The sequence below is a fragment of the Ziziphus jujuba genome, chromosome 12 (assembly GCF_031755915.1).
Source record: "Ziziphus jujuba cultivar Dongzao chromosome 12, ASM3175591v1".
Classification (NCBI taxonomy): Eukaryota; Viridiplantae; Streptophyta; class Magnoliopsida; order Rosales; family Rhamnaceae; genus Ziziphus; species Ziziphus jujuba.
Genome location: NC_083390.1, coordinates 3,129,468 through 3,273,646, shown reverse-complemented (window position 1 = coordinate 3,273,646; position 144,179 = coordinate 3,129,468). Strand labels below are relative to the sequence as shown.

General features: G+C 32.6%; 9 protein-coding genes, 1 long non-coding RNA gene and 3 pseudogenes across 15 annotated transcripts in view; 7 read left to right on the top strand and 6 right to left on the bottom strand.

Moving 5' to 3' along the window:
* LOC107428055 (probable potassium transporter 17) overlaps positions 1–841 on the bottom strand; it is a 5,995-nt gene extending 5,154 nt beyond the window's left edge. The window contains exon 1 of the mRNA XM_016038510.4: positions 406–841. Coding sequence (XP_015893996.3) covers positions 406–543 — 138 coding nt within the window. The 5' untranslated portion in view covers positions 544–841. The remainder of the gene's footprint in view (positions 1–405) is intronic.
* A 7,354-nt stretch (positions 842–8,195) lies between these two features.
* Positions 8,196–19,820, bottom strand: LOC107428047 (sodium/hydrogen exchanger 7). The gene is given in 23 exon segments (XM_048462749.2): positions 8,196–9,318; positions 9,758–10,022; positions 10,317–10,520; positions 10,601–10,819; positions 10,896–11,027; positions 11,122–11,135; positions 11,138–11,215; positions 11,568–11,870; positions 12,410–12,641; positions 13,051–13,158; positions 13,290–13,337; positions 13,677–13,861; positions 14,737–14,786; positions 15,093–15,137; positions 15,989–16,054; positions 16,140–16,192; positions 16,699–16,816; positions 16,889–16,990; positions 17,217–17,374; positions 17,443–17,520; positions 17,916–18,007; positions 18,570–18,620; positions 19,546–19,820. Coding segments are annotated over 22 exon segments (2,745 nt in total). The 5' UTR covers positions 19,748–19,820; the 3' UTR covers positions 8,196–9,318; positions 9,758–9,815.
* Positions 19,821–26,319: 6,499 nt separating this feature from the next.
* LOC107428062 (sodium/hydrogen exchanger 8) lies at positions 26,320–39,088 on the bottom strand. 2 transcript variants are annotated; one of them, XM_048462467.2, is made up of 23 exons: positions 38,491–39,088; positions 37,052–37,102; positions 36,346–36,437; positions 35,794–35,871; positions 35,568–35,725; positions 35,288–35,389; positions 35,098–35,215; positions 34,525–34,577; positions 34,376–34,441; positions 33,456–33,500; positions 33,077–33,126; positions 32,023–32,207; positions 31,615–31,662; positions 31,374–31,481; positions 30,659–30,890; positions 29,795–30,097; positions 29,356–29,453; positions 29,135–29,266; positions 28,826–29,044; positions 28,540–28,746; positions 27,957–28,221; positions 27,184–27,494; positions 26,320–26,832 (listed from the first exon to the last, which is right to left on the bottom strand). In XM_048462467.2, the coding sequence occupies exons 1-23, from the start codon at positions 38,693–38,695 to the stop codon at positions 26,518–26,520; spliced, it is 3,441 nt and encodes a 1,146-aa protein (XP_048318424.2). In that variant the 5' UTR covers positions 38,696–39,088; the 3' UTR covers positions 26,320–26,517. The 2 variants fall into 2 exon arrangements, with proteins under 2 accessions (XP_048318424.2, XP_048318425.2); XM_048462468.2 differs by having other exon boundaries at positions 27,184–27,491; positions 38,491–39,086.
* A 2,337-nt stretch (positions 39,089–41,425) lies between these two features.
* Positions 41,426–42,712, top strand: LOC107428056 (uncharacterized). The gene is made up of 2 exons (XM_016038511.4): positions 41,426–41,585; positions 41,725–42,712. Exon 2 carries the CDS (start codon positions 41,744–41,746, stop codon positions 42,542–42,544), a length of 801 nt encoding a protein of 266 aa, XP_015893997.2. The 5' UTR covers positions 41,426–41,585; positions 41,725–41,743; the 3' UTR covers positions 42,545–42,712.
* A 2,458-nt stretch (positions 42,713–45,170) lies between these two features.
* On the top strand, positions 45,171–47,348 carry LOC107428052 (peroxidase 11). The gene is made up of 4 exons (XM_048462960.2): positions 45,171–45,473; positions 45,593–45,784; positions 45,893–46,058; positions 46,674–47,348. Exons 1-4 carry the CDS (start codon positions 45,234–45,236, stop codon positions 47,093–47,095), a joined length of 1,020 nt encoding a protein of 339 aa, XP_048318917.1. The 5' UTR covers positions 45,171–45,233; the 3' UTR covers positions 47,096–47,348.
* Positions 47,349–65,966: 18,618 nt separating this feature from the next.
* Positions 65,967–68,994, bottom strand: LOC112491571 (disease resistance protein RPV1-like). Its single transcript, XM_048461945.2, has 5 exons — positions 68,970–68,994; positions 68,596–68,683; positions 68,293–68,501; positions 67,724–68,015; positions 65,967–67,509 (listed from the first exon to the last, which is right to left on the bottom strand). The coding sequence occupies exons 1-5, from the start codon at positions 68,992–68,994 to the stop codon at positions 67,116–67,118; spliced, it is 1,008 nt and encodes a 335-aa protein (XP_048317902.1). The 3' UTR covers positions 65,967–67,115.
* Positions 68,995–69,078: 84 nt separating this feature from the next.
* On the bottom strand, positions 69,079–71,685 carry LOC107417858 (homeobox-leucine zipper protein HDG5-like). The gene is made up of 4 exons (XM_048462201.2): positions 71,513–71,685; positions 71,351–71,414; positions 70,859–70,983; positions 69,079–69,389 (listed from the first exon to the last, which is right to left on the bottom strand). The coding sequence occupies exons 1-4, from the start codon at positions 71,594–71,596 to the stop codon at positions 69,357–69,359; spliced, it is 306 nt and encodes a 101-aa protein (XP_048318158.2). The 5' UTR covers positions 71,597–71,685; the 3' UTR covers positions 69,079–69,356.
* Positions 71,686–80,153: 8,468 nt separating this feature from the next.
* Positions 80,154–84,033, top strand: LOC107404907 (G-type lectin S-receptor-like serine/threonine-protein kinase At1g11410). Its single transcript, XM_048461944.2, has 7 exons — positions 80,154–81,524; positions 81,615–81,746; positions 82,150–82,292; positions 82,415–82,625; positions 82,756–82,993; positions 83,085–83,235; positions 83,559–84,033. Exons 1-7 carry the CDS (start codon positions 80,207–80,209, stop codon positions 83,871–83,873), a joined length of 2,508 nt encoding a protein of 835 aa, XP_048317901.2. The 5' UTR covers positions 80,154–80,206; the 3' UTR covers positions 83,874–84,033.
* Positions 84,034–98,650: 14,617 nt separating this feature from the next.
* LOC112489826 (uncharacterized) lies at positions 98,651–101,092 on the top strand (annotated as a pseudogene).
* A 590-nt stretch (positions 101,093–101,682) lies between these two features.
* LOC107427683 (uncharacterized) lies at positions 101,683–107,778 on the bottom strand. 4 transcript variants are annotated; one of them, XR_009635106.1, is made up of 6 exons: positions 106,710–107,776; positions 106,055–106,185; positions 105,433–105,512; positions 103,770–105,035; positions 103,323–103,414; positions 101,683–102,073 (listed from the first exon to the last, which is right to left on the bottom strand). It is a non-coding gene; the product is annotated as an uncharacterized LOC107427683 (long non-coding RNA). The 4 variants fall into 4 exon arrangements; XR_009635103.1 differs by having other exon boundaries at positions 103,770–105,512; positions 106,710–107,778; XR_009635104.1 differs by lacking the exon at positions 105,433–105,512 and having other exon boundaries at positions 106,710–107,772.
* A 318-nt stretch (positions 107,779–108,096) lies between these two features.
* On the top strand, positions 108,097–109,622 carry LOC132800220 (G-type lectin S-receptor-like serine/threonine-protein kinase RKS1; annotated as a pseudogene).
* Positions 109,623–109,811: 189 nt separating this feature from the next.
* LOC107427679 (G-type lectin S-receptor-like serine/threonine-protein kinase RKS1) lies at positions 109,812–116,593 on the top strand (annotated as a pseudogene).
* A 22,067-nt stretch (positions 116,594–138,660) lies between these two features.
* Positions 138,661–142,816, top strand: LOC107428204 (G-type lectin S-receptor-like serine/threonine-protein kinase RKS1). 2 transcript variants are annotated; one of them, XM_048463131.2, is made up of 7 exons: positions 138,661–140,040; positions 140,167–140,283; positions 140,673–140,857; positions 141,078–141,288; positions 141,421–141,658; positions 141,786–141,936; positions 142,200–142,816. In XM_048463131.2, the coding sequence occupies exons 1-7, from the start codon at positions 138,702–138,704 to the stop codon at positions 142,512–142,514; spliced, it is 2,556 nt and encodes an 851-aa protein (XP_048319088.2). In that variant the 5' UTR covers positions 138,661–138,701; the 3' UTR covers positions 142,515–142,816. The 2 variants fall into 2 exon arrangements, with proteins under 2 accessions (XP_048319088.2, XP_048319087.2); XM_048463130.2 differs by having other exon boundaries at positions 138,662–140,085.
* The last annotated feature ends 1,363 nt before the right edge of the window (positions 142,817–144,179 follow it).

Below are 144,179 nucleotides of genomic sequence, written 5' to 3'. Positions count from 1 at the left end.
TTCACAGGAATTCTGAGTAAAAGTAGGGCATTTGACTATGACACTACTGGAATCTGTAGGGGAACATTTCAAAAGCCACCAAACCCAATTCCCTCAAAACCAACATATTTTATGTAAATAAAAAAACAGGGGAAATCTAGCAGCCACAAAGCTTATTAAAGCTGCAAAATCCAAATCCAACAAGTCAAACCATTATGAAAGCCCAACAACCATTATGCATTTATTTAATTATTTTATTGGAAATCAAAATCCAACAAGTCAAACCAATTAGAAAGTACAATCACGTAAATGAAGTAGAAAACCCAAAAAAGATTATTTCTATGCAGACACACGTATAAAATTGAATATGAAAGAGATATGAGAAAGACAATGAGAACGATATTTAGATAAAGCAATGAAACGGACCTCGTTGTTTTCTGAATAGGAAGTAGACTCGTAAGCAGCATAACGGTGTTGAAGACGACCATAAGGCTGATAATTATCAACAACAACCACCTCCGACAAAGCCACCGCCGAGTCTGACGAGTCTACTTGGCGATTCATTGTCACCAACACAACCCACTCAGTTTTGGTTTAAGTCTCTGACTCTCTAGAGACAGAAAGAAACAGAGAAAAACAGAGGAAGAAGAAGAATTGGTGTAACTGCTATGAGTAGTTTGGCTTGGTTTTGCCTTTCCGGTTGAAATTGGTGATTTATAAAAACAGAACGTAGACAGCTTACTTATTCGCCAAAAAACGAAGAGAAAATTTCACTCTTAACTCTCAATTTTGAGCCGTCCCTTCGTGCCATGTTTACATAACATTCAAAATTACTTAATATATATATTTTATGGTGAATTATATAACATTTATACATGTTTATATTTATACATTATACAACACATTATAACATAGCTGCTCTCTTCACCCATTAATACTTTACACCAATCTAACTAGAATTAGGTTCATGATGTACGGCAAACCCATTGTCATAATCATAATTCTTGTGCATTTTAGATTCAATTTTGCATGGCTTCTATAAAGTTAAAGTAGCTTTAAAGTATAAAAGTTGTTTCGAAAATATTTGATATTTTTTAAAAAGTGCTTCAAACATAAATACTTTTAATTGAAACTAATGAAAAATGACTTCAATAGAAGTACTTTTGAAAAAGTAAAAATAAAAGTAAAATAATAATAATAATAATAATTAGTTAAATGTTTTATAAATTATTATTTTTTAATTATTGTATGATTCAAAATCAACTTTTAAATATTTGTTAAATAATAGTATTTAATTAATATTACAGTACATAATGATGTAAAAAATATATTATTTATTAGGATATCTTTACTTGTAGTTTTGTATTTTTATTATTATATGTAACACACATTACTAAATATTATACAATTTTTTTCTTTATCACAACTAATGTAAATGTTGATAAAAAAAAAAAATCGCAAATGAAAGAAAAATAAATAATAAAAAATGTGGATCATAACATTGTTCAACAAATAACAATAGATCTAGCACAAAGATGTTAGTAGCGAATAAAATTGGTATTTTAATTGGATAAAATTGAAATTTAAGGCAAAATCTTTTTATTTTATTTTATTTTTTTCCAATCTTAATTTAAGACAACTTTTAAACTGTTAACAGTTTTAATCCTTGAATTATTTAAATATATATACTATTTTAAGTGAAACAAGTATACAATTTTATTTATTTTTAAATTAAAAAAAAAACTCAGTTTCAACACATAAATTAAATCCATGACACCAAGGTTCTAAAAAATATTTGTGAAAATGGGTTATACTATCTACCTCCTTTTCCTGTTTGTAGTTCAAATTACTAACCTTCTTTAGATTCAAATACCTACTCTTCATTCATTTGAGGTTTGATTCTTTTATTCATTAAGTACCAAATCTCAATCTCATCTGTAAATTTTTTCAATTAATTTTTAGGTTTAAAAATCATAAATATAATTATAATAAAACTGAAGAAATGTAAATTATTTTCCTTAATGATATAGTCCATAAAGTGGAAGTAGGTTTATTTTATAGAGAATTATTCTTCTAAAATTGTACCGCAATTTTATGATGAATACAAGTTGTATAAATGACAATTCAGCTCTTTATTTAAAATTAGAAACCTATTTGGTATGTAATTATTATATTATTATTTTTCCATTATAAATTTGGGAGAAAGTTTATCCTAAATAAAATCTACTATCGTATAAGTTATCATGTGAGTAATAAGTTTTCAATACCAATTGATTGAAAATCCTCTTTCCATGTATTTATATTTAAAAAGTAACTAAAAACTAATTAATGAGCAGACCATGCATTGCTATTTGTTTGTTTGCTTGATTGTTTTAGGTGAACACAGACAGTGCATTGCTAAATCACCTGTACGCATCACTATTATCCACAAATGGTGGAACACGACGATGAAGGCACTCAATTTTCGTACTCAAAGTTGTCTTTATTTTAAAAAGGAAGAGACGTGTAGGGTTCAACTTGGAGAGTCCCTTGGACATTTCCCTACTTGGAATACTATTTAATGACTCACTGTATATGCATTATTTATTTATTTATTTTTTTGGTGTAAATATAAATATTTCACCTCTAATTTATGCTACATTTTTATTTTAAAAAAAATATCATTATAATTTTTGTATATTTTATTTTCGTTTTAATATAATATAATTTTTGAAAAGTCTTATAAAGTTAGATGTTGATCCATTTGCTCTTTATTTAACTTTTTTCTTTCTTTTTCACTTCTATGATTTTTTTTTAATTTATAAAAACTTAAAAAAAAAAAAAAACACACACACACACACATACAAATACATATGCATCTTCTAAAATAGTTGAATCTTTACAATATTGGTGTTAAAATTCCCTCTTTCTCAATTTATCAAAAAATTTAAAAAATTTTTTTATAATAAATATGATTGTTTCTAACACAAATTCAAAAATTAAATTTAATACATTTGAAACTGCTTCTTCTTTTTTTTAAAAGTTAATTATGAGTTTGATTTTATTATTTTTATATATTAATTTTCATTTTTTACTTTAAAAATGGATAAATAATTTTATTAAACAAAAAGTAAATTTATAGAACTTTAACTTAATTATTAAAAATTTTTCAAAAATAACGTTATATTATAAGAAAATAAAATATGAAAAGGGATATAATGATATACACCCATTTCTTTTTCTTTTGATAAGTTGCTGTATATGGCAATTTTTTTATAATTACTGTATATGCCATTTGGCAACAAGACTTTGAATATATATATATATATATATATGAATTGCATGCCAGCGACATTATAAGAGTACTTTTTAGAGTAGGAGACTCTTTGGAGCTCGAGATCGCATAAAAATGTTAAAAAAATTTTGCCACTCTTTTTTATTGTCTTTTGGGATCAAGATGTGGATGGTGGACCCTTTAAGAATTAAAAAATGAAAACACTATTATAAGCAAAAAACGAGGGAAAAAAAAAAAAAAGGATATAATATTACATACGTGTAATCACTAATGTCACATTGATTAGTACTAGAATCCGTATTTAAGCAAAAAAAAATAATAATAATAATAATAATACTAGAATCCGTATGTGTGTGTACGTGATTCAAAGACAATAGGATATGGTGTTTTATAAAATTAGATAAATTAAGTAAACTTTTCTTGTACACTCAAATTTTTTCAAATATACCTTTTATTTTATTTTTTAAAAATTGCACATATTTTCCTTTATAGTTTTATCAACGACAACAACCTCCGACAAAGACACCGCTGAGTCTGACTGGTCTAGTTATCACCAACACAACCCATTCAGTTTACTTCCGAGTCTCTGACTCTCTCAGAAACAGAGAGAACAGAGAAAAACAGAGGAACATAGGAAGAAGAAGTGGCGTACCTGTTAGGAGTAGTTTGGCCTGGTTGTCTTTTTGGTTGAAATTGATGATTTATAAAGACAGAAAGAAGAGGGTGTTTCCAAATTCCAATAGCTTACTTACCAAAAGAAAATTCAAATAGGAGCAAAAATTGTGGTTCCTAGACAATATATATATATATATATACATATATTTTGAGAAAACTTGTAGCCATCGCATTAACTAAGAAACACAGTTACATATATATCAGCTTCAAGGACATGGTTTAGCCACGTAGGCCCATCCTCAATCCAAGTTTCATACACTGATAAATTAGTTGCATAACTAGCAAGACAATGTGCTGCACTATTCGTTTCTCTAACATTGAAGAAACACTCCAGATCTATATGAGTCGATAGCAAGGCTTTAATTTCTTCAACCAGAAAGCATGAAGGATCTAAATGATCACCACCATTATCAGAAGTCGCCAGATTAACTGCAGAAAGACAGTCACTGACAATATCACCACAAGTGAAACCTGGCGCGTACAAAAGTTGATAGCCTCCCGAATTGCAGTAAGCTCTGCATGAAAAACTGAACAATATGCTTCAAAGGTTTTGCAAGAGCCCCCATAAGCTCTCCAGATGCATTTCTTACAACAACTCCCACTCCAATCTTTAGGTTACCTGATTTGACTGAGGCATCAACATTTATTTTAAACCGTTCTCCTTGAGGTGGAGACCAGCATTGTTTGGTACTTGGTTCACTTCTCTGAGTCGAGACCCTCATTGCATCTTTTTATTCACTAGGCATGCAAGTGATATTGCCCAACAGAATAGCATCAGTTTTGACAAAATTGCCATGCAGAGAAGCATTCCTTCTATTCCACAAACTCCAACACGTCCACGCAAAGCTCTCACACTGGAAATCTTTCAGATCAAGGCTACATAACACGAAAGTACCAAACGAATCATACATACCTCCCTTTAGTTTGTGATAGAATATATATATATATATAGATGGATAGATATGGTCTTGTATATGAATCCCATATAGTTTTGTATTTAGGGATCATAATAAAGTCTGGATGCGATTCTTTGCTTTCCAATAACTACTTAACTCTCTCTACTTCCAGCTGTCTCTTCGTGCCATGTATATATATGTGTATACATGATTTTTTTTTACTGTGTGTTTTTTTAATGAATTATCTAACATTTATACATATGTATATATAACACATTATAATCTAGCTACTCTCTTAAGCTATTAATACCATATACAAATCTAACTAGAATTAGGTACATGATGTATGGCAAACCCATATCATAATCATGATTCTCATGCAATTTAATCACCTAATTTCATTTATGATGAATTCCATTAATAGAGTCTGCGTGTCAAATTTTTATATTAATTGATTTTTCAGCAAAATATAATAAACTATATTATCTTGCAAATTTTCTTTGAAAATTCAAAAGCAATTTAATAAAACAAAACAAAAAAAAATCAAAGATTCTTAATGGTTGTATTATTGTTATATTTTGATAGTGTGGGGGCCGAAGGCAATCATCCTACACACATCATCTATCCAAGTATAGCCTTTATAGGTCTTCCGTTAACTATGAAGGAAGACCTATAAGGAAGACTCAGGTGAGTCCACATGTTGACCTGTTGAAGGTTCTTTCCCATTTTTCTCAGTCAAAAAAAAAAAAAAGAAAAAAAAAAAGAAGTAAATAAATTGAAATTTAAGGCAAAATCCATTAAACCAAGGTTTAAAAAATTATTGGTGGAAATAGGTTATTCTATCTACCTCTTCTTCCTATTTGCAGTTTAATTACTAACCTAGCTTCTTTAAATTCAAATACCTACTCTATATTCATTTTAGGTTTGATTCCTTTATTCATTAAGAACCCAATCTCAACCAACCTTCCGCGTCAATAGGGGCTAAAAATTATAAATTAATCACAGTCATTTATTGGTCCAATTTTCCAACTCAACTATGATTAATAGAGGACGTCCACATTGTCATCATTTAATGCATATATTGCAATTAATGATAATTTATCATACTCAAATCGTGCATTAGAGAAACGAAAAAATATTTTAGTCACCACTTATAATAAATGTTGGTAATATAGTCGATGAAGCGGGGGTAGGTTTATAATGATGCTTAGCACTTCCCGTGAGTAATAAGTTTAAAATCCTCTTTCAATGTATATGTATTTAAAAACTAATTAATGAGCAGAACGTACTTTTTTATTTTTTTTAATGTGGGGTGGGGTGTCAATACAGAACGTGCATTGCCACATCAACGTTATGTATCACTAATAATGTCCACCAATGATGGAATGATAAGAGACAAAAGTTTTCAAACCACAATGAATAGAATAATCAAAGTTGTCTTTATTTGAAAGAGGGAGAGACGTGATAGGGTTCCACTCGGAATACAATTCAATGACTACTGTATATGGCATTATCGTTTTTGGTAAATTACTGTATATGGCATTTACCAAACAAAACTTTGAAAAAAAAAAAAAAAAAGGGAAAAGAAAAGTGTGAATTGCATGCCAGCAACTTTATAAGACCACCATTCACATAAAGAAAAAGAAAAAAATAATAATAATAAAACAATAAAAAGACCTCCATAAGACTACTTTTGGAGTTGGAGACCTTTTTGGAGCTCGACATTCCATGAAAATGTTTTTTATTTTAGTAATAGTGTTTTTTTTATGGGCAATGAAAGAGACAGCATGAAGATTCCACATCAGGGCTTTCTCCTTCACAAATTGGCCACTCTTTTTTAGTGTTTTTTTTGGGATCAGGATGTAGGTGGTGGACCCTTTAGAAATTAAAAAATGAGTCATACATTATTATTAGCAAAAACTGGAAAAAGAAATGCATATAATTTACATGTAATCATTAATGTCACATTAATTAGTACTAAAATCAGTGTGAGTTTATTCATAAAAAAAAATAAAATTTAGAAGAGTATGAGTTTTACATATGATTTAAAAAGAATGGGAAGTGGTGATTTACAAAAATTAGGTAAATTACAAAACTCCCTTTCAAATTTTTTGAAATACACAATTTATTTATTTATTTTTTATAGTTTAATTTTCTTTCACATACTCTTATTTTTTTTTTAGTTAAACTAAAAAATATGGTGGTTAACATGATTTAATTTTTTTATAGTAAGAAAATTACTCTCAATGTAATATATAAAAAGTAAAAAAAATAATTATGTATTTTAAAAGTTATTTCATAAATAAGTTTATTTTTCAAATATCAAAATAAACTAAAAAATGCCAACTTTTGACCCAAAAAAATAAATAATACTTAAATTTGTTTATTCATAAATGTTAATAGGAGGGAATTTCTTACTTTAATATTTTATATTGAAGGTATTATTGTTAATTACCAAAACTAAAACCTTGTTAAACATTAAAATTTTAAAATTTCACCAAGAAAATAGGAATATATGAAAGAAAATTGAAATTACAAAGATGACATGGTGCAAATTTTAAAAAAACAAAGAGTGAATATATATAAAAAACGAAAAAAAGCAAAAAAGAAACTTGAAACTAAGGGGGGAATTTGTGTAATTTACCCTATAAAATTTAAAATATGTGTTTGTCATAGGATTTCAAAATTAAATAGTTATTTTAAGCTTCAAGAATATATTTAAAAATATTATTAATTTGAGAAGAGTGAAAAGAAATATGAAATTGAGAAATGATTAGTAGTTTTGAAAACTATGGTTTTTACGACGAAAATTTATACACAAGGTGATTATGTAGGGGTAACATCAATCCATCATGCTTAACCCATTGAAAGGTCATGAAAACTGAAAAGCCTCCCCATTTCGACCAAATTAATTGTTTGTTCGAAGCTTTCCCCAAATCATGTGATTCACATTTAAAACTTTTCCTGATTAATCTGCTGCTAGATCTGATAATTTCTATTTTTTGGCTAAGAATTTTTAATTTTGTTTTTTGTTTATTGTTTTACTTTTATAAACATTATTAAAATTCGTGATTCATTTGTGCAGTAAACTTTTTATTTATTTATTTATTGGTAAGACTTGCAAACATACTTTTTTTTTACCATTAAAGCTATTATTATTATTATTATTATTATTAATACTATTTTGTAATAAACCTTAAAGTTAAATTGGTTGCTTCCGTTGTTTATCCCTATAATAAATAAAGGTAATTAATAAGTTCCAAATTCGTATATCTTATTATTTAAAGGAAAATGTTCCCTCCAAAAATCTTAATTACCTGCTTAAAAAGATGTTCATATTGCCAAACACATTAGTCAGTAGTTTTCTATAATTTAAGTTATGAAGGAGGCGGACTAGAAAACTTTTATTAAGCAATCATATTGCACATTACTTAATTTAATCAAACCAAGCAGGTATTTTTTCCCTGCTTTTGCCGACGTTTTACAAACACTAGATAATACAAACAACATATGTCACAAAAATGTAAATCACAATTTTGGTTTTCATGGATTGACAGACTAAAAGAAACTTATACTTCCAAGAAGCCTGACGAAAAGAAAACCTCTTTGGTGAATTAATTCTCACTATGAGTTTGTCCTCAACACCAGATTCATCACTGGAAGCATCAACTGCTTCACTCTCTTTCAGCTTTGTGTCTTGCAGTGGTGCCGAAGTATTTGTTGCTGAGAATTTTCTTGCTGCTGCGTTTTTTCTCACAGAAGCAGACCCTTACGATAAAACAGAACAACCGGTCAGCAACATTCACTGTGAGATGGCTGAATGGAGCTACGACGTGGAAATCTTCAAGCACATCTACGAATTTCCACCTTGTATAATGAAATAACAAAGGGAGTATGTTCCCCAAAAAGGAGCTAAGAGAATCGAAGCTACAATTGAAACTAAAGAACGAATCCCACTGAAAAAATGGGGATGCAAGAAGAAACTGAACCAAAAAAATAGAAGTGCAATGGAAAATGAGGTGCCAAGGACATAGGCTGCTTGAAATCAATAATGACTAACAAAAACAAAACTCTAAAGGGCTATTGAGTATTGATGTAAAGCTGCTATAAAAATTAAATTGTATGATCACATGATTATTCCATTCCGTCTAGTTATATAGTGGCACAATTAAGATAGATAAACTGAAAACACCATGCTGCCGCAAATGCTCAATTGAATTTCCCTAGCAGACAAGCTGTTAGCTTGTTGGTGGTCAACTGCTTCTGAGTTCTCATTTTGTTGCCTGGCCTCGTTAAATTTTTCAGACCAACTCATAAGACCACCATGTTCTTTGTTAAAAGGTCTATGCAGGTCTGCCGAATGCGGTAACAATGAAGATTACCATTGGAGTTTTCTATCAGATTAAAATGCTGCAATGTCAAAAATGATCACTCTTGCTCTTGCTTCAACTAGATAAAATGAATTTTGGTGCGAAAAACTGGCTCCTCTAGAAACTGCTGTTACAAAAGCAGAAAACACAACCAATTACTCTGAAGCACAAAGAAGACAATAAAAAGAATTTGAGTTCCCCGTTACTTTTAATTTTTTTTTTTTTTTTCAAAATTATATATCTCCATTTAGCTAACTTCATTTAATTCTTTACTTGTATGCCTCAAGACGATAAATGCTTACAGGAAATTAGTTGAGGAAAATCATAATTGTCACAGTAGATAGTAGTTTTTAACACCTCAAATATACATGTAAAATCACCATACAATTATAATCAATCAAAACTTTTATTTAGAATCATCAGCAAGGTACAGCTTAGAGAACTGCATAGTAAGTAGGAGTATCACTAAAGGCATACTGTACTGAAAAAGCTACTTAAATGCTAGATTCATTATCATGAATAAATTATATGGCCAGAAGAAAATAGATGTAAGCTTCAATTACCTATTGTTTCCAGATTTTGAGAGCTTTGATGCATGTGTGGTGGCAAGAGAGCTGCAGGTCATGTAATTAGTTCTTCTTGGAGACCTCGGGTTTTGATGAATCCTTCTAATAAAATGCCAATGGAATGGTAAGGAACTTCTATGGATTCTCCCCTTATGTATAAGGTCATGATTGACCTTTCCACAACAAGAGCTCTTAAATCTTGCATTCCCATTTTCTCAAATACTTGAGGAAGCAACAGTTTGGCAAGAATAATAGCACTTTCCTGTATGTAATCAAGATACATTGAACTGAATCAAGAACAATCAAGTCAAGATAATCCATCATAGTAATTTAGTCATTAGCACTGCATCATTTCATGCATTATGCACATTTCAAATTTAGTCAATATTTTCAGAAATCATCGTTTTCTCAATGAGCAGCATATCAACAAATGGTTATATGCTAAACATGCACAAGAAATCTTCAGCTTCCATTACTCTCATAATTCCAAAGTTTCAGAAATTGATAGCAGTGCCTGGAGCAGTGACAAGTTTAGGACTTTTTAGTAAGATTATACCTGCCACAAGAAGTTTTCTACTGAAGGATCAGATCTTAGCGCTGGAAGTATCTTGTTTTCAATATAGAAACAGAGAACGACAGAATCTGTTATCATGTCACAGAGATATGGCTTTCCAGTTAGCACTTCATATAGGCCCAAAGTACTCCCATGAGTAAAAGTTGGATGCAATGAATGCTTGCTTTTTAAGCTCTTACTCATCCACTACCAAAAAAATCTCTGTTGTTAGTGACATTGTCCGTAAGCAAAATCAGATAGTCATGGCCAAAGGTATCTCTAATTACCTTTACTACCCCATTGGAAATAAGCCAAATACCATTAGGCTTGGATCCCTCCCTATAAAGTGTCATGCCACGGAATTTCATTACTTCTTTGGTAGAACCTTCTAGTGGTTCATGAACAGAAGAAGGAAGTGCTCCCATCAAAGGATGGACACCATACATATCACTGAATTTTGGAATCTTTACAGAAGGAGGATTTCTTAGAAGCTTTTTCAAGTCAGTCTGCACACAAATTAAAATATGAAAGAAATAATTGAAGATTTAAGAAAAAAAAAAGTGAAAATGTTACTGATATTACCTGAACAGCATCATGAAGATGAAGCATCTCTTTTTTTTCCAATAGGCCAACCTTCTCAAGGTTTTGAAGATAATCAATTAAATGATTCAGCAGTGAGTATGCTACTTGTCTTGTTTTAACAATATGCAAAACCTGAAAACATTACAAAGCTTACTAAAAAAAAAAGGGGGGGAAAAAAACAAATCCTGATCAACAAAAGCCATATATTGGTATTTAACTTACAAACCTGAGGAAATGACATGCATCATCCAAAAATGTTCTTGCTTCTTCTCCTTCAGCCTCACTTTCATCGATGACGATAGAAGCAACATCACTCTCACCTAAATGAAAAAGTGGATTGATATGAAATAACAAAAATGATCACATGTAACCCTCCCCAACATTTGGCTACTATAGTTTTAAGACCTAACAACAAAAGTCTTGCATCTTCTAATTCAATGCTAGAAAATATACCAAACCTATACAGATGTCTTAATGGGTAAAATTTAAGGAACAAGACTAACAGATTCAAAAAATAAAAAATAAATAAAAAAGAAAGAAAAAAAAATAAAAAATAAAAAAGAAGAAGAAAGAAAGAGAAGATTTGAAAAGAAAGAAAAAATGATACAGAAGATGAAATAAATATGGTTGTTTAAAAATGAAATTAATAGCAAAATTCTTAAATTTAGCTACCTATAAAGTCATGAAGTTGCTGTCTTGCAATTCTATGGGCATGAAGAAAGGCAGCACATATATAACATGCAGATTCCAACCTTGTCACTGTGAAATATGTGACAAACTTTTGAGGGCAGATACTTGTTTGAAGAAACCTGTAATAATTTGGGAAATGGACATGATCTCTTAAGCCTTTCCAGTCACATAAAGGCTTATCCGAAGCCAAGTCAAGTGCTTCATCCACTGATTGCATTAAAAGATTCACAGTAGACCGTGTAATCCTCCCCTCATCAATCATCCTCCAGTAAGCAGCTTGGACACCTGATCAGAAATGAGTTCTTAAATTAGCAGATGATCTCACAATCACACAGATATTGTTGATTTCCAAAAGCAGAGGCCAGATCCATGGAGGTTTTGAGCATCAAAACTGGAGTATATGAATTTCTGCCTTGGCAATCAAAAATCTATTAGCTGATTGATTCTGTTTGGAAAATATATAACAAAATAAATGCATAAAGTCTGGAACCTTAACAATTATGAATGATTGAAATGTTTATTTAGCAAAAGAATCACAACCAAATTTCCAAATAAAACACTTAATATTAACCTGGTAGTCTTTAGATATGCAAAAATATATTCTTTAAGAAAAGCAAAGAGATTAACATGTAAACCAGAGCCTCAATTAACTATGATATATGGAATCAGAAAATCATCATAAAATTTATATTAAGTTAATATAGCAATATAAGTGAATGGCATATACTCAACTAATCTTGCTGAAGAAAAGGAAAAGGAGGATCCATGCACTGCTAAAAATCAATGAGTACGACTTGAACCAAAAATAGATAATACATAATCACCATTCAGAAGGCGTATGCGTATATCCTTCAGATTCATATGGTCCAGATTATTATCACCATTAGGTGCATTATGAGGGTGTTCGCATTCCCCTTCCACATTATTTAAGCTTGCAATATATCTTTTAACAGTGGACCAGTCAGCTGGACCCAGTTCCTCATCATCTCCAAGATTACCAAAAGCCTCCAATGCTTTGTTCAACATTTCATGCTTTGTGTAGTCCACTATGCGCCTCTGTCATCCAAAAGAGATACATAAAAACCATATATATATATATATATATTACAAAAATAAAATGTCTCTATCCAATAACAACGGTGCCTTTTATGGAAGACCAACATGCAAAATATTGGTCAACGAGAAATAATTTATTATAAATATTTTTTTACTCAACTGTTAAAGAAGCTTAAAAATATAATTTCACTCGCTTTTGAAAATCTTCCAAAATCCCCTATAATAGCGATATACTATTAAAATTTTTACCTATTTATCTAGATGACATCCGGAATATTAATTAGCTGAGCTTAAATGGAGCATTTCTGTTTCACTATTATTATTATTATTATTTTTATTATCATCATCATCATCATTATTATTATCATTTTTGTGATACTGGCAGAAATGTACTTGAAGAGCAAATCACCTTTGCTGCTGATAGCTTATCCATATCTAGAAGCTGTAAAATGAATTGTGCAGTTGAGCCGTTCAAAAGAAGCGTCAAGAAGACAATTCCACCAGTGAAGAAAACGAACTGCACAGGTGATATATTTATGTCAATGATATCAATAAATCATATTATCAAGCCCCATTCGGATGCCAAATCTTAATGAACTTGTTAAATGTCCAACCTATAGCTCAAAACGCATACGTGCATATACTTACAAGAGTTCCGGTTTCAGAACCTAGAAGTGATGGTCCACCACTTGAACGCTGAAAACCAATACAGTAATTCAATTTAAGAAACTTGTGCCACAATTGAGTCTCAAAACAATGCATGAATAGGATTGACAATAAAGCCACTCTTTCGAAATCCTAAATATATGGGCAGGTTCTCTAATATGCCTGTCTCAATATTTCTATCAAATAAACAACAGTAATGCCATTGTCATTTTTCTTTTTTTCTTTTTTGCGAAAAAAAAAAAAAAGTAGAGTAAAATTGATGTCTAGACAAGTGACACAGCTCCAAAAGAAAACAAGACTGCCTATAAACGTAACATGAACTGGAAATTAAAGTCTGAAAACAGAAATTCTCAATTCATTGAAGCTTGCCTTGACTGATAGTGAAAGAGACAATGAAACGGCCCCTCGCAAACCAGACCATGTGAGTATTGTAGCCTCTTTCCAATCCAAGCCATAGCCAAAATACCGAAGCAAGGGGAATAATACTCCAATAACAACTAGCCGGCAAACTTGTACATAAACATACAGAAGAACGACATATGCCCATGAATTCCCTGAAACAAAATCAACGGGTGTTATTTAAATTCTTAACTCTTGATATAATATAGAAACTACTAAATTGTCTGTTCACCAAAGATCAAGGAAGCATTAGTATTAGAAAAGGTTCACAATCTTAGTAGCAAACGAAAAAAGAAGTTTTATCAGGATAAACAGATGGTCAACTGAAAAACTAGCCTGGTAGATAACATCTGTTGAAGATTTACATTAAGAATTTCATAATTCAAGGGTCAAAACATTCGATACAAAATTTTTATTAACTAACTCTGATTTTCTCAATCAATCGTATTAAAAACAGGAAGTAAGTCAAACATCACACAAGGTGCCTAATTATAAAACTCATTTTCTTAAAGAAACAATCATTCATCAGTATGCTATAGCTGATTTAAATAAATTAACCATATTATCTTTTCATAGAATTTTTCTCTGGCAGTATCAAAATTATGTTTCCCTTTCCTATATCACTCTCAACCCATCCTCAATCCCCTCTCTATAATTTCGAATACATTGATATCAACTGTGATACAGCGGGAAAAAGTCTCCCACAATTAAATGCATGTGGCTTATATTCTTTAGAGTTCCTAGAAAATGTCCAAAAAATCCAGCTATGCAGAAACCTTGAATAGAAGCTTAAAAAAATCCAAATTTCCCTTTACAGGCCTCTATTAACAATCAGCAAGCCCTTTCTATGTCACTAGTTCTTAGCATACCTTAAATTTGATGGCATTTTCAGCCCTAACAGATTGACTATCATATTTAGAATTCCCAGATCGATCTCATTGGGTGATATTGACCATAACGAAAGTAACTTTATTAAAAGAAAACCTTAAAATCTATAAAAAAGCAACAAAATATAATAAGTGAGGACTACCATTTTGGAGGATGACATGGACAAGAGCACCTTCAGCTATAACAACTCCACTGCAAAAGAAATGAGAGAAAATATTAGCAGGTTAATGCATGTAAGTTTTAATAAAGCATGATGTTCCTACCTTCTCATGTAAATACTAGGTTTTCTATTGTGTGGTTTAGAACAATTTAACTAGTCCTAACGTGAAATTAAGCATAAAGGAGCTTGGATGCAATCAAGCAACCAGGTTACCATACCTACAGACAATGCATGCGCATGAACAGAAATTTAGGTAACCACATACACAGATGAGTAATTCATTTCTGACATCACCATTTAGCATAACAGAACTTATGCATTCTCAAAAATGTTCTAACCTTAAGATGAAAATCACTGTATTAGCAATATAAGCAACCATTTCCCTGTAAAAAGATACATAATTGGTGAGAAAGTGATCAAACTGCATTCAAGATATTAAAGTCTAGAAGACATTACCATGTTCAATATAGTTACAAATTGCTTATTTATGAAGAAACCAAGGAGCAGGGAGAAGGGGGAAGGAAACAAGATAAATAAAAAAATAGAACAAAATCATGACTTTCCATCCAAATAAACAATAGAACCAGTCAAATAAACAACTTAAGTTGCACCGACCAAAAAGGCCAGAAGAAAGCAAAGAATAATTCAACTAGAGTTCTTGGTGAAAGACGAGCTAAATTCCAAAGAGGATTAATATAGCCTAGTTATTTGAGACATGTCATGTTGGTCTATATGAGATATGTCAAATTCATCCATACCAGGGGAATTAAAGACAATGGCTTTTATGTCCATCAAGTCATAATATTGTCTAAGGCTTGAGAAAATAAGCCAACCAAGTGGTTCAACTTCATAAGACATGTACCAACTTAGTTACTAGTGCACACGTGATTAATCAAAGAATATGAGAACAGGAAAATTCTTGAAGATATAAAGCAAGTTAACTACCAACCCAAACAAATTAGCAATGTTGAAGCACATGCAAAATTTAAAACTTTTAGCAAGACCAGACTATTGATTTTGGGTTTGAACCAAAAACTAACCAACTCAAAACTAATGAGAAAATATTAGTGGTAAGTATATTACAATATCCCACTTGATTGGACAAAAGAAAAAAGGGTAGGAAGAAAATGGTCGGTTATAAAGAGGTTGTATGAAATACTAATTTTTCTCCATTGCCATCAAAATAGAAAACAAAATTGCTAGTTCACTTCAAAAAGACGACCAGAAGGCATACCAAAAATGATGCAAGCTTTGAAGACCATCACCTTTAAAAGCTGTCCTAGCAACTGCAGCGTAGAACCTGTCCACATATTCTATGATTAAGAGATATCTATCCTTAAAGTGAAATGGGAACCTTTTAGGAGATTCTGACATTTTTAACTTACATCCCCAGCGTCATGACTGTCAAAATGCCAGATGCACCAGCCCATTCTTGTGCCTATCAGACAATAAAATTCCATAATTGGTCAGCTTCATATAAACTTGATCTTAAGTCTAACAATTTTGGACTTTAAGTTCAGCATCCCTTGCATTTTGAAGAATGATTTAGTGAAAGCATATGCATGACATATATATTCTCCCCAGGTCACAGTGACGGGATTGTTTGACAAACTTCATATATTTGACTATATGCACTTGATCAGTTGAAAATGACAATAACGGTACAAAATAATTGGTGAATTACCATGTCCCCCAAAAGCTTAGGCTGTTGGAAGATGGGGCCAATATGTTTGTATTATTATATTTTCTTAATAATAATCATCCTTGTTTGTCCTACAAAATTCTCATTAAGAAAGAAAACATCTGGAGCATTTAATTTTATTACAGGTCTCAGTAATATTGAATAAGGTAACAGACCAACCAGCTACAATAATCAGGCACAATCTATATAGGAAACTAAACAGTAACAGGTTTGAACTTTCTAAGTTTTAGAAAGGAACATACAGTGAAATAGGCAATGTAGCTCACAGCCAAAGTAAGAGTAATCTCTATCACAGTGTCATTGAAAACAAATCGAAGCCACAGAACAGACGCTATCCCAAATGCCAGACCAATGCCTACACTGAAAGAGTAAAATGCTCATAATCCAAGAACAGATCCGTCATCCTACATGGGAAGAATAGGCAACACATACGCTCCAAGAGAGGCTTGGATTAGAAACTTAATTATGGCACCCCAATCAAAGCTCTTTCCCAAGACCATCTGCAAGAGCAGCTGATAAATTACGATCGCTGCCCTGCAATGAGAATCAAAGATATTAAATGAAAAGGACATAGGAAAGGCATAATAAAAAAATATTCAATTTTAACAACAAGCAGCAGTGGTGGCAGCAGCAATGACAAAATCAGCAGATTGATCTAATAACCAATCCTCTGGGTTCACACACTCCAAATATCAAATGCTCAGCCAGTAAAGGACATTAGATACATGCAAGTTTACTAGATTACTTAAAATATGAATACCCGTCATTCATCAGGGATTCCCCATCAATTATAGTGGTCAGTTTTTTGCTTGCACCAAGCTCTTTTAATAGAGCAACAACAGCTACAGGATCAGTAGCACTTAGAAGACCTCCAAGCAACAATGACGTTTTCCAATTCCAGTCATAAGGGAAAGTGAACTGCAATATATTATCAGAACATAATTATAAGACAACCATTGTAGTCTAAATGTCAAGGTTTATGGTACCTTCAAAGCGGATCCAAGTAAGAAGGTCGACATAACTACACCCGGGCCAGCTAGCATAAACATTTGTACCATGCACCTCTGCACCAGACATGGAAAATGCTGTGAGTTTATCTCATGCATGAAAATTTCAAATCATTATCCAATGACATGATTCAAGCTACAAGCTACAACTGCAATAAAAGGGACAAATAGTCATATTATTTTGTTAATATCATCCTACTCATGGTTATGTCTGCTATCATCGTTGCTGTCATAAAAAATTAGTAGCATTAATAACAAATAAAAAACAATAACAACAAAACAACACTTATATATAACTCTAAGATATTTATGCTAATTCTGTTCTTAGGGTGTGGCCCTTGCAGCTCCCTAAGAAAATTTACTTCCATATCAACAAAGTCTAATCCCCAAACCCGAGCAATTAGTAGTACTTTTACAATGAAACAGTTGGGGTGGGAGAAGAGAGAAGAAACCTTTATTTGGTGCACTTCCAGTGAAAATGAACTTTCAAAAAGAAGGGCAGGAAGAAAAACAGCCAATAGAAGGTCAGGATCAATATTTGCCCCTGCACATTAACAAGATTAAACCCATTCGTATGCTGATACCTGAGCAGTTAGAGAAATTTCAATCATCAAATTTTTTTTTTTTTCCTTTTTTCTGGATGCCAGGAATTGTATTGTTTATAAAAACAAGAAAAAAGGAATAAGACCAAAAACTATGTCCATCAAACAACCAACAAGCTCAGTCTTTACAGAGAAAGCCTCAGGCCCATACAAAAAACTAAAAGCTTGTGCTATCCAACAAATTAGAAAAGAGGCTAAAGACAAAATGATTCCTTTTGCCTAAAAGACAGAGAACAAAGAATGCCAAATTCTGAATCTGTAACAAGCAGTTCAACAATCTCAAAAGTCCTATTTATATCCTTCCACAAAACCCACAAGATGCATGGTGGAGCAACTTGCCAAATATCTCTATTTCTCCTACAAACTCCATGCCTCTTCAGGGGCTAATATACTAAGCTTTACCGCTGAACCACACATTCAAAAAGTTTAACCACTTTACGAGACCAAGCTTATAATAGGTAATAAAAAATTGTTTCATCATGAAAAAACTTAGGCTCAACTTACAAAGACGTATGCCATCCCCAATCTTGCCCAATTTATGATGTGTACCATACTCTGCAAGTTAATACATAATTAATCAGCTTAAGTTATCATCAATTGCATACAAATAAGTTCAACCAAACCTGGCTAATCAATAAATGAAGCATGGTTTGCAGGATCAAGTCTTAAAAAACAAAAATTGGACAACATACAAACATAAGCTTAACAATCAGTAAATTGTAAGGAAAATGGAAACTGTATGCTGCCAAAGTTGCATGTAATGCCCAAGTTCTAACCTAGTTTCTTCAAATGGCATCATACGCTTTATTAATGATCATATATTGTTGGATGTAAAAGCAGAGAAGCACTGCATGAAAGGATTTCTTTTCTGACACGCGCATTGTACAACATTTTGCTTAATGTAAGACGAAAAGCTCAGAAGCCAGGTAAGGACACTAATGTCCCTACAAAGATTTTGGGTTCAGTGATTGATCAAAACTCATTCGAAAACAATCTGGACGTCGCTGGCTCTTATATTTGCCTTTACTTGGATCATAACTTATTATTTGATTCAGTCAATGAACAGTGTATAATATTCCGTGTCTTATCGAAAACATATTGATGTGTTCTAAATCACTCTCTAGTATGGGTTTAAGAATTTATGAATGGAACCTAATTCCTTGCATGCTTTTTAATGTCTTCAATCACTACGATGACCAAGAGTTTACGAATTCATAAATGGAATCTAATTCCTGGTTTAGTTTTTACTCTCTTAAATCGCTACCTGCAGGAGTTTAGAAATTCTGAAAAAAAATAATAATAATAACAAATAACTTATAAGATCAAGATACTTATATTTAATTTTATCACGGTTTTATCTAAGATAACAGTTCCATTTCAAAATACATGCCTATCCTTAAAAACATATACTTTAATTATATTTAAGAGAACAAATACAATAAAAAAAGAAGGGGCTAAAAATCAACTATGCGAGAGTTACCTAAGGATCCAAGAGCAATGCCGAATACGAGCAAAGCGACGGTGTAAGGAACTCTGGTTCCTTGAAAGACATGGCGGCAAGCGATTCCCGCAACCAAACACAGCCCTACGAATATCACCGCATCCGTTGGACTGGAAGAAGAAGATAAGCCTTCCTCCTCCAGAATTCTGCACGGAATCGTCGTCTCCGTCAACCCAGCCATGAAGTCTCTCGGTTACAGCTGAAGTGGAAGAGAGAGAGAGACAGAGAGAGTCTGTGCGAAAATCTATATCTATATAATATATAAAAGCAGAACATAGCTTCTTTCAAATTCCCTCCCAAATACATTTTTTATTTTTATTTTATTTATTTATTTATTTATTTATTTATTATATTATTTTCTATAAATATAATTAGGTATATATATATAATTAATTTTTAATATAACTATCAAAATATTGATAAAATTTTATAGAGTAATAATTTTAAAATAAATATTTAATTTTATTTTATTTATCAAATAAATTAAATACATAAAATGTATTTACATAGGTATAGTTTCTTTAATTAAATATATTTTAATCATTTTTACATATACAAATATTATTATAAAGAAATTAATAAAAATATTTTTTTATTTGGATATAAAAATATAATATTATAAAATATAATATTTTTATTATTATTATTATAATATTATATAATATAATATTACATATTACCATATATGTATATAATATATAAAAATTAAAGAATAAGTATAAAAAAATTGTCAAGTGTCATCACTGAATGTATTCGTTTAAATTTCCTCCGAAAGTGTTAAAAATATATATATATATTTCTTTTTTTTTATTATTTATAAACCTATTAAAATATCAATTAGTAATAAAAATAATCACTATTTAAAAGGATGAAATTTTTTGTTTTTAATTGGTTGTATTCAAAAATATATATTTTTATTATTATAAGATTATATATTATATAAGTGTATCTGCATATATCTAGTTTCAAATTAAGATAATTAATTGAAAAAGTATGGAATTTTCTACCTTTTATTGGTTATATCTAAAAATATATTTTATTATTGTTATAATATTTTATTAATTGGGACAAAAACATTAAAATGTATAATTATGACAAAAATATAATATTATATTTATAAAATAATAAATTAAAATGTATCTACATTTATAATATGTATTTTATATATATATATATATATATATATATAACTTGCATTAAAATTTCCATATTTCCATATATAATGTGCATTAAAGTTTCCATATAATATTAAAGTTTATTAAATATTTTTTAATATATAAATGTGATTATATGGAAAATAATAAAAATATTTTTTTTGGACATTAAAAAATTACATAAATAATAAATTTTATTTTATTAGTAGAAAAATTTGCGGTATCATTTTCAAAATATAATTGTTTAATATAGTAAAATAAGATTTACATTCAAAACAAATTTTTGATTTTATTTTATTTATCAAATAAGTCAAATATATTTGGTTATAAATTATTAGTAATTGAAAGTAGAAGAGTCAGTATAAAAAAAAATTGTCACGTGTCATTACATTATTCATTTAAATTCCCTCCAAAATTATTAAAAAATATATTTTTTTCTTTTTATTATTTATAACCTTATTAAAATATCAATAAGTATTAAATGTGACCATTATTTAAGAGTATAAGATTTTTTTGCTTTTAATTGGTTGTATTCAAAAATATATATATATATATATATATATAAATATATAGAGATATATATATATATATATATATATTTTTATTATTATAATATTATATACTATATAAGTAGATCTGGCAAAATCTCACACGATATGATAACACGATACGAATCTACACGATAATTTACGATATCGTATTGGATCCGTATTAATGTCATCTAAGAAAATCTACTAAATTAATGGGTTTTAATGGGTGAAACACGATAAACCCATTAAAGATGGGTATTTTAGTAATTACATAAGTTTTATAATATTAAAATTACTTAATTTTAGTTTAATTTTTTAAAAAATCTAAAGACAAACAAGAATTTGTTTTATTTTTTTAAAAATATTATTTTATTATTTTAAAGCTAAATAAAATTTAAATTTTCAAATTTGTATTTATGGTTAATGGGTTAACGGGTTTGGTAATTGATTACACGATAATTTATCAAATGAGTTTGAGTTTATCTATTTTCCCATAAAAGTTGAACAGGTCGTGTTTGGATTAATTTAATTCCACACGAACACGACACGAGCACGATTTAACACGATACATGTCAGGCCTTATGCATCTATATATATATGGTTTCGAATTGAAATAATTAATTGAAATTTTTTACCTTTTATTGGTTGTATCTAAAAATATATTTTATTATTGTTATAATATTATATATGACATTTGATTAAGAAAATCAATTAAAATATATCTATATATATATAACATGTATTAAATATATAATGTGTATTAAAGTCCCCATATAATATTAAAGTGTATTAAATATTTTTACATATACAAATCTGATTATATGGAAAATAATAAAAATATTTCCTTATTTAGACATTAAAAAATTAAGTAAATAATATAATTTTATTTTATTAGTGGAAAAAATTTGAGATATTATTTTCAAAATATAATTGTTAAACATGATAAAATAAAATTTATATTTAAAGTAAACTTTTTAATTTTATTTTATTTACCAAATATGGAAAATATATTTGGTTATAAATTAATAAATGAAAGTAAAAAAAATCAGTATAAAAAAATGCAATATAAAAAAATAGCCACATGTCATCACATTATTCATTTAAATTTTCTCCAAAATCATTAGAAGAAAAAAATCACTTTTCTTTTTTATTGTTTATAATCTTATCAAAATATCAATCAGTATTAAATGCAACCACTATTTAAGAGGATGAGATTTTTTGCTTTTAATTGGTTGTATCCAAAAATATATATTTTTATTATTATACTATTATATACTACATAAGTGCATCTATATATATATATATATATGATTCCGAATTGAAACAATTAATTGAAAGGGTATGAGATTTTTTATCTTTTATTGGTTATATCCAAAAAATATATATTTTTATTATTATAATATTATATGTGACATTTGACTAAGAAAGCTTTAATTGGGGCAAAAATGTTAAAATGTATAATTATGACAAAAATATAATATTATATTTATAAAATAATAAATTAAAATATATTTACATATATAACATGTATTAAAGTCTCCATATATAATGTGCATTAAATTTTTAACGACTCTATATATGTCGTGCATTAAAGTCTGCATATAATATTAAAGTATATTAAATATTTTTTAATATACAAATGTGATTATATAGAAAATAATAAAGATATTTTCTTATTTGGACATTAAAAATTACATAAATAATATACTTTTATTTTATTGAAAGGAACAAAAGGCTTTTGAGGAAGATTGTTTACTGGGTATTAATTCATCTTTAATAAGAATAAAATTTAATTGGCTTATTGCATTATCAGGTCCAATGATGAAAACATATGTGGTGCTTTATATAAGCTTTTTGCCTTAAAAGGTTTGTTTTTTTTTTTTTTTTTTTTTCCTCCCCACTATGGATTTAAAATTGGTCTGCCATGCATAACATCCATTTTTGCGGGAGGGCCTCGTGCAGAAGAAATTTATTATTTCTGCAATATATGATAAATAAGCCATGCATTACTTCCATTTTGTACGTACTAATCAATCAATCTCATAAACCTCTAAATATATACATATATATATATATATATATTGATATATATATATATATATTAGTATTGAAAACGAGAGATTTGAATTCAAATTCTCTATCTTAGAGACAATAAAAATTTTGTCATTTATGTCATTTATGTATGTATGTATGTATGTATGTATGTATGTATGTATGCATATAATGCAAGTAAATCTAGAAAATTAAATAGAAATATTGTCATTTATGTGTGTATATGTATGTATTTATGTATGTATGTATGCACATATGATCCAGGTGAATTTAGAAAATTAAATAGAAGTGAAGCTTTATTAGAGTTTATCAAGGGAGCGGAGTATATGATTACAACAAGAGTCCTATCTGTATAATTCACAATCAGCAGAAATGTAATTAGATAATGGTGATGATGATAATAATAATAATAAAAAGTAATTAGATTATATTATAAATATTTAATATAGAAAAATTAATTACTTATAAGGAATTTAAAAAAAAAAAAAAGATAGTAAGAATAAAAATATTGAAAAAAAATTATAATTTATATATTAATATCTTTGTTGGTTTGTTATCTTTATTTTATTGGAAAATAAAAAAATATTATATACGACGATTAATAATTAGATTTTATATATTCATATATATTTGGATATGTAATAAATAAAATTTTATAGTTATAATATATAGATTTTAATATAAAAAATTGATCTCCTTATTTTATATTTTAAAAATATTTTTAATCATAAATAAATTATCTTATAAGGTAAAAATATATTCATAGGGTAAATAATAATAATAATAATAACAATAATAAATATAATTAAATTATATTATGAGAATTTAATAGAGGAAAATTAATTATTATAAGGAATTAAAAAATAAAACACCTAAATTATGACTATTAAATAGTAATAATAAATTTAAAAATTAATTATGGAATTAAAAAAAGCCAAATTAAATCGTATTTTTATTTTTCAAAAGATAATAAATAAATCTGAATAAAGTAAATGATGTTTTTTTAAAGTAATAATTATTTTTTAAAGTAAATAAAGTTTGAATAAGATTAATTATTTATTTTAAAAATAAATAATTTTTTTCCTTGAATAGATGAGGATATAAATATTTTTTGGGTTAATTATACTGAGCACCTTTGAGATTTTTCTTAATTACAACCAGATACATTTCATGTTTCCATAATTACATTGCACACCTTAGAGGTTTTCCTTAATTACAATCGGATATCTTTATGTTTCCATAATTACATTGCACACTTTCGAGATTTTTTTCCTTAATTACAACCAAGTACCTTCATGTTTGCATAATTACATTTGCTTCATTTCTGACAAAGTTTCATCCATAAAAATGTACTCTCTTTCTTAGGCGGTAGTTAAAATTTTATTTATTGTCTCTTGTATATATTAATTAAACATGGATTTTGATTGATTTAAAAATATATATATATATTTTTTAATTTGAAAAGGTTGAAGCCCAACAGATAGTAACTTGTTTGACCACTTATTTTCAAAAATAAGTTTTGAAAACAAATTTAAAAAAATTTAGAAAACATAAAAGTTATGTTTTAAACATTCCAGAAGGTGCCATTAAAAATTGGTAGTTGTTCTTATATTTACTACCTGTTGGACTTCAACCTTTTCAAGTTAAAAAAAACTTTTTTTTTCAAATTAATCAAAATCCACATTTAATTAACATATATAAAGGACAATTAATAAAATTTCAACTACTATATAAGAAAGAAAGTATATTTTTATGGATAAAATTTTATCAGAAAGAAGACAGATGTAATTATAGAAACATAAAAGTATCCAATTGTAATCAAGAGAAAAATCTCAAAAATATATAATATAATTATAAAAATATAAAAATATTCTATTGTAATTAAAAAAAATTTAAAAAATATATAATATAATTATAAAAATATAAAAAATATCTTATTATAATTGAGGACCCTCGAAAGTACTCAGTAATTAACCCAATATATTTTTTTACGCATCTATGGCGCAAGTAGTGGCTTCTCGACCAACAGGCCAGGCCACTTCGAGTCTTTGATGTGGATTTGTATTATGTCAGTGCGTTTTCAGCATTTTATGACACATTCAGTCATGTGATAAAAATAAAAGATCATTTATATCAATTTGGGATACGGATGTGATGTTGTGACGTTCCACTTACGTTAGGATAGGATATTTTGCAGTTAGGAGAACTTGTTCTGGGAGCCCGAGCTCAAGATTTGCATAAAATGATTTTTTTTTTTTTTGGCAAGGAAAAAAAAAAAAAAAAACTAGTGGTATTTGAAAGAGGACAGCATTAGGTTATGATTTAGATTATGATGAACCTTTTAAAAATGAATCATATACGTTATTATTAGTTTAAATCACTAATAATAATTATATACATTATGATTTTTTGATCACAAATTAATTGGTTTAAATCACTAAATTGGAACGAAAATATGAGCAGTCTGATTTTTTTAAGACTATATTTAATGGACATCATTCTGTTTAGTTCAGTTTATTCCTCCATTTTTATAAAACACTGAAATGACTTTTCAGATCTTCCAACTCTGTATACCCTATTTTATTAAATTATGAATTTTTATGTATCAAATGTTAAAATTGCTATATCCCAGCAAAGTTTTATATTTAAAATCAAATATTAGTTTTTATTATATCCAATAATTAAACCATTAACACGTAAACATCTATAATTTAATTAGATCACGGATTTACTACTTCATATATATATATATATATATATATGTTTTGGTACCATCAAAGTGAAATTGGTATATATATATATATATATATTTTGTTACCATCAAAGTTAAATTGGTTGCTTCAGTTGTTTATCCCCGTTAATAAATAAAGATAATTAATAATTCCAAATTCGTCTATCATAATATTTCCAAGATTATCTTTCGCCCGAAAATCTTAATTATCTGCGGAAAAGATGTTCATATTGCCAAAAACACTAGTCAGTAGTTTTCTATTTTAGGAAGGAGTCGAACTATTAAATTCTTGATAACCAGTCATATATTACACACTAATATTTTCCTGCTCTTGCGAATGTTTTTACAAACACTAAATCATACAGACAATATATGTTACAGGAAAGTAAATCATACAAACAAAATATGCTACAAAGAAGTAAATTATCAATTTGGTTTTCATGGATTGACAGACTAAAAGAAGGGCTGGTGAACCCTCATACTTTCAAGAAGCCTGCTGAAAAGAAAGCTTACTTGGTGAATCAATTCTCACTATGAGTTCATCCTCAGCACCAGATTCATCACTGGAAGCATCAGCTGCATGACCCTCTTTCAGTTCTGTGTCTTGCAGTGGTGCCGAAGTATTTGTTGCTGAGAATTTTCTTGCCGCTAGGTTCTTTCTGAGAGTAGAAGATCCTTCTGATCTAACAGAGACAAGAGTTCGGCCAAGATTTGATGAAATGTTCGGATATGATAGACTGTGAGATGATTGAATGGAACTATGATTTGGAAAACTTCGAGTACGTCTCCGGATTTCCACCTTGTAAAATGAAATAACAAAGGAAGTAAGTTCCCCAAAAGAGCTAAAAACCCCCAAAAAAAAAAAAAAAAAAAAAAAAGAGGCAGACACGCAGACAATCCAAGCTACAATGGGAAGTAAAGAATGAATCCCACCGAAAAAAGTTAGGGATGAAAGAAAAAACTGAACCCAAAAATAGAAGGATATTGGAAATGAGGTGCCGAGTAGACAGGCGACTTGTAATCAATAATAACTAGCCAAAGAAAACAGTGAGGGGCTATAAGCTGCTAAAAAATTTAAATTGTATGATCGCATAATTATTTCATTCGAGTTACTTAGTAGCCAAAATTAACGTAGATAAACTGAACACACCATGCTGCCATAAATGCTCAACTGCATTGCCCTTGCGGACAAGCTGTTAGCTTTTTGCTGGTCAACTGTTTCAGACTTCTCCGTATGTTGCCTTGCTTTGTAAGAGTTCTCAGGCCAACTCATAAGACCGCCATGTTCTTTGTTAAAAGATCTATGTGGGAGATCTGCGGAATGGCGTAAAAATGAGGAAGACCTTCTTTGGAGTTTACTATCAGATTCTAATGCTGCAATGTCAAAAATGATGACTCTTGCTCTTGTTTCAACTAGATAATGTGAACTTTGGTGCGAAAAACTGGCTCCCCTGGAAGCTGCTATTACAAAAGCAGAAAACATAACCAATTACTCTGAAGCACAAAGAAAACAATAAGAAGAAATTGAGGTTGTCATTACTTCTAATTTTTCTAAGTTATATGCCTACATATATATATATATATATATACATGTATATATAACTTCGCTTAGCCAAGAAGATCAATGCTTACAGGAAATTGGTTGAGGAAAACTGTCACAGTAGATAATAGTTTTTTACACTTTGAATGTACATGTAAAATTATCAAACAACTGAAATCAATCCAAACTTTTACTTAGTATCATCAGCAAGATACAGCTTATAGAACTGCCTATAGCAGTCGCTAGTAGGAAAAACAGCAATGCCATATTGAACTGACAAAGCTATACAGATGCTAGAATCTTTGTCATGAATAAATTATGTGACCAGAAGAAAATATGATGGCTTTCTGGATAACATATCATGAGATATGAGCAGCAATTACCTGTTCTTTCCAGATTTTGAGAGCTTTGATTCTTGTGTGATGGCAGGAGAGGGGCAGGCGATGTAATTAGTTCTTCTAGGATACTTTGGGTTTTGATGAATCCTTCTAATAAAATGCCAATAGAATGGTAAGGAACTTCTATCGATTCTCCCCTTATGTATGTGGTCATGATCGACCTTTCAGCAACAAGAGCTCTTAAATCTTGCATTCCCATTTTCTCAAATACTTGAGGAAGCAACAGTTTGGCAAGAACAATAGCACTTTCCTGTGTAATCAAGATACGTTGAACTAAATCAAGAACAACAATCATGCCAAGATAATCCAGTACAGTTATGTCATTAGAACTGCATCACGACTTCATGTGTTCTGCATATTGCAAATTTAGTTAATATTTTGAGAAATCATCATTTCCTTGATAAGCCGCATATTAACAACAAAATAAACGGTTATATGTTCCACATTCTGCACCAGAAATCTTCACTTTCCATTAACCTCACACTTCCAAATTTTTAGAAATTGATAGAAATGCTTAGAGCTTTTTATGCAGCAATGACAAGTTTAGAAATTTTTAGTACCATCATACCTGCCACAAGAAGTCTTCCACTGAAGGGTCAGATCTCAGCGCTGAAATTATCTTGTCAGTTTCAATATAGAAACAGAGAACCACAGAATCTGTTATCATGTCACAGTGATATGGCTTTCCAGTTAGCACTTCATATAGGCCCAAAGTACTCCCATGAGTGAAAGTTGGATGCAACGAATGCTTGTTTTTTATGCTCTTACTCATCCACTGCCAAAAAATCTCTGGTGTTAGTAACATTGTCCATAATCAAAATCAGATAGTCATTGCCAAATATATCTCTAACTACCTTGACTGTCCCATTGGAAATAAGCCAAATACCACTAGGCTTGGATCCCTCCCTATAAAGTGTCACACCACGCAATTTCATTGTTTCTTTGATAGAACCTTCAAGTGGTTCACGAACAGAAGAAGGAAGTGCTCCCATCAAAGGATGGACATTAATCATATTACTGATTTTTGGAATCTTCACTGAAGGAGGATTTCTTAGAAGTTTTTTTAGGTCAGTCTGCAGAAAAAATTATAGATGTAATAAAATACATTACAAATGTCAATCATTGATGATTTATGAAAAAAATTACAAATGTTACTGACTTACCTGAACAGCATCGTGAAGATGAAGCATCTCTTTTTCTTCCAATAGGCCAACCTTCTCAAGGTTTTTGACATAATCAATTAAATGATTTAGTACGGAGTATGTTACTTGTCTTGTTTTCACAACACGCAAAACCTGAAAACATTCCAAAACTTACTTAAAAAGAAAAAGAAAACGAGTACAACTGATCAACAAATGACATACATTGGTATCCAATAACAAACCTGGGGAAATGACACGCGAACATCTTCCAAAAATGTTCTTGCTTCTTCTCCTTCAGCTTCACTTTCATTGATGACAATAGAAGCAACATCACTGTCACCTAAATGAAAAAAGTATGAAAAAACAAAAATGAACATATATAAACCCACCCAACATCCAGTTATGGTAGTCTATGATCCAACAAGAAAGGTCTAAGATCTTCTAATTCAAAACTAGAAAATATACCAAGCTCTAGAGATCTTTTAATGGATGAAATTTAAGGAACATATCAAGATTAACAGATTCATACTTCGCCCCCCCCCCCCAAAAAAAAAAAAAAAAAAAGAAGAAGAATAAGAAGAAGAGATATAGAAGATTTGGAAAGAAAGAAAAAATGGTTCAGCTGAAATAGATATAGTTACTTAAAAATGAAATTAATAAACAAATTACTAAGTTGGCTACCTATAAAGTCATGAAGCTGCTGTCTTGCAATTCTATGGGCACGGAGAAAGGCAGCACATATACAACATGCAGATTCCAACCTTTCCACTGTGAAATATGTAACCCACTTTTGAGGGCAGATGCTTGGTTGAAGAAACCTGTAATAATTTGGGAAATGAACATGATCTTTTAAGCCTTTCCAGTCACATAAAGGCTTATCCGAAACCAAGTCAAGTGCTTCATCCACTGATTGCATTACAAGATTCGCAGTAGATTGCGTAATCCTTCCCTCATCAAGCATCTCCCAGTAAGCTGCTTGGACACCTGACAAGAAATGATTTCATAAATTAGCAGATGATCTCACAATCGTGCAAATATTATTGATTTCCACAAGCAAGCAAAATTTGTGGACGTTTTGAGTATCAAAACTGGAGTAAATGAATGTCTGCCCTCGCAATCAAAAGTCTATAAACTGATCGTTTCCGTTTGGGAAGTATATGACATAATAAACTATAAAGTCACTAACCAGAAAACATAATTCTAGAGAACAAAAATAACATACTGGAACCTTAGAGATCATGAATGACTTAAGTGTTTATTTTTCAAAATAATCATAAATAAATTTCCAAGTAAAACACTAGTAGTCTTTAGGTATTCAAAATTAAAGTTCCTATTCAAGGAAAGGAAAGTGATTAACATATAAACCAGAGCCTCAATTAACTATGATATACAGCATCTGAAAATCGTCCAAATTTAATATAAATCTATCATATCAATATAAGTCAATAAAATACAGGCAACTAATTTTGCAGGAAAAAATGGATCCATGCATCCCTAAGATCCAGTGAGTAAGATTTGAACCAAATATGGACAAGAGATAATCACCATTCAAGAGGCGTATGCGTATATCCTTCAGATTCATATGGTCCAGACTATTATCACCATCAGTTGAATCATGAGGGTGTGCACGTTCCCCTTCCACATTTTTTAAGCTTGCAATATATCTTTTCACTGTGGCCCAGTCAGCAGGTCCCAGTTCTTCATCATCTCCAAGATCACCAAAAGCCTCTAATGCTTTGTTCAACATTTCATACTTTGTGTAGTCAAGTATGCGCCTCTGTCATCCAAAAGAGATACATGAAAAACCAATAGTCTTCTTTTTTTGAAAAATAAAATGTCTATATTCAATAACAAAAGTGATTTTTATGGAAGACCTATATGCATGTAATGATTCTTAAGGTAATCAAGTTAGTTTTAACAGTTTATCCTACCAAAAAAAGAAAATAGTGTAACCAAAGTTTAACTAAATTAGAGTGCAAACTATTGGTCATACAAGAGAGGATTTATTATTATTATTATTATTATTATTATTATTTTTTACTCAACCGTTAAAGAATCTTGAAATAATTTTTTCTCACTTTTGATCTCCCTGAAATCCACTAAACAATGATAATCCTATAATGACTTTTACCCACTTACTTTTCTATTACATGGCATCTAGAATATCACTCAGCTGAGTTTAACTAGAGCATTTCTGTTTTACTATTATTATTATTTTTGTGATGAAAGATAGCTGAAATGTCCTTGAAGAGCATATCACCTTTGCTGCTGATAGCTTATCCATATCTAGAAGATGTAAAACGAATTGTGTGGTTGAGCCATTCAAAATAAGTGTCAAGAAGACAATTCCACCGGTGAAGAAAACAAACTGCACATTTGATATATTTATGTCAACAATATCAATAAATCATACTACAAAATCCCATCCAGACGCCAAAACTTCATGACCTAACTTAAATACAAAAACCTCTAACTCAAAATGCATGTATCCAAAAACTTACAAGAGTTCCTGTTTCAGAACCAAGAAGTGACGATCCACCACTAGAACGCTGAAAACCAATAGAGCAATTCAGTTTAAGAAACTTGTGCTACTATTGAATCTTAAAAGAGAGGGAAAAAAAACAAAAAAAATATGCATGGATAGGATAACAATAAAGCCACTGTTTCCAAATCCTAAAGCCCACAATAACAGCATAAATGGGCAGGTTCCCTAATCTGTCCTGTATCAAAACTTCCACCAATCAAACAACATTTACTGCCATCCTCATCTTTTCTTTTTCCAAATAAAGGAGTAAAATTGATAGTAAAACAAGTGACAAAGCTGGAAAGAGAAACAAGATTGCCTATGCATGTAAAATGAACCAGAAATTAAAGTCAGAAAACATAATTCTAAATTCATGAAAGCTTGCCTTAACCGAGAGTGAAAGCGACAATGCAACGGCCCCTCGCAAACCTGACCATGTGAGAACTGTAGCCTCTTTCCAATCCAAGCCATAGCCAAAATACCGAAGCAAGGGGAATAATACTACAACAACAATTAGCCGGGAAACTTGTACATAAACATACAGAAGAATGAGGTATGCCCATGAATTCCCTGAAGAAAAATCAATAAGCGTTATTTAAATTCTTAAAAGTATTCATCAGATATAGAAACTACTGAATTGTCTGCTCAACAAAGATCAAGGAAGCACTAGCATTAAAAAGGTTCACATTCTTGGTAACAAACAGAAAAAGAATAAGTATTTAAGGATAAACAGATGGTCAACTGAAAATTAGACTAGCAGATAACATCTGTTGAAGATTTACATTAACTTCATGATACAAGGATCAAAACATTCAATCAAAATATTTTTATTAACTATATAATTTTCTTAATCAATGACATTAAATAAATGGATGTGGGTCAAACATCAAACAAGGTGCTGAATTATAAAACTCACTGCCTAAAGAAACAATCATTCACCCGTATGCTGTAGCTGACAAATAAATTAACCAAGTTATCTTTTGAATTTTTTTTTTTTTTTTTTTTTCCCAGTACTATCCAAATTATGTTTCCCTTTCCCCACACGAGTCATTGTATCACTCTCGACCCATCCTCAACCCCCTCTATATTATTTTTCCAGACGTTAACAACTGCCTGATACAGAGGTGGAAGTCTCTCACAGTCAAATGCATGTGGTTTATATTCTTGGCAGTTGAATCTCTATGCAGAAACCTTGGTTAGAAGTTTAAACAAAATCCAGATTGGCCTCTATTAACATTCAGCAAGCTTTTTCCATGTCATGAGCTCTTAGCATGCCTTAAATTTGATGCCCTTTTGAGACCTAATGAATCCGTCAGCATATTTAGCATGCTCGGACAGTTCTCATTGTGTGCGATATTTACCATACTGAAACTAAAGTTGTTAATAGAAAACTTCAAAATCTATAAACAAGTCAAGAAAATATAAGAATTGAGAACTACCATTTTCGAAGATGTCATGGACGAGAACACCTTCGGCTATAACAACTCCACTGCAAAAGAAATAAGAGAAAACATTAGCAGGTTAACTGCATGTTTTAATTAAGCATGACATTCGTACTTTCTCATGTCAATACAAGGTTTTCCATTGTATGGTTCAGAACAATTTAACTAGTCCTAATGTGAAATTAAGCATAGAGGAGCTTGAATGCAATCAAGACAACAACGTTACCATATCTACACACAACGTATGTGCATGAACAGATATATTAAGTAAACACATTCACAATCATGTTGGAACATACACAGAGAGATGAGTAATTCATGTCTGATATCACCATCAAGCATAAAAGAACTCAGGCATTCTCAACAATGTTCTCACCTCAAGATGAAAATCAGTGTGTTAGCGATATAAGCAACCATTTCCCTGTCAAAAGATCCAAAATTGGTGAGAAAGGGATTATATTGTATACAATATAATATAGTCAAGAAGACATTTATTATGCTCAATATGGTTACAAATTTCTACTCCATGAAAAAACCAAGGAGCAGGGAGAGGGGGGAGGTAAGAAGATTTATTTATTAAAAAACAGGAAAAAGAAAAATAAAAGACTTTCCATCCAAACATAACAAAGAATCAGTGTATGAAAAACTTAAGTTGTACCAACCAAAATGACTAGAGGAAAGCAACGAATGATTCGACTAGAGTTCTTGATAAAAGATGAGCTAAATTTCCAAAAGACAGTTAATGTAGCCTGATTGTTTGAGACATATCATATTGGTCTGATGAGACATGTCAAATTGGTCTGTTCCAGGGAAATTAAAGATAGTCGTTTTTATGTCCATGCAATCTCAACAATTTGTAAAGTCATAATATTTTATGAGGCTTGAGAAAATGAGCCAACTAGGTGGTTCAACTTCATAAGACATGTAACAAACCCAAATAAGAAAATTCTTTTAAAGATAGAAAGTAAATTAAGTACCAACCCTAACAAATTAGCATTTTTGAGACATGCAAAATTGCAGGCATTAGTACAGCCATACAAGTCAGTGCCAGATCAAAGTCCTACTCCTCCTACAAGCTGACAATAACAGACTATAAATATTCTAGCAAGACAAAACTACTGAATCTAGGTTCGAACCAAAGACTAGCCAGCTCAAAACTTATTGAAAAAAAATATTAGTGGCAAGTACAATACAATATCCCACACGATTGGACAAAAGTAAAAAGTGGAGGAAGAAAATGAAGAGGTGGGATAAAAGACTTATTCTTCACTTCAATAAGATAACAAGAAGGCATACCAAAAATGATGCAAACTTTGTTGACTGTCACCCTTAAAAGCTGTCCTGGCAACCGCAGCATAGAACCTGTCCACAATTCTATGATTAAGAGATATGTATCATTAAAGTGAAATTGGAACTTTTCAGGAAATTCGACATTGTCAACTTACATCCCTAGTGTCATGACTGTCAAAACGCCAGATACATCAGCAACTTCTTGTGCCTATCAGACAATAAATTTACATATTTAATTGATCAGTGTCATAAACTTGATCTTAAGTCCACAAGTTTGGACTCAAGTTCAACATCCCTTGCATTTTGAAGAATGATTTATTAAACACATATGCATGACATATATCTATACTTCCCAGGTTGCAGTGATATGATTGTATAACAAACTTAATATATTTGACCATATGCACTTGAACTGCAACAAAATAATAGGACATAATAATTGTTGAACTACCATTTCTCCCAAAAGCTTAAGCCGTTAGGAAAAGGGGCCAATTTGTCTGCATTATCGTATTATCGTAAAAATAATTGTCCTTCTTCGTCATCCAAAATTCTCATTAAAAAAGAAAACATCTGAAGCATTTAATTTTATTACAGCTCTCAGTAATGTTGAATAGGGTAATTGACAAACCAGCTACAATAATCAGGCACAATATATATATATATATATATATAGGAAACTAAAAAAACGAAGACGTGTTTGAACTTTCAAGTTTGAGAAAGGAACATACAGTGAAATAGGCGATGTAGCTCACAGCTAAAGTAAGTGTAATCTCTATCACAGTGTCATTAAAAATAAAACCAAGCCACAGAACAGATGCTATCCCATAAGCCAGACCAATGCCTACACTGAAAGAGTAAAAGACTCATCATTCAAGTCAGATCTGTCATCACTACACAGGAAGAATATGCAATACGTACGCTCCAAGAGAGACTTGGGTTAGAAACTTAATTATGGCACCCCAATCAAAGCTCTTTCCGGAGACCATCTGAAAGAACAGCTGAAAAACTACAATCGCCGTCCTGCAATGAGAATCATACACATAAAATGAGAAGAATATAGTAAAGGCACAATAACAACAAGGATAGATTGATCTAATAACCAACCCTCTTGTTTCACACACTCCAAATATCAAAATGTTTAGCCAGTAAAGGACATTTGATACATGTAAATTTACTAAATCAATTAAAATATGAATACCCATCATTCATCAAGGATTCCCCTTCAATTATAGTACTCAGTTTTTTGCTTGCACCAAGATCTTTTAATAGAGCAACAACAGCTACAGGATCAGTAGCACTTAGAAGACCTCCAAGCAACAATGACGTTTTCCAACTCCAGTCATAAGGGAAAGTGAACTGCAATATATTACCAGAACATAATTATAAGACGGCTACTATAGTGTAAACATCAAGGTTTGTGGTACCTTCAAAGCAGATCCGAGACAGAAGGTTGACAACACTACACCAGGACCAGCTAGCAGAAACATTTGTACTATGCACCTCTGCAGAAAAAATGGAAAATGCTTGGATTTCAACTCATGCCTGATAATTTCAAATTATTATCCAGTGACATGAATCAAGCTATAAGCTACAATCGCACCAACAGAGACAAATACTTAATTATTTTATTAATATCATCCTACTAATGTTTTATGTTTTTTATCATCCACTGTCATGAAAAATTAATTGTATTGATAACTAAGAAAAACAATAACATCAAAAACAACGCTTATATATAAACCTAAGATATTTGTTAAGTTCACCTTTTTGTGCCAAGTTTTTTAGACTTTTAAGCTTTATTATGTGAAATCCTTTTCCCGATTGTGCTAATTCTCTACTTAGTTGTACCCTTCTAGCTCCCTAAGAAAATTCACTTCCATGTCAACAAAGTCTAATCCTCAGACCTAAGCAATTATTAGTGTATTTATACATTGAGACGCTGGGGGTGGGGGAATAGAGAGAGTAACAAAATAAACCTTTATTTGGTGCACTTCCATCGAAAATGAACTTTCAAAAAGAAGGGCAGGAAGAAAAACAGCCAAGAGAAGATCAGGATCAATATTTGCCCCTGCACATTAACAAGAATAAGCCCATTTATATGCTGAAAACCGAGCAGTGAGAAAAATTTAAATTATCATTTCTTCATTTTTTTATTTTTTTTATTTTGTGGGAAAACAGGAATTGTATTTATAAACAGAACAATAAAAAAGAAGGAACAAGAACAGAACAATAAAAAAGAAGGAACAAGAACAGAACAATAAAAAAGAAGGAACAAGAACAAAAACATAGTCCTTCAAACAACCAACAAGCTCAGTCTTTACAGAGAAAGCCTCAGCCCATACAAACTAAAAACTCATGCTTTCCAACAAGTTGGCAAAAGAAGCTAAGGGCAAAATGACTCCTGTTGCCCAAAAGACAGAGAACAAAGAATGCAATGTTCTAAGGCTGTAATGGGCATTTCAACAATCTCATAAGTCCTATTTATCTCCTTCCACAATATCCAGAAGATGCATTATGGAGCAACTTGCCAAATCTCTCTATTTCTCCTACAAACTTCATGCCCTCTCTAGGGGCTAACATGGTGAGTTGTATCGTTGAACCAGGCATTCAACATGTTCAACCACTTAGACCAAGCTTATAATACGTAAAAAGATTTTAACAAAAAATTTAGGCTCAACTTACAAATACGTATGCCATCCCCAAGCTTGCCCAATTTATGATGTGTACCATACTCTGCAAGTAAATACATAATTAACCAACTTAAGTTATCTTCAGTTGCAGACAAATAAGTTCAACCACATCTAACTAATCAACAAATGAGTATAGATTGCAGGAACAAATCTTAAAAACAAAAATTGGGCGACATACAAATATGAACATAAGAATCAGTAAATAGGAAAATGGAAACTGTATGCTGCCAAAGATGCATGTCATACTCAAGTCCCAATAATTCCTTAAAGATGCATGATATGCTTTACTAATGATTATATATTGTTGGAATGTAAAAGCAGAGAAGCCCTCTATAAGAGGATATCATTTCTGACAAGAACATTGTATAACATTTTCTTATTGTCTAATGTCTTAATGTTAGATGAAAAGCTTAGAAGCCAGCTAAGGGAACAGTGTCCCTAGAAAGATTGTGGGGAGTGATTGATTCATCAAACTCGTTGAGAAACACTCTGGACGTGGCTGGTTCTTATGTTTGCCTTGGATCATATACTATTATTTGATTTAACGCCAATGAATCCTATCAAAAATGTATTGATGTGCCCTAAATCACCCTAAGCAGGAGTTTAAGATTTTTGTGTATGGAACCCAATTCCTTATATGCCCTTTTTTTTCCCCCCCTCCCGTCTTAAATCACTACGGCCGCCGAGAGTTTCACGAATCGAGAAATGGGATCTCATTCCCGATTTACTCTTTACTCGCTTAAATCACCACCAGCAGGAGTTTAAGAATTCTAGAAAGGAATCGAATTTCTACCGTACTTTTTTACTCTCTCATAGTAAGTTCTTTGACAGGAACAGATAACTTTTAAGAATTCAATTAATATCACCAAGATACTCATTTATTATTATTATTATTTCACGGTTCCAGGGACCCAAAACGAGGTTTTGGGCGTTGACCGTATTTTCTGTACTATTTCTCTTTTCTGGGGGATTTCATGCCGAAGAGGATCAAACCCCATACAAACTCCATGGAAGGAAGATGTAGCCACCCGGTTACCCAAATAAACGTTATCAACGAGCAGGACGAACATAAAAAATAAATAAATAAATAAATAATAGTAATAATAATAAACAAATAAATAGATACAGAGTACCAACCATTTAAGCTTGAATTATATCAGAAAAAAATAATAAATTAATAAAATAACAATAAAAAACAGAAAAATAATACCTTTTATACTCTATAAGCAAAAATAACATCTTCCGAGAAGAAAAAAGTTCTAATTTTAATTTAATCAACCTAGGCATAGATAAATCAAGGAAAAAAAAAAAAAAGCTTAGATCAATCAGAAAATCAAAAGCATTTCCATTTTTTGCAGCATATCTCAAGTAACAACAAAAGAACAAAAACAGTAGCTTAAAAAAAAAAAAAATGTAAGAGCGAGAAAGTACCTAATGATCCAAGAGCAATGCCGATCACAAGCAAAGCGACAGTATAAGGAACTCTGGTTCCTCGTAGGATATGGCGGCAAGCGATTCCGGCGACCAAGCACAGCCCTACGAATATCACCGCATCCGTTGGATTTGAAGAAGAAGAAGAAGAGCCTTCCTCCTCCAGTATTCTGTACGGAATCATCGTCTCCGTCACCCCAGCCATGGAGCTGAAGTGGAAGAGAGAGAGAGAGAGAGAGAGTTTTGGTGCGAAAATCAGAGACCAGCTTTGACTCGACGCTTGAAATAAATGGGCGTGGATTGTTTGTCAGTGGTTTTTTTCGCAATTTACATAACACTTAAGTCACACAACAAGCACCAAATAGAGACTGGAGAGAGAGAGAGAGAGAGAGAGAGAGAGAGAGAGAGCGAAAAGGATAGCTTTAGCGCTGACTATATGCGCCATTGAAGCCAAGTAGGAAGCGAAGCTATCGAAGTTGATTCAGTTGGATGATACCATTACCGTCTGTTATAATTTGCATTCCTCACAGCCCAATAAAAAATTAAAAAAAAAAAGGCTTTTTGTCGTGTCTCCGTAACTTGTTCAAAGTTGTTCCTGGCGAACTCAAACGTTTAGTGAAAAATTAATAAACGATTTAAAAGTGATTGGCAGCTTCTTCTATTTATGAAAAGTACAATTTTTATATCCCGTACGTCTTTAATTTTCAATCAACCAGACCTTTTAATGTGAGCCGTTGAATTTCATGAACGGTTCAGATCCATTTTCAATTTTCTTTTTTTAAAAAGCTGCAAATTATTTTAAAATAAACTTAGGAAAAAAAAATAAAAATAAAAAGGGTCACTATTCCAGGTTAGAAATATTCTTCTTTCTTAATTGAAAATCGTTTTCATTTGTATATAAAATACAAAAGTACGCGTCATGGATAATTTTTTTTTTTTCATGTCCACTTGTTTATATGATGGATTTATTGAAAATTATTTAATTTTGTTTAACGTTTTAAACAATCATATTATTAGAGACAGAAAAAAATAAAAATAATAATAATAAAAACAATGGAACAAAAGAATATCAAATCAAATTTAACGTGGTAGTACTAGGTAATCTTCAACAATCATATATTTTAAATTAACTGGAGTTTCATTCATAAGGTTAGGTCCAAATGCTGGCTTATGTCATGTGAACCATGACTACTTTACTTTTTATGAAGATTCCCCCCAAAAAAAAAAAAATGAAAAAGAAAAGAAAAATTAAGAAAATGCTAGATCACTAATTATATGCTATTCTTTTATGAAGGGACTTGTATTATAATTATATCTATTCACGTAGTAATAATAATAATAATAATAATAATAATAATAATCACTCTTATGGGGAAAAAAGCTAAAAAATTTTTTTGTAATATATTAAAGTCTCGACAAAAATAATGTTGCTATTAGTAAAAATGATATTTCCATAATATATAAATATAAATCAAGAATCAATATATATATTTGCAATACAAGAACCTTTTTTTTTTAGTTGAATGTGTGGTTTATGAAAAAAGTTAATAGAATAATAAAAAAAATTGTAATACTAATTATATTAATCAAAAGCCAATTGATGATTTCGATTTCTAACATGTACTTAGAAGATAGCAAAATTGCTAATTCTATTTTCTTTTTCTTTTCTTTTTTTCCTTCTTTTCTTCCCTTCTTTTTTTTTTTTTTTTTTTTTTCCTTATGTTTTGGAAAGAAAAATCACTAGTTATTCGATGATGTTTCTCTAAGTTACAATATTTGGTCCATTTTAGATCAAAATAATAAACAATCAATAAGATACCTCAAAGACCCACCAATGCTTATGATGCAATCTATGCCTTGTCATTTTGTACACCAGCTTTATCGCCTTCCTCAAAACAAGTAAATCTAACATTGAAGCAACAAACAAAATTGAACACTTAACCACAAATATTTTAAAAAATATCTATATAGATATAATTGTGACAGCATTTTGATCCAATTACGACTAAATTAAGTTATCTATGTTCATTTATTTATTGCGAATATACGTACCTTTGAAAAGCCACATCACTTGTCTTTCCCATTGTTTTTATTCTGATAAGAATAAAATAAAGAACAATGAGATTTTGACGAATAATAAGGCTTGAATTCAGATTGATGATCATGATTTGGACATGTTTGGATCATAAAGAAACATATGAAAAAATACACAAAGTCAGATTCGTCCGGCGAAGTCTGTTAATTAAATGAAGTCTGACTTCTTTTATTTAATATATATAATTTAATTTTGTTTGGACATATTGAATCGAATTTGAGCTTGTTCAAGAGTGACTGGTGGGGAAACCTTGAATATATATATATTTTTTTATTAGAAGTACAAATCTAACATAACTATCTTTAACGTAGAGTAGTTTTCCACTCCACCGTCTTATTTATTTTTAAAAAAATTTATTGCCATGTGAGTCTTCTTCACTCTCTCTCACCCACCTTCACTGTAATACTCCTGAGTTCCATTATTTAACTTTGACGTTATCATTTGAGAGATTATAATAACGTTTAAAACATTAGATTATTGTTGTTTATTTGTTCGTTTTTTATTTTAAAATATTATTTTTTGTTCATGAACGGCTTCTCGTTGAAGAATTTAACAATGACAGATTTTAATGTGCAAGTAGGGACATCTGTCTTCTACATTCTATTTTATTTAATTTATTATTTTATTCTTGATTATGTAATTTCATATATTAAATAATTTTTGGTAATAAGTACTCGATGTATTTGGGTTGGGTCATGATTGATGAACCAAAAAAAAAAAAAAAAAAAAAAAGAGTCCAATTTGAAAAAAATGTACAGACGAGTTTAAGAATATGGGCTGGGCCTAATTGGACTGCTCAGCCCATTTGAAACCCCGTTACGTTTCTCAATCTTCAAGCTTCGGCAAGTGAAGTGACACAGTAGCGGATCATTTTCTTTCTCGTCAAGCTTCGATCTTTTGACAGCCGGCGCCGAGCTTGAAGACGAAGACGAGAAGAGACGACGGTGTGCATTTTCGAAAGCTTGAAGCTTCTGCGGGTGGTTTTTTTTGTTCTATACAGGTTCGGCGTCTCGGCCAATTTTTTTGCTTTCTTTATCATGTATGAATTTTAAAATTTTGGATTTGATTCGAAGAAATCATTGGGGTTTGGTTCCAATTTTTGGGTCTGATAAATATATATATATAATTGATATAACCAGATTTTTAAGCTAAACAGCTATGGAAGACGTCCTTACAGAGATTCCACCACCTTCGAGATTTTACCAGGACGAACTCAACAACTTCGCTCCTCCTTCACCCCCAATTCCCTCTCCGTTCCTCTTGTTCTCTAACCCTAACCCTAATCGACCTCTCCGACCTTCTCTCCTCATTATTGCCTTATCTAACCCATCCCTCTATATCTTCCACAATTTATCATCCAAGAAACTCATCGGAACTCTTATCCTCCCGGAAACCCATTTCTCCGGCAACTCCATCGAACCCTCTCTTCGTGACAAGTCCTGTAACATATACTCCCTCAATGGAGACGACGACAACTCCGTTATCGTCGTTTCCGTACAGTGCCCGGTTTCCGCAGAGAGGTCTCACGTTGCTGCAAAATTGCTTATTGGGGGTGATATTATTCCCCAGAGGGTTGTGGTTTTCGATTCTGTTCAGAGCCGGAATTTCCGAGGGAAGCTCTCGCCGGACGAGACATTGGGGTTCAAGCTTGAGACATCGTCGGAAAGGAAAGGTGTTGGTGGTGGGTTGAAAGGGTTGGAGTATTTTCCATCGGGAAGTGTGGTGGATGGATTGGGTGCAGCTCTGTTAGGAAGGTGCCAGATGAAGAACATCAAGGGAAGTCTGTGTGTTACTTGGCCAGAGTTTGGTGTTGATGTGGTTTCTCTGGTTAAGTCTTTGCTGGTTGGCAATTTGTTGCCTGGTTTGGATTTGAGCATAGGTGGTTGTGATGGTGGGGATGAGTTTTTAGGGTCAGGACAAATTAAGGATCATTTTTATGATTCTGAATTGTATACCTGAACATAGGTATGGTTGTGTTTTGCTGTTTTCATGTACCCCAAAGGTGATTTTCCCTTTTTTTTTGGTGTTCTGTTGTTGAAGGATATGATGGTATTTGGGTAATGCTCTTTTCAGGCTTTGAATGCTAGATCATTTAATTTTTAATGAAGAAAGATTAAGTTTTGAGTATATCATTCAGATCAAAATCAAAGAATTGGGAATTGGAATTTTATTTTCATGGATATATATTTTTCTCTCATAATGATCCTTCACTCGGGATAAAGCTCCGTATGTAAGCATTATAGCAACAATCATTTGCAGCAACTTGTTTATTTCTCATGGGAATCCATTACCAGATTGGAATATGATAATTTTGGTAACCCTTTGCAAGTTATGGGACATTCTCGGGCTGCTTGCAAGTAGGGGTGGACAAAAATCGAATTGAACCGATCAAACTGATAAACCAATATATTTGGTTTGGTTTGGATTAGTTTTAATTTATTAATCAATTTGATTCGGTTAAATATATAAAAAAAAATCGAAACGGTCGGTTAGGGTTATGGGTTGTATGAATTTTATCCAACTTAACCGATCATCAATTAAATTAATATTTTATCTTATTTTAATATATAAATATACTATATAATTATAAAATAAAATTATTATTTTATTTATTATGAGAATGAGATTCAAATGTATGAAAGAAGATTTTTTAAAATAATTTTAATTTTTATGGATTGTTAGTTTATTTAATTATAAATTCATTTTGAAATTTAAGATTTTAAATATGGGTTGTATTCTATTTCATAATTAATAATAGTTGTAGATTTGTTATAGAATTTATTTATTGGTGTATGATGTATTTGTATAATAAGGTTATAGTTGTAGATTTATATTATACTTGTATGGTTTTATATTGTATTATTTCATTTGTATTGTAATCGTATGGTTTTATGTTGTATTATAGTTAATAGTTAATTTATTTGGTATTTTTGCTAGGTGAATGTATGTTAAAATTATTTAATTTAAATATTATTAAATTTAGATAATAGCTTGAAAAAGATACTTAATTCAAAATAAAATATATGAATATGATTGAAGATTGATAATTAAAAATGTCTAAAAATAATTTTTATACAATTTTGAGTCTAATATATACAATTTCTATCTCAAAATAGTATAAACAAAAAAAATTTGAGTTAAGGTCCAATATGAGGCCCAAACCGGTTCAAGTCGTTAACCCAATCCAAACCGACCAATGACCATCGGTTTGGTTCGATTTCGAATTTAATGTGATGGTCGGTTCTGTTCGGTTTCGTATCCAATTTAAATCAAATTGGTCGGTTTGATTTAAAAAAATCCATAAAATCAAACCGATCAGCACCGAGCCCACCCTACTTGCAAGTGTTCTATGATTTGGGGACTTCATTTTCCATAGTGACTCTTATGTAACTAGATGCAATGCAACTTTTGTTTCCCAAGTTAAAATTTTCTCTAGGCCAAAATAAGAAAAATTAGAGAAAAAAAAAAAAATCTCTTTATGATAATCCCTTCCACAAAACCAGCTGTTCTTGGAGAGAAATGAATAGATTTCTTATGAGTTGGGCTGAGATGGTGAAGAAATAAAACATGATCCGCAGCATGACTTTTGAGTCTCAAAAATTTTCCGCTTTATTCTGCCATAAGCATCCCAAGCTATGGTCCATGGGCCAAAGAGGTCTGAGGCTTTGACTTATTGAATTAGAACTTGAGGTCCGAATTTCATGTCCAAATGACAGGTTCAACTTAAATTTTTTAAAATAAAACTTAATTGAATTAGACGATTAATATATCTGATTGATTTTCGTCTTCCAAAACCTGATAACGTATCCTAGTTTTGCACTTCACTACCACGACTCAACATAATTTCATCTACTCTGAATTTTCCCCACAGAGAAGCAACCGGGCTGGCAATGACCTAGATATGCATTCTTGTTTGTAAGGTAAAAATTAAAAGTGTAGAGTCCAAACTTGACCCTGATGCTGTGGATTTAGTGCATGTCCGCCGGGCTAGTTCTTTTTTTTTTTTAAGACAATAAAAGCAACAGCAATATTCGTAAGATTGTATTTAAAATTATGGATTAAACTAATCTCTTCAAGTTAGACCATCAAACCTATGAAGTCCACGCCTAATAACAGTACAAAAAGCACAAGAAGACATATATCATATACTTTTGCCAATATTCAACCAAAAAAATAAAATGTACTTTTGCCAATTATTGAACTATTTCATGAATTTGATATTCTCAAGGGGAATCCTCAGCTTGGTCTAATTTACTTATAGTTTAAGACAGAAAGTTGAAAAGTGAACCGTTTAAAAGCGAATAGTGGTAAAGGGTAACTGTTATTGTTTTTAAGTTTGGTGACTTACCCAAATCTTATGAGCAATATTAAAATGAAAATCCATACGCCTATTTTAACTCTCCTTTTTCTTTATGAAAACTTTTAGTTTTGGAATACCCACCAACCAGGCCAAATATTAGTTGCATCCTCTCTTGACTTCAAACATCTTCATGCAAAACACTCAATATGGACCTGCCAGTACACAATCTTGTCAAGAATTTTTACATTCTATTCATTTGTATATATTCGTCATAATCCCAACCATGTCTCCCACTTTCTTTTCACTTTCAAGAAAACTGACAAAAAGCAAAAAAGCTAAAGAAGAAAAATGAGATCCTCCCTTTGCTCTGGACCCTTCATTCTGCAGTTCATTCTTTCTGCTTTGTTCATCTTAAAGACCAGTTTGCATGCAATTGCAAGTGACCCTCCGTTGACATTAGACTACTATGCTTCTACATGTCCCACTATTTTTGAGATTGTCAGGAAAGAAATTGAATGTGCAGTACTTTCTGATCCTCGTAATGCAGCCTTGATAGTTAGATTACATTTCCATGACTGTTTTGTCCAGGTCTAGAACTTAATTCTATTACCATTAAATTTCTTTTTTTTTTTTTTTTTTAATTGATTTGCTTTAGTAAATATGGTGTTGTTTGCATAATATTTATTTGTAATTTTTGTTGGTTTCAGGGATGTGATGGGTCAGTTTTGTTGGAGGACACAATAACCTTGCAAGGAGAGAAGAAAGCTTCAACCAACAGACACTCTTTGAAAGGTTTTCGCATTGTTGATAGAATCAAGAACCAGCTTGAATCAGAGTGCCCAGGAATTGTGTCATGTGCAGATATTCTCACCATTGCAGCAAGAGATGCTGTTATTTTGGTTGGAACATTGGATATATATATATATATATATATATTTTTAATTTGCGCATTAAATTGTTCAAATTTGTGTTCGTGGAAAATAGTGATTATAGCTTGTACTTTGCAGGTTGGTGGGCCATATTGGGATGTTCCACTAGGAAGGAAGGATTCTGTCACTGCTAGTTTACCACTAGCAGAGGCTAATCTTCCTAAACCAAATGAGGGCCTTATGTCTATCATTTCCAAGTTTCTATATCAGGGCCTTACAGTTACAGATGTGGTAGCTCTTTCTGGTAATTATTCAATTCAAGTTCTCTTCCTATGGCATAGATTAATTGCCTAAAATGTTTAAAATATAAGGAAACTCAGAAGTTTCTCACACAATAGTGGGCTTCAATATGCATGAAATCCAATTTGAACAGACCAAGTATTTTCTTAGTTGGTTTTGGTGCTCTGTCCAATTCAGTACCCTTGGTCTGCTTTAGCAGAGTTTTCCAACATAATCCACATTGTCTAAGATATCCTTGCCCAAGATTTTAAGTCTGTACATGTATATTTGAGGCAGGAATTTATATTTCAAATATGCAAGTTACCCACTTTTGTTACCGTCCAACTTTCAATTTCAAGTGGGTCGGCCAAAACTGGTCCTGCTTCATGAGTGTTCAAATTAAGCCTTACATGGATCGCTATAGACCCAATATTATATATCAATCAACTTTGTGACCAAATTTGTTGCAATTTGAAGAGAGGAATCTAAATCCACATAATATTGTTATAGTTCATGCATGAATCAAACATTACCCAAAACTTTTAAGGTCTTGAAAACCGTCCCAATATATTAATCTATTACTGTTTCTTTGACTCCTACGTGTGAAACATCTTTAACCCTCCATGTAATATTTCACCAGGAGCTCATACCATTGGCATGGCACGGTGCGAGAGCTTCAGAGAAAGGATTTATGGTGATTTTGAAGCAACTTCTGAGAAGAACATTTTCTCTGAGTCACATCTAAACAACCTGAAATCAATTTGCCCTCCTCTTGGTGGAGAAGATAACATATCAGCCATGGACTATGTTACTCCAAACCTTTTTGATAACTCCTACTACCATCTACTTTTGAAAGGTGAGGGACTTTTGAACTCAGACCAGGAATTGTATTCCAGTGTGCTTGGTGTCCAAACAAGTGAGCTTGTCATGAAGTATGCAGCAGACCCACTCGCTTTTTTTGAGCAGTTTTCAGATTCCATGGTGAAGATGGGAAATATTACCAATTCAGACAGTTTTGTCAACGGGGAAGTTAGGAAAAATTGCAGATACGTTAACACATGATGACCAGCTGCAACATATAAAAGATATATAATTACCAATATTATTTTAATAATTATTATATATATATATATTTATATATATTACCTTCCCCCCCCTCCTTGTTCACCTATATGTTCAGATATTGATTTAAAACGTAAATTAATACTTTAAGTTTGTCAATGTCAATGGAAATTACTGGAAGTAAAAGTGATGTGTACTTTCCAAAAACACTGAAAGTGAAATGGAAATCAATACGTAAATTTGTCTATGTCAATTTTATGTGTCCCACATATGATGTTGAAGTATTCTGTTTTTGGTTACCACTACTTCTTTCGCGAAAAGCTAGCTTCTAAATCTATTTGTCAAATTCTCTTTCCAAATTCCATTAGATTATGTTCTTTGTAAACGAATATGCATACGTAGTCCTGAAGCAAGCTATATCTGATGCGTATATAATAATGAAGTAGGTTTTTCTGTATTTAAAAATCAAAGAAAACAGAGCAAAACAAGAACAAAGTTTAAATGGAGAATGATGTTTGTTGAAAGTACTAAAAATTGGTAACGCTGGGTTCTAGTTGCTTTTATTAAATTAAAATCATGTTTTCATTCCATTCTCTATGTCTATAAAGCGGATTGAAGGAGAGGCAATGAAATCACATATTTAGAAATTAGAAACAGAGGAAAGGAGATATAATAATAATAATTATTATTATTACTAGTAATAGTAACGATCTATGTTATCTGCGTTGCCTCCACTGTGCACTAAGAAACCAAAATCTAATAATTAATTTAATGTAAAAAAAATCCTCACATGAGTTGCAATTAATTTGATATATGTATGTACCATATTATCCATATAGGGTAAGAGAACAAATGTCTATGACATTCATATTGGGGGAATCATGTCCAAAAATGGTTATTCTTTTTTTGTTTTTTTTTTTTAAACCAAAAAATTATTATTCAATAAAACCACGAGTGACACATATGCATAGTAATTAATTAAAGCGATAGAACAGTCTGAAACATAACATAAATTTCTCCCTTTCTATTTTTTGTTTTTGCATTCCTTATGTATATGTGTATAGTTATGAGCTTTGAGTTGTACATGATTAATTGACACCAAATCTTATCGTCTAGAGAATAAAAAATTAGTTATACTTCGTGCAACGTGGCCAAGAACATTACGTCCAAAGTGACTACATAATTAAATGGGCAATAAATTAAATTATGGTATCACTATCATCAAACGACTTCATCGATTTTTAAAAAATATGTACAATATATATGTCATGAACTAACATATCTTTCACAAACAGAAAAAAAAGGAGAAAGAAATAAATGAAACGTTGTTTTATAATTGTAGATTCTTACAAATTTCATCATAAGTAATATAAAAAAGGGTTTTTATCCAATAAATCTTTTCAATATTTGGTATGGTTGTCTGGAAACTCTGTATACCACTTTGATATTGATCTCTCCATATATATATATATATCCTGAGGTCCTAAACCAATTAATGTCTTTTTCCCCCCAGTTATTTGTTGGTAATAATGGTGGATACTATTATGCATCAAAATCTTGTAGCCAGCTAACGGCTTTCTGTGGCTATGAAAGGGATAGAAATTATTTATATTTTTGCATATTTCTCTTCATTTTCTTCAACTAGCTTTTTATTTTTTATTTTATTTTCCTATCTCTCATTCATCTAAAATTTTGTTATACTTACTTTTAGATATACTTGAAATACTAATTATCAATTTCTTTGTTACATTATATTTATTTAATTTCTAGTTAATAGCACAATAAATTTATAATTAAAATTAGAAATATTCTTTTTTGAAGAAAATATAACATCTATTTAATTGCTTTTTTGTTCTGCATATAAATTTATGTAAAGTTTTGGTTTTAATGAAAATTTTATTTAGTGTTTTTCATTTTTTGTAATTTATTTTTGCCATTGGTTTTATATATTTAAATATGTGTTAAATTTGGAATAGCTAAGAAAAAATACTTATAAATAAAACATTCATTTCATGATCATTAAAGGATCAATGATCCAACAAACATTTTTAGAAGAGATTTCTTAGCCTCTAAATCATATTTTCCTTTTTTTTAAAAAATACTTTTGGTGAATATTCTAATTAGTTGAACTTTCAGATAGCTAAATTTGTTACATTTTTTGTTTTTATGTTATTATTTCTTCAAACCACACATTAGAAAATAATCAATGCTTGACTCTGTAAGGATACCATCCGAAAAAAAACTTCTGGGTCTGCCACTAGGCAAAGGAAGGTAGGCTGCAGCTGATCTTTTTTGGGCTAATAGTTCATGGGTTTTGACATGTTTAATTTGATCCAATACCTTTTAAATATTGTACCTAAAAATATCTTTGAGACAACTCAAATGATAATAAATATTAGTGATCATTCCATATTTTTAAAGCTACAAGCTAAGATTTTCTCCTCCATTTATAAACATTATAAAAAATATTATTGTGCTGGAGAAAAAAAAAAAAAAAAACTTTTAAAGATGTTAATTAATGAATGAATGCCCAACTCTCTAGCCTGATAAAATGCTTATGAGTTTTGGAGGCTCGTGGGTATTGGAATTTTAGTACTTCATATGGGTTTTGGACTTGGGCTTGTAGGCGTTGGAATCGGAGCTTATAAATGGGCATGGGTTTCGGGTTTGGCTTGAATCTAAAGCTGAAATCTAGACGCGCCTCGGTGTGAAGAAATGTGCTTCTTTTTGCTTTGAAAGAGTCAAAGAGTGAAGGTGCGCTTCTATTTGTTGATTTTTTATTTTTATTTTTAGTTTTTTTTCTCCACCAAAATAAGATTGTTGATTTTTGTTTCATATACTAGCTGTTGAAGTACTCTCCATTCTATATGAAGACCAAGTATATATATTAGTATTAAGTGCATATGTGTGTGTGTGTGTGTGTGTGTGTGTGTGTGTGTGTGTATATATATATATATGTGTGTGTGTGTGTGTGTGTGTGTGTCGTGTGGGTACTCGCTAAAAAGTTGTATGTGGATAAATATCTTGTGTGTATATAGATATTGTGTTTCAATTATATTGTATAGCTGTGATAATCTATGTTTGTGAAACCCATATTAGTGGATTCTTTTTTTTGTAAGTTCTTCTTATATTGGTATATATAAAAAAATGTAACACTCAGGAGCGACACTATCAAAAGAGATCTTATTTATTTATTTATTTCCTTGTGGCAATAAGGAGTGATCTAATTTAAATTCATACCTAATGGGCTTAATATGTAATATAACACCCAACTTTTTATTTTTTCCTTAAAGCTTAACAACCAACTTGATGGAACCAAAAAAAAAAAAAAAAAAAAAAACTTAGTTATTAAATTGTGGTTTTGTCCTTTTCAGAAAAGAAAAAAAAATTGTGGGTTTATCAAAAATATTGTCACTTACAAACAAATATGTAGAGCTTTTTTTTTTTTTTGTATGTTTATTCTTATTCCACAAAAAATAAAAAATATTTATTTGAAATCAAGTCTTATCCTGTAGAATTCATTCATAAAAAAAAAAAAATAAATAAAAAAATAAAATAAAGAATTGTGCTCGTGTGCAATGTGGCAGAAAACAATTCATCCAAAATGGGCCACTAAGATTATGATAACATCAAATGACTTCATCGATCTTTCAAGATAGTACTAATATCCATCAACCAGTTTTGGTCCCTACAAGTGGAAATATTAAATCACATCTTAGATCTTTTAAGAAAGGGTTTAATTGAATATTTTCCATAATTAAAAGAATAAATCATATATATATATATATATATGTAATTAAGTATAATGATGGTTTTACGAAACACATGCATATATGTTGGTAAACTTCAAAGAAAATATAATGTTATTTCTGTGTGATTTATCCACCAAGTTGGGTAGCGAATGAATGGTATGCCTACCCTCAACATTGTTGTTTGTGTGGGATGCAATTAGGCGGCCATAGACCAAAGCAGCGATTAGGGCCCACCTACTATATATTGTCTTCAATATTATAAAATTTTATAATTTTGGTTCCATAGGTTAGTTTTTGATTAAAAAATAATTAAGAACGATGTTAAAGATATCAATTAAATATATTAAAATATATTAATATTTAATTGATTAATATATTATTATAATGTAATTATAAATAAATAAAATTTTAAAAAAATAAATGTAAAATCAATTACATATTGGTATGTAATTTTATACATTTTAATATATTTATTTAGTATCGAAAACCTAAACGTTAATTAAGAAATTCTAATCATTGAACTTTTCATCTCATCTCTTAACATGTATTCCTCTCTTCTGTTTGGACCATTTTGGTTTTTAACTTTATTATTATTGTTATTATTATTTTTTTATTTTTTATTTTCCTACCCTCTCACCTACCCATTATCTCCCTTATCCCATTTTCTCTCTAAAGTTTAAACAATCACCACTTTTCATCATCACTTTTCTTTTTTACATTCAAGCGCACCATTGAAAAAAAAAAAAATATATATTATTATTTCTTTACATTCTACGAACAGAAAGGCACTTAATTACTTAAAAAAAGAAAACAGAAAAAGAAGAAGATAATACTTCAAACAGGAAGGACAAAGAAAAGGATACTTCAGGTATTGTATATAAATATATTTACAAATTTATTTTGCTTTTTTTTTTTTTTTTTTTTTTTTGGGTGTCGCCTCTCATAGTTCATTATCAAAAAAAGGCCGAATTCATAGTTAAATTACGAATATATTATATATAGGACGCCGGCCATGATTTATTTAGTAATACGGTGTACGGTGTGCCTATAAAATTGAAAAAAAAAAAACTATATATATATATATATATACACAATTATATATGCAATTTTAGACTTATTTGTTTAATTTAGTCAGTGAAAATGAAAACCACCAACATAACTAAATGGGCAAACTAATTATAGTCCTCATGAATGTGTACCGGTTTAATTTACATTTCTAAAGTTTTTTTTTTTTTTTTTTTTTGGATGTCATTCAGTTTTTTACACTTTGATGTGTCTTCATTCAGACCTTTATTTATTTATTTATTTTTGTTGGGTAAAGATCGGTCTTCATTCAATTATTGCTAATAATAATAAACACTTGCCAAGCAGTAGTGGAGCCAGCATAAGGGCAGTGGAACCCACCCAATCGAGTGTATATATATATATATATTGTTCAAAATAATTAAAAAAATGTAATTTTGTCCCACCTCTAAAAGTTTTTGAATAAAGAAACCTATGGTTAATGAAATAATTTTCATAAAAAAGAACTTTTAAGATTCATTTTGTACAAAATTTCCTCACTTTTTCTCGCTCTCATCTCTCTCTAACACGTGGACTATTTTTGGTTTTTAACTTTTTATGGTACTATTTTAGTCTCATCTAGATTCCATATAAATAAACAAATAAATAAAAATAAAAAAAAGTCTCACTTTCTCTTACCCGATTCGCACTATTACTCGTCATCATCACTTTTCTTTTTCATATTCAAGAGCACCATTCAAGACCCCAAAAAGAACCAAAAAAAAAAAAAAAAAATTTATTTACAAAGGAAAAAACAGAAAGGACAAAGAAAAAAATATATCTCAAATATTGTATATGAATATATTTACAAATTTATTTTATATTTATTTTTCTTCATATATTTCATCCTTGAATCTTCTTATAAAATTCTCTTTTTTTTCTTTTTTTTTTCATGCCTAAGATGAGTTCATAGTTTTTTTCTTTTTTCTTTTTTTGTTGAATAGCTTTCAGATTTCATTACCAAAGAAAGGCTGAATTCATAGTTGAATTATGAATATATATATATATATATATATGACACCAGCCTTGATTTCTTTAGTGGGCAAACATGCTGTTACTTTACTTGATCCTTCTGTTTGGCTTGATGAAGAGGGCCTGATTGGCTCACTGAAGTATTAGATCTTGATGCATCTCTTAAAATCAATGAAATCTTTATATTTTATCAATAAATAAGAAAAAAAGAAGAAGAGAAACTTAATGGGCAATGGGCAAACTGATTATCATGTGAATTACGTGGCCCACTGAATTAGCTACCTCATCAAACATGTGTGTCATGGGAAAAAAAGAATGAAGTAACAAAATGAAATATTTTGTTTTATTATTTCCATTTCCAGATTAATTTTAAAAAGTTTCATCACATTTAATCCTAATTAACTCTTTTCTTACCAAAAAAATAAATAATAATAATAATAATATCTCGACAAATTCACAAAAAAAAAAAAAAAAAACCATGGATATTATTAACTTTTGCATAAAAATGCTGTGTGGTTGGTTTGGCTTTGTATAAAAAGGGGTAAGAAATTATATGAGAGGTACATGTACAACACACACTGAATTTATTCACTAAAAAAAAAAAAAAACACACACACACACTGAATTAAAAGAAACAGTAGTAATGGAGAGCAAGAAGGTTAGTTTGGTGATTTTGGTACTGGTTGCCATGGTTGTTATTAAGGGAGACATTGTTAGGTGTGGCGCTGAAAAGTTTCCCCTCTCAATCACTATGGTTCATGATGAAGCGGCAGCGCTGAAGAAAGGGTGTGCAGGTGCAGTGTGCAGCCCCATCGGCCAGACTTGCGACAAATCATGCGTCTGTATTCCAATCAACATTGCCATTGGGATTTGCGCTGGTTCTTGCTGCTAATTAAATTGTGGTAATGTATATAATATATATATATATATATAATATTTAAATAAGAATTTTCTAATATTAATATGTACGAGGATGAAATAATTAATGAGATTCGATCGAGAATGATATCTCAAAATATCTTTTCTATGTAAATTAAATTCATGTTTGTTTACCTTCTTTTACAAGGTGTATAAAAAAGCAGCATGCATATAAATAATTAATTTATCCTTATAATTAAATATGTATTAATACATCGATTTATCGTACGCCCATTGGCCGGCTTTGCAAACTTAATTCATAGTTAATTTAAAGGAATTGCGATGATGATAGATGGGAAAAATAAATATTAATAACACGTATTATATAATCAATATATTTTGGTTAATTACGATGATAGTATTCGGTAAATTTGTCCATTATCTCTAACTATACTTTGTGCTTTTGCTGATTACAAAGATATCTACACAGGTTTTTGACTGATTCAAACAATTGTAAATCAATTTTATATTACTAACAAGGTTGGCTATAAAAAGGGGTGTAAAAATAAAGGTTGTGCACACGTTTAATTAAAAGTGAGAAAAGACAGATTGAGATAGAAATAAAGCTCATTAAGTTGTAATTAAATGGAGAGTAGTAAGAATTTTGGTTTGGTGTTAATTGTCATGGCCATGGTTGTTATGGCTAACTTTGTTAGCTGCTATAAGATTGAATATGTTCGGCCTGGTATTGCAAATTGGAAGAGAAGTGGTAGTAAAAGTGGTCATCTTCATGAGCATGAAAATCCAATGTCAAAGATAAAGCTTAGTGGTGGTGTGCCTTTGCAGGACTCGTGTGACTTTCTTATTGGCTTTTGCACTGGCTCCTGTTGCACCTAGCTACCTATCTACCTACCTTTATAAAATTATTATTATGTCAATACATACACACACGCACACACATGTGTGTGTGTGTGTGTGTGTGTGTGTGTGTGTGTGTGTGTGTGTGTGTGTGTGTGTTGCTTTTTGCTAAGTTGTTATCTTAATGAATGGAAAATTAGATGAACCAATATATTATAAAATTATTATTATGTCAATACATACACACACGCACACACATGTGTGTGTGTGTGTGTGAGATTCTAATATTCTATTTTTCTTTTTTCTTTTATCTTCATTTCTGTCTACCATTTAATATGACGATATTTTATTTAAAAAATATTAATAAAAAAAATAAAATAACATAATTTGGCTCAACCCGTCTCCCAGATGTCTAACACCTAATGGGTCAAATATTCCAAATTGTTCTATCACTTTGATGCCCCCACTTGGGTACTATGCTAGAGTTACCAAGCACGGCAATTTGATCTCCCTTTTTATAAATTATAAAGAGTCGGCAGAAAATTTTATGTTAACACTGTGGGATATATTCCCCTAGCGCCCATTTGTAGATTTGAGCGAGTTTGATTATAGTGTTTAGAACAATAGAGATTTCTCAACTTTGGTATTGAAATTTTTTTTTTCTCCTTCAAATTGAATTTTAGACTAAGAATGTCGAGTTTTGTATATTTTTTTATCAAATTAAAATATTATTTAGCTTCTTTTATCCATACATTGTTCAACAATGATACTTAAAGTTTAAACGCACAAATTATCATATATTTTTGTGTTAGTGGTCTAATTTTTTTTAAATAGATAAATAATTGAAGCACCAGAAGTTTCACCAATTTGTTGGGAATTAGATTATTAGTAAAATAATTAGTAAGAATCTAACTTGTGCATGAACAAATTTGATAAATAATATGTATAAACTATATTTTAATGTTTTATGTTTTATTTATTTATTTATTTTTTATAATAAAAGCAATGAAAATGGGAATAATAAAGCATTTAATAACTTATTTGTTACTTGCATACGAAACTTCAAAGACAATTTTTTTTTTTTCATTATAAACATAAATCAACGACATATAGTAACAAACTAAAAAATTGTGATACTCAACCCGGTCCATGATCTGAAACGGCAAGATAATAATATATAAACAAGATATAATAATATATAAAATAAAAATATAATTATAAAAATGATAATTAAAATATATAATATAAAAAATACAAAAATACACCAATCCTAAGGAGGAGGTTCTACCTTGTGGAAACGCTCTTTAATGGGGCATAACCTTTCCGTCTTTTAAATCGGATTTCCCTGCTTAAAAACAAATATGCTTGTTATTAAAACAACAAAAGTCATAAATTGTTTTCAAATTAAATAAATCATTTTATCTTATTACGATTGAACAAAACAAAAGAGGTCCGGCCCAGCTAGATACTGACCAGACCAAGCCGTGGAAATAAAGGATCCTTTCGGATGAAATCAAAGAGATTTTTTTATTTATTATTAATAAAATTATTATTTTTTATTTTATTTTTCATTATATCTATTTTTTATTTTTTCTATTTATATATTATATAAAATACAGAATATATCTATTAAACATATATTAATTATATAAATCTATTCAAGAAAACAGAGAATTGTAAAAAACATTATAGATACGATCTTTTAGCATATAAATTTATATCATCTAAATCTATTAATTATGAAGATTAGAAGAACTTATATAATTATGGATTACTGTTACAAGTAAATAATAACCAAGAAATTTTAAACAAGTAAAGTTTTAATTTTATTAGACAAAAAAAAAAAAAAGAGTAAAGTTTTGATTATATTTTTTTTCTAAAATTTTGAGGTATTAGGATCTCTCTAAAATGCTATATGAAAACCTAAGAAAATAATGAAAAATGAGAGCCAAGAAGTATTATGCCAAGTAATGTTTTGATAATGGTTTTTTTCTAAAATATTAAAGTAATAGAATCTCTCTAGAATGCTATATTAAACACCAAGAAAATAATGAAAAATGAGAGTGAAGAAGTATTATGCCCATGATATTTATTCAAACTCTTGCTTTTACTTCCATTCCTACACAATTTTTATGCTACATACATGAATCAAGAACACATAAATAAGATGAGATAAAAACAAGGAGACCAAATTAAATGATTTTTTTTTTCTTTTTTTCCTACTCTTTGGTGAATACAAATTAAATTCAAGTTGGTAAGTATACGTTGGACCATATAGCATAATATAGAATATGCATCACAAAATACCAAAAAGATATAAATTAATTTGCAAAATCTAATTTCAAAAACCAAAGTAATATAACATCAAGAAACAAATTTACCGTTGGTATCCATGCAAAAGAAAGTGTTTTGATTGTAGTAGAAAATGAAATATTGCTGCCAGTTTCGTTCTCAAGAAAGTGAGCTAAACCTTTCAGTTGGAACTCAATTCCATTTTAAAAAATGGTGGTTTGGTAGTATCCAATACTTTGTTAATTGTTTTAATCTAGAATTTAATTTCCATTCACTATTATACGTACATGGTTAAGGTCAATTAGGAAAATCATCTTTACTTTTAGACCAAGATTTTTGGGGTCGGGTGCTGAAGTGAAGCTGGACACGCAGGTAATCATGACCATCCTTTTCTTTCTCAATCTTTCTTTTATTTTTTCTTTGAATACTTGAAGAAACTTATATCTTGTTACCCATAATACGCAGGTGTAGAAATATGGAGATTTCTCAACTTTGATATGAAGAATTTTTTTTTTTTTCCTTTCATAAATTAAATTCTAAAGAATGGACATTGAGTTTTTTCATATTTGAAGTTAAATTAGGATGTAGCTTCTTTTATCCATACCTTGTTGAGCAATAGTATCTAAAGTTTGAGCGGGCACACTACCATACATGTTTTGTTAACCGTCTAATTTTTTTTAATAGATAAATAGTTGAGGCATCAAAAACTTTACCAATTTGTCGGAAATTATATTATTAGAAGGATAATTAGTAAGAATATAACGATGAATATAGTTGTGCATAATCACTATTTGATAAAGGATATGTATAAACTATGTTTTAATGTTTGGCATTTTACTTTTTTTTTTTTCTAGTTATAAAAAATAATGAAAAATGAGAATAACAAAGCATTCACAAGTAAAGTATTCATTTGTTACTAGCATACAAAATTTCAAGGATGATTTTATTTTATTTTTTGTTATAAATATAAATCAACAACACAGTGTAACAAACAAGTAAAGTTTTGATAATTTCTTTTAAAATATTTATCTATTAAAGCCTCTCTGGGAGTGTTGTATTGAACACTCTAAGGAAATAATGAAAAATGAAAAAAAAAAAAAAGTATTTAGAGGTAGCCCATGACTTTTATTCAAACTCTTGCTTTTACTTCGATTCCAATACAATTTTTATACTACAATTACAAACATGAATCAAGAACACATAGTAACATAATGACACAAATATATAGATGATGAAATATAAACAAGAAGGAGACCAAATTAAATATTTTCAAAATGCCAAAAACAAATAAATTGATTTGCGCAAAATCTAATTTCAGAAACCAAAAAAGTAATATAGCATCAACAAACAAATTTACTGTTGGTTTTTAATGCACAAAAAAAAGTATTTTGATGTTGCTATCAGTTTCGTTATCAAGAAAGTGAGCTAAGCTTTTCAAGATTTTTAGGCAATTCAATATTATAATGTTCCAGCTGGCCAAAGTTTTTTACATTATTTAAAACTAAATAGTGTTTATTTATTTATTTTTTAAGCAAAACCAATTATTTTATATTATAACTGTTTCCCTAATAAAGTTTATAAATTCTTAAGATCTTTTTTGCCTTGGAATACAAGTTATATTAATCTAATCAACAATAGTTAGTTCCAAACCAAAAACGTTTACCTTTGAGATGGTGTTTGGTTGTGAGAATAGAAGTAGAATAGAATGGAAAGGAGAGTGGAATGGGATGAAGGATGGAATGAGATGGCGGATGGTGTTTGGTTGTCTATTATGCCTCAAGGTTCTTATAAATTTTTACTTCAGTTAAAATCTGTGTTGTGGAATTTAGAGAGGAAACAAGAATCAAAGAAAGAACACACACAATTTAACGAGGTTGTCAAACTCTCTATTACAAAACTCAAGTCCATTATCAGTACTTAAGGCCTTCACAGACCTATTAACCTGTTTTTCAACCAGTAACTTCCACTCCTGAAACTTGCTGAATGCCTCATCTTTAGATTTTAACAAAATTACCCAGACCTTCGTAGAACAATCATCAATTATGGACATAAAGTATCTGTTTCCACTTTGAGTAGGGCCCCACAGATCAGCATGTACATAATACAGTACAGACTTAGTTCTACTTGTACTTAAGTTGAAACTAAGTCTATGTTGCTTACCTAAAATACAATTTTCATAGAAGTCTAGTTTACTTATATGATCTTTACCAAACACATTTTGTTTATCCAAATAATACAAGCCCTTTTCACTAATATGTCCTAATCTATTATACCATAATACAGTATTATCAATAGGAGTATGAAGCATTGCAAGAATTAAAAACAGCTTCACCAAGCAAAATATATAGGCCATTTTTCTTACTACCTTTAAAAGCAGCAAATGAGCCTTTTGATATTCTCATTTTTTCCATTTTCAGTTTTAGAAATATAACCAGCATCATCAACCATACCAAGAGAGATTTAATTTCTCCTCAAACCAAGAATATATCTTATTGAATTAAGAGTTCTGGTGGTGCCATCATACAGTTTAAATTGTACATTACCAATTCCAACTACTTTACAAGAGTGGTCATCTCCTAAAAAAACCTGTCCTCCCTCATATTCTTTATAGGACTGAAAAACATCAAGGATTGGACACATATGGAATGAGCATCCTGAGTCTAGAACTCATTCAGACTTGTTTTGTTCAATGTCAGTAACAAGAACCTCACCATATTCTTCATTAGAAGAAACAACAGCAAGATCACCACTCTCATGGTTCTTGCTTTTATCATCTCTCTTTTTCTTATAACAAAACTTCATAATATGGCCTTCTTTATTACAGCAGTAGCATTTTCAACCCCTTGTTCTAGACTTAGATCTAGAATGGTCTTGACTTTTCCCCCTAAAGTCAATACTTCCAGAATTCCTAGTGACACTTCTACCCCAAGCACTAAGCCCTTCACTCTTTGATTCAGACTTTAATTCTTTCACTCTTTGATTCAGACTTTAATTCTATGTCCCTGGACTTTAAGGAACTGATCATTATATCCAAAGACAAAGAATCACGACCATACTTGATGGCGTTCTTGACATCTCTATATGGCTCAGGTAAAGAATTTAAGAAAATTACAGCATTATGTTCATCACTGAATGTAACTTTGCAAATAGCAAGATCCAAAATTATTCGAGTAAACATGTCAAGATTAGTGTCTAAGTCTTTTGAAGTATCCATTTTAAACCCAAAAAACTGTTGAAGTAATAAGATTCGATCTGGAAGAGACCTTACCAAATAGGGTTGCTCGAGTTTATTCCACATTTCAGAGGTGGTTGTTACCTCATCTACCTTCCTGAGAACACTATCGGAGAGATGTAGGATGATCATACTAAAAGCAATCTCGTCAATTTCTAGCCTTTTGTCCTCTGGAAGATCTGTTGGGAATGATCTGTCTATGGCTCTAGCAACCTTCATTTGCACAAGAACTACCTTCATCGTTTTTCTCCATAGCAAAAAATTTCCCTTGCCATTAAAGATCTCCACTTCAATTTTTGAAGCCATTGTTAAATCTTCAAGAAACCCAAAAATTCAAAGAGTAGAATCTTTCTAAACACACTTAGAAGATCCAAGAAAACCAGCTCTGATACCACTTGTTGTGGAATTCAGAGAGGAAAAAAGAATAAAAGAAAGAACACACACGATTTAATGAGGTTCGGCCAAAGATTGCCTATGTCCTCGTGCTCATGTTCTCTGAGCTTCTGCTTTTATTATCTGTTGAGGAAATTACAAGCTTGACAGGTTCTCCAATGGTGATTCACACAGAGAACACCCACAACCAACCCATAAGCTCCCTTTTCACCCTCACACAGCTCACTCACAAAGGTTTCACAAAGAAACACTAATTACTCTTACAGAACCCATTGAAGAATTGAAACAACAAAGAAAGATCAGAACTTTCTCTCACAAACCCAGAAAATCAACTAAAGAAAAATGTTCTTCAACTCTGTAATCTTTTGCTTACTTGAAAAAGAAGATGAAGATTAAAATCTGGTGTGGACTAAACAGCTTTTAACCCCCTGTCATAACCAACCTACCAACTGCACCTGTTTTGCACGTGTTTCAGTTAATTAAAAACAAACTCCTAAACGTCGTCATTCCTTTTGATATGCTTAAACTCATTAAAGAAACGCTATCGTTCCATCCATCCTCTTCTTTCTTTATCTGTGAGCACAGGTTTGAATACTTGAAGCATAGCTGAACTTTATTTCCTCGGTTCTTGACGATTAATTCCTCACAATCTGAATGTTTGATTTACACCCCAGCAATTGATTGAAAATACATGCAAGTATTTGTAGCAGGAAATTAAAGCTAATTGTTTCAATGGTATTCATGTAGATGAAAGAAGATACTGAACACCTTGACTACTTTGGTCTTTTTGAAAACTTTGGTCCTCTGGTGAAAAACAGACAATGTGAGAGTTGAACAATCAAAAGCAAGGGACACCAGGTTGTTGTTTCCCTTCGAGATGTTCCAAGTTTAGGAATTAGTTTCTCTTATGTGAATGAGATAGCCATTTTCCAGTATTATATATAGGAATTAGCTAAATGGCATTTGGTAGACAAAAAAACCAGTTCACCAGAAAAACTGAGTCTTTAGCACTAAACCAAAATGGTGAAAATTAATAAAGGAAAGACTGTACGTTTGATCAATCACCAGCAAAACATATGGCGAATATCTAATATTGTAAATTATGATATTCTTTCAACCATTGCATATTGTGACTTGCGGATTAACTTGATTTTAGCGTACAGCTTTGCTCATATGAAAAACACAAACTCTTGCACTTGCATTAGCTAAGAGTCTGGACATTCGGTTAAGGTGGCAAATAAGTGTTAATGGACTTCCTAGGCAAGGTTAGATTAATGTTTCTGGTAGCAAAGATCTGAATAATATGACAGAGGTGTGCCAAGAAATGAAACGGCAATAAGTACCAAAACTTGTTAGGATCGATTAGATTTTTGTGATCCAAGCTCTTAATTCTGAATGTGATCTTCTCAAAAGAAAGAGAGCTTCTCCATCTATTTGTCCACACCCCCAAGCTATCCAACTGTCTCTGGATCAGAGAGTTGAGATTCTCATGTTAAGCATAACAGATAGTACAGCGTTGGCCATATTTATGTAGTAAATTCCAAACCAAGAAAGTTGAGAGAGAATTTTTTAGCTTGCCAATGGTTTATGAGTTTTGAAGCTATGAAATCTCGAGGAAGCTGTGTATTCCCATCCTTTTGTTGTTGCTTGAGAAACATACGTATATATAATTTCTTTTTATATATTTTTCTTTTAATGGAGTTCGAAGTGTTTGGCCGATTTTTGATACTTCTGATAGGGTCTGAAATGTTTTATCAAAATAAATATATATACAAAGAGTGACAGATATATAAAGTGTTTTATAAGTGCTAAGGCAAACAAATGCCAGCTGAAATGATGCTAGATTTGAATTGTAGCATGTCTTCATTGTTGTCGGATATTATCAAAAATTAATTTTTATTTTTTTAGAGTTTTTTTATTGTGGACTGTTCCAATTAAGGCTTCTACAATAATCAACTAACAACTGTACTAAAGAAAAATCAGCTTCTATTATATTGAAGAAAAAGTGTTTGGTAACTTATATTAATAAAAATTAACTTATATTAATGAAAATGTTGTAAAGTGTAAAAGTTACAAAAATAAATGTTTGGTAAATTATTAAATTGAATTATTATAAATTTTACAATTGTTAAAATGGATAATGCTGTATATAAGTTATTTTTTAAAACTATCTTAAAATCTAATTTTAAAAATTATTTATAACTGATAAACTTCTCAAACAATCAATCTTTTAGAGTTTTATCAAATACGTAAATGGTCTAAAATTCTTTCAAAAGATTTTAGGACTCATTACCAAAAGAAAGCCTAAGTTGTTACCCAAAAAAAAAAAAAAAAAAAAAAAAAAAAACAAAGAAAGAGGAAGCAAATGTTCCAACTAAGTTGTCAAATTTGAAAGCGGTAGGTCCTCTTAGTTTTTTGGTTTTGATAGGACTGCTTCAAGCAAACAACTTGTCAATAATCCTACATAATATAAAAATAAATACATATAAAACAAAAGGTTTTTTTTTTTTTTTTTTTTTTTTTTTTTTTTTTCCAAACACTTATTTTTTCGGTAGCTTTTGCTGATTCAACATTTGTTTTATTCTTTCCCACTTTGACTGAAATGAAAATAAATATAGAAAGTAAAATGAAAATAAAATAACTTTGTAATGAATGGAAACAAAACTCTTTAGTGTCAAAATATATCGAAGATATTACAATATTAATCAAAGATATTACAACACTAATCACGAAATCTTGTCCCCCAAAAAAAAAAAAAAAAAAAAAAAAAATCCTCCCCTTAGTTTTTTCTACTCTTATCTCCCCATCCCTGCTTTTCCCTACTTCTCCTCCTCCCTTCCCAAACATTCTTTCCCCCACTTTCTACCAACCTTTTTCCCTCTCTATTCCTCTCTGCTTCTTCCACTTCCCTTCCATACCTTCTCTAAACAGTATCCCTATTTCCTCTCCTTAATTTCTTTTTCTCACCTTCCTCTATTCTCTTCCCACTACTTATTTAGCTTAGTTTCTCTCCCTCCACTTTCTGTGCACTCTCTTCTCTCTCTACACTTTCTCTATTACACTCTCTTGCTAATTACTCTCCTTAATTTACCTTATTGCAAAATTCTACCTGTCCTTCCTTTGACACTATTATCATAGGTAAAAATAGGTTGTTCCACTAACTATCAGTATTAAATTTTATGAAATTGCAATTTATGTCCTTTATGTAATTGGGTAGTAGTTTAGTTTGCTTGGGAAAAATCCTGCATATTTAAAAGTTTAAAACTTGTTTAAAAAGTTTACAATTTCTTATCCAATAAATAAAATTCTAATAGTTAATTATTTTTAGAATAATTTTGTAATAAAATAAATAAAAATTATCATAGACTTTTTGGTAAATATAAAATTTGCTTTTATAATAAAATAAATAAAAAGATTATTACTATCTTTTAGAAAAAATAATAACAAAAAGTTACTTGTAATTCTTGTTTTTTTTCCCCCAAACAAACAAAAAAGAATTTTTTTACTAAGAAAATATTCTGTTTTAAAAGAATAACAAAATTATTTATTTATTATTATTATTATTTTTTTAAAGAAAGAAAACGATAGGAATCATTTTACAGATGAGGAAAAAAAAATTTCATTTTCTTTTTTAAAGATCATTTTTTGTTTTTTCGTTTCAAATAAAAAAAAGAAAAGAAATCAGTTTCCTTTTATTTATTTTTTCAAAGTATCTATTCCAATAAAATAGTTTTTTTTTGGGATAAAGAATGAATAAATGAAACATTTTTTTTTTTTTTAAATTTCTAGGACACAAATAGAATTTCACAAAATGTAAGGTATATTACACTGCACACGCTCGAATTTTTGTTTTATTACAATCGGATACCCTCATACTTATATTTTTATAACTTTATGAATGTATCTGGTTGTACTTAAGAGAAACCTCGAAGGTATGTAGTGTAATATATCCCAAAATGTAAAACTGATATTGTGGAACAACCCATTTTACCACATAACAATAAGATAAAAAAAGAATTGCAACTAGAAAGTGCAAAGAGAAATTAATTTGAGAAATTAGAAAGAAATGTAATAAGAAGAAAATGAAAAGGTAAAGAGCATAAGAAAGCAAATAGAAAAAAACTAAACAGGGCCAGTAGAGGTAAATAGGTAGAGCAAAGTAGAACAAAGAAATTAAAGAAATAATGTAAAAGGGATAAATAAAAGAAAAAGCAAAGAGATCAAGGAAAGAAAAAAAAAACAGAGAAAAAGCCAAGAGGAAAAAGTAATAGAGAAAGTTGAGAGAATGAGAGAGAGGGGAACAAAAACAAAGAGAAGACCTGGCAATCCCAGAGGGGGCGTTTGGTACGCAGGATAGGTCCGGATCGGACGGGATCGGACAGGATCGGACAGGATCGAATAGTGCAGTACTGTGTTTGGTATAGTTCTGGACTGAATGTTGGACTAGTTGTCCCATGTTTGGTATAGGATCGGACTGAATTGGATTATTTTATAATTATAGTATTTATTTTGTTATATATGAAAAGATTTAAAATTATATTTATATTTACAAAAAAATTAAATATTATATTTAATTAAAGTTTTATTATTACTTATATTTAATATGTTTTGTATAGATATTTATATGTTCAATTATAAATTATTTATAGATATTTATAGGTTTGATATAAATTATTTGTATAATAATCTGAATTCTAAATGCTATATCAAACAGGCTTAAAGTCCAATTTATAAGCATAAAGTCCTAATTAAACTAGAAATAAAAAACTAAACAAAGACAGAAAAAAGAAACTAAACAACATAGGAAAAAGAAACTAAACAAATACAAAAATAGAAAACTAAATAAATAATCATAATAAAATCGTAAAAATAAATTTTAAAAGATTAGAAAAATCTCATAGCTTCTGCAACAACTACGCAACCCAGCCAATCCACACTGTCTAAATATGAACCTGTTCACAAGATTCGCATGGATAAAATCCTACTGAAATAGAATATAGCTACACCATGGATTTTAACCAAAAAAATAAAAGATAACAAAAAAAGGTTCAATACTGAACAACTCAAAATAAGGATGCTTCACTCGAAGTAAAATCTGAGGCAAAAGATCAACTAGAGAACTTGTATCCAACTTAATTTCCATAAATACTTTATAAATACTTTATTTTTTTTGTAGAAATTTCCATAAATACTTGATAGTAGTGTTTATTATATATATATTTATTTATTTGGTAATGTCTCAATAGTGGTTCTTGCTTTAACAGAACTGGCATCCATAAAATTCAACTCGAGTAGATTATAACAGTTTTTGCTTGAAGAATCACTCAATATAATCTCAAAAAGAACTCTCTTAATATTGAACACATTCAAGAATGAAACCCAACTTTACAGAACTCAATTCCAAAGAATTTCTCAAAAACTTTATTTAAAAAAAAAAAAAAAAGTCATCGTGTACAAGAATGCAGCTATTTATAATTTATAGCCCACCAAAGAAAATTACATCTTTATTCTCCGAGTCTCACTTAATTAAGAAAAACTAACTGCCCTACCCTTTGACAGCCTGTACATCAGATAAAAAGTAAAAACGATAGCGCATATTACAAATGTATTGCAACAGCAAACAAGCTTAAAACTGACTCCATCAAAATCATAATGCTCCTCCTAGCCAAATCTGAGGCAAAAGATCAACCTCCAGAGAGCTACTATCAAAATCAGCGAGCAAGTAGACAAATAGTATACAGCAAAAAACCTTTTAACGTCCTGTAAATTCCTGCAGAAAAAAACTGTAATCTTTTGACTAAAGCTGGTATAAAATACACTATCTTTTTATCATTATGTAATTTGCACGTGGTTTTCATAACTAACAGAATGAATTAAAATAGTCCACCTTTGGAAACTTAAAGGTATGAAATTGAATAGGTTATGCAGGAGATGCTGCAATAGACCATGGTTACTTGTTAATGGTTTTAGTACTGAAAAATTAAGGAGCTCAAATTGCAAAAGCAGTTCGAAACAACTATAAGTGTCTGGTAGCAGGTAATATTACCTGAACACTCAAATGGCCAAGAAGAGCTAAAACTGAATTTCAAAACCAAAAAGGTTTCCATTAAAAATCAGTCTGAAACCAGCAATGCTTTACAGATCGGCCAATCACTAGCATATTTTTAAGAAAGGTAGCTGTCCAAGTGATGGCAAAGAGTAACAACTCTTACAATAACCAAGATCAACTTCTACTAAGCAAGAAAATGATCCAAGTCCTCCCCAATTTGGAAAGATTTTATTTTCATATAGCAGAATATGTCCTTTTTCTGTACCCAAAAGATGATATGTTGTTCTGAGAGTGTAAGGTAATCTTCTGAAAGTTTATCCCTCTTAAAACCATTCCAACTAAAGAGTTCAACAGCTCTATAATGATCCAATACTCGTGCCTCATATATTCCATCAGCTCCATGAGTCGTTAGCAAGTGCTTATTTCTAGTAGTAATAATGATTCTACTTCCCAAGCCAAACCACTCATGCCCTCCAGCCAATGTCTCCAGCTGATCTAGTTCATCAACATCATCAAGAACTACAAGTACTCTTTTGAAACAAAGCCTTTGCCTTATGATATTGATACCTCTATGACATTGCCAACCTTCAAATTTTTATCCCCCAGCATGTCAAACAGAAGTTTTCCTTGTAGTTGAACAAAACCAAGATTCTGCTTCGATGTTTCTATTACATTTGTGAGGAAGCTGGAGCCTTCAAATTCATCAGCAAATTTATTGAATAAAGCTTTGGCAATTGTGGTCTTACCTACACCACCAATTCCATAGATCCCTATGAATTTCACATCATTCTTTCCAGTTCCAACATCGATTAGGGGTTCCGATTCCACGAAGCGGTCTTCAATTCCAACTGGATATTTGGCAACATGTAGAGGTACTCTACGATTGATTTTTCTTAGTGCAGCTTCTGCAGCTTCAACAATTCTTTGGATCAGTAGAGATTCATATCTGCTCATTAAGAAAGACATCACTAAGAGGGTAGATTTGATCGATATATTGATATATATATATATATATATATATATATATATATAAATTTTGTAATTAAAAGTACCAGTCACAAAATAATTTCAACCATATGTTCTAATCTAAAATTCATGTGGCCAAAAGTTTTTGAAGCAGTGAAGTGTTTGAGAACATAAATATAAGCAAAGTTACATACCCATCACCTAGATGCCACCCAGATAGACTGGAAGCTTGGGTCAAAGCATCCTTCCATTTAGCAAGCTTTTCCTTCTTCCTATCTGAACTTCCTTCATATTCAGCCAATGCTTTTTCAAAATTGCCTGTCTGGTTTATTACTTCAGAAGGCTTCACTCCCAAGAAGACTGGCCAAACTAGTCGCCCAAATGATTTCCGACATTCAAGGATCTCAACCAGTTCATCCAAACACCGTGCTGAAGATGCATAGTTTTCGGAGAGATAATAATGGATATCTCTGATTCTCCAATTGCCTTAATAAGTGAGGGTGATGTTTCTTCTGCCTTTCTGTGAAACCAATCGTCAAAGAAAGCAGAAATTCCTTTGTTATCTAAGGTTTTGTAATGGTGGGCTATGAAATTGTTTCTGGTATCTTCGCCTTTGAAACTCAAGAAAACATCATATCGAGTTCGAGGGGCATTGTAACGATCGATGGAAGCTAACATAACGATGAAAAAAGCAATATATTTCAGTTTCTCCTCTGCTGTCTAAGCTTGAAGATGATAAAGGTAAAATAAAAAAAATACAGACATTGGAGAGAACACGAAGAAGAAGAAATCATACTAATCGGCTGTGTTTCTTCCTCAGAGGGATGCAGAGGTCTCAAGAGGCCATGGACGTTCACCGGGGAAGAGCTGCTTCGATTGTTGAGACGATCTGGTGGACCTGCTTCGGCGAGAGATACCAGCGAGAGACACCAGCGAGAGAGAGGAGAATGGGACGATGAGTTTGGGACAAAACTGACCCAGGTGGAAAACGGGTCAGTTTAATCCTGCGAAAGTGGGACTCTTTCACTGTACAGGTCAAGTTGTCCCATTCTCTAAATGTTGCTACCAAACACCGGATTGGGATACAGTCCTGTCCTGACCTGCCCAATCCGATGAAACAAACACGGCCAGAGGTCTTCTTCCTCCCAAACCAACTGTTATGAAATTATAACAAAAACAATAGCAATAAAATAAAACATACATATTTACGTGAGAAATCTTTGATGGGAAAAAACCACGGGCAAAAAAAAGCAAACTTTTATTGATCAAGATTGGTACAAAAAAGGTGAGCAAATAGAGAGGCAAAAACTCAATACATCCGAAAATTCCCGAAAATATATATATATATATTGTATGGACGGAATAAACTTTAAAATTGGAAAGGTCCGTACCGCGGGGGAGCTGCTGCTGCACAGCCTCTCTAGCCTATCGGCCCTCGACCTCTGCTATCACCATAGAGCCTCATTTTTTTTCTCTTAAAATAAATTCACCAAATGGGTCACACCCTGAGCTTTCGGATCAGATCAACAAAAATTCGGATCACCAACTCTAACACCAACAAATCTATATCATCTTTTATTATTAACAATTATCCTAGTGTTACAACACAATCAAATTAAGTTCCACATAACTGAATAAAAAATATCTAGCATATGCAGATGGATCAATATACAGCATGCTGTCGAATTCTCTCTCTTGTCGTGCCTAAGCTCCTCAACCCCATTCAAGATAACTAATGACTGCTTTCTCTAATACTGTTGAGAAACTATAACAGCACAGTAGGCAAGCTTCAGAAGGTTGTTTTTTGACTCAAAGTCATCGATGAAACTATGGTACAACTGTACAAAAAGCATATCCAGCCTGCAATTGCAATGTAAAAAACGATAAATATGTCAGTTGCAAATAGGAAGAAGACATTAGAAAGATTATGCATAATTTAGCAAAAGAAGAAAAATGCAAACAATAGATAGAGCAAGCCAATAAGCTAATCACATGCTGAGAGATATGCATGGACTAACAATATCAGACAGCATTTTTCCTTTCTGGTCAAAATAAGAAAGCCTTAATGCCACTATATTAACAGGCATAGTAAATGCTATCGGAAAACATCATTATATTATATAAGCTCTTAATAACAAAGGATCATCTTTGATAACTGGATCATACAAATATATCTACATGAATTGTAAATTGCCATTGTTTTTTCAAACTTTTTGGGCAATCTCATACAACATTGAATCTCGATTATGATTTAAATACTAACATTAAAAATGGACTCTAAAATATGTCCTTCATTATTACGTAACGCATATTCTTCATCAACCAACCACATATGTTCCTTGTCCCTCTACTTGAAAAGAACAAACCATGTCTAATTCTTTAAAGGCCAGCATATAAGGAATTACATATAGTAAATTGTACAACAACTAACAAGCATAGGATTGCAAATAGAAGGAAAAAGAAACTAACTTAACCATCTCATAAGAAGCAACATAACCAAAAATATCTAACCCAAGAGAAACTTAATGTTAGAGTTAGTGACCCGAATTCTTGATGACCCGACCCGAAAAGCTCGCGGTGCGACCCATTTGGTGAAACTAATTTTGGAGAAAAATTTAGGGCTCTGTGGTGGAAGCGGAGGTCTCGGGCTGATAGGCCCAAGACCGTAGCCTACCACTGAGCCCGATGGGGGTGCGGGGGCAGCGCCCCCGCGGTATGGACATGTTCAATTTTAGGGTTTCTTCCGTACTGTATATATATATATTTTGTTCGGCTGTAATTGGAGGTTTTAGGGTATCTCAAAATTTGGCTCACCTTTGTACCAATTTTTCGATATTGGATTTGCTTCTCCCTGCCCGTGGTTTTTCCCGTCAAGGGTTTCCACGTAAATTGTGTGTTTGTTCTTCGTTTTCTTTGTTTCTGTTGCTATTTGTTTTTCTCCCAATTCCGTAACACCTAACATATTAAAAACCACAAATATGTATAACAGAAATATACCATTGATCATCACTCAAGCATCCAGAATGGGAAAAGGCATAGCATTTATAAACACAGTCAGAGAATTAATGAAAATCCTAATTATATATATGTACATAAATATTTTCATATATATACAAAAGAAACACTTGAATTAATAGATTTAGAGAAATCATGAACACCACCACAACCGTAACCCCAAAAACCATAGTATTTATCTGTGCTATCACAGTGCAAAATTAAAGAATTCAGAGACTATTAATTAAAGACCATAAGCAATTTGAGCCAAAAGTAAATGAAATTTCGTCTAGATTAACAGATTATTAGTTCGGGAGCTCGTTTTGGGGAGTTACCATGAAACAGTGAAAAACGAAGGGGGCGAATTTCCTCATCTGGTTTCGCCGGTTTTGGAACCAGAACTTGATATGCGGTGGTTTGAGACCCAATTTTCGGCTGAGTTTCAGTCTTTCCTTGTCATCTGATCTGGGTGTGGAAGATACAAAGAGAAAACCATGTTAAATTTGATGGGTATGTCAGAAACCTGATCAGTTTCTGTATGTATGTGAAAAAAGCAGAGAACAAAGACAGACAGAAAGAGAATTAGGATTCAATAGCGTTTCATTTTAGGGAACTGTTGATTCAAAGACATTTCTTCAAACAGTTTGGGTGTGGAAAATACAAAGAGAAAACCGTGTTAAATTTAACTTGTATATCAGAAACCGATCAGTTTCTGTATGAATGTCAAAAAAACAGAGAAAAAAATACAGAGAAAAAGAGAAATACGATTCAATAGCGTTTCTTTTTAGGAAATAGTTTGTTCACAGGCATTTCTTCAAACAGTTTACCTTCAAAGACCCCCTTCTCCATCTCCTCCTTTCCTCGCCCGATTTCTTTTCCTTCTGGTTTTTTCTTGTACCATTTTCAGTCAAATATTCAAAAACTAGGAATGTTAAAAGTCGACCAAAAACGAAGGAAAATTAACAAAAACAGGAGAGAAAATTACTTACAGTAATGATGGAAGGAAGAGAAGGAAAAATTAACATAACAGGAAGGAAAATCTCCACAGCAAAAAAAACCTCCGACCCATCCATATATTTTTGGAGAAAGAGCTACAGTTGTCTATTATGTAATAGAGTTAAAATTTGACCGTTGTCATCAAACTAGCCGTTGGGAATGGCTACTCGATTGCATTTGAAATTTAAAACCTTGATTTAGCCTTCGGAAGGTCTTAAAAAAAATTATTATTGGGCTTGTTTGGGCCAAACTTAGAATTGCACTTTTTTGGGTCGATTTTGGGCTTGCACTTGTTTGGTCCTGTTTACGACCTTTCCAATCTCAGCAGGTTCGGCTCTAATTGGAGAGAGAGTGTTAGCCACATGTTGACTTCTTCCATGAACTATCTTTGGATTCTTCAAACTAATTTCCTGAAGAATATATATGCATATATATATATATATGTGTGTGTGTGTGTGTGTTTTGCATATCATCAAAGTTTTTTTTTTTGTGGGTAAAAAATATCATCAAAGGTTATATACTAACATGTGGTATTGGGCAAGGAGTATTAAGTTTATGCATACTTGCTCACATAAAAAAAAAAAAAAAAAAATAATAATAAATAAATAAATTAAAAAAACAAAAAGCCACACATACGCAAACTTTATTCGGTTGCAAGCATTACAGTTTCACTGTTAATTTTTTGGCTACCAATTTGTGCATTCGATCGAGGTAGGGAATATGTGTAATGTTGATCATTTTTTGTAATTTAAAACACCAATAAATATAACGCGGCGACAAATGGTGTATTAATTATCTTGATTTTTATTACTTTTTGGTTGTATATATTTGAGACAGTATGTCTACCAGAGAAATTAACAGAAAATATGATGTAAATCTCTGATAATAATGCCTGAGGACGGAATAATATATTATTCTTTTTTTTTCATCAAAATGCTGTACTCTATGTTTGGCTGTAAAATGGGCTATCGCTGTGACTAGCTAGGTAGTCTAGCTGCAAAGAAATACATGATTAATTTAAAAATCTGAAAAGAAAGAAAGAAAAAAGAAAAAGAAAGAGAGACTGAAATTAAGATAGAAAGAGAGATCATGTCAAGTGGTACTAAATTTTAACAGTAATAAATAATTTAGATAAACAATAAATAATGTTTGAGTATAAATATAAAATATTTTAAAATTTTAAAATGATAAATATAAACCTTTAGATTAAATTAATTAAAAAACCTATATTATTTGTCAAAAAACTTTGCACCGGAAACACTCCCCATACATACATATATATATATATATATATATATATTTTAAGTAGACCATACTCGAACATCAAATGGGTCAATGTTTGTCCAATGTGATTTCTAAGTCTCCAAATATGTAAATTTTATATTTAATAAATATTTATATAAAAATATTTTTGTAAAAGAAAACATATGAAAATGAAAGGACGACTGTTTATTAAAGTAACAAGTCATTTATTATTATTATTACTAGTATTATTATTATTATTAGTATTAGTATTATCAATAGGAGCGTTAATCTCACGCAGCAGACGTATACAAACAGTATAGTCAATTGATTTATCTCTTAATATTTCTGACTCCACATGTTTGTCAATTGATTTTAAATTGAGTTTCGTAGACTATACCAGCTGAATAAAACTATAACGTAAATATAATAAATCAATGACCAAATATTGGTATAGAGTACTATTAAATTAATCACAATGTCTCTACCATGTTTTGGAACAAATTATAAAAACATTTTTTAGACTCTTGAAATAGAATAAATCAATGACCAGATGTAGTTGCTCTTTCTGTAATTATAATGAGTCCAATGCCCAAATCTGGTTATCTATATAAAAGACTAATCGATCAGCTAGCAACCACATATATAAAACCCACATTCTAACATAAAATAATAATGAAATAAGAAACATAGGCACATATATATATATATATATATATATGATGAAGGTTAGTTTGGTATTGGTTATGGGCATGGTTGTTACCATATTCATGGCCAACTCTGTACGCTGTAAGAACATTAATGGTAACTAGAGAAGAATTCATCATCATCATCATCCATTGATCTCAAAGATAAAGGATCATGTGGTCCCTTGGGAAGATGCATGCTATGATGGTTCATTAATTATGTGACCCATTCGCCCAGGATTGCGACCATAGTGAACATTTTATCTGCTTTCCACTGGGCCTTTTGTTTCGGATATGAGCTAGCCGGCCACCTTAATTTGGTATATTAATCAGATAACGTTAATTAGTAATGCATCGCTTATTTAACATAATATTATATTTCCTATCTATATTTAATTATTGATTATATATTGTTATGTTTTCTTGTCATACCATTAATTCTCTCTTTCTAAACTATAATTTCTCCTGCTTCTTCTACAAAGCAATAAAAAAAGCATTTATTTGTCTTTATATAGCTGCATTGATCATATTGTAACATCAATCCTTTTTTTTTTTTTTAAAAAAAAAAGGAAAAAGGAACAAGGAAAAAAAAAGAAAAAAGGAACCAATTGAATGTTAAATATATAAATGCAATATATATGATAGGTGTGCAAGTCCACTTTACAAAATTATATATATATATAAAAGAACTTGTCTCATACATGAGACCATGAAATACCCTGGTCAACTATTGCTAATTAAGTCAAGGAGCGAAAATATGAATTATTTTCCAAACAGGATTAGATTTATTCTAGTGCTGAAACTGAGATTTGGATCGAATTCTCAAAGCAACTATGCCTTGAAATTTCATTCTATTGAGTTGGTATTTATAAATGATTAAAAAGGTGGGTTAAAAAAAGCTTAAGAGAGTGCAGAAACTAAAACTTTGTATAAGTTTGTTGGCAGTAAGCTAGAGTCCAGTTGTTGGACACACATCAGAGATTCAAATTAACCATGATGAATATTTCTGGCATTTATCTATGTATTACTGGGATTAAAGGGTAGCAAAAGATAGACAATCAAGATATGCAGATCACTTAGAGAAGATCATTAATGATAACTTCAAAAGGAATTTTTTATTATTGATACCAGTGAGTTACCTTACATGGTGGGTGTGAAAAACAGTTAGTTTCAATCAGGTTAATATTAGGACTATCTAATATTTTTAATATATCAAGTTATTTTTTGTTAGTTTTTAAATTATTTTATGATTAAAATTTAAAAAATGATAAAATATGAATTAAGTAAAATACTAAAATCTTATTAAAGGAAAATAAACTTAATCAGAATACGGTAATTAATAAATTTAATTTTAAATTATATTTTTTTATGTGATTTAAAAACTAAAAAATAAAATTTTGATATTAATCTTGATATTAAAAATTTCTTTTGAGCCGACTGTCTATATATATATATATATATATATAGAGAGAGAGAGAGAGAGAGAGAGAGAGAGAGAGAGAGAGAGAGCATAAATATGTGAAGATGCATGCTTCGGCAAGGAATAATGGCAGATGATCATTTACATTGTTGTCTAGTCATTGAGCATCATTTGCCGACCATACCTTGTACATCCATCATTCATGGCTTTGCAAACAATAAAAAACAAAGCAATTGTCAGAAACTACAAACAGAGAACGTACAAAGAACAAAGTGTGAAATTAACAGCTTGTTTGATGGTCTCTGAATTTGTTTTTGTACTTTTGCTTTTGGGCTTTTTTGGGTACAGCCTCCATTCTACCAAAATGAAATAAATGACTACTAGCCTGTTGAATGACTTAAACGCCGCTGCCAAAATTTCTTATCTGTCATTATACTGCAGTTTTGTATATATGCATATATAGCATCTAATATTGACACTAAGAAATATTCGGTATAATATTTGTCCATAAGTATAGGCCTTGTACTTTGCTGTTGCGCCGACAAAAATCTACATCTGTGGTGACAAATTCACAGAATTATACAAGGTTAATCTTTTGTAGTTTGCTATGTATCCATGACAGCTGAAAATCCCAATTATCAAAGTTTCGTAGTATTTTTGGCTATATAAAAAGTGGAAGGGGGTTGAAACTAGGAAGTCGCAAATTAAAGACAGAGTAAGTTTTAGATAGAAACTAAGATCAACATGTAAATTAAACTAAATTGATGGAGGGTAAAAAAAATATTAGTTTGGTGTTGATCATGGCCATGATTTTGATGGCTAACTTTGCAAGTTGCAAGCTTAATGGATATGTACGGCCTGAACATGGTAATTGGAAGAAGAGTCATGATTTCCATCATCAACCTCCCCATTCAAAGATGGCAAAGCTTGAAGGTGGAGTTCCAATGGAAAATGGATGTGCCACTGATATATGCGACCCCTTTGTTCAGAACTGCTTTGATGGTTGTATCTGCTTTCCACTCGGCCTTTTCATTGGGGTGTGCGCTGGGAAATGTTGCTTATGAAGTTAGACTAGATTGGTTTATCCAAACACAGTGGTAATAATATGTGTTGACTGGTGTATCCAAACACAGTGGTGATAATATGTGCTCTTATATATATTATCTTTATTATGAAGTGAGGCTCAATGTTATATGAGCATACAAATAATCTAATACGTACATGCTTTTGCATGGAATTATGTTAATTGATGGTGTTTGTCTTGTAATTTTATGGTATTAATTTTTATCATCTTTTCCTTAAATTCACATAATTATGATAGTAATCTCTTTTTGTTAAAAATCCACATTCTCAATTCCTTCTACTTCTTTTAGAAAATTACAAAGTCAAAGCTCCTTGTATATTAATCTGCATATATGAGAATCCAGTCAAACTTCTGTGAATGTAAATAATAAGTGAGCTCTGCCCTTGAATGGAAAATGAGCATCATATTCGCAGTGAGAAAAAAAAAAAAAAAAAGTCTTTGTATATGCATGGAATTGAAGCTTTATTTCCCCTCATAAAAAAAGTAATTTTATCTTTAAGATGGGTTGGGTTTATATTATAAGTTAATGAAAAGGTATGTGTTAATTAAACAATATATATTATTTTTATTAGATCGGATGTGACAATTCATAACTGGATGGATGAAATTAGAATTTTAGAAACTCAATTATCGTCCAATGCTAAAAAAAAAAAAAATTATATTTGATTGATTTAATGAAATTTGACTGGACTAGATTGGATAGGCGGATTTGGTTAAAGAATAAAACACTCATGGTGATCTGCTTGGAAATGTGTAAGGATTTGCTAAATCACAACCCGGATTCTTATGTATTAGATCATCTGGTTTACATTTTTTATCATGTAAATTGCTCATTAAGGTAGATCTAACCCGAACAACTAAAAAATTGCTTGAAAATTTTAATACTGAAACAGAGCTAAAGAGGGAAGGCGGCTTAAAGTTTAGCAATCTTCAATGGAAATGCGAATACTATAATTTTGTTTCCCATTATTAGAGACACTCTAAATAATTATTGGTCCTGTTCGTAACGAGCTTGTGGGCCACATTACAGAACAATGCTATAACTATTACACACTATATTATGAGACCTATTGCTTTTAGCCAAAAATAAAAAATCCTTGTATCTAGCTATTTAGACCCCTTTTTTTTTTTTGGTTTTTGTTTTTGCTTTTGTTTTCGGATTTTCAAGTATATGCATCTATAGCATTAGGTCATCTGGTCAAACAATCGTATCCATGGTGTGTTTTTCCACAAAATTGACACAACCAGTATGGACTCGGGTTAATTGGTTCAGTAAAAGGCGGAAAGCCTAAACAACTCGCTTTCAATGAGTTATGGAAATCTTTTTCAACAAAACAAAAAAATGTTTGGCCACATGTTTTAAAAACTGTTTTTTGTTTTTGAAAACAGAAAATTATTCTCAAAATCAAAATGTGTTGTTTGGCTATCAGTTTTTAAAAATTATTTTCAAATAATAAATTGAAAAGAAAACAAAAAACAGAAAACAATAAAAATATGTTTTTCATAGTTTTCAAAAAAATTAAAAGTATGTTGGTTCATTGTATCTGACACTTGAGCATTAATAGAGAAGAGTAAAAACGGCAATTTGCCCCGCATAACCCGAAACTGCGTGCACTGCCCCTAAAAGTATGATTTTGGTTTTTGAAAATTATTTTCAAATACGATTGACCAAACAGTTATTATTTTCATAAAACAATAGAACACTGTTTTTGTTCTATATTTTAAAAATAAAAAATAGAAAATATGACCAAACAGGTCCTAAACAACTCGTTTTCAATGAGTTATGGAAATCTTTTTCAATAAAAAAAACTTAAGTCCATTTGATAAACAAATAAAGCTTACATTTTTTCCCCTTTTATTATGTGGATGACAAGTAAAGATGAGTTTCAAGAAAATGATATTTAATTACTGTATGTTAAATTGGACCAAATGAAAAGTAATAATAATAATAATAATAATAATAACATAAAAAAATAGTCAATACCAATGGAGACATAAACCATATGTATAATTATAGTTGAACATATCTATAATTTCTTCGATACTTCTTTAAAATTTTTATTTTTCCAACATGTCAATATCAAATATAGATTCCAAAACGAAACGGATAAAATTTTAGTAATTTTTATTAAAATTTTTGATGTTCTTTTGAAACTTTCAATTTATATTTAGTAATATCAGTTCCTTCATATTTTGGTTAAAAATTTTATAATATCTATTAATATTTCTGAAATTTTTATCAAATATTGTTTTTTTTGAAAATTTTAGAAATATCTATTAAATTTAATTTTTTAAAAATATTACTAACATTTAGTTAAGTTTACAAGAAATAATATTGTATTTTAACCTAAATTAATTATTAAAAGATATAGTATTTTGATTATTATTATTTATATTACACATCTAAAAATTAAAATGAAGAAGAAAACAATATTTTTCAACTATTAAGCAACTCTATGTATTGTATTGAGATGGATGATATTCATATATCATAATGCAATTAGTGAAATCTGTATTATATATTTTAACTAATAAATAATTTTACCATGTATGTGCTTTTTTGCTTATTTCTTTTATCAATAATATTGTATTAATATTGTTATTGCTTACTATAATTCCATTAATTAAGAAAATATAATATACACTCAATTTTGTTTTCAATTTTTATAGTCAAATTGATCATTTGATTAAATAAAATTAATCTTTAAGTTTCAATAAAAAATTTCATTTTATTTTCTCCATAAGTTTTCATTATTTTTCCAATATTTTTTTTTATAAATTTTTATCAATATTATATAATTTCCTATGTTTTTGTAGATATTTCTATATTTTGAATATTTGATATTTTTGTCAATATCAATATTTAAAATCTTGTATATAATTAACCTATTTTTCATCAGGACATCTTAATGGATTTCTTTTATCAATTTAGAATTTTTTTTAAAAGCTAAGATTTAAAAATGCATTTAAGGTTTATATAAATATTAGTAGGGTTCACTTTAACCTTTTAAGATTTTACTATTTCAATAAACTTAAATAAAACTATAAATAAATATTTAAATCTCAATTTTTGAAGAAATTGATGATAAGTTAAGTTTTGATAAAAAAAAATCTATTAAATTGTCATTATATATATATATATATATATCACTTAGTTCATGAGGCAATAGTGCCAAAAAACCAAATATATATATATATATATATATATATATATAATATAGTGTTTTGTTCTAACGGGCGATGTCACTATATATATATATATATATATATATTTATATATATTCTAGGTTCACTTAGTCCAGGAGTCAATAGTGTCAGAAAACCAAATGTATATATATATATATATAATACAGTGTTTTGTTCTATTGGACTGCCTAGTTTTAATGATAGCTCAGCAATGTCGTTAACGGTTTGAAGTTGTCAATAAGAAGATGAAAAAGTAATATTCACGAACCCAGTTCAAAATGGCCGCCTAGTTTGGTCAATCTTTTTTTTTTTTTTAAAATTTTTTATTATCATTGATATTAATATTATTATAATTTGTTTCAGTATATTTAATTTTTATTTATTTTTAATTTACTGTTTCAAATTATTTCAAATTATTTTTTAACAAATAATACATATAATATAATTTAAAGTATTCATCACTGATATTGATATTTTCATTAATTAGTTTTTGTATGTGATATATAATATCATCAAAGTTTAAATATTATTATTTAATTATTATTTATGATGTTATATATATTATTTATATTATATATAAAAGTAAGATGATTAGTAAAATTTTTTTTCATATGTTATTATTAGATTTTAATATAATTAATTATTTATATATTATTTTTGCAATTATCATAATACATATACTATATATACTATATATAGTACCGGAATGGATTCTAATACATATAATAAAATATAATGCAAAGGAGGATAATAGCCAGGCCCATTTTTGTTTTGGACGTGTAGAATATTATAAAGGAAATAGAGAACTAAAAAGGGATTATCAACCTGTAACGTCAAGTTTTGGGGACGTCACTAACGGTTTGAAATTGTCAATAAGAAGACGCAAAAGTAATATTCACGGACCCGGTTGAGCCATTGACCTACCTAATGTCAAATTCACGATGGCCTTCTAGTTCGGTCTACCTTGTCTTGCATCTGTGGCTTCCTTAATTAAGCCTGAATGAAGTACAACTTTCATATGCAAATATTTTCAACAAAAAGCTCTCTAACCCATTAAAATCATATTGTTATGAATTATTTTACACATGCTATGATTCACTATGCGTTGCTTCTGTTCCTCATTTTCAGACTTTGCACTTGCTTAGACACAATATCAATAAAAACCAATCCCATTAGAGACATAGACAACACTGTTTTAGTCTCTAGCGGAGAAACTTTTGCACTTGGATTCTTCGGCGAACCAAATTTCCGCTACGTTGGAATTTGGTATCACAAAATTCCAGGCCAAACAGTTGTCTGGGTTGCAAACAGAGATAATCCTATAACCGATTCATCTGGCTTTCTCTCCATTGATACTACAAGTGGAAACCTTGTACTCTACAAAACAAGCAGGATTAATCAAACAGTTGAGGTTGTATGGTCCACAAATTCTTCTTCAGCATGTTCACCAGCAAGTGACTGTGTAGCTCAGCTATTGGATTCAGGCAACCTTTTTTTGCTCCATAACATCAATAAACACGTTATATGGCAGAGTTTTGACTACCCCACTAACACAAGGCTTTCAAACATGAAACTTGGGATAGATCTAAGAACTGGAGTGAATAGATTCCTGACATCTTGGAAGTCTGATCAAGATGATCCAGGAACAGGAAATTACTCTTACAGGATTGTCCCAGGTGGGTCCCCTCAGCTGATCTTGTACAAAGGTCAGATTCCATCCTGGCGAGCAGGTCACTGGAATGGGATTGGATGGAGTGGTATACCTGACATGGCCGGTAAATTCCTCTTCAATGTGGGTTTTGTTAATGACAACAATGAGATCAGTGATATGTGGGGTGTGTCCGATTTGTCAATCTTGTCCCGACTTGTTCTAAATGAGTCTGGAGTGCTTCAAATATTTTTATGGTACAAGGGAGCTGAGCGAGGATGGAATGAAATGTGGTCAGCACCAACGGATCGCTGTGACCAATATGGACGTTGCAGTGCATTTGGTCTTTGTGATAGTAGCAATGCTGCACGGTTTGAGTGCATTTGCTTGCCAGGATACGAACCCAGGTCTCCTACTCAATGGCACATGAGAGATGCAAACCATGGCTGTGTAAGGAAGCCAGGGTCATCGATTTGCAGCAAAGGTGAAGGCTTTGTGAAGGTGACAAATGTTAAGGTTCCTGATACTTCTAATGTCACTGTGATTAGTAGCAGTTTGAGCTTGAAAGCATGCAAGAAGGAGTGCTTGAGGAACTGCAATTGCACAGCTTATGCCAGTGCTAATATTAGTAAAGGAGGGAGTGGATGTATACTATGGCACGGGAATTTGACTGATACCAGAAAGTTCACATCTGATGGTGGTCAAGATTTATACATTCGCGTTGATGAGCAAGAATTAGGTGCTTTCTTTAATTTGAGAATTTTGAATCTTAAATTTTCTTTTTCTGTATTTACTTTGGATTCTTAACTAATCGTGTAGTTTTTCCCAGCCCAATATGCCAAGAAACCAAACGGTATGCTTGCCAGTAAGAGGAATCGTATCATTTTGGTAGTCTCTTGTGTCACAATTTTCTTCAGCATCACTTTCTTTGCGTATTGGTTTTGCAAGAGGAAAAGAAAAGGTATTTCAAAGTTTTTATTTTTATTTTTTTTTAACCCTTTTGTTAGGCTTGCAATCATTTCTGTTTTTCACTTTCTAATTCATGCAGCAACTGAACAATAGGTCAAAAGTCACTATGTACTAAACAACATTTGATCTTCTTACCCTACTATGTTAGAAGATTATGTGTTTTATAATTGCTATATGGCCTTTGGTTTAGTTGGTGAAATTACTGTAGTGGCATAAGGTAAATTCAAGGCTTCAATTTTCAAGTAAAAAGGAAAGCCAGAGACATAATCTACCTATATATCTTTTGCTTTTATACTATCACTTGTTCTGTAAAAAGGAGCTGAAAAGTCGGATAATTTTGTTTTTGTGTGAATGACAACGTGGTCTGTTCCTCAATGCTAATGTTACTTCTGAAGAATCATCCAAGGAGAAGAAGCTTGATGAGAGTGAAAGACATTCAGATTTACCATTTTTTGATCTAAGAACCTTAATTACTGCGACGGACAATTTCTCTGCTACAAAAAAACTTGGACAAGGTGGATTTGGTTCAGTCTATAAGGTAATTTATTAAGTTAAATCATTGAAACAACTTGATTAAACTACAGCGACAGAGGAAGAAAGCTAGGGAGAGAGAAGGGATTTCAATGACATAAATATAGAAAACTGTGTGTGATATTTCAGGGTCAACTAGTTAATGGACAGGAGATAGCCGTGAAAAGATTATCAAAACATTCAGGACAAGGAATGGAAGAGTTTAAGAACGAAGTCACAGTGATAGCGAAACTACAGCACAGAAATCTTGTGAGGCTTTTGGGTTGTTGCATCCATAAGGAAGAAAAGATGTTAATATACGAATACTTGCCAAACAAAAGCTTGGACTACTTCATATTTGGTAAGAATTTTTTAAATATTTTCACTGCTAAAGTCGTTCAGATGAAAATCATGAATATTATCATTCCTGCCATGCAAGTACATCTTTTACTGTGTATTCTAGACCGAAGCTTTGGTGCTATATGTTCTAGATGCATCAAGAAGGTCCCATTTGGACTGGACAAAGCGGTTTGAAATTGTTATTGGAATTGCTAGAGGGATCTTATATCTTCATCAAGATTCAAGGCTGAAAATCATCCACAGGGATCTAAAAGCTAGCAATGTTTTACTAGATTCTGCAATGAATCCAAAAATTTCAGATTTTGGAATGGCTAGGATGTTTGGAGAAGACCAAATCCAGGAAAATACAAAAAGAGTAGTTGGTACATAGTAAGTGACTCAAATTCATTCATGATTCAACTACTTAGACAAAAGCTAAACAAAGGTTGTAATCTTTTTTTCCCCTTCTATATTACTACAGTGGTTACATGTCACCAGAGTATGCAATGCAAGGGTTATATTCAACAAAATCTGATGTGTTCAGCTTCGGTGTTTTGCTACTAGAGATCATTACCGGTAGGAAGAATACAGGTTATATCAATGGAAGCCCCTTCCCGAATCTCATTGGGCACGTAAGTTTTGTTATTCTTAGTGCTTGTTTAGCAATGTCTATGTTTTTCAGTTTGGTGTTCTGTTTTTAAGTATTTTTCTTAAAGTTTTTACTTTAGCTTTTGTTTCAAATTATGGTTTGAGACAGGCTTAAAAAGATGAATAATAATAGATGTAGAAAATGAAAACCAATTCAAACTATTCATAAAAATTAAGCTCATTTTAGCAGACATTTTGTTTTGCCATTGGAAAAGACCGTGGTCACTTAAACAAATGAACATGGTATTGATTGATTATTTTGAGAGATATACTAAAAATGAAAATTCTATTTTGCTGAGTGATATAGATATGGGAATTATGGAAGGGAGGAAGAGTGTTGGATATAGTTGATCCAATATTGTGTCAGCCATTTTCGGCTCAGGAGGAGATTTCAAAATGCATCCACATTGGGCTACTATGTGTGCAGGAAGGCGCAACACACCGACCAACCATGTCCGCGGTTATTTCCATGTTGGCTAATGATACCACGCTTCCTCCACCCAACACACCTGCATTCATTTTCAATCAGAAGACCTCTCATAATGCAGATGCTTCAACGTCAAGATCAGGCGAAGCTGCTTCTTTGAATAGCGTTACCATAACTACACTTGAAGCTCGTTGAGCTTGATATGTGAGGTTGTGACCTTCTTTTTCTTGTTCTTGAATCTATAACATATAGCATGGTAGGAATGATATTTTTCATAGTTTTTCGTAAGTGAAAATGGATGTGTTCATAGTTTCTTGTAAGTGAAAATGGATGTGTTCATATAAAAATATTTTCATATTTGTTCAATTGTGATAATTGACAACCAAATCAATGCAGTTAGATTTTTACAACTCAAATATAGGACAATTTGTTCGATTTGGTTAAGACCAAAAACACACATGGTGATCTGCTTCGAAATGTGAAATCATTTGATCATTTGTGTTCAAATTTTTTGTCATGTAAATTGCTCATTAACAAAGTCTTTGGACGCAAACAACCAAAAATTGCTTGAAAATTTTCATACTGAAACAGAGCCAAAACAGGGGAAGTGCCTTATTTATATGGCACTAATTACAACTACACCATTGTGTTTTTTTTTATCAAAAGAGAAAAGACGAAAGACAGAAATTAATTTAAACCATGCTCCCGTAAGGATTGCATTTCTTGAACTCAGGTTAATACAAAAAACAATTAAGATATGTTACTTCTTGGTTTGGAATCAATTTCATTTATAACCATGCGTGCTAATGGGCTTTACCCAAAAAAAAAAAAAAAAAAAAATTATGCTAATGGAAATTATGGGTCAGTCGCAATGAGCCGATAGATTCATTTTGTTTAAACTCTTCAATTCAGTTGACAAGTTAAGTTACTTAATTAAGAAAAAAAAAATAGCTAAATAAATAAGTAAAAATAAGAAGAAGAGAATTCGAACACGTTGTTAATATGTTCTCAACAAATGACAACCTATTCATAGTCCTGATGGGTAAACAGAGCCTATATATTTTAAGATTTCTTATGGGAGCTAAGCTTTGCAGATGTTATATCTCTTTAGGAGAGATTTGTCACTATCTATTTTGCTCATTTTGCATAAATGTTCATTTATATTTGGAAAATTACATAACACCCCTCCCATTTTATATCTGCCTGGAATATCAACATTCTATACTTTTTGGTTGAATTGCATATGTGCAAACAAGATGTCTACATGTCTATATGTGCATACAGATTCACATACAATATGATGTTTTATCTTTTGTGATTTTCTATGTCCATGCATGGCAGTTTATTTTATTTTATTTTATTTGTGAAGATGAATATATTATTCATAAAAAAATGTTGTAGTTACTAGCGTTTGTATGTTTGGCTATAGAAAGTGTTGTGGTTACCAAGAAGATGCACAAATACATATTGATTTAAATGTCTGAAAAGAGCTAGTTAGAAGTAAATTAAAGGAACAAGTTCTGCTAGTATAAATGAAAGGCAGTAAGAAAATGAATGAGTTTGATGCTGGTTGTGGTCTTAATTCTTCTCATGGGTAATTTTGTTAGCTGTAAGATTAATGCATCCATAGGACCTGAGCTTGGTATAATTGGAAGAAAACTCATATTTAAGACAAATATGGAAGCAGGTAGACTACAGTCCCTTTGAGGAATAAGGGATATTGTGTATGTGAAACCCTCCCTCCAGAATTGCTATGATGGTTGTTCCTGTTTTCCCGCGGCCAGTATCCTCCTTGGGATATGCTTTGGCAATTGGCAACTGTTGTTTTAGCCAGGTTTATGTGTATATATGTTCAAGCAATCCAATGCTAATGCATATACATAGATATATATATATATACACACACACGCCCGGTTTCTTTTTTTTGTGATAATATATATATATATATATATATATGCATGTATATAATTTTTTGAAGTGTACAAATGTGCAAGTTTTAACTTGCAAATGTCCACATTAAACACAATATTATGTGAAAAAAAAGGTTAGATAACATATTGTTTGATAAGTATTTCCAAATTAAAAATTTATGAATATCCATATTATAAAAAATTGTACATGTGTATGTATATATATATATATATATATGTATGCAGAAATACATCTGCTATAGTATTTGCTGGCTGTGATTCAATTGAGAGATGGTCAAAGTCAACATTTTCTATAAGCATCAGTTGTGAAACGGTGCCATTGCACTTAAGGAATTGGTGAGGATGAGTCAGCAGTTAGTTTTCTATTTTGGAGGTTTATAAATAATGGCTTAGCTGCAGAAATAGAAAATAGATGACAGAAGCTGTTAACTCTCGATTAAGAGGCCATTTTTGTTGTTCTTGTTCTTCTTCTTTCTTGTAACTCCTTTCTCGTTGGTTTTATCTCTTTCTTTTGGTATTGGTTAGTTCATTCTTAGTGAGTGATCTGTGAGAAAGAGAGAGGTTGTAAAGGGGTTCTCTAGGTTGGTTTCTGGGTACTGAAAAACAGATCTGATTGAGAGAAGAATGTATGTTTGAACATTGTTCATAGTGCAAGAACTTCTTGGATGGAGTTCACCGAGGATGTAGGTCACTTCTAGACTGAACCTCGTTAAAATTTGTCTGTTTTTGTGTGTGTTTCTTTCTTTCTTGTTGCTGTGAATGAGTTTAGTATTGAACTAAGTTTCAAAAGTGGTATCAGAGCATTTTTCTATCTCATTCATAAGAAAGAAACGTGTGCCTACCATCAACTCGAAGAGATTCCTGAGTGACTGACCAGAAGGCTAAATAGGGTCGAAGGTAGAGTTAGAGGTCTTCAATGGAAAAGGCGACTTCCTTTTATGGAGGCAGAAGATGAAGGCAGTCCTGGTGCAACAAAAAGTTGCCAAAGCAATAGAGGGTTCTTTCCCAGAGAGTCTCACGGAAAAGCAGAGGAAAGACATGGATGAAATTGCCTACAGCACCATAATTTTACATCTGTCTGACAGCATCTTGAGGAAGGTAAATGATTCTAAGACTACCTCTGAAATTTGGAGTAGATTAGAGGAATTATATTTGGTTAAATCACTGCCAAATAAAATATACTTGCTGGAAAAAATTTTTGGTTTCAAGATGAATCCAACAAAGGATTTAGAGGAGAATCTTGATGAATTTAATAAGCTGGGTTTAGATTTGGCTAACTACAATGAGAAATTCACTGATGAACATCATGCTGTGATTCTGTTAAATTCCTTTCCTAATACTTATAAGGATATTAAGAATGCAATTAAATATGGAAGAGAGATTTTGACCACTGATATTGTTATAAATTCCTTGAGAGCAAAAGAGTTGGAAATGAAAATTGAGAGGCCTGACACTAGTGGGGAAGGTTTGATTACTAGAGGTAGAAATCCAGTCAGAAATTCAAAATTCTATAATAACAATTTCAGGGGAAAATCTAGAGACAAGTCTAGATCTAAGTCAAGAGGTAGAGGAAGGAAATGTTATTATTGCCAGAAAGAAGGTCATCTCATTAAAGATTACTACAAGAGGATAAATAAAGAAAATAGAGAGAAACGTTCTGAGAATGGAGATGATGCTGTAGTAAGTAATGAGGATGTCATTGGAGATGTCTTGGCTATCTCAATGGGTTAAACCAGTCAAGAATGGATTCTGGATTCTAGATGTACCTTCCATATATGTCCAAGACAAGATTGGTTTGTTAATTTTTGAAACTTAAATGGTGGTCAAGTGCTGTTAGGCAATAATAAAGCTTGCAATGTGACTGGAATTGGAGATATTTCCATTAGAATGAGTGATGGAGTGATAAAGCTCTTGAGCAATGTAAAGTTTGTTCCTGAGCTGTAAAGAAACCTCATTTCACTTGGAGTCTTAGTTGTAAATCTGAAAATGGGTCAATGAAGATCAATAAAGGTGCTTTTACTGTCATGAGAAGAATCAAGAAAAGTGGGTTGTATGTTTTGCAAAGAAAAATAGTAACTGGGATAAATGCTGCAGCTATGGGTTCAAATCAAGATGAGACTCAACTTCCCATAAAAAGTGGGGGCATATCAGTGAGAAAGGCCTTCAAATTCTCAACAAGCAAGGGCTGTTTAGAAAGAACAAAATCAGCAAGATGGAATTTTGTGAGCACTGCATATTGGAGAAGCAACATCGGTTAAGTTTCAAGCTAGGAACACAAAAAGCTACCTTGATACTGGACTATGCACATGTAGATTTATGGAGACCAGCTAGCACGCCTACACATGGAGGTAACAAGTATTTTCTTCTGATTGTTGATGATTTTTCCAGAAAAGTTTGGGTTTTTCTATTAAAAAGTAAAAGTGATGCTTTTGTTAAATTTAAACATTGGCATTTTTTAGTTCAAAACCAAACAGGGAAAAAATTGAAACTGTTAAGAACTTATAATGGGCTGGAATTTTATAATCTTGAATTTGACAATTTCTATAAAGAAGTTGGAATTGTTAGGCATAGGACAATTAGTTATACCCCTTAGCAAAATGGAGTTGCTAAGAGGATGAACAGAACCTTACTAGACAGGACTTTGTGATTCAATTGAGAGATGGTCAAAGTTAACATTTCCTATAAGCATCAGTTGTGAAACAAAACTTAAAGAGTTGGTTAAGATGAGTTAGCAGTTAGTTTTCTGTTTTGGAGGTTTATAAATAATGGCTTAACTGCAGAAACATAAAATAGATGACAAAAGCTGTTAACTCTTGATCCAAAGGCTAGTTTTGTTGTTCTTGTTCTTCTTCTTTCTTGTAACTCCTTTCTTATTGGTTTTATCTCTTTCTCTTAGTATTGCTGAGTTCATTCTTAGTGAGTGATCTATGAGAAAGAGAGAGGTTGTAAAGGAGTTCTCTGGGTACCGAAAAATAGATCTGATTGAGAGAAGAATGTATGTTTGAACATTGTTCATAGTGCAAGAACTTCTTGGATGGAGTCCTCACTTCTAGACCGAACTTCATTAAAATTTGTGTGTTTTTTTGTGCGTTTCTTTCTTTCTTGTTGTTGTGAATGAATTTAGTATTGAATTAAGTTTCAATAGTATGGAAATCTGTAAGTATTTATGTAAACCCCGTCCTAAAGTACACCAAAAATTTCTCAAGTTGACCAAAGTTGATCGTCGTTGACCGAGAAGGATCAAATTTTGACTTTTTGACTCAGTAAGAATTCTAGGTTGACCAAGGCACCATTGCGAAGTATGCATTAGCCCGAGTCCGTAGACTAGTAACACGTTGAAAACAGAGCTACGGTTTGAAAGTTATGAGTAAAACAAGTTGAGGTCCAAATTATCCGAGGGTGCTAGAGTTGACCCTTTATTCTTGTAAAATTGAGCTTTGACTCATGTATGGTTGTGAAGTACTCGTTGATACGAGTTCGTAGACTAGCGGCACGCTTGATCTGGACATGTGGTTGGAAAGTTATGGAACTGTGAAATTTTTCCAAAATAGCTGTTATTATTCATCGATCTATGAGTGTGTGTGAACAGCGACGCCACATGTAACATGTGTCATGACAAAAAAAAGCCACATTTCGGACAATTGAATATTATATTATTTTATTATTATTATTTTATTATTTTATATTATATTATTATTTTAATATTATTGTATACATTTATTTATTTATTTTCTTTTTCTTTTCTTCTTCCCCATGTGGGAAAATACCTACGGAATCTTTCTTCTTCCTTTCTTCTTCTTCTTTCTTCTTCTCTCTTCCCCTCCCTGCTCATTTACGGCAACCATTTTCCATCACCAATTTCCTCTCAATTTTGGACACCCACCAAGAAATGTTTATACCAACTTGAAACCCACATTCCCAAGAAACCATAGCCATGTTTATCACACCATGAAATGGTCTAGATTTGCCGGGACGCCATGAAACCGGTGAGGGATGCATTTTCCGATCCCTGTCTTCCAATGAGTATGAGGTCGAATGGGTGGTCCTTGCCCACAAATTCATACCCGCTAAGTCCATTTCCAAGCTTGGATTGGCTCAAAACTCGCTCGTTTAGGAGATATGACAAAATCCATTTTGGCAAAAAGGTCCCGACGTGATTCCGGCCGCCTCCGGTGTCAGTTGAACCAATTGAAGGTATATTCTTGGTTCTCTCAGCATAAGCTTCAAATTGGTAGTTAGAATGTGAATTATAGTTGAGTATTTAGGAAGTTGCCATTGATGAAGCTAAGTTCTGTTTATGTTGAAATTGGACAGAAATTAGACAAGTCTTCAGTCAATTGTCATTACAACTAAGTCCCTAATGATTTTTAGAGGCCAAATAAATGATTAAATTATATTAATCCTCAAGATGTTGAAAAACCCCAACTTTTGAGTTAAGGCCAATTGGGTTTTGTGTATATATGTTTATGTATATGTATGTTTGTAAATATATATGTGTTTCATTCATGTATACATAAACGGATGTATAAGTGTTGGTGCATTCCATGGTATGTGCTAGTTTGATATATATATATATATATATATATATATATGTTTCTATATGCACATATATTTTGTGAGTATATGAGCATGTGTATACATTTATTTAATTGCTGAAAGAATGTGTATGTGTATATGAACAAGTATGAATGAATATATATATATATACATTAAAGATATTTATATGTGCATATATATATATATGCATGCTTGTGTATACATATGTATGTGTATATAAATATATATATATATATATATTGTGTTATGGGAATTTATGTGTTTAATGCCTAAATAAAATTGTTATTTAAAATTATGGTGCCAAAGTTATGTATAGCATTTAATTTATATCTTCAAAATTAAGAAAAATGTAGTTTTCAATTGTTGCAAAATTACTGTTAATTTTGTTGTTGAGGCTATGATGCATAAAAAAAGTATTCTCATTTATTTACTTATATATAATATTTTATGTGGTTCTAATGATATTTGGTATGAATTGATTTTATTAAATTACTGTAATAAAGAAAATATGTTTATGTGTTTATCTATTTATTTATGGAATTAAATTATTGTGGAAGAGATTAATTTTATGAAATTATGGTTTAATTTTTATTAAAATTATTGTTGATTTAAATGTCAAAATTTTGATGCATAAATAATGCATTTATGTGATTTTAATTATATATGATTTTTTTATATTGTTTTGGTGAAAATTAATTTCATGGATTTGAAGAAAAATATTTATTTAAAATTTAGCATTTTCAAAAAATATATTTATACATTAATTAATGAATTTATTTATTTATTTATTTATTCATAAACTTGATTGTATTTAATTTTATTGAAACTCCTTATTTTAATGATACTATATATATATACGAGTTTTAGATGCACCATACACGTACTGGTGTTCTATAGTTGTGGATGTGATTAGCACACAGGTTGATTTACAGGGTTGTCTTAAGGTTGCCATCGGACCGAGGGTAGGCAGGGTATAATGCACAGTGAGTATTAGTCACCCTCCTCCATGGCCAGGATGCCTATTAGTAGCGGCGCGGTAGGACACCACGTAACCGTATGCCGGTTTTTCTCCTTAATCTTCCCGTCAGACGGTGCTTTGGGACGCTGGGCACCGTAAGACACCACTTGTATGTAGTATGTGTATCAAATATCTTATATATATATATATATATATTATATTTGTATGTATCACACGATACGGGGACAGCGATCCGATGTGGTCCATGAAGAGCTAGCCTCGTAACTATGTTGCCTACGAGTCCAGGGGATTGGACGACCAATCTAGGCAACCACCTTAAACTGTATTGGTAGCAGGGTGCTGGCAACAACTAGAATCATGGATTGCACAGCATGTTGGAGGATATCGTTTGTACCCCTGATATGAGTGTATATTTCATAATATATTTTGAATTTTAAAATATTATTTGATCCCGTAATATTCTATCTATTCATAACCTAATTTTCTAATATTATACATAAGTGCTTTTATTGTCATTACTATTATTAAGATTATTCTTGTTTTAATGTTACAATTATTATTTATCAGAATTATGTTTACAATTATTTTCATTATTACTACTATTATCATCATCATTATAATTATTATTATTATTTTTATTATTGCCATTATTTATTTTTATTTTTATTATTAGTATTATTTCTATTGTTATTATTATCATATGGTATATCCGGACAAGTATCACAGCCTATGGGCAAGAAAGATAGCCATTGGGCAAGTATAATAGTTCTTAGACAAGTGGTAGCCTTTGGACAGGTGAGATAGTCCTTGGGACATCTGTGATTATGTGATAGCCTTTGGACAAGTGATTACCTTCGGATAAATATGACAGATGATATTAATACTATTTTTATCATGAAAACGACTGCTATTATTATTATTGTTGTTGGTGTGATTATTGTTTTACTTTTCTTCCTATATTATGCATCAGTATATTTTGTAACACGATATTTGAAATGTACGACAGTAAGTGGGTGGTATGAGTGGACATGAATGATTAAAGATATATTTGGTTGTTTATTTAGTTGATTTTTCCTATTGCATATATATGTGTGTGTTTTATACAAATAATTATCGAAGTGCTACCATTGTGGAAATTATTGTAATAAGGTGGAATGGATAAGATAATAACATATAGGAGTGTATTTTTGTACAGGTAAATTTTGTGGTAAATCCTTCCCTGAGGGGAGATGCTACCGGGTTTTCCATTGAAGGCTCGGTGGTATTTCCCTGGGATCAGGGCTTATTCAGGAATCCGATGAGGAGTCTTGGACAGGTTCTGACAATTTATCTATGTCGTCTATGTGACGTGGTGGGGGGCTCCATATATATATATATATGTATATATGATCCTCATATATATACATTCGCTTTTGCATGGAATTATAGTGAACTGTGTGTTGTTGCCTGGTAATGATTATCATTTTTTGCTTATTATATATTTGACCATCTTTGTTTTGTAAAAGTGATTCACATAATTCATGATGCCTTCAACTTTGTCCTGTAAGTCACCATCAAATATCTAAATTAAGCGTACATTTTGTTTCCCATATGATGTCTATCACAAGCAATAAGGATAGTTTCAAGAAACCATGTCCAATTATCAACGTGGTATAAAATATAAACATCATGATGCTAATATTTATTTTAGTCAGAGTCGAAAGTAACTTTTCCTACTATATGGTTTGCTCAAAAATGTACTAAAAGTGATGAATATTCAAACCTAATTGTAATTTTGGCCAAATGTCATGAAGATATATTGGATTAAAAAGTACCATAAAAGACACCATTTTTTGTGTCAAAGCTATCATCTCTAATGATAAGAATATCTTGTACAATAAATAAATCCAATAAAAATTTCCCTTTGAAGTCAATTATTACCCAGTTCAAAATAATAATAATAATATAAAGGAGAATGATAGTTAGAAAATGGATGTCCTAACCCTTTTTTTGTTTTGAAAGTGTAGAATATTTATAAAAAGTAGACAACACAAAGGGATAGGTTTTTTGTTTTTTAATAAAAAAGATGTTTATCGACAGTATCATAGGTAATAAACCAATAACTATGCATTATGTGACAGTACAACATGAAACACACTAAGACAATGACAAGGCTTATTAAGACTTAAACTACAACTTCCAAACCTATAGATACAGATACGATGATTGAGTTGACCTATTTCCATTAAGCAGCCTATGGTTAAAAGGGGTGGTCAATGCCAATGGAACATGAACCGTACATATATATTAGAAACGTATAATCTACAAACTAATGCACTCTCTCGAATTCAAGAATTACGGTTCCCGAATGTTGGTTATATCTGCTCCTCCTCTGTTTGCTCTGCTTTTATTTTATATTATTTAAATTTATTAGTCAATGGCTTTGAATAATTTAAATCATTAAGCAATTTCAAGTTAGGATCATCATAACCTTTTTTTTTTTCAACGTTTACTTCACTTTATTCTTTTAGAACTTTAATATATTACTAGATTCATATAATTTACAAAGACATTTTTAAATCCAAGCTTTTAAAACAATCCAAAAAAGCTAATAACAAAGCTCCTATGGTAACGTATGAGAAAACATCAAATATTAAATTCACTATAGCCCCAATAAATTTGGTGTTCAACACTAATTTTCAACACCTTCTCTCTACCTTCTCCTTTCATCTGGAAATCCAAAATCATCCCGGAGTAGGTGCAAAAAGGCCTTGTTCGAGACACAAGATTGTGATTAGTTCAAATATCACTTATTTCAAAAACTTAAGCTGATGGAAGGTGGATTTTCATTTCATTTATATTTTTCTCTAACACTCCCCCTCAAATGTGGGTCCGCCTTTTTTGGGCTTCTATCTGGGTCCATACATTATTTTTATTTTTATTTTAGGTGGAGTTGTAGAGTTTTGAACTCAAGACCTCTTAGATCTCTAGCTCTGATATCAAGTTGAAATACCATTGATCCCACTGATCCTAAAAGCTTTGTGATTAGTGGTATTTCAACTTGTTATCAGAGCCTCGGCCTATGGCTGCGCAAAACCTGATTCTGATGGTGTCTCCTTTTCCTAGCAATCAAATCAAGCTTGATGGCAGCAATTGCTTCATATGGAGATCACAGGTCTTGCCAGTTATCAGAGGACACAAATTTATTAAGTTCCTGGAATTCTCTTCATTTGAAGATTTGATTAGTAAAGAAAAATGAAATCTTAACTTGGAAACTGATGCTGAAAATTTAGGCTCAAATCTTAGGGATTTCATACAAGCTAAGGAGAATTGGTATATTCAAGACCAATTCTTAGTCGGATGGCTGAAAGGAACAATTTCTCTTGAGATTTCTGATCATTTCATTGATAAAGACTTAACCTACAAACTTTGGAATGCAATTGAAAACAAGTATGCAGCCAAATTATAGAGTAGAATTCTACATTGTAGGAAATTACTACAAAACACTAAGAAAGGAAATCTATCCATTGATGCTCTGGTGTTGAAAATGAAAGATCTAATGAACAACTTGATTGCTACTGAAGATAATGCTTCTAAAACTGATCTTGTGACATACATTCTTGGAGCACTAGGATCTGATTATAAGCCTATATCAACAATTCTTGGAATCAAGCCCGAACAATATACAATTGAAGAGGTATAAAGTCACCTACTTGCTTTTGAATCTAAACTTGAACAGATACATTCAACAGCCTTTTTTAACTTGGGTGATATATCTACTAATTACATATATGCTAGACCTCATGTTAATGTTGGACATACTTTTGATGCCATGATGCATAATAATATTGGTTCTGGTAATGAGGCATTAGCTCCTGGAAATATGTCTTCCCACAGTGGGAATTTGACACCTTTTTCTTACAATAATGTTGCTACAAATGTGTCCTCTATTGGTGAAAACCTTGAAAAAGTTCAAATTGAGAGAAATTGAGCTGGTGACAAGAATTATGAAGTATATAGAAATTATGGAAAAGGTGGAAACTTCAGAAACGAAGGATATATAAATTACGGAAGAGGTGGAAACTTAAAAAATGTCAATATGGTTGATCAAGACAGATCTACCTATAACAGAAATACTGGTTATATACAGAATTTTAGACCACAATTCTTTCGAAGAAGAGGACGAGGGGGTAGAAGTAGACCTCAATGTCAAATCTGTGGAATGTTGGGTCACATAGCAACAACTTACTATTATAATACAAGAAATTCTTTTGGAAGAGCTATAAATCCAACTTTTGGTTATCAACACCAAGCTCGGTCACCTGTTGCAAATGTGACTTATTTTCCAGCATCTCTTGGTTCTCCACAAATCAATACTTTTGCTTCAAGTCATATTTTGCATAATTAAACTCCTAGTGCATCTTCCTTTAGTCATGGAAGTGCAAGTACTAATAGTCTAATCGCCTCACCTCATTTTCAACGACTTCATCAACTTGGACATAAGTAAAACGTCAATTCTAGTCTAACAGTAAATCAGTTTCCTCAGTATCAAGCTTCTGTTGCTGGTATGCCATCTTTACCTCAGAATTTGATTGCTGCCAACATAACTGCTCCTATAACTATTGGAGATCCAAACTTGTACCTTGACAGTGGAGCCATAAACCATGTAGTCAATGATGGCAGCAGTTTGATGCAATACACTGATTACAATGGTAAGAGTCAATTACTTGTTGGAAATGGTCAAGGATTAATGATTGTTGGTATTGGATATACTACAATATCTTGTTATTCTTCTTCTCAATTGCTACTAAAAGATGTTTTTGTAGTTCCTCATATTTCTAAGAACCTGATTAGTGTCTCAAGATTAATTCAAGATAATTTAGTCATCATTGAGTTTCATTCTAACTACTACCTAATTAAGGATAAGCAGTTGGGAGTAGCTTTTCTGATGGAAATACCACTTATTCCAAAAGCTTAAGTTGATGGAAGGTGGACTTTCATTTTATTTATATTTTTCTCTAATATGATTTGGCTTACCTTCCTTCCTACTACTTGTCTAGCTTTTATAGGGCTCATGCTTTACTGTGGCTCCAAAAAACAAACGAAATCCCTGTATTATTTCACTGTTCCTATCTTGGTTTTTCTATCCTCAACTACCATGCTTAATGCTTTATTTTTAATGTGATGGTTATCTTTACTTGCTTCATTTAATAGGAAGGTCTTACTGTATTTTGCTTTTCTTGTTCACTTCTAATCTTGCTGATGATGAAGCTAGCCTATTGGAGCACTAATATTGTTAACACATCTGGATAGAAATCTTTTGGATACGATGCATGGTGACTTCATTTATGGGGTCACAAACAGTGACTACTCAGCGACATCACATCACTAAGGCATTTGAAATTGTCAAGAAATTAAAAGACTCCTAATATTCACGAATGTAGTTGAATGTTAAGTTCACAATGGCAGTCTAGTTGGGGAATTAATTTACTTCTTCGTATGCATGTGCCGACTTTAGGACCTGATGAATCAGCTTGTTCAGCTTTTCTTTTGGTACATCTATGGCTTCCCTTAATTAAGCCTAATTAATACGCATGAAGCACAGCCTTCATTTGCATATATTTTCAACAGAAGTTCTCAAACCCATTTCAATCACATTATGATTCCTTATACGTTGCTTCAATTCCTCATTTTCAGGCTTTGCACTTGCTTAGACACCATATCAATAAAATCCCATTCAATCAGAGACATAGACAAGAATGTTTGTCTCCAGCAGAGAAACTTTTGTCCTTGGATTCATTAGCAAACCAAATTACCGCTATGTTCGAATTTGGTATCACAAGATTCCAGGCCAAACAGTTGTCTTGTGTTTCTAACAGAGATAATCCTATAAAAGACTCCTTTGGTTTTCTGTCCTTTGATACCATAAATGGAAACCTTGTACTCTACGAAACAAACATAATTAATCAAACATTTGAGGTCATCTAGTCCACAAATGCTTCTTCTTCAGCGTGTTCACCAGCAAGTGACTGCGTAGCTCAGCTATTGGATTCAAGCAACCTTGTTTTGCTCCATAGCATGAATAAACAGGTTATATGACAGAGTTTTGACTACCCCACTAACACAAGGCTTTCAAACATGAAACTTGAAAGTCTGATCAAGATGATCCAGGAATAGAAATTACTCTTACATGATATCTGCCAGCATATATATATATATATTAATTTTATCTTTTACTTTTCTACTATCACTTGTTCTGTAAAAAGGAGCTAAGAAGTGTGAGGAAATTATATTTTTCTATGAAGGATAGCATAACTTGTTCATTGATGTCAATAGTAGTTATGAAGAATCCTCCAAGTAGAGTAAGCATGGGGATAGTAAAAGACATCCGGATTCACCATTTTTTTTTATCTAAGAACCTTCATAAAAAAATTTTCTACTACAAATAAGCTTGGACAAGGTGGATTTAGTTCAGTCTATAAGGTAATTAATTACTCTAGAACATTGAGATGTATGTGCTCTTTGATTAATATTTAGTACCATATTTTAGAAGGATAATTTATGTCTGATTAGAATTGAAAATAGTTTGACTAAATTATAATGCCAGAGGAAGAGAACTAAGGAGAGGTGGGATTCGATGACATAAATATATAAAACTGGTGTGTGATTTCAGGGTCAACTAGTTAATAGACAGGAGATAGATGTGGAAAGATTATCAGAACATTCAGGATAAGGAATGGAAGAGTTTAAAAATGAAATCACGGTGATAGCAAAACTACAGCACAGAAATCTTGTGAGGCTTTTGGTTTGTTGCATCCATGAGGAAGAGAAGATGTTAATGTACAAATACTTGCCAAATAAAAGCTTGGATTACTTCATATTTTGTAAGAACTTTTCAAAACAACTACCAGTGTACTAAAATATAGTCCAGTTTGACTAATTTGGTTGAGACAAATCCTCTCATGGTGATCTGCTCCAAAATATTAAATGATTTGATCATCTGTCTACTCCCAAAATATTAAATGATTTGATCATCTATGTTCACATTTTTTATCACATAAATTGCTCATTAATGGAATACTTTGAAGATAAACAACCAAAAATTGTTTGAAAATTTTCATACTAAAACAAAGCTAAAACAGGGGATGAGCCTTCATATGGCACCAATTACAATGAAAATATTGTATTTTTATAAAATATGTCATCACATAAATGTTCACGGGTTATTACAATGACAATATTTGGTACATTCTGGTTGTGTGGCATGATATGAGATCTACATGTTCTGCAAATTCGCAGAAAATATATGTTTTCTATTTTTGCTTACCACCATCCATGCCCAATAGATAATGCCTCTATCCCACATTTGTTGTTTTGTTCATGGTGAATATATTTTTCATCAAATTGTTTGGCTATAAAATGGGCTGTAACTAGCTAGGTGCTGTACAAATACATGGTTTAAAAGTCTGAGAAAAGAGAAAGAGAAATCTAGATAGAAAAGAGAGATCACAATTCATAATAGTAAAATGATGAAGATTAAAGTGGTGTTGGTTATTGCAAGCATTGTTGTTATTATGGCTAATTCCGTAAGCTTTAAGAACATTAATGGTGATTAATCCAGTTTGTTTGGTAGAGTAACTTCTTACAAGTAGTGATCACCAACACAAACGTATTGATCATCATTCACAGTAAACTTATAACTTAATTTTGCCCATTCTCTGGCTATGTTGTTCTTTCTGATGCAACATTATTATTTATCTTCTGTAGATCATAACTGGACCTATAACAATCATAACAAAAAAGGGAATTTGACCCAATACCCTTATTTGAGTGGTGTTAACGAAATCTACCCACCTTGATTGAATCATTTTTGTTTTACCCTTTAATATCCATTACACCCTTAAAAAAATTTTAAAAGACCTGGATGTCCTTTATTTTAGATTTAATACAAGGAAACCTTTTGTGGCTCCTTTGATTCGGTTTCTGGGTTCTCATCCAAAACCAATGCTGAGATTAGAAAGAGGACCAAATCCAAGGACAAAAAGTTTGAGTTCGATGAATGCAATGCTCAGATCTTCAGGCTAATGCTCGACGATGCCCTTCTTCAATCCCGCCTTTATTTCTACGAGTATCAGAATGCTTTTACCTTCTCACTTGTGGTTATTTCTTCTTTACTACTTCAGAAATACTTGAATGGTGTATCGGAAGAATCTGGATCTTTAGAAAATGGCGGTTTTGTTCCGGTTCTACTAGGATTTGTGGGTGTTTTTAAGTTTTTGACGTTGCTTGCCAAGGTTTCTTTTGAAAAATATGCGTCAAGGAGGTTGGAGAAGCAACTGAGTGTTCTCTTTGGGGCTTTGGGAGCCATAGCTGGGAATATGGTTTGCTTCCTAATTAGTCCTTCGATTCTGAATTTCAATTTTGGTCCACTTGATGGTTTTGGTAGATCTTCAATTGCTATTTTAATGGGTTGCTTAGTTGGTTTTCTATTTATGCCTGCAACAAAGAGTGCCAGGGCATTTTGGCTTGGAACTTATCTGTGACAGCCCAGACCATCCGCATGCGATATTGTCAATCCTCTTACAACTCAGCTCTCAAGGTTTTAAATGGCCTCGCAAGGGAAATGTATCAACACCCACTTTTAGGGAGTGTTTCATTCCCATTTCCAACAGATGTGGGGCTTCACATCATCAGTCTAGGTCTAATTTGGCAATGATTTCATGTGGATGGTTTGTTAGACTAATTCTATATGCAAATTATTTGGTGATTCTATTCATAGCAATTCTATGAATTAAACCTTTATCAGAAATGTTGGTCAACAAGAACATTGGTGATGGTAAAGATGTGCATTTGCTCAACAAAGTTAGACATTTTAAGAGATTGTTTGGAAGTGTAGGAATTTTGCCTTCCAATTTTGCTAAATTTAGGATTTGGTGCTTATTGCTTTTGGGTTTCCTGCAACTTGTTGCTTTGCAACCAAACTTGCAAATGTACTGGAACAAAGCTCTTTTGTCTTGGTACCAGAGGTTGCATGCTAGCAAAGTCCCTAATTTGGAATTTAGCAGGGCAAAAGTTTTCTTTCACAATCATTTCTTATGTCTCGTAGTTTTGCAGTTTCTTGCACCCCTAGTTTTGATAACCATAGGGGTTTTAATAATTACCGATGAAATCTATGGTAATTTTTCCAGCAACTACAAATTGATTACCTTAGGTTTCATCGGTAATTACTGAAGACCCTACGGTAATCAAATTTTTATGCCAATTTGAGAACTTTTGCAGAACTTTTTAGATTTTTTCTCCTCAGGATCATTGAAGAATGTATATTTTGCATGTTGTTGCATTTAACACACATTAGAAGACTTGCGAGGGCCAAACAATTGGTAAAATGTGATAACCATAGGAGTTTCGGTAATTATCGATGAAACCTACGGTAATTTTTCTAGCAACTATAAATTGGTTACTGTAGGTTTCATCGGTACTTACTGAAGTCCCTACGGTAATCAAATTTTTGTGCCAATTTGAGAACTGTTTCAGAACTTTTGGGGTTTTTTCTCTTTAGGATCATTGACGAATGTATATTTTGCATGTTGTTGCATTTAACACACATTAGGAGACTTGTGGGAGCCAAAAAATTGGTAAAATATGATTACCATAGGAGCTTCGGTAATTATCAATGAAACCTACAGTAATTTTTCAAGCAAAGACAAATTGATTACCATAGGTTTCATTGGTAATTACCAAAGGCCCTATGGTAATCAAATTTTTGTGCCAATTTGAGAACTTTTTCAAGACTTTTTGGGGTTTTTTCTTCTTAGGATCATTGAAAAATGTATATTTTGCATGTTGTTGCATTTAACACACATTAGGGGACTTATGGGGGCTAAAAAATTGATAAAATGTGATAACCATAGGGGTTTCAGCAATTATCGATGAATCCTACGATAAATTTTCTAGCAATTACAAATTGATTACCGTAGGTTTCATAGGTAATTACCGAAGGCCCTACGGTAATCAAATTTTTATGCCAATTTGAGAACTTTTTTAGAACTTTTGGGGTTTTTTTTTTCCTTAGGATCATTGAAGAATGTATATTTTGCATGTTGTTGCATTTAACACACATTAGGGGACTTGTGGGAGCCAAAAAATTGATAAAATATGATAACCATAGGGGTTTCTGTAATTACCGATGAAACCTACGATAATTTTTTCAGCAACTACAAGTTGATTACCATAGGTTTCATCGGTAATTATCGAAGGCCCTACGGTAATCAAATTTTTGTGCCAATTTAAGAACTTTTTTAGAACTTTTGGGGTTTTTTCTCTTTACGATCATTGAAGAATGTATATTTTACATGTTGTTGAATTGAACACATATTAGGGGACTTATAGGGGACAAAAAATTGGTAAAATGTGATTACCATAGGGATTTCGATAATTACCGATGAAACCTAGGATAATTTTTTCAGCAACTACAAATTCAATGTTTTCACTTATTAATGTCGTTTTTTCTCTTACTTTGTCAATAGTTATCATTAATAATGTGTATTTGCAACAAAAATAAATTTCCCACCACAATTTTATAAACACGTTAATATCATATTATCATGATTATTGAATGTCATCTCTATAATGGTAAATAACATACAAAATACTTAAAACACAATACTATTTTACCAAAATAATACCACAAATGACTTTTTTAACAAAACAATACCACAACACTCACACATCCAACAATTGGGCTACTAATTACATTCCTACAACTCCATTGAAAAATAAATAATAATAAATCCTTACTCCACCTCTGCTTTCCTTTCCTCTATGAAAAAGCATCTCTCACCTCTCCTCTTGTAAGCATATGAAAGACTTAGGAAAAATTGCATTCACACTATAGCCTGCAGCTGATCCAGCTTCCGCTTCTGGGAGATCAAATGGAGCTCGACTAGTTTCTGCTAGATGAGAAATAAACATCAGTATATTATAGGAAATTGTCACATCCAAAGGCATAGATGAACCCTCATCAATCACCCAATGGCCTAGAAAAGGGCCACATCTAAGTAGAACTTAATACAAATGCTAAAAAGTATTTATTTTGCCAGACCATATCTCAGCATCAAACCTTGAGTAGGTTCATCCTTAGATGGCTAATCCTTGCTTGGTGTAGATTCGGATGGATAAACTTAAGCACAATTTTATGCCATTTTTCTTCTTTTTGTTCCTATTCAATCACTTTCCTACTTTCTCAATCTTTTGGCTGGTTTCATAATCTTATTTAAAGCACCTACAACCCAAGAAGCTCCAGAAAATAAAACATTCTTCATTAAGGTAGAACCTGCGCTAGTAACTTTTATGCTCTGCAGTTGCAAAAGCTGTTCAATTTTTTTTCCTTCTTTGAAAACCTGAAATTTCTGATCCACTCCAATCACCATCACTTATTTTTTCAGTGAACTTTTTTTCCCCCTATTTTAATCAAAAGAAGGCAACATGTGGAAGAAAATAGGTGTCCGTCATCAAAGTTGTTTGCTTTGTTGATTGCAATTTTGCCTAAGACAAAACCCTTTTCTAGCATGCTGCTAAGAGCTAACCACATCCTCTACTTTTCAAAATGTAAAGTAATCAACTGTAGGAGGTAGAGCTTTATTGTCAATTTCCTACATATACTAGTGAGGTTAACAGGTTGGCAACATTACCATGTTAAGTGTGAAAGATTGAAATTTTTTATTAGAGAATCTTACATGAAGTTATTGTGAGAGACATATAGTTCAAAGTGAAACTTGTCTGCATAAACCAACTAGTTAAAGCATGCAAATAAATACATTGTTAAAGATGCCACTTAATAAGATGGGCAATATAAAAAATCTTGGTGTTGCCTACATGTACTCCATAAGATGCCATTAGAATTGGTTATTTGAGCTTTAGTTTGAACTGCAATAAATATTTTAGATTACACTTTGAATAACAAAAACACCAAAACTGGCAAGATAGAAGGAAGGAATTGTTGAGGATATCAACAATAGGTTTGGGCTTCTAGAAGGATGCAGGTAATCTTCCAAAACTAGGACAATAAGAAATATCTGCAAAGGAAATCTGGAAGTTTCTCCTTAACAAATATTCATAAAAGTAGCAAAATAGAAGCAAAAATTAGCTTCATAATATGAGAACTTTAATAAACTTAAAGAAAAATAATTTAGGCCTTACCATGTCAGGATCCAATGTATCAACTGCGTGAAGTCCATATCTATCTTTAGGTACAAGAATAGTTGTTTTTGGATTTAAAGACTCAGTTTTACCTGTTTCATGTGTGAAGTATTCAATTGAAAATCATAAATTTCATAAAATAAAAAAATGCTTTAAATTAAAATATAAAACATAAAATATAAAATATTCAAGTAGTCTGACAATTTAGAGCATTATTAGAAGATCAAAATAACACAATAAAAAAGAGACAATGTTACAAAAAATTACATCAATTTTCATATCCTAGCAAATATTTAAGCAATTTCTTCATGCCATTGACTAGTACATAAACCATAATGGAATTAACAAAGCGTATCAATGACTAAAAGCAGCTAAATTTCACTAATACATAAAGCATAATGGAATTATCTTGTGAAATACATCTAGATAAAAGCATATAGTTGTTACCATAGAAGAAATAACAAAGCTTTCGAGCGTCCACAATGGTTACTGATAACTCTCCAACAAAATCCTTGTTCCCTTCTTACATATCCCCTAGTTTTAAATCATTTGGAACTAGGCCAACTGCCTTTCCCTAACAATGCATACATCTATTTGATCATTGCATGTGTGTAATCCTTATGGCCCATGTCGGTAATTTTTTCAAAGATTAACATAGTTGCTAAAAAATTACCGACAGTATCCTTCTGCATTTTTGATAATTCTATTGGTGATTTTTTATGTTAATTTTTTTTCATGTAATTATGTAACATAATATTAATGCATGAAGGATGTTTATTTTTTTTATATAATGTAACTATGTAACTATGATAATCTTAGGGTCCATTGATGCATAATGGATGAGGAATATGTATATGTTTGTGCACGTATATGGAAATATACAGTCCGTCTATGGTGCGGATGGTCATCATGCAGACCACAGTATTGGTGACGGTTTTTCATAGTATTGGTGATAATTTTTTAAGAAACCGTCGTTAATACTATAAAAAACTGTCACTAATACTGCGATCCTTATGCGAACCGTCCTCACCATAGAATTTTCGTGGAAATATATATATATATATATATATATGTCCATATATATATGGACTAAAAAATAATTGCATAGTAAAAGACAAAGTATATGCTTCATAAGAAAACGGCTATTGGATCCACCATATCAACAAATAAAAGAATTTTTCAAAAGCTGTGAAAGTAACTCAATACCATTGGAAGCTTTGCCTTTGAAAAAAAGAAAAAAAAATGTCAAACTAGATGCTCAAAACAGCTTTCATGGAATGAAGTGGAAATTTATGGCTTTAATTCTCTTTTGTGAACAATAAATAGCCTTGTGGAAGACCTGACTGACAACCAATTCAATGCTAACATTTCTCAACTGCATTGAACCGCCAATGGTTGGCTTGCATATCTCTTCAATGGAAGAATCAATTCCACCCACCATGCATCCTTTAAAAGGTGCAACATGACTCATCCGCGTGAAAGTTTTATTCCATGGACACAAATCTTTTAAATTTCTCATTTCTTGACGATGGCATATCACCATCTGCTGGAACTCAAGCAAGTTCACACGATCTAACTGAGCATTGACTTGCATTCTCCTCAGAGTTTGCTTAAGCTTCATCAGCACTTCCTGCTCTTGTAATAGTTGTGTTGTAGCAGTGACAAATCTTTTCATTTTCTTTCAAGTCGGTGATAAACAGGATTGGCACATGTCTTATGTATGCATAATCATACAAAGAAACCAAAAGATATTACATGTTACTGTTTACATTTAGATGGAAATTTCAATTTTTAAATAAAGAGAAGCACTAAAACAAAAGTTAACATCACACTGATAGAACATATTCACTAAATGAATCAAAGAAACCAAGTTGGCCAGGAAGAGTTTTCAATAACCTACTAAACAGGTGGCTAATATTGATTTAGATTTCCCATTTCAAACAAAAAAGTCAAAGAGTAGTTTTAAATTCTCCAAGATTCTTCATATGCTATCACCATTAATGCAAGCACCTTAAACATTTTTTAGCACAAGAAGAATTACATGTATCATGCAATTAGATTAATGCAATCAAACAACCAATATCAACCAGGAAGACCAGATTGTTTATACCTTTATGTACCTTCCAAATTTAGTTCCTTGATCTTTTCTAATAGTGGAACAGCAGGCTCCATGACAATATAGATAGCAACCTTTTTCATATTACCACGAAAAGTTTTAGTCTCCTTGCTATAAAGGAATGATAAAATATTTGGATGTTTGACCTAAAAAGAACAAACGTGACTTTTTTGTACTAGTAGGTATGGCAGAAAAATTCCTTTACAGAAGGCTAGTAACAGAAGGATAAAGTAGCTAGACAGGGAAACAAAACATGTATTAAAGCTTTAGAAAAATAGGCATACTATCAAACAAAATCTATGGACTCTGAAAAAACAACCATGTTAAGTTAATGCTTGATAAAACTAAAAATCTAAAGATTTTGTTACAAAAATATTACACTTAAATTTTATCAGATTATTGGATTTCAAATTTCAGGGATGTGAGAATCTTTCATGTCAATTCCCTCTTTGATTTTGATAGGTGTATGTGAGAAGAAACTCCATAATGAATCAATCCGCTAATATCTAAATTCAAAAAAGTAGCAACCAAAATATTGAAAATTGCAAAGAGAAGAAGATTTAAACCAATCCAAGAAACCAAAGAGAATAAGAACTTTCTCAAGAAAAAGACTAACCACATCAAAAAGTAAAACAGATGACAACTTATAGTTTTGAGGCGCTTTACACCATTACGACCAGTAGCTAAATGTCCATCTTGGGCATTACTTCCAGAAAGAGAAAATATACGTAGAACAGATCCATCATCCTAAAATACCAATTAAAAGTATATCAACATATCATGTATTTATATATGATAAAATTTTCTTAGATTAGAGAAACTGAAGATTGAAATTTGTAATTGACGTATAGGAAATAGCCAATAATAAGATCTTAGGAAGATCTTAGCATATAGACACATCCAAGACTTTAACAGAACATGTTATGGAATATCTTCACTACTAAAGTTTTCTTTTCGTTTGTATAAGCAAAAGCATTATATAATTTCCACCACACACATTCAACCCAATAAAACATATCAACAAACAGTTAAAATGCATATGATTTTGGCCCCAAATAATAAAACCCAAAAATAATAGCATTGTAAAAACAAGTTCAGTAATTAATAATTACTATATCCCATCTATAAGATCCATTAACTTAATATTTTCAATTGTAATAATCAACAAAATTTCCATAACAGCTAATAAAAACAAAAATAAAAGCAGACCCAAAAAACTAAACGGAACAAAAAGTAAAAGAAGATTAAGGGGGCTGAATGATCATCATCACCTGATGAGGTTATTGTTTTAGTTGTCTCAGTGAGTCAGTGAGAAGCAGAGGAATGGGAAGAGTGGTGAGAAGAAGAAGAAGCAGAAGAAGAAGAGGAAGGAGAAGTTTGTTGTAGACCTGCTCGTCGACTCCGAGGCCAAGATCGAGAAGGGCATGGCAGAGCTGATTGCTGAGCCTTGGATGCTTCCTCCACTCGCTCCTCCTCTCTTTTCTGATCTATCTACTGAACGTGTTTTCGATTCGTTTAGAGTTCCGACTTACGCAACAGCAAGAGAAAGCCAAAAGTAGGAGTTTTTACTAAAAAAACGGATTTTGTTTGGTTTGTTCCCTCGAGACGTCTACTCAACGAAGAAGCCCACTCGCTAGATAAAGCTGATACAGAAACAGATACCGCTAGCCTAACGTAAAGAGTGGATTCTCTGATCCTCCCTCGAGTACTGAGCTTACCGAAAAGGAAGAGATATTTTTAACTTCACTTACATCTGAAGCAAGAGCTAACTAAGCCAAGAGGGGACAAAAGGAAAAACTCCAATTGTCCTAAAACACTTAGCCATTCTCTCTCACTTTTTCTTCCTCTTCTTCTTCGTGCTCCGTTTAGAGGAAAAATGGTGTAACCTTACATCTTCATTCTTCCTTTTCACATTTGAAAAGGGTAATGTGGGGATATTTAAAAAATAGAAGGGTAAAACAAAAAGGGTTGGAAACGGGTGGGTAGTTTTCATTAAAGCCTTTAAAACAAGGGTAATAGGCCAAATTCCCCTAACAAAGTTGACCATAAAAATTTAATCTGTTTGCTGAAATAGTTCAATCACTTTGAACACAGGTGATCACATAACCAATACTATACACATACTCACATGAGAATTGAGATTGACCATGACCATGACCATGACCATGACCTATTAGTTTGAGGAAGAAAATAAGTTGAAGCTGTACATTGCTGACTTTAAATTCCACATAAGATAAACTTTACTTGCTCTGTAAGTTTAGATGGAAAGCCTAAACGACTTGTCTTCAATAAATTATGGAAATCTATGTTGACAAAAAACGTAAGTCCATCTAATATACAAATTAATCTTACATATTTTCTTTTCTTCCATTTATGATGTGTATCACAAACAATAAAGATGAGTTTCAATACAATGATATCCAATTATCAAGATGTTAAAAATGGGGCTAAAAGCTGTTTGCCTATACGGTCTACATGAAGATGTGAAAACGAACTAACTTTTTTTACTGTAAGGTTAGCTCAAAAAATAACAAGTGATGAAAACTTTCAAACGTAATTGTAATTTCGCCAAATGAGAAAAATGTATATTGGAATTTTCTCTTAAAAATGTCCCATAAAAGACAAATTTTCCAATAAAAATGTCCCTTTACCGTGTAGAAAATTCTGAAGGAAATAGACGACACAAAAGGGATTAGTCAATCCCATGGGGGACGTTAACCATATATTATTAGAATTTTCCAACCTGTAATCTTCAAACCACATTCACTCTCACGAATACAAGAATTGAAAGGTTTCTAAATGTTGGTTTTATTTTTATCTATTTCCCCTCCTCTGTTTGCTCTGTTTTATTATTTTTAGTTTTCTTTTTATTTTTTTAATTTATTAGTCAATAGCTTTGAACAATTTAAACTGTACCCACAGTATAGATAGATCAAACCAAAGCCGTGTCTCCCGGGAACATTTTTTCCCCAAATGAAATTGTCAATAATATTCACAAAATTGCCCGTGTAGTCAGGGAAGTACTTTATTTGTCTGCAAAAAATGACTTTAGGCCCTGATGAATGAGACTGTTGGCTTTAGCTTCTGTTACATCTATAGCCTAAGCCTATTATAATATGAACCAAGTACAACTTTCAAATGCAAATATTTTCAACAAAAGCTCTCAAACCCATTTTCAATCATATTATGAATTATTTCGTACATAGTATGATTCACCATACGTTGTTTCTGTTCCTCATTTTCAGAATTTGCATTTGCTTAGACACAATATCAGTCAAAACCAATCCCATCAGAGATATAGACAAGTATGTTTTGGTCTCTAGCGGAGAAACTTTTGCACTTGGATTCTTCAGTCCAGGCAAATCGAATTACAGCTATGTTGGAATTTGGTATCACAAAATTCCAGGCCAAACAGTTGTCTGGGTTGCTAACAGAGACAGTCCTATAAACGATTCCTCTGGTTTTCTCTCCATTGATGCTACAAATGGAAACCTTGTACTCTACAAAACAGACAGGATTAATATCAATCAGACAGTTGTCAATGTTGTGTGGTCCACAAATGCTTCTTCTTCAGCATGTTCACCAGCAAGTTACTGTGTAGCTCGGCTATTGGATTCTTGTTTTGCTCCATAACATCACAAAACAGGTTATATGGCAGAGTTTTGACTACCCAACAAACACAATGCTTCCAAACATGAAACTTGGGATAGATCGAAGAACTGGACTGAACAGGTTCCTGACATCTTGGAAGTCTGAAGATGATCCGGGAACAGGGAATTGCTCATACAGGTTTGACCCAAGTGGGTCCCTGCAGATGATCATGTACAAGGGGCAGTTTCGATGGTGGCGAACTGGTCACTGGAATGGGATCAGATGGAGTGGCCTGGGCATACCAGCCGCGACTGTTAAATTCCTCTTCAATGTGAGTTTTGTGAACGACAACAATGAAATCACTTATATGTGGGGTGTGTTCGATTACTCAATCTCGTCTAGAATTGTGGTTAATGAGTCAGGATTGTTACAACATTTTACATGGAAAGAGTGAGCTGAGAGAGGATGGAATGGAATGTGGTCAGCACCGATAGATAGCTGTGACCAATATGGACATTGCAGTGCATTTGGTCTTTGTGATTCTAGCAATGCAGAACGGTTTGAGTGCACTTGTTTGCCGGGATACCAACCCAGGTCTCCTACTCAATGGTACATGAGAGATGCAAATCAAGGATGTGTAAGGAAGCCAGGATCATTGATTTGCAGGGAAGGTGAAGGGTTTGTGAAAGTGGCAAATGTCAAGCTTCCTGATACATTAAATGTTACAGTAATTGCTAGCGGTTTGAGCTTGAAAGCATGTGAGAAGAAGTGCTTGAGGAACGGCAATTGCACGGCTTATGCTCAAGCTAATATTAGTGGAGGCAGTGGATGTATACTATGGCATGGGAATTTGATCGATACCAGAAAGTTCACTGATGATGGTGGTCAAGATTTATACGTTCGTGTTGATGAGCATGAATTAGGTACATCCTTTTTAATTCGAGCAAGTTAAATGTTAAATTTTCTTTCCCTGTATTTACTTTCCATTCTTAATTAATCGCCTAGTTTTTTTCCAGCACAAAATGCCTAGAAACCAAAAGGTATGCTTGTCGCAAAATGGACCCATATCCTTTTGGTAGTCTCTGGTGTCCCAATTTTGTTCGGTATCATCTTCTTTGCATATTGGTTTCTAAAGAGGACAAGAAAAGGTATATCAAACTTTTTCCTACCCTTTCATTTTCAACTAAGATTGCAAACATTTCTGTTTTTCACTTTCTAATTCATGCAACAACTAAACAATAGGTCGAAAGTCATTATCTCCTAAACAACATTACCTTCCTACCCTTTTAAATTACTGTAGTAACATTAAGTAAATTCAAGGCTTCAATTTTCAAATGAAAAGTAAAGCCAGAGACAAATATATCTAGAAAATAATAGACTGAATGATTTAGTCTTTTATTTCTCTGTTATCACTTGTTCTGTAAAGAGGAGCTGAAAGCTGTGTTATAATTCTGTTTTTGTGTGAAGGACAACGTAATCTGTTTCTTGATGCTAACATTACTTCTGATGAATCCACCAACGAAAAGAAGCTTGTGGGGGGTAAAAGACATCCGGATTTACCATTTTTCGAACTAAGAGCCTTAATTAATGCCACAGACAATTTCTCTCCTACAAATATGCTTGGACAAGGTGGATTTGGTTCAGTCTATAAGGTAATTTATTACTCTAGAAAATTGAGAAGTATTTAAGAATTATATTACTTCTTTTTATTTCACAAAGATTAAATTTAATGCTTTTTAATTAATATTTAGTAACACTTTTACAAGTATAAGACAAATTGTCTGATTAGAGAGCTTGGGAGAGCTTGGGAGTAAGGGGATTTCAATGACATATATATATATATATATATATAAAACTGGTGTATGACTTCAGGGTCAACTAGAGAATGGACAGGAGATAGCTGTGAAAAGGTTATCAAAACATTCTGGACAAGGAATGGAAGAGTTCAAGAACGAAGTCACGGTGATAGCAAGACTACAGCACAGAAATCTTGTGAGGCTTTTGGGTTTTTGCATCCACAAGGAAGAGAAGATGTTAGTATACGAATACTTGCCAAACAAAAGCTTGGACTACTTAATAGTTGGTAATAATTTTTCTAAACAAACTACCAGTTTACTAAAGTTGCACCGATGAGAATCATGAATAGTCATTCCCTTTATGCAGTTACATTTTTAACTGAGCTTTAGTCTAGAGTACTGAAGCTTTGTTGCTACATGTTCTAGATGGAACAAGGTCACATTTGGACTGGACAAAGCGGTTTGAAATTGTTATTGGAATTGCTCGAGGGATCTTGTATCTTCACCAAGATTCAAGACTGAAAATCATCCATAGGGATCTAAAAGCTAGCAATGTTCTACTAGATGACTCAATGAATCCAAAAATTTCAGATTTTGGAATGGCTAGGATATTTGGGGAAGACCAAATCCACGCAAATACAAGCAGAGTAGTTGGTACATAGTAAGTAGTCAAAATTCATTCATGATTCACCTATTTAGAGAAAGGCTAAATGAGGTTATATGCTTTTTTACCTAATGTCAAATTCACGATGGCCTTCTAGTTCGGTCTACCTTGTCTTGCATCTGTGGCTTCCTTAATTAAGCCTGAATGAAGTACAACTTTCATATGCAAATATTTTCAACAAAAAGCTCTCCAACCCATTAAAATCATATTGTTATGAATTATTTTACACATGCTATGATTCACTATGCGTTGCTTCTGTTCCTCATTTTCAGACTTTGCACTTGCTCAGACATAATATCAATAAAAACCAATCCCATTAGAGCGATAGACGACTGTTTTAGTCTCTAGCAGAGAAACTTTTGCACTTGGATTCTTTGGCAAACCAAATTGCCGCTATGTTGGAATTTGTTATCACAAAATTCCAGGCCAAACAGTTGTCTGGGTTGCAAACAGAGATAATCCTATAACCGATTCCTCTGGTTTTCTATCCATTGATACAACAAATGGAAACCTTGTACTCTACCACACCAGCAATATTAATCAAACAGATAAGGTTGTCTGGTCCACAAGTGCTTCTTCTTCAGCATGTTCACCTGCAAGTGACTGTGTAGCTCAGCTATTGGATTCAGGCAATCTTGTTTTGCTCCATAACATCAATAGACAGGTTATATGGCAGAGTTTTGACCACCCACAAACACAAGGCTTCCAAAGATGAAACTTGGGATAGATCAAAGAACTGGCCTGAACTGGTTCCTTACTTCTTGGCAGTCTGAAGATGATCCAGGAATAGGAAATTACTCGTACAGAATTGACCCAAGTGGGTCCCCTCAGCGCAGTTCTTGTACAAAGGTCAGATTCCATGGTGGAGAGCTGGTCACTGGAATGGCATTATATCGAATGGTATGCCTGCCACGGACTTCAATGAGAGTTTTGTGAACGGCAACAACGAGATTAGCCAGATGTGGGATGTGTTGGATTCCTCAATCTTGTCCCGAATTGTATTGGGTCAACTCTTTATATGGTACGAGGGAGCTGAGCGACGATGGAGTGAATTGTGGTCAGCACCAACCGATCGCTGTGACAAATATGGACATTGCAGTGCATTTGCTTTTTGTGATACTAGCTGTCCTGCACAGTTTGAGTGCACTTGTTTGCCGGGATATGAACCCAGGTCTCCTACTGAATGGTACATGAGAGATGCAAACCACGGCTGTGTAAGGAAGCCACGGTCGTTGATTTGCAGGAAAGGTGAAAGGTTTGTGAAACTGGCAAATGTGAAAGTTCCCGATACGTCTAGAGTTGAAGTGATTAGCAATGGTTTGAGCTTGAAAGCATGTGAGAAGGAGTGCCTGAGGAACTGCAATTGCACGGCTTATGCCAGAGCTAACATTAGTGAAAAGGCAGTGGATGTATACTTTGGCATGGCAATTTAGTCGATACCAGAAGGCTCACAGATGGTGGTGGTCAAGATTTATACGTTCACGTTGATGAGCATGATTTAGGTACTTTCTTCTGAGCATGACAGATTTCCTTATATTTAATTGCATTCTTATTTTTAACTAATTAGTATAGTTTTTATGCAGCCAAATATACCAAGAAATCTAAAGTATTTCTTGCCACTGTATTGGTAGTCTCTGGTGTCTCAATTTTGTTCATCTTTTGTGCATGTTGGCCTCTAAAAAGGAAAAGAAAAGGCATGTCAGACTTTTTTGTTACACTTTTGTTTTCTACTAAGATTGCAAACCTTTCTGTTTTTCACTTTCTGATTCATGCAACAACTGTACAATAGGTCAAAAGTCATTGTATCCTAAACAATATTTAATTTGCTTACCCTTTTATGTTGGAAGATTATGTGCTTTATTTGCTGTATGGCCTTTGGTTCTTAGCGGGTGAAAATTACTGAAACGACAAAAAGTAAATTCAAGGTTTCAATCTTCAAGTAAAAAAGGAAAGCCAGATACATATAGATATATATACATATATATAGATTAAATTATTTAGTCTTTTATTTCTTTGTTATCACTTGTTCTGTACAAAAGAGCTGAAACGTGTGTGATAATTCTGTTTTTGTTTCAAGGACAACAAAAATTTGTTCCTCAATGATAACATTACTGCTGGAGATTCCTCCAAGGAGAAGAATCTTGGGACAATTAAAGGGCATCTGGATTTACTATTTTTCCACCTAAGAACCTTAATTACTGCCACGGACAATTTCTCTGCTACAAATAAACTGGGACAAGGTGGATTGGGTTCAGTCTATAAGGTAATAATTACTCTAGAACATTGAGAAGTATTTATAAATCATATTACTTCTTTTTATTTCTCATGGCTTCCATTTAGTGCTCTTTGATTAATATTTAGTGTCGCATTTACAAGGGCAAATTGTGTCTAATCAGAACTGAAACAGTTTGATTAGCCAGAGTAACAGAGCTAGGGAGAGAGGATTTCAATGACATATTTATGCATTTATATACATATAAATATATACATAAACAGGTGTGTGATTTTAGGGTCAACTCGTTAGTGGACAAGAGGAGCTGTGAAAAGATTGTCAAAATATTCAGGACAAGGAATGGAAGAGTTTAAGAATGAAGTCACAGTGATAGCAAAGCTACAGCACAGAAATCTAGTGGGCCTTTTGGGTTGTTGCATCCATAAAGATGAGAAGATGTTAATATACGAATACTTGCCAAACAAAAGCTTGGGCTACTTCATATTTGGTAAGAACTTTTTAAAACTACTAGTTTACTAAAGCCACGCCGATAAAAACATGAATATTATTGTTCCCATCATGCGATTACATTTTTATCTAAGCATTCTAGACTGAAGCTTTGCTGCTATACTTTCCAGATGCAAGAACAGGGTCAAATTTGGACTGGACAAAGCCGTTCGAAATTGTTATTGGAATTGCTCGAGGTATCTTATATCTTCACCAAGATTCCAGACTGAAAATCATCCACAGGGATCTAAAAGCTAGCAACGTTCTACTAGATTCTACAATGAATCCAAAAATTTCAGATTTTGGAATGGCTAGGATGTTTAGTGAAGACCAAATCCAAGCAAGAACAAACAGAGTAGTCGGTACATAGTAAGTGATTAAATTCATTCATGATTCACCTACTTAGATAAAGGCTGAACTAAGATCATATGCTTTTGTCCTTATATTACTGCAGTGGTTACATGTCACCAGAGTATGCAATGCAAGGGCTATATTCAACTAAATCAGATGTATTCAGCTTCGGTGTTTTGCTATTAGAGATCATTACTGGTAGGAAGAATACTGATTATATCAATGGAAGCCGATTCCCAAATCTCATTGGACATGTAAGTTTTGTTTTTCTTAATGTTCGTTTTGTGATATCTATGTTTTTCATTTTGGGATTATGTTCTTTAAGTACTTTTCTTGAAGTTTTTACTTTTAGCTTTTGTTTCAAATTATATTTAGGGAAAAGCTTAAAAGAAAAAAAACAACAATAAATGCACATAATGAAAACCATTTCAAACTATTTATGAAAGTTAATCTCATTTGAGCAGACCTTTGTCATTTAAACAAAATGAACATAGTATTAATTGATCATTTTGAGATCCATACTAAAACAAAGTCGATCTTTTTGGGTAATATAGATGTGGGAGTTATGGAAGGAAGGAAGAGTGTTGGATATAGTTGATCCAACACTCTGTCAGCCATTTTCAGCTCAGGAGGAGGTTTCAAAATGCATCCACATTGGGCTACTATGTGTGCAGGAAGGTGCAACAGACCGACCAACCATGTCCGTGGTTATTTCCATGTTAACTAATGATACCACTCTTCCTCCACCTAACACACCTGCATTTATTTTCCAACAGCAGACTTCTCATAATGCCAACTCTTCAACATCAAGATCAGGAGAAGCTGTTTCTTTGAATAGCGTTACCATAACTACACTTGAAGCTCGTTGAGCTCAATATATGATATAAGGTGTGCCATTATCCTTCTTGATCTTGCATCTAGAGCATATTATTGAGAATATGGATCTAACAGTTAAAAATACCTTCTTATTTGATCCATTGTGAGTGATTATTGATACTAAACCGATGATGCTTGATTTTAAAACTCAAATATGGGCTGATTTGATCTACTTGGTGTTAGTGATGAGTCAGAAATGTGAAATGATTTTCTAAATCACAAAATTCGGATTCTTGTAAATTAAATCATCTTTGTTCGTACTTTTTTTTATCTTGTAAATTGCTCAGTGAGGAAGGCATTGGAACACAAACAACCAAAAATTATTTGAAAATTTTCATACTGAAACAGAGCTAAAACAGGGGAAGTGCCCTTATATGGCAATAATTTCAATGACAATATTGTATTTTATCAGAAGTTTTGATTATAAATGTTCGTGGTGGTTATTACAATGGCATTATTTTGTATCTTGATGTTGTACGTGGTGATACGATGTGTGCATGTGCTGAAAATTTCACAGAAAACATATATTTTCTTTCGTGGTTTATCATCCATGCTGAGTAGCAAGCACGCCACATTTTCATTTTGTCATTGTGAATATACTTTTTCATCAAAATGTTTGGCTATAAAATGGGCTGTCGCTAGCTAGGAAATGCACAATTACATGTTACAAAATGTGAGAAAAGAGAGATGCCAAGTGGTAAGGCAACGGAGCTGATTTCATATTGTTTGTGTTTTCTTAAGTACATAATAACCATTGTCTCTCTGTAAATTAAAACTCTTCATATTTCTTGTACAAAGGAAAGAAAAGAGCATTATTGGTCCTCACATGTATATACTTGCATTGATCATAGAATCTATAAAACCAACCTTAATGGAGCAATTATTTAATTGTCAAACACCCAGGGGAAAAAAAAAAAAAAAAAGAAAAAGAAGAAAGAGAACCAACTCAGTGCTAAATATTCATAACAGCATGTCATGTCAGCCCTCTGCCATTCCAATATGGATGAGCATATGAGAAGCCAGGCCAAACAAACTGGCTGAGGATAATAAAGTAACTACTATTTGTCTTTTTTTAAGCTTTATAAATAGAGCATGTTATGATTGTACCGATTTACCTAAGTTTATTATGATAATAACGGAAATCTTTGTATTTCTCATTCTCCTCTTTTCAGGTTTTTCTTCTTCTTCTTCTTCTTTTTTTTTTTTTTTTTTAATAATTTATTCTATAACTTCTTAGTAACAACCTTAATTTTTCCCAAAAGTGGCAAATCACCATTTTCATGTCAGCCTACGCAGGGGCATGCATGATGTGGGCAAAGCAATTGAGCATGGGATTGGAATTGAGTAACATTCTCATAAATCTCAATTTTCACATTTAATTCTTTTGTTCTTAATTAGTGTTGCTCAATTCTCTCTTGAGATCATAACTGACCCCGTATATATACGCATCGTACATGAGACCTTGAAACGCCTGGTCAACTTACTAAGTATTAAGCAGGAAAATAATAATCAGTTATCTGCCAAACACGATTAGATTTCATTCATGCATTACTGGGACTAAAGGTTAGGCTAGCAAAAGATATGCATATGAAATTACCTACAAAATTTTTTTGTTTTAAGTATAAACTGTATGCAGATTAGCACAACCACATGTTCAGATAATAAGCTTCAAAATGAAATTTAATATTATTGATAGTAGTGAGCTTTACCTTCTGTGGTGTATGTAGAAAAAAAGTAAACTAGTTGAATCATCGATAGCAGGCAGTTTTGAAACCCCAAAGTTTGATTAGTTTGGTCGTTAGGTTTTAATGTGAAGATCAACTGTTGTGAAAAAGTCTGATATGGGAAGAAATATGTGAAGATCAATGCATTTTTTGGGCAAGGAATAATGCCAAAGGATGAACATCTACATTGTTTTCTGGTCATTCAGTATCATTTGCTGACCAACCTTATACATCCATCATTTATGGCTTGGCAACCAATCAGAAAATTAAAGCAGTTGACAGTGGAAAAAAAAAAAAAAAAAAAAAAAAAAAAAAGAAGAAGAAGAAGAAGAAGAAGAATTAAGAACTAAAGTGAAATGATTAGCTTGTTTGGTCTCGGTTTTATTTTGTGCTTACTTTTTGGGATTTTTTGGGTATAGCCTCCATTCTACCAAAACTTGAAAAAAGAAAAAAAAGGAAAACACTAATATCTAATACTTATCTGCAAAAAGGTTTTATTTGTCGTTTTACAAGGCCTAACTTAGAATGTTTGATTTAACCAACTCCTCAAAAATCTGATTAAAAATTGAAAAAAATGCTTTACCTACCCCAACTGTAAAGTACAAGGTTGGGATGGCTCCAATAAAGAACTGCCATTTGACAGTGTGTGAATTTTACTAGTCAAGCCGCCGTATAACATTAATCTGAATATTCGGTAAGCAGACAAACACAGGTGGCATCTGATATAAAAGAGGTAAGCATATATAGCATCTGATACCAACAACATTTGTCCTTATAGGTCTTCTAGTTTGTGGTTGTGCCGACCAATATCTACTTTATGTGCAGTGAAAAATTCACATAATTAAATGAGGTTAATCTTTTTGTAGTTTGCTATCCATGACAGCGGAAAATCCCATGTTGTTATGAATCAAGTTTTGTAGCACATTGTTTGGCTATATAAATGGGTTGAAACTAGGAAGTGCAAATAAAAAAGAGAGAGAGACAAGTTTATAATAGAAAGTAAGATCAACAAGTGAAATGGAGAGTAAGAAGATTAGCCTGGGGTTGATCATGGCCATGATTTTGATGGCTAACTTTGGGAACTGTAAGATTAATGGATATGTATGGCCCGAACTCATTGGAAGAGAAGTCATGATTTCCATCATCAATATCATCAATATCCACGTTCAAAGGTGACAAAGCTTGAAGGTGGAGTTCCTATGGAAAATGGCTCCAGTGAGAGCCATTGTTTTTCTTGTTGAGTTGCTGCGTTTTACAAGCCTAGATCACAGAGCTACTATGGTGGAATCACACAGATAACCAAGACCAACCCAATTCCCTTTTTACACACCCTCTCTCAGTGTTTCGCAATTTGATTCACTCAAAATCTCATAAAGTACAACAATGGAAAACCCCAAATGAAAATAAGATGAAAAACTTTGTGGAATTTTCGCTCTGCAACTTGAAGAACTTGAACTAACTTTTCTAGAGAAGAAGACCATATATAAGAGAGAAAAGTGCTGCTTATAAAACGGTGTCTTTCCATTTAGAATGCAATGATAACACCAATACACGTAGGAATCTGGCCTTTGTGAATATTAGATGCAATATGACAGTTTTGCCCTTCGTTGATGATGTGGCATTGAAGTGCACCGTTTTGTCCACTTTAAAAAACACCAGATTCAATTTTTTTCTACCTCGGACACCAATCCATGGAAAAACACAGCAACAAAACAGTAGAATTTGAGGATTAATTCTCACAACCAACCATGCGAAGTGGATAATACCCACATCTTACATATTTTTTTCCCCCTATCATGGTGTATATTTTTCATCAAAATGTTTGGCTATAAAATGGGCTTCAACTAGCTAGGAAATGCATAAATACATGGTTTAAAGGCGTGAGAAAAGAGAGATGGAAAGTAGTAAGATGAAGAAGGTTAGAATGACGTTTGGATTGTGGAAGATGTTGATGTCAAAATTCGGATGGCCTTCAGCTAGGCAAAATGCTGATTGGGCAAGATGTTGACTAGACAAAATGTTGATCTAAGAACTGAGGATGTGGCAAGATGTTGACTAGACAAAATGTTGATGTAAGAACTGAGGATGTGGCAACTGGAATATACGTGTTTAACTGCAAAACAAGGAATAAAGAGGCAAAGTTACCTTAGCACTAGTGTGGTACCGACCGAAGGCACTCCAACGCTCAGGTCAGGCCACTAACTAAAGAGGCAAAAACTTAATATATAATGGATGATTATGTTTTTATGGGTGAAAGAGTGTATTCTTGTGTACCTTGAATGGGGTGCCTTTGTAGCTTTTATAATGGTTTGAATTCATTGATCTGGTTGTTAATATGATTCTAGAAAGATTTTGGGGCTTCTGTTGACCTGTTTTGATTTTCGTTTGAAATGAATCTGAGAGATTTGATTTATCTGTTTGATTCCTTGTCTTTAGGATTCGGTTAAACGAAATTCCAATATTTGTTCGATTGTTGTTTTAGCCTCTGTATTTCTTCTCAGTAATTTAACTTTTACATCGGATTCCTCTATATTTCGAATTACCACGGATGATTTACCACGGATGATTTACCTCGGATAAGTTATCTCGAGTCCATGGCTCTTATTCTACTTGTTGGATCCAAGTCATCTACCTTTAACCAAGATATTGTAGCCATCATAGTATTATTTCTGCTGTGTCACTCTTAGTTCACACGTGGCAATGCTGTCGCTATCCATCGGACAAAATTTTGTGATGTGTCCTCGGTTCATTATTTTACCCATACAGTTAGCCCCCCGAACTCTTGCGAGTGAAGGGTTACGTCACTTGTAAGAGTTGTAATCCTTCCGAGGCACCTAATTTATTGGTGCCTTTTTCATTTCTTCATCTTTGACGTGCTTGCCAAATGTCCAGAACGTCTTTTCTACTTTCTTTGAAATGATGTTCTCAATCTAAACCGTTGGATGCAAAAGGAATAGTTGCAAACTCTCGCAAAGGATATAAGAAGCTTTTAATATTTCTTTCCTGAAATTGTGCCATTTGAAGAAAATCTGGCATGGGTCCTTAAGCTTTTGACTTCCCTTCTTTGTCAAGTTGCTTTTGCCTTTGGTGCTTTTTGAAGATTTCCTTTGACTTTTCGGTTAGTTCTCTGGCCATAACCTTTAATTTAATTCTACTTTTCTGTCATTGTGTATCTGTCTTTCTTGTCAGCTTAGGATGTTGACTCTAAAAGATAATACCGAAACTTTTACTAAATATAGAGATCCCCCTATTAGTAGTAGTGACGCTTCCTTTTCTAGTGATGATTTATACGCCTCTTGGGCTGAAACTAGAACTAAACACACTCACGATCCAAATCCTTTCGAAGAGTTAGAGGAAGACGAAGAGGAAGACAAATCTATTCTTTCGGTCAAAGGCAAGTAGACCAATCCATCTAGTTTCAAATTTGTTTACAAATCCTTAGATGAGCTAAGTAATATCCGAGCCAAATATAGGATACCCAACTCGATTAGATTATCTTTGGCCGAAAAGGACAAACGTGCGCCTTCAAGTCTACTGGGTATATATGCTGTATGAATATTTTCTTGATTTAGGTTTTCATTTTCCTTCGCCTCCTTTCATTCGTGAGTTCCTTTTGTATTTCAACCAACACATGGCATATTCTCTTAGCGACTAAGATTTTGATTAATCTTTATAACATTAAACTGAACGCAAATACTCTCTTATTGTGGTACAAAATAAGAGAGAATTCTTGGGACTATCACTGATATATCTTGCATGCCCGCCGAAACAAGAAACTATTAATCGAAACTTCTTCTTGTGATAAATATTGGAAGAAGAAGTATTTTTTTGTTTCAGGCGAATGGGGTTGTGAGGTCTCGGATTCGAGGCCACTTAGGACGGATTGGAATTTTCATTTTGGTGAGCTCTCCGTCATTTTGTGTCTTTGTGTGAATGTAGAAATTTCTTTGGTTTTTGATTATGTGTATTTCCCTTATCCTGACTTGAACTTTCTTCCACAATATTCTGGGGAGCAAATCGCGGCTTCAATTCAGCTCGCGAATTGTGGAAGTTCTTTCCTTGCCCAAAATTCTTACTGTCGAGAATTTTGAGAAAGCTGGTCTTCATATGGCTAGTGGAAGAATCGTGGCTAATATGGACCTGTCCAAACTTTAGAAGATTAGGCAAGCCAAGAAAGCTAAGGCACAGAAGAGGAAAGAAGCTTCTGAGACATCTCATGCTAAAGAAGTTTCACGTGAGAATCGTCAGGCTGTCCCTTCGGCTTCCCAAGCTATTGAAGGAGCTCAAGTTGTTTCTTCAAACCCTCTTGTTGGTTCTATGAACATAGCTGGTTCTTCTGTGAATCAAGGGGAGAAAAGTCAACCTTCAAAGAGAGTAAGATCCGAAGGTATAGGCAAAGTTATTCCAACGAATTTGCATTTAGATAATTTGAGAATTTATCATTCAATGTCATTTTTCTGAAATTGAAAAGTTACAAAATCAATGTATTTGCATTCTTTGAAAGTAATAAAATTGCAATTGGCTTTATTTGGGTACACAACAGAAGAAAAGAAAAAAGAAATTTTATTCTCAACAAAATTTACAAGAAAAGGCTACAAAACCCAAAACGTTGGGTATATATCGGATCAACTTATACATCAGAAATATAAATAAAATAAAACTTTTTCATGTCTTCTACGACTTTCTCCTTTGGACGAAAAAAGGAAAAAAAGAAGGGGATATTTCATGTCTTCTATGGCTTTCATTTCGGACGGGCAGATAAGAAAGGAGAGCCTCCTTCCCGAAGAAATCCCTCAGAAGTTGAAAGACATGAAGCCGATCTTGACACCGCCTCCTTATACGATAAAAAATATCCCTCTGGCACTCCCGGAAGGAGTAAGGAATACTTTTTATCTAAATTCTCTGAACACCAACAATAGTTATGTTGGCATTCAGAGGATAGGTGGACGGTTTCCTAGAAGAAAAGTGCGATAAAGACACCCACACTCTCCGCTGGGATAACTGCCCACCCAAGAATACCGGAGATCTTGTTACAAGTCTCCAATCATTGAGATCAACATTGCCAGCACCCAAAGGTAGTCACCGAGGAAAAAAGATCATCAGTGCCAGAATCCCCTGAGCAACCCCACAATATAGTGGAGACACAGAAGATACTGGCAATGATGATCTCATTGTCTAGGCTAGCCAAGAAAACCCAGAATAACCATTTTTCTCTCATTTTTTAAGATTAAGGAAGGAAAAAGAAAAGAGGGTAAAATAAAAGGCGTAATCAAAATGTGAGAGGTCACACCTTATTTATAACAGAAGGAGGAACTGCGTCCATCCCACCTTTTGTGTGATTTTCTTATCTACAACTCGACACATACCTAGAAAAAAGGAAAGAAAGATCTTTTGAGTGCACGTAAGTGATATATTTTTCACACTATTAATAACGCATGTCTTTTCGTATCCAGATAGGCATATCTATTGTCATGATTATCTCCCAATGGTGATAAATAAAAATTAAATGATCCTTGGAAAAATCATGACACTTCGATATTATCGAAAGAAAAAACTTGAAACGTCAAGCACAAATAGAGTTCGACTTAGAAGTGGGACACCAGCACAAGGGTTCTAAGTTTACAAAAAACTACAAACTAGTCTCGGACTAGTATCATTGGGGACATAACGCTTCATATCAAGCGGAAGATAATTTGGCTCCCGGCTCCTGCCGAGCAATCGCAACAAATTGGTCATAGGCTAAGTTAACAAAGTCAGCTAAACACATACACACCTAATAAGAGATAACTTGGCCCATGATGAATTAGAGTTTCAAGATAAGCTCGGATTAGCACGGTAAATAATAGTCCTGCTCATAGGTATCAGGCAAGAGATCATTCGGCCAAGGCAGGAAAATAACAGTAAACTAGCCTTGGGGTTAGGTCGATCACAAATAACTTGGAAAAAGCACATCGGTCGAACCATATCTTGGTTACGCCAAAGGTAAATAACAAGAAGTCGCAGACATGGCAATAGTTGGTGCATGCTCGGTCCGATGTTCAACCCAAAGGGTTTAACCAGACATAAATGAGCAACAAAAGAGTTACATCTTAAGTCCCACAGAAAGGACGAGTAACCAAGTCAAAACGCTACAAATGTTATACCATTACATAAACCATTTAACAAGTTTGAATGCATGAAACTGAGGAGTTCAACAAAATCAAAGATGCAGATACAAATACATAAGAGTAAAGTTGTATACGGTGAAAGTAAAATTTTATTCAATTTATGGATAAAGTTACAAGATTAGATCAGGTGATATGATACTTTTCAACAGCAACAAAAACTATAGTGTAAAGACAAGTTCCAAATAGAAAGGCTACAAGTAGAAATTTGATGCCATTCATTCTAAATCAACTACCCAGAGGAAATTGCAGAGATTAAAAGTTAAAAATCTGCTATCCTAAATCAGATGGTCGGATCCACTCATCAGTTGGATCCCTTCTCTTCGAGAAACCTAAACAAATAGGACCTTGGAGCCTTCTCCAAAAGATGCTTATGAAACTCGACAAAGAACCATCTAAAACTGAAGCATTAATCTTCAACAGAACACTGTGGTGATATTTTTATTATCCAATCAAGCTTTGGAAGTAAAAGAAATACAGATAAAAAAAATCTGGTTATCATTTTATTACCCAAACAAGCGCAAGAGCAAAAAGCAGACTTTCTAAATTCCATCACATTTTTACCAAACTAAAAGCTTGATTGAATAATAAAATAAAGACCAATCTTTCATGGGAATACTGTATAGTAATGATATGGCAACAAGGGTTATAAATATACTTGAAGATAACAAACAATATTTATCCACGAGTGATAAAGAAAAGCAACAAAATCACATATATCAACAAACATAAATGTTTATCCTTTAGCAAGGGTAATAAAATTATGTTTATTAATAAACATAATTGGATGTGTCCACAAAATTTATATACATCATTTATCAAATTCAGAATTTTTAGCTACAGCATCAGGAAGCTCATCTTAGCCAGTAGTGTCGAGGGACTCCGAACCCGCAGAGTTAGGAGGAACCGAGCTACAAGGCTTGGTAGTCGAACTTGGATCCACAGCAACCTCAGATCTTCTTTTGGTAGCAATGCTCGGACTCGGACCAGAAACTTCATCTTCATCTTTAACGTTGAAAGTGTAAAAACAGCATCACTCGACAAAGAGGCTGTAGGAGACGTAGCTGGAGGATTTTCAACCATGTACTTCTTCTTGCACTCATTCTAGCCACGATAATATCCTTTGTCCAAGTAGTCAGCCTTGATAATACTCGCCAAAGCCATGGCCCTCTTTAAATCCTTGGAAAGCTTAAGAGCTTCCAAAGTTTTCTCTTCCAACGTTTTGGTCGCATCCATAGCTGCCATTGTTTTTTCTATCAAATATCTCTTTGTGACCATGAGCTCAGATGATAACTTGTACCTCTCTTCCTCCATCTTAGCAACTTTCTCCTTGAATAGGAACAACGAAGTCTCAACATTATGGTTCTTCTGGGTTAAAAAGGCAGTCAGGATTGTTAACCGTTTTCCGGCCACATGCGCCAGCCACCCCTCACCACCTCCTCAAGTCCGGCCTACCCACCAAATTTCACGGCCATTGGACCTCCGACGCGCCGGGATCGGAGCGTTTTCCGGCGAGAGGTTGAAAATCTTCAAACCCCAATTTCTCTGTCGTCCGGCCTCCTTTTGCCTCACCGCCGGTCCCGTTGGAATCCTCTCCCCTTGATCTACAAAACCCCCAAAAATCTCAACCAACGGCCACCGCACGCACCGCCGCCGGCGACGGTTGCCGGTGACCATGGCGGCTTGCCGGAAATCACTGTTCCGGCGAGTACCCAGTTGCACGGCCGATCCCTCCCGACTGATTCCGACCCCCTGAATCCAAATCCAGGGTCCCTTTCCGCCAATTTTCGACGGATTGAGAGGATCGAAGAGTTAAATCCCGAAAGCTTTCCATCGAGATTCCGGCCACCACGGGTCCGATCTCCGGAAAGTAAGACCGAATCCGTTATCCTCATCACTCGAGCTTCGATTCGGTATATCACTCATAAATTTTAGTTCATTTGTGTTCGCTCCCCGAGTACCCAATTGGGAGTTACCCGATTAAAATATTAATATTTGTGGTTTGGTGTATTGTGGATGTTTTAGGTGCACGTGTGAGTAGTGGAGTCGATCCTACGGAGGATCTTGATTGAGATACGTGCTTAAGGTGAGTGACCCACCTTCAAATTAATTTCGGGAATTAAATTGGTGGATATTATGTGTGATTTGAATATTTGGAATTTAAATTCTATGTGCCAAATATTTAATTGATTTATTGTGAAAATTATTGTGGTTTTAACATTATTGTGGGCACGATTTGATTTTCAAATATTTCAAGGAAAATATTTGTTTATGTTGGTGACTTCAATTTTTATAAGTATGCCCATGGAATATATTGTGATTTAATTTATTATATTTCAAGAATTTTTTTATGCTATTGGAAAAATTGGAATATTTAAATTGGTGGATTTGGGAGTTGGTGGATTTGAAATTCATAGAATTTATGACGTTGATTATAAAGGAATTGTGGAAAATTTACGGGTTTAATTGGATGGGATAAACCCGGTATAGTTATGGAAAATTTGAAATTTTGAGATGTGTTGATTTATGATTTTTAGATGCACCGTACACGTACTGGTGTTCTGTTTATATGTGATATGATTAGTGTGCACACGGATGTGATTAGCGCGGGTGGGTGTGAGTAGCGCACAGGTGATTTTATGGGGTTGTCCTGTGCTTGCCATCGGATGAGGGTAGGCCACCCCTCCATGGCCGGGACACCAGTTAGCAATGGCGCGGTGGGACACCACACGACCGTATGCCGGTTTCTCTCTATAACCTGCTGTCTGGCGGTACCTTGGGACGCTGGGTACTGTTGGCGCCACTGGTATATAGTGGGTGCATCAAGCGATTTCAGAACTGGGGATTTTAAATTGATTTAATTTTCCCTTTACTTAATTATTCAATAAATTGATTTTCTTAGTTTTCGGGGATTATAAATAAAGGGTTTTGTGAAAACGTTTTAAAAGGGGAACTTTTCCAACCTAGAGAATTGTAAGGGTTTTGAGAGAAATTATTATTTCCAATTAATTATTATTTATCTACTTTACTACTGTGGTATTATAATTATATAGTAGATAGGGTCACTCACTGATATGATTAGCATCTCATATTTTTAAATTCCATTCCTCTAGGTACCAGGTTGTCGGTGTTCATCCGGAGCGGACTTGATCTTCATCGCTGTCTTAGTTCGTGAAGTACCCTGTTCTTCTTTTATTGCAGTTGTAATACTTCTTTCACTCTTGTTGTATTCTATACTTAGTAGTACTTCATGAAGCTCTGTATACCGTATGGGACACTTATGTATTTATTATGCACTGGATTTCTGTTATTTATTCCGAAGTGCTGAAATTGTGGAATCAACTTGTAGCATCGTGGGAGGAATAAGGGGATGTTTATAGAAGTGTGTTTTCAGTGCAGGAATTTGTGGTAAGTCCATCCCTTAGGGGAGGTTCTGCCGGATTTTCCATTGGAGGGTCCGGTAGGGTTTCCCTAGGATCAGGACTTGTCTAGGGTTCCAGTAAAGAATTTTGGACAGGTCCTGACAATCTCAGTGAGTGACCATATCTACTGTACAATTATAAGGCAACAATAACTATAGCACGATTGATTAATTAAGAATAAATAAGTAAATAAATAATAATTAATTGAAAATAATAGTTCTCTCAAAACCCTCACCATTCACTCCGTTGGAAAGGTTTCCCTTTTAAAATATTTTCGCAAAACCCAATATTTTATACCCCAAAAATCAAGAAATAATTAATTTAATAAATAATTAAACAATCCAAATACCAATAAAATGTAATGAAATATAATAAACTAAATTTAGAATACTTGCATGAAAGAAAAATTCAATATATAATTCATATAATTTGATTTAATAAATTAAAATAAACAGTATCAAAAATATAATTTAAATAATTATAAATAGATGATAAAACAAATTAAATACATTTAATTTAAATACGATTTTAAAACCTTTAGGATTTGAAATTTCTATCTGAAAATTAATACTTGACGCACCACAATATATACCAGTGATGCCCTACGATACCCAGCGTCCCGAGCATCGTCCGGCGGGAGGTTAAAGAGAGAAACTTGCATACGGTCGCTTCGGTGTCCCGACAGTGCCGCTGCTTAAACTGTCATCCCTGCCATGGAGGGGGGCGGCTTATGTGCACTATATAAAACTTGCTTGCCCTCAGTCCAATGGCAACTCACGGGAGACATTATAACTTGCACGCTCATCCTCATATACAGTATAGAACACCAGTACTATATGAGTGCATCTAAAATAAATAACCAAATTTTATTATAAAAAAAATGTAATTTTTCCAAAACTCACCGTGAGAATTATACCATTTTTCGAACTCAACCTCCCACATTTTTCTTTAACATTTCCAGTATAAATCCACCGATAATAATATACAATTAATTTTTTCCCAAATCATAAAATCAATCAAATAATGTTCCATGGGCATAATTATATAATTTGAAACCACCAAACTTAAACCAATATTTTCCTTGAAATATTTAAAATCAAATCATGCTCAAAAATAATATTAAAATCCAAATACAATTAATTAAATGAAAACACCTCCCTCATGCGTAATAAATACAATTAAACCACAATAATAATAATCAAGAATTTCTTAATAACCCAAACTTTCATTTAGCATCAATGGGTGTATATATATATATATATAAAATAACATATTTTTTTTTCCACAATTATATTTAAATTCCACCACATGAGCATATTTCTAAATATCAATTTAACACAAAATAAATATAATTAATCACCCCAAAATAGTTTTAAAGATGGGTCACTCACCTCAAGTACGTGTCTCAATCGAGATCCTCTGTAGGATCAATTCCACTACCTACACGTGACCTAAAATATCTACAATACACAAAACTAATTATTTTAATATTTTAATCGGGTAACTCCCAAATGGGTAACCGGGAAGCGAACACAAAGGACAACCAAAATTGATGAGTAATATATCGAATCGAAGCTTGAGTAACGAGGATTATGAATCTGGTTTTACTTCCCGGAGATCGGATCCGAGGTGGCTGGAATCTCATCGAAAAGCTCATAGATTTTAGACCCTCGATTCTCACAATCCGTTAAGATTTGAGGAAAGGGGACACTGGATTTGGGTTCAAAGGGTTGGAATTAGTGGGAAAGGAGGGGCGGTGCAACCAGAAACTCGCCGGAAAGTCAATTTCCCGGTGAGCCGCCGTGGTCACCGGAACCCATCACTGCCGACGACACGTCCGGTGGCCACTGGCTGTGATTTTTGGTAGGAAGGTAGATCTGGTAATGGGTAACTCAATGGGACTGACAGTGAGGCAAACGGTGGCCGGAATAGGGGGAAATCTTGGTTTGAAGGAATCGACGCTGCCGCCGGAAAAAGCCTCGATCCGGGCTCGTTGGCAGTCGGTTGGCCGGCTGGTTTTCAGGTGGCCTTCAAGGTGGGGTGGCACATGTGAGGGAAGGGTGGCTGAAAAACTGCTAAGTGGCGGTGGCCGGTTGGTTTCTCTCTCCAGCTCTCTTTCTCTCTCTCTCCTCCCCTCTTTCTCTCTCCTTCCGCCGGCTCATGCATTTTTGCCTGAATAAAAGCCACTCGTGGGTGACACTGTTCACTCACAGGATTGGCTGAAATTGCAACACGTGGCACATACTGTTCACTCAAGCCAGATATATTAAAATATTACGGTATTCGAAAAATTTCGCATGTCCATAACTTTTTAACCATATATCCAATTTAAGCGTGCTGCTAGTCTATGAACTCGTATCGATGAGTATTTTACAACCATACAAAAGTCAAAACAAAATTCTACAACCATAAAAAGTCAATTTCTGGCACCTTTTGGATAGTTTGGCTCTCGACTTATTTTGCCCATAACTTTCAAACCATAGCTCCGTTTTTGACGTGCTACTAGTCTACAAACTTGGGGCATCATGTACTTCGCTACTGTACCACGATCAACAAGAAATTTCACCCGGAACAAAAAGTCAACTTTTTGATCCACTTGGTCAACGATCAACCTCGATCAACGTGCAAGAATTCCAATGTAGTTTGGGACGTGGTGTTACAACCTTCCCCCCTTATAAAAATTTCGTCCTCGGAATTTCGCACATCACTGGAACAGGTAGAGATACTGATCACGCATCTGCGCCTTGGGCTCCCACGTTGCTTCCTTGATTAAATGATTCCACCATAAAACTTTAACTAAAGGAATATTCTTGTTACATAGTGTAACACCCCGTCCCAAAGTACAACGCAAATTTTCCAACTTTGACCGTTGACCTTTGACTTTGACTTTGACTTTGACCGCTGACAGGGGTCAAAAGTTGACTTTTTATTCCGGTTGGAATTCTAGGTTGACTGAGGTACCGTTACGAAGTACACGTTGGCACGAGTTCATAGACTAGTAGCACGTTGAAAACGGAGCTACGATTTGAAAGTTATGAGCAAAACAAGTTGAGATCCAAACTGTCCAAGGGGTGCCGGAGTTGACTTTTTATTCATGCAAAGTTGAGCTTTGACTTATGCATGGTTGTGAAGTACTCGTTGATACGAGTCCGTAAACTAGTGGCGCGTCTGATTTGGACATGTGGTTTAAAAGTTATGGACCCGTAGAGTTTTTCAAATACTGTATTATTTTAATATTATTTTTAAGCGTGTAACGATGTGCCACGTGTGACTTGATAAATGTGACCATGTGTCGCCATGTTGAGATGCCACATGTCAACCGTGTTTAATATCATGTTATTTTATTATTGTTATTTTATATAATAATATTATTTTTTTTATATATTATTTAATTATTTTTATTTTATTTTATTTTCCTTTTTCTTTTTCTTTTTCTTTCTCTTTTCTTCTCCCCACGTGGGAAAAAAGGCCACGGGGCTGTTCCTCTTCTTCTTCCTTCTTCCTTCATTTTTCTTCCCATTGGCCGTCTCTCTCTCTCTCCCATGTTCACCATTTCCGGCCACCACCTTGCCACATGCGCCAGCCACCGTCCAAGACCACACGTCGGCGAGCTCACCAGCTAAATTTGGCGACGCGCCTAGATCGGGCCGGCTTGAAGTTTTTCGACGATTCTCGCCGTTTCCGGCCAGCCCAGTCCAAATTGCCACCCCTCTCCCCCTATTTTGGGTTCTCTAAGTTCAAATATGGCCTCCAATTTCCAAAATTCAAAGTGGTTTGTGAGATGCGAAGGAATCAAGACCGGCCGAAACTTTCCGGCCAAATTCTGGCCACCGCCGGTTGAATTGAGCCCAATGGAGGTCGGTAATGTGATTCTCATCTCACAAGCTTTCCATAGACATATAATTTGTCAATTTTGGTTAAAGTTTGTGTTAGACCCCTCGGGTACCGGGTATTATTTACCCGAATAAAATATTAATTTATTTGACTGTGTGTGAATTGTGTTCTAAGAGCACGGGTGAGTCTGGAATTGATCCCGTGGTGGATCTTGGATTAATTGCGTGCTCCAGGTGAGTGACCCACCTTGAAAACTATTTTGGGCAATTAATTATATTTATGTTGTGTTAATTTGATATTTACAATTTATGCTCATGTGGTGTATTTTAAATATAATCGGGAAAAAATATTATTTTATATATATATTTACCCATTGGTGCTAAACGGAAATTTGGGGTCATTAAGAAATTCCCGACTATTATTTTATTGTGATTAAATGGTATTTATTACACATGAGCAAGTATTTTCAGTAATTAATTGTGTCTGGATTTTATATTATTTTTGGGCATAATTCGTTTGAATATTTTAAGAAAATTATTTGTTTAAATTGGTGGTTTAATTTTCATAATTATGCCTGTGGTATATTATTTGTTGAACCACGTGTTGCGAGAAAAATTATTTTTATTGGTTATTTGTTATCGATGTTTTCATACCCGGTTTGTTAAATGGAAATATGTGGGATGGTAAACATGAAAATTGGTATATTTCTCACGGTAATTTTGGAAAGAACGATACGGTTATAATTGATTTAATAATTATTTTAGACGCACTCATACAGTATTGGTGTTCTGGTGTTATATGTATATGGTTAGCGCGCAAGTATTATGTCTCCCGTGAGTTGCCATTGGACCGTGGGCAGGCCAGGATGACGGTTTCAGCAGCGGTACTGTCGGGATGCCGAAGTGCCGTTTGCAAGTTTCTCTCTTTAATCTCCCCGCCAGTCGGTGCTCGGGACGTTGGATATCGGAGGGCATCACTGGTATATGGTGTGGTGCGTCAAGTGTAATTTTTAGATAAAGTTTCAAACCCCAAAAGTGTTCAAAAATTATTTATTATGATTTATTGCATTTTAATTATGTATTGGGGTATTTATTTATTTATTTATTGTTTATTAAATTATTTGATCCCTTGGTTTTCGGGATGTACGAATATCGGGTTTTGTGAAAATGTTTTAAAAGGGGAACATTTCCAACAGAGTGAATAGTGAGGGTTTTGAGAGAAAATATTACTTCAATTGTTTATGATTATTTATTTATTTAATTGTTGATATTAATTAAATTCATTTCATTGCTATATTATTAATATTAAAGGTGTTCAGTAGATAGGGTCACTCACTGAGATGATTAGCATATCACGTTTTTAAATTTCGTTCCCCTAGGTCCAGGTTGGAGACGTTGATTGTCCGGGGCGAGCCCAACGTCTCAGTTCGTTACTGAAAGTTCAAGAAGTATTTCTTCCCTTTTTCCTTTCTATCTTGTATTGCTTCTTATCTGTCATCATATAAATTCCACATTTATTTGTAAAACGCTCTGTATACTGTATTGGACGTTTAGTTGTTATTTATGCATTGATTTGCTGTTATTCTTTGAAGTGCTATAAATTTGTGGAAACGAATTGTAGTAACGTGGGAGGAATAAGGGGATGTATATAGAAGTGCATTTTCAGTGCAGGAAATTGTGGTAAGTCCTACCCTTAGGGGAGGTGCTGCCGGATTTTCCGTTGGAAGGTTCAGTGGTATTTCCCTGGGATCAGGGCTTGTCTAGGGTTCCGGGGAGGAATCTTGGATGGGTCCTGACACGTAGCACCCGCTCCTTGCGATCCAAAATCTGCATTGGTTGCTCTACATACAAAAGATCTTCCCTCAACTCGATGTTAGGAGTCTCGAGTACGTGTGATGGGTCTGCAATATATTTCCATAGCATTGAAACATGAAAAACATTGTGCACTCGGGCTAGCTCTTCTGGTAATGCTAATCTATAAGCCACGGGGCCAATCCTCTCCGTAATCTCGTAAGGCCCAATATAACGAGGACTCAACTTACCTCGTCGACCAAAGTGTACTACTCCTTTCCATGGAGATAACTTTAAGAATACCCAATTTCCTACTTCAAATTCCAAATCCTTCCTACGCACATTAGCATAACTCTTCTGTCGATCTTGGGCAGCCTTCAACCGATCTCGGATGATCTTCACCTTGTCCAAGGTCATCCGTAAATACTCAGATCCAACTGCATTATTCGTTGCAAGGAGTCTCTCTTCTCCTACTTCACTCCAGCACAAAGGTGTCCGACATTGCCTCCCATATAAGGCCTCATACGGGGACATCCCAATACTCGCTTGATAGCTATTATTATAAACAAATTCTACCAATAGCAATTGTTTATCCCAGCTACCGCGAAATTGCATAACATAAGACCTTAGCATATATTCTAATGTCTCAATTGTGCGCTCAGCTTGTCCATCAGATTGCGGGTGAAAGGCGGTACTGTAGTTAAGTCTTGCTCCTAACACATCAGCTAACTTCCGCCATAGTCGTGAAGTAAAACATGGATATCGGTCGGATACGATGACGAGCGGTACTCCATGAAAACCCACAATACTTTATACAACAACCGGGCTAATTTCTCGGGTGAGAAACGCTCTCGTACCGGTAAGAAGTGTGCCAACTTGGTAAGACGATCAATGATCATCCAAATACCATCGTATCTCCTAGGTGTAGGGGGAAGCTTGAACATAAAATCCATATTGAGTTCTTTCCACTTCCATACGGGAATAGGTAAGGATTGGAGTAGCCCTGAAGGCTTCTGTCTTTTTGCCTTTATTTGTTGACAAATTAGGCATTTTGATACAAAATCTGCCACTTCCCTCTTCATGCCAATCCACTAATAGTACTTAACAAGCGTTCGGTACATTTTGGTACTTCTAGGATGCATCGCATATATCGAGCTATGCGGCTCCTCTAAGATCTCCTTCTTGAGTTCTGGAATATCAGGAACGCAAAGCCGTCCTTTATACACGAGGGCCCCATCCCTCCTTATGGAAAACTCCGGATCAAGGCCTTCATGTACCTTGCTCTTAATTGTTCTCAATTTAGGATCTTCCATTTGAGTCTCCAATATACAATCCACTAACACCGATCGCGCCTGAAATCTAGCCATAAGGACTCCAGAAGGATGCATATGCATTAACACCCCCATTTTCTTCAACTCCACCATAAGAGGTAGTTGAATGGCTTGAATGTGAGCAAGAGATCCGATAGCCTTCCTACTCAAAGCATCTGCTACTACATTCGCCTTGCCCGGGTGATAATCAATCACACAGTCATAATCCTTCAATAACTCCATCCATCTCCTTTGCCTCATATTTAATTTATTTTGAGTGAAAATGTACTTAAGGCTTTTGTGGTCGGTATAAATTTGGCATGTGGCCCCATACAAGTAGTGTCTCCACTTCTTTAGAGCAAAGACTACCGCCACCAATTCTAAGTCATGCGTAGGGTAGTTTTGCTCGTGTTGCTTCAGTTGCCATGAGGCATACGCTACCACCTTTTGATTCTGCATTAGCACGCAACCCAACCCTTGATGGGATGCCTCACAATAGACTTCAAAACCCTCATTCCCATTAGGTAAAGTTAAGACAGGTGCGGATGTCAACCTTTGCTTCAATTACTGAAAACTCTGCTCACACCTGTCCATCCAGCTAAATTCAACATTCTTTCGGGTTAAGTTATGAAGCAGTCCGGCAATTCTCGAAAACCCTTCTATAAAACGACAGTAGTATCCCGCTAATCCAAGAAAACTTCGTACTTTCCTCACAGTAGTAGGGTGCTTCCAATTCAACACTGCCTTCACCTTATCAGGGTCCACATAGATACCTTCGACTGACACAATGTGTCCGAGAAAATCTACTTGATTTAACCAAAACTCGTACTTATCGAATTTAGGATAAAGCTGATGCTGTCTTAGAGTTTGGAACACTCTCTTCAAATGCTTCACGTGCTCCTCTTGGCTCCTAGAATAGATCAAGATGTCATCTATAAATACAATGATGAAACGGTCCAAGTACGGATGAAACACCTGATTCACCAAATCCATAAAAGCCGTTGGGGCATTGGTAAGTCCGAATGACATCATTAGGAACTTATAATGTCCGTACCTCATCCTAAAGGCAGTATTGGAAATATCCGACTCTCGAATCCTTAACTGATGATATCCAGATCTTAATTCGATCTTAGAAAACACTTTGGCACCTTGGAGTTGATCAAATAGGTCATCTATCCTTGGCAACGGGTAACGATTAGGGATGATCACCTTGTTAAGTTGTTGGTAGTCGATGCACAATCTTAGACTACCATCCTTCTTCTTCACAAATAATATTGGAGCTCCCCATGGCGATATGCTTGGTCTAATAAATCCCTTATCCACTAAATCTTGCAATTGGACCTTTAGCTCCCTTAACTCCACTATAGCCATTCGATACGATGGTAGAGAAATGGACACAGTACTCGGAATCAATTCAATAGAAAAGTCAACTTCCCTTTACCGAGGCAATCCCAGTAACTCCTTAGGAAACACATCTGGAAAGTCCCTCACCACGGACACATCTTCCAATCTGACTCCACTTACTCGGGTATCTATCACATGAGCTAAATACCCTTGGCAACCCTTGTTCAGTAGCTTCTTGGTGGTGAGGGTAGATATTAATCTTGGCAAAGGCCTCCCAACTTCCCCATGAAATACCACTTCAGGCAAACCTGGCTTCCTAAATGTAACTTCTTTATTATAACAATCTACGGAAGCATGGTTCCTTGCTAACCAAAAAACATTAATTAGTAAAGCATCGCTTATTTAACATAATATTTATATTTTCTATCTATATATAAGTATTGATTATATATTGTTACGGTTTCTTGTCATACAATTCATTCTCCCTTTCTAAACTATAATTTCTCCTGCTGCTTCTACAAAGGAATGAAAAAAGCATTTATTTGTCCTTATATGTATATAGCTGCATTGATCATAGAATCTATAACATCAACCTTTTTTTTTAAAAAAAAAAAAAAGGTAGAAAAAAAGAACATGAAAAAAAAAAAAGGAACCAATTGAATGTTAAATATTTAAATGCAATATATATGGCAGGTGTGCAAGCCCACTAAAACAAAATTATATATATAAATCTATATATATAAGAATTCATTTCATGTAGGAGACCTTGAAACACCCTGGTCAACTTATTGCTAATTAAGTTGAGGAGGGAAAAATAATCAATTATTTTCCAATGAGGATTGGATTTGTTCTAGTGCTGAAACTCAGATTGGGATCGAATTCTCAAAGCAATTATATCTTGAAATTTCATGGTATTAAGTAGATATCTATAAATGATTAAAAAGGTGGTCTAAAAGCTTAAGGAAGTGCTAAAACTAAAACTTTGTATAAGTTTGTTTGCAGTTGGGCCAGAGTCCAGTTGTTGGACACACATCAGAGATTCAAATTAACCATGATCAATATTCCTGGCATTTATCTATGCATTACTAGGACTAAACTTTAGCAAAAGAAAGACAATCAATATATGCAGATCACCTAGAGAAGATCATTAATGATAACTTCAAAATAAATTTTTTATTATTGATACTAGCGAGTTACCTTATGTTTTGTGTGTGAGAAAAAACTAGTTTTAGTCAGATTCACATTAGGATGATTTACTATTTTTAATATATCAAGTATTTTTTTATTAGTTATTGAATTATATCACTGATTAAAATTTAAAATTTTAAAATGATGAAATATTGATTAAGTGAAATACAAAAACTTTATCGAACGAAAGTGAACTTTGTTGAACGAAAGTGAACTTTGTTGAGATTCGATAATTAATAAATGTAATTGTAAATCATAAATCTTAATGTGATCTAAGAGCTGAAAAAGAAAATTCTAATATTAATTTTGATATTAAAGATTTGATTTGAACTGATTATATATATATATATATATATATATATTTATATAAGCATAACGCATGCTTGGGCAAAGAATAATGGCAAAGGATGATCATTTTCATTGTTGTCTAGTCATTGAGCACCATTTTGGCGACCATGCCTTATACATCCATCGTTCATGGCTTTGCAAACAATCAGAAAACAAAGCAATCGACAGAAACTAAAAACAGAGAATGTACAAAGAAGATTTGAAATTAACAGACTTACAAAGAAGATTGGAAATTAACAGCTTGTTTGGTGGTCTCTAAATTTATTTTTGTGCTTTTGCTTTTGGGCTTTTTTGGATACAGCCTCCATTTTACCAAAATGAAATAAATGACTACTACTAGCTTGTTGATTGACTTAAAGCACTGGTGCAAAAAGTTCTTATCTGTCATCATACAGCAGTTTTGTATATGCATATATGGCATCTAATATTAACTCTTACCCACTATGTATAAGACCTTTTGCTTTTAGCCCCCCCAAAAAAAAAAAAAAAAAAAAGATAAAAAGGAAAAAGATCTTTTGCTTCTAGTAGCCTAAAAGACTTGTATCTAGCCATTTAGACCCCTTTTTTGTTTTTGTTTTTGCTTTCAGATTTTCAAACTATATGCGTCTATAGCGTTTAAGTCATTTTGTCAAACACTTGTATCTATAGTGTGTGTGGATCAATCCCCCAAACAAAATTCCAAAAAAGCAGCACTAAATTGGTGGTTTTAAATACAAATTTTCGACAAAATTGACAAAACCAGTATGGACTTGTCGGGTTCATTGGTTCAGTCAAAGGTGGAAAACCTAAACAACTCGTGTTCAATGAGTTGTGGGTATCTTTTTCAACAAAAAAGCTTAAGTCCACCTGATAAACAAATTAAGCTTACATTTTTCCCCCATTTATTACGTGGATGACAAGTAAGGATGAGTTCCAAGAAAATTATATCCAATTACCAGTATGTTAAATTGGACAGATTGAAAAGTAGTAGAAATAATAATAAAATAATAATAATAACAACAACAACATGAAAAAATAGTCAATACCAATGGAGACATGAGCCACATATATAATCATAGTTGAAAATATCCATAATTTCTTTGATACTGTTTCAAAATTTTCATTTTTCCAACTTGTCAATAGGAAATATATATTCCAAAATGAAAAAGATAAAAGTTCTGTAATTTTCATTACATATTCGATGTTTCTTTGAAACTTTTAGTTCATATTTATCAATATCAGTTCCTTCATATTTTGGTTAAAATTTTCATAATATCCATTGATATTTTTGAAATTTTTACCAAATATATTTTTTTAAAATTTTAAAAATATCTATTAAATTTAATTTTTTATAAAAAAATTAAAAACATTACTAACATTTAGTTAAGTTTACCAGAAAAAAAATTGTATTTTAACCTAAATAAATTACTAAAAATATAGTATTCTAATTATTATTTTTCAAGTATTAAAGAGCTCTATCTACGGTGTTAAGATGATATTTATATATCATAATGTAATTAGTGATATGTGCATTATATATTTTAATCAATAAATAACCTTATCATATATGCATATTTTTTTGCTTATTTCCTTTATCAATAATATTATATTAATATTGTTAGTGCTTACTGCAATTCCATTAATTAAGAAAATATTATAGATATTTAATATTTTTCAATTTTTATTGTCAAATTGATTATTTGATTAAATAAGTTAATCTTTAAGTTTTAATAAAAAATTCCATTTTATTTTCTCCATAAGTTTCCATCACTATTATTGATGAAAATTTCCATTTTTATAGTCCATTAGATTATTATTCATAATATATATAATAAAATATAAAGCAAAAGAGAATAACAGCTACGAAAGGTATTAGCGGGAAAAAAAAGAAGAAGCTAGGAAAGGGGTGTTCTGACCCTATTTTTGTTTTGGGCGTGTAGAATATTATGAAGGAAATAGACAACAAATAAGGGATTGTCAACCTGTAACATCAAGTTTTGGTGACAGATCAGCGACGTCACTAACCAACGGTTTGAAATTGTCAATAAGAAGAAGCAAAAAGTAATATTCACGGACCTATCTAACGTCAAATTCACAATGGCCGCCTAGTTCGGTCTACATTTTCTTACACCTATGGCTTCCCTTAATTAATCCTAATATAATATGAATCAATACAACTTTAGTATGCAAATATTTTCAACAAAAAGCTCTGCAACCCATTTAAATCATATTGTTATGAATTATTTTACACATGCTATGATTCACTATGCGTTGCTTCTGTTCATCATTTTCAGACTTTGCACTTGCTTAGACACAATATCAATAAAAACCAATCCCATTAGAGACACAGACAACACTGTTTTAGTCTCCAGCGGAAAAACTTTTGCACTTGGATTCTTCGGCAAACCAAATTATCGCTATGTTGGAATTTGGTATCACACAATTCCAGGCCAAACAGTTGTCTGGGTTGCTAACAGAGATAATCCTATAACCGATTCCTCTGGTTTTCTCTCCATTGATACAACAAATGGAAATCTTGTACTCTACCACAACAGCAATATTAATCAAACAGATGACGTTGTCTGGTCCGCAAATGCTTCTTCTTCAGCATGCTCACCTGCAAGTGATTGTGTAGCTCAGCTATTGGATTCAGGCAATCTTGTTTTGCTCCATAACATCAATAAACAGGTTATATGGCAGAGTTTTGACCACCCCACAAACACAATGCTTCCAAACATGAAACTTGGGATAGATCGAAGAACTGGACTAAAGAGGTTCCTTACTTCTTGGAAGTCTGAAGATGATCCAGGAATAGGAAATTACTCGTACAGTATTGATCCAAGTGGGTCCCCTCATCTGATCTTGTACAAAGGTCAGATTCGATGGTGGAGATCTGGTCCCTGGAATGGCATGATGTGGAATGGAGTGCCTGCCAGTGCCACGGACTTCAATGCGAGTTTTGTGAACGACAACAACGAGATTAGTCAGATGTGGGATGTGTTGGACTCCTCAATCTTTTCCCGAATTGTTGTAAATGAGTCTGGAATGGTTCAACTCTTTATATGGTACGAGGGAGCTGAGCGACGATGGAATGAATTGTGGTCAGCACCAACGGATCGCTGCGACAAATATGGACATTGCAGTGCATTTGGTCTTTGTGATACTAGCACTCCTACACAGTTTGAGTGCACTTGTTTGCCGGGATACGAACCCAGGTCTCCGACTGAATGGTACATGAGAGATGCAAACCATGGCTGTGTAAGGAAGCCAGGGTCATTGATTTGCAGGAAAGGTGAAGGGTTTGTGAAACTTGCAAATGTGAAAGTTCCCGATACGTCTAGAGTTGAAGTGATTAGCAGTGGTTTGAGCTTGAAAGCATGTGAGAAGGAGTGCTTGAGGAACTGCAATTGCACGGCTTATGCCAGAGCTAACATTAGTGAAAAAGGCAGTGGATGTATACTTTGGCATGGCAATTTAATTGATACCAGAAAGCTCACAGCTGGTGATGGTCAAGATTTATATGTTCGCGTTAATGAGCATGATTTATGTACTTTCTTCTGAACATGCTAAATTTCCTTATATTTAATTGCATTCTTATTTTCAACTAATTAGTATAGTTTTTATGCAGCCAAATATACAAAGAAATCTAAACGTTTGCTTGCCACTATATTGATAGTCTCAGTTGTCTCAGTTTTGTTCAGCATCATCTTTTTTGCATATTGGTTTCTAAAGAGGAAAAGAAAAGGTATGTCACACTTTTTTGTTACACTTTTGTTTTCTACTAAGATTGCAAACCTTTCTATTTTCACTTTCTGATTCATGAAACAACTGAACAATAGGTCAAAGTAATTGTATTCTAAACAATATTTAATTTTGCTTACCCTTTTATGTTGAAAGATTATGTGTTTTATTTGCTATATGGCCTTTGGTTTTTAGCCGGTGAAAATTGCTGTAGCGACACAAAGTAAATTCAAGGATTCAATCTTCAAGTAAAAAAAGAAAGCCAGAGACATATATATATATATATATATATATATATAAAGATTAAATTATTTAATGTTTTATTTCTCTGTTATCACTTGTTCTGTAAAAAAAGAGTTGAAACGTGTGTGATAATTCTGTTTTTCTGTCAAGGGCAACATAATTTCTTCCTCAACGATAACATTACTTCTGGAGAATCCTCCGAGGAGAGGAATCTTGCAAAGAGTAAAAGGCATCTGGATTTACCATTTTTTGATCTAAGAACCTTAATTACTGCCACGGACAATTTCTCTGTTATAAATAAGCTTGGACAAGGTGGATTTGGTTCAGTCTATAAGGTAATAATTACTCTAGAACATTGAGAAGTATTTAAAAATCATATTACTTCTTTTTATTTCTCATGGCTTCCATTTAGTGCTCTTTGATTAATATTTAGTACCACATTTACAAGGGCAAATTGTGTCTAATCAGAACTGAAACAGTTTGATTAGCCAGAGTATGATAGCTAGGGAGAGAGGATTTACATATAAATATACATAAACTGGTGTGTGATTTTAGGGTCAACTAGTTAGTGGACAAGAGATAGCTGTGAAAAGATTATCAAAATATTCAGGACAAGGAATGCAAGAGTTTAAGAATGAAGTCACAGTGATAGCAAAGCTACAGCACAGAAATCTAGTGGGCCTTTTGGGTTGTTGCATCCATAAAGATGAGAAGATGTTAATATACGAATACTTGCCAAACAAAAGCTTGGATTACTTCATATTTGGTAAGAACTTTTTAAACAACTACTAGTTTACTAAAGCCACGCCGATAAAAACATGAATATTATTGTTCCCATCATGCGATTACATTTTTATCTAAGCATTCTAGACTGAAGCTTTCCTGCTATACTTTCCAGATGCAAGAACAGGGTCAAATTTGGACTGGACAAAGCGGTTCGAAATTGTTATTGGAATTGCTCGAGGTATCTTATATCTTCACCAAGATTCCAGACTGAAAATCATCCACAGGGATCTAAAAGCTAGCAACGTTCTACTAGATTCTACAATGAATCCAAAAATTTCAGATTTTGGAATGGCTAGGATGTTTAATGACGACCAAATCCAAGCAAGAACAAAAAGAGTAGTCGGTACATAGTAAGTGCTCAAATTCATTCATGATTCACCTAATTAGACGAAGGCTGAACTGAGATTAGATGCTTTTCTTTTTTTTCTTTTTTTTTTGTTTTTTTTTTTTGGTTTTTTTGTCCTTATATAACTGCAGTGGTTACATGTCACCGGAGTATGCAATGCAAGGGCTATATTCAACTAAATCAGATGTATTCAGCTTTGGTGTTTTGCTTCTAGAGATCATTACTGGTAGGAAGAATACTGACTATATCAATGGAAGCCCATTCCCGAATCTCATTGGACATGTAAGTTTTGTTTTTCTTAATGTTCACTTTGTGATATCTATGTTTTTCATTTTGGGATCATGTTCTTTAAGTACTTTTCTTGAAGTTTTTATTTCTAGAATTTGTTTCAAATTATAGTTAGGGAAAAGCTTAAAAGAAAAAATAACAATAAATGCACATAATAAAAACCATTTCAAACTATTTATGAAAGTCAATCTTATTTTAGCAGACCTTGGTGACTTAAACAAATGAACATAGTATTAATTGCTTTTTGGGTAATATAGATGTGGGAGTTATGGAAGGAAGGAAGAGTGTTGGATATAGTTGATCCAACACTGTGTCAGCCGTTTTCAGCTCAGGATGAGGTTTCAAAATGCATCCACATTGGGCTACTATGTGTGCAGGAAGGTGCAACAGACCGGCCAACCATGTCGGAGGTTATTTCCATGTTGACTAATGATACCACTCTTCCTCCACCTAACACACCTGCATTTATTTTCCAACAGCAGACCTCTCATGATGCCAACTCTTCAACATCAAGATCAGGAGAAGCTGTTTCTTTGAATAGCGTTACCATAACTATACTTGAAGCTCGTTGAGCTCAATGTATTATATAAGGTGTGACATTATTCTTCTTTATCTTGCATCTAGAGCATATTATTGAGAACATGGATCTACCAGTTAAAAATATCTTCTTATTTGATCCGTTGTGAGTGACAATTGATACTAAACCAATGATGCTTAACTCTAATATGGGCCGATTTGTTCTACTTTGTGTTAGTGATGAGTCAGAAATGTGAAATTATTCTCTAAATCACAACATTCCGATTCTTGTAAATTAGATCATCTATGTTTGTAAATTTTTTAATTTTTAATTTTTATTTATTTATTTATTTTTTTATCTTTTAAATTGCTCTATGAGGAAGTCATTGGAACACAAACAACCAAAAATTGTTTGAAAATTTTCATTACTGAAACAGAGATAAAACAGGGGAAGTGCCCTTATATGGCAATAATTTCAATGACAATAATGTATTTTATCAAAAGTTTTGATCATTAATGTTCGTGATGGTTATTACAATGGCATTATTTTGTATCTTGATGTGTACGTGGTGATACGATGCGTACATGTGCTGAAAATTTCACAGAAGACATATATTTTCTTTGGTGGTTTATCATCCACGCTGAGCAGCAAGCACGCCACATTTTCATTTTGTCATTGTGAATATACTTTTTCATCCAAATGTTTGGCTATAAAATGGGCTGTCGCTAACTAGGAAATGCACAAATACATGTTACAGAAGTGTGAGAAAAGAAAGATGGCAAGTGGTAAGGTGATGAAGCTGATTTCATATTGTTTGTGTTTTCTTAAGTACATAATAACAGTTCCCTCTCTGTAAGCTAAAACCCTTACTATTTGTTCTACAAGGAAAGAGCATTATCGGCCTCACATGTATATACTTGCATTGATCATAGAATCTCTAAAAGCAACCTTTAACGGAGCAATTATTTAGATCATCTAGTTCACATTTTTTATAATGTGAAATTGTTCCTTATGATAGTCTAACGCAGACAACCAAAAATTGCTTGAAAACTTTAGTACTGAAACAGAGAGCTAGACAGGGGAAGTGCCATAAGTCTTAGCAACTTTCATATCTAAAGCCAATACTATAATTTTGTTTTCCAATATCAGAGACGCTCTAAATAATTGTCGATCATATTCGTAATGAGCTGGTCGGTCGCATTACAGAACAATGTGATGGAAAGCCTTTACAAGACGTTTTGCTTCTAGTATCTTAAAAGGCTTGTATCTAGATAATTAGATCTTCAGTGAAAGATGGAAAGCCTAAACAACTAGTGTTCAACAAGTAATGGAAATCTGTTTTGACTAAAAACTTAAGTCCAGCTAATATACAAATTAATCTTACATTTTTTCCCCCATCTATGATGTGGATCACAAGCAATAAGGATGAGTTTCAAGAAAATGATATCCAATCATCAGAATGTTAATATTTATTTTGATACGTGAGCCAAAATAGACTTTTCAATTGATAGGTGATTGCAATTAACTTAATAAGAACTGTGCTATATGGTAATAGTCAAAATATATAATACAACTGTTACAATTACATTATCATTCATCAATATCATCTCAATACCATATAATGTTCTTTACTGGTTAAAAACTATTGCTTTCTTTCTCGTTCTAGTTTCTAAATGTATAATATGAAAAATAATGAAAAAAAGATGTATTCCGTTGATAA

Coding starts and splice junctions, on each gene's coding strand:
- LOC107428062 (XM_048462467.2), bottom strand. CDS start 38,695: ATGGCTGGGGTGACGGAGACGATGATTCCGTACAGAATACTGGAGGAG. Junction 34,578..35,097: donor GCTACATCGCCTATTTCACT/GTATGTTCCTTT, acceptor ATTGTCTGATAG/GCACAAGAAGTTGCTGATGT. Junction 31,482..31,614: donor GTTCTGAAACAGGAACTCTT/GTAAGTTTTTGG, acceptor TCAAATGTGCAG/TTTGTTTTCTTCACCGGTGG.
- LOC107428056 (XM_016038511.4), top strand. CDS start 41,744: ATGGAAGACGTCCTTACAGAGATTCCACCACCTTCGAGATTTTACCAG.
- LOC107428052 (XM_048462960.2), top strand. CDS start 45,234: ATGAGATCCTCCCTTTGCTCTGGACCCTTCATTCTGCAGTTCATTCTT. Junction 45,474..45,592: donor TCCATGACTGTTTTGTCCAG/GTCTAGAACTTA, acceptor TGTTGGTTTCAG/GGATGTGATGGGTCAGTTTT. Junction 45,785..45,892: donor CAAGAGATGCTGTTATTTTG/GTTGGAACATTG, acceptor TGTACTTTGCAG/GTTGGTGGGCCATATTGGGA.
- LOC112491571 (XM_048461945.2), bottom strand. CDS start 68,994: ATGAGGCTCTATGGTGATAGCAGAG. Junction 68,502..68,595: donor GTATCCCAATCCGGTGTTTG/GTAGCAACATTT, acceptor CACCTGGGTCAG/TTTTGTCCCAAACTCATCGT. Junction 67,510..67,723: donor GGGTGGCATCTAGGTGATGG/GTATGTAACTTT, acceptor CTTAATGAGCAG/ATATGAATCTCTACTGATCC.
- LOC107417858 (XM_048462201.2), bottom strand. CDS start 71,596: ATGGATGGGTCGGAGGTTTTTTTTGCTGTGGAGATTTTCCTTCCTGTT. Junction 71,415..71,512: donor CTCTTCCTTCCATCATTACT/GTAAGTAATTTT, acceptor AAATGGTACAAG/AAAAAACCAGAAGGAAAAGA. Junction 69,390..70,858: donor TCGTTTTTCACTGTTTCATG/GTAACTCCCCAA, acceptor TTGCAATTGCAG/GCTGGATATGCTTTTTGTAC.
- LOC107404907 (XM_048461944.2), top strand. CDS start 80,207: ATGAATTATTTTACACATGCTATGATTCACTATGCGTTGCTTCTGTTC. Junction 81,525..81,614: donor CGTTGATGAGCAAGAATTAG/GTGCTTTCTTTA, acceptor AGTTTTTCCCAG/CCCAATATGCCAAGAAACCA. Junction 82,293..82,414: donor GATTTGGTTCAGTCTATAAG/GTAATTTATTAA, acceptor GTGATATTTCAG/GGTCAACTAGTTAATGGACA.
- LOC107428204 (XM_048463130.2), top strand. CDS start 138,702: ATGAATCAATACAACTTTAGTATGCAAATATTTTCAACAAAAAGCTCT. Junction 140,284..140,672: donor TCTAAAGAGGAAAAGAAAAG/GTATGTCACACT, acceptor TTTTCTGTCAAG/GGCAACATAATTTCTTCCTC. Junction 141,289..141,420: donor CTTGGATTACTTCATATTTG/GTAAGAACTTTT, acceptor TATACTTTCCAG/ATGCAAGAACAGGGTCAAAT.